General features: G+C 53.3%; 7 protein-coding genes across 19 annotated transcripts; 4 read left to right on the top strand and 3 right to left on the bottom strand.

Annotated features, from left to right (window-relative positions):
* Positions 1–8: 8 nt before the first annotated feature.
* On the bottom strand, positions 9–4,355 carry LOC308060583 (E3 ubiquitin-protein ligase TRIM62). Its single transcript, XM_080379490.1, has 6 exons — positions 3,644–4,355; positions 2,641–3,069; positions 2,022–2,117; positions 1,150–1,406; positions 961–1,076; positions 9–763 (listed from the first exon to the last, which is right to left on the bottom strand). The coding sequence occupies exons 2-6, from the start codon at positions 3,046–3,048 to the stop codon at positions 213–215; spliced, it is 1,428 nt and encodes a 475-aa protein (XP_080235616.1). The 5' UTR covers positions 3,049–3,069; positions 3,644–4,355; the 3' UTR covers positions 9–212.
* Positions 4,356–10,278: 5,923 nt separating this feature from the next.
* On the top strand, positions 10,279–21,632 carry ZNF362 (zinc finger protein 362). The gene is given in 11 exon segments (XM_080379608.1): positions 10,279–11,042; positions 11,045–11,146; positions 11,254–11,338; positions 17,071–17,134; positions 17,281–17,527; positions 17,648–17,932; positions 17,935–17,968; positions 18,074–18,298; positions 19,169–19,247; positions 19,367–19,525; positions 20,294–21,632. Coding segments are annotated over 11 exon segments (1,470 nt in total). The 5' UTR covers positions 10,279–10,969; the 3' UTR covers positions 20,411–21,632.
* On the bottom strand, positions 21,303–34,201 carry PHC2 (polyhomeotic homolog 2). 3 transcript variants are annotated; one of them, XM_080379605.1, is made up of 15 exons: positions 34,020–34,201; positions 30,790–30,977; positions 30,539–30,697; positions 30,201–30,278; positions 29,945–30,106; positions 28,917–29,021; positions 28,619–28,832; positions 27,610–27,944; positions 26,747–26,906; positions 25,084–25,292; positions 24,845–24,973; positions 24,572–24,708; positions 24,355–24,496; positions 23,955–24,261; positions 21,303–23,880 (listed from the first exon to the last, which is right to left on the bottom strand). In XM_080379605.1, exons 2-15 carry the CDS (start codon positions 30,931–30,933, stop codon positions 23,726–23,728), a joined length of 2,436 nt encoding a protein of 811 aa, XP_080235731.1. In that variant the 5' UTR covers positions 30,934–30,977; positions 34,020–34,201; the 3' UTR covers positions 21,303–23,725. The 3 variants fall into 3 exon arrangements, with proteins under 3 accessions (XP_080235731.1, XP_080235733.1, XP_080235732.1); XM_080379607.1 differs by having other exon boundaries at positions 23,955–24,204; positions 34,020–34,199; XM_080379606.1 differs by having other exon boundaries at positions 24,572–24,686; positions 24,844–24,973; positions 34,020–34,198.
* A 30,358-nt stretch (positions 34,202–64,559) lies between these two features.
* On the top strand, positions 64,560–77,769 carry SLC2A1 (solute carrier family 2 member 1). Its single transcript, XM_080378316.1, has 10 exons — positions 64,560–64,715; positions 69,532–69,624; positions 73,467–73,627; positions 73,822–74,062; positions 74,411–74,573; positions 74,654–74,841; positions 74,948–75,052; positions 75,154–75,255; positions 75,525–75,728; positions 75,992–77,769. Exons 1-10 carry the CDS (start codon positions 64,698–64,700, stop codon positions 76,187–76,189), a joined length of 1,473 nt encoding a protein of 490 aa, XP_080234442.1. The 5' UTR covers positions 64,560–64,697; the 3' UTR covers positions 76,190–77,769.
* A 2,381-nt stretch (positions 77,770–80,150) lies between these two features.
* Positions 80,151–93,218, bottom strand: ZMYND12 (zinc finger MYND-type containing 12). Of its 3 annotated transcripts, none has more exons than XM_080378321.1 (8): positions 93,087–93,218; positions 91,422–91,563; positions 86,685–86,856; positions 85,537–85,706; positions 84,066–84,188; positions 83,091–83,211; positions 81,977–82,122; positions 80,151–80,288 (listed from the first exon to the last, which is right to left on the bottom strand). In XM_080378321.1, the coding sequence occupies exons 2-8, from the start codon at positions 91,443–91,445 to the stop codon at positions 80,169–80,171; spliced, it is 876 nt and encodes a 291-aa protein (XP_080234447.1). In that variant the 5' UTR covers positions 91,446–91,563; positions 93,087–93,218; the 3' UTR covers positions 80,151–80,168. The 3 variants fall into 3 exon arrangements, with proteins under 3 accessions (XP_080234447.1, XP_080234448.1, XP_080234449.1); XM_080378322.1 differs by having other exon boundaries at positions 83,091–83,178; XM_080378323.1 differs by lacking the exon at positions 84,066–84,188 and having other exon boundaries at positions 83,091–83,178.
* PPCS (phosphopantothenoylcysteine synthetase) lies at positions 93,211–96,688 on the top strand. 2 transcript variants are annotated; one of them, XM_080378319.1, is made up of 3 exons: positions 93,211–93,739; positions 94,618–94,721; positions 96,033–96,688. In XM_080378319.1, exons 1-3 carry the CDS (start codon positions 93,250–93,252, stop codon positions 96,354–96,356), a joined length of 918 nt encoding a protein of 305 aa, XP_080234445.1. In that variant the 5' UTR covers positions 93,211–93,249; the 3' UTR covers positions 96,357–96,688. The 2 variants fall into 2 exon arrangements, with proteins under 2 accessions (XP_080234445.1, XP_080234446.1); XM_080378320.1 differs by having other exon boundaries at positions 93,320–93,453.
* A 136-nt stretch (positions 96,689–96,824) lies between these two features.
* Positions 96,825–135,434, top strand: CCDC30 (coiled-coil domain containing 30). Of its 8 annotated transcripts, none has more exons than XM_080378312.1 (24): positions 96,825–98,797; positions 99,882–100,002; positions 105,013–105,203; positions 108,746–108,832; positions 109,675–109,828; positions 111,518–111,577; positions 112,549–112,664; positions 115,101–115,208; positions 115,626–115,732; positions 116,525–116,717; positions 121,262–121,360; positions 121,970–122,095; positions 124,875–125,032; positions 126,072–126,318; positions 127,928–128,101; positions 128,415–128,624; positions 129,311–129,468; positions 130,009–130,156; positions 130,726–130,847; positions 131,970–132,111; positions 132,683–132,819; positions 133,120–133,234; positions 134,152–134,219; positions 134,891–135,434. In XM_080378312.1, the coding sequence occupies exons 1-24, from the start codon at positions 98,471–98,473 to the stop codon at positions 135,102–135,104; spliced, it is 3,582 nt and encodes a 1,193-aa protein (XP_080234438.1). In that variant the 5' UTR covers positions 96,825–98,470; the 3' UTR covers positions 135,105–135,434. The 8 variants fall into 8 exon arrangements, 7 of the variants coding, with proteins under 7 accessions (XP_080234438.1, XP_080234441.1, XP_080234440.1 ...); XR_013926580.1 differs by lacking the exon at positions 96,825–98,797 and adding an exon at positions 98,820–99,484 and having other exon boundaries at positions 134,133–134,219; positions 134,891–135,025; XM_080378311.1 differs by lacking the exon at positions 96,825–98,797 and adding an exon at positions 99,092–99,484 and having other exon boundaries at positions 128,415–128,603.
* Positions 135,435–135,694: the final 260 nt, after the last annotated feature.

Here is a 135,694-nt window from a genome sequence, read left to right as displayed (position 1 = left end):
CGGCCCCATCTCTCCAAATCCTTTTATTGCCACTGCCCGGCCCCCCTGCGCCGGGACCCTCCTGGAAGCGCAGGACAGAGGGGGGTGAAAAGGCCGGATCCTGCCCAGTACGGGGGCAGCTCCTGGGGCAGGATCAGCCCAACTCCACCGAACAGTGGGAAAACACCTGGTGGGGGGATCCACACCAAACCCCAGGGGCCAAATCCACCCCGTTAGATGCGAACGGTGTTGATCCGGAGGGGTTGGACGTTCTTCCCGTTGGCGTGACTCTGCCCAGGGCTGAAATAAGAGCAGAGCTTGCCGGGAAACCTCTCCCGGAAGGTGTAGAGCCAGGACATGTCGTCGGCATTGTAGAAGATGAGAAGCCCCTTGTCATAGTCCAGGAAGACCCCCACCTTCTCCAACTTGCTCTTGACATTGAGCCGGGTCCAGGGCTCGGTGCAGGCGCTGTACTGGTTACCGTCGTGCATGACAATGCAATAAAAACCTCGGCTGGGTTGAATTTGGATGCTGCCCTTGCGGGTGACAGCTTCGTGTGCCAAACCAATCATCCACTGGGTCTTCTCGGAGACCACCACCTCCCAGTAGTGGACCCCGCCACCGAAGGCCTCCGAACCCAAGACCGAGACCTCCACGTCAAAGCGTTTGGGGGAGTCCTGCAGCGGTTGGGGGTGCAGGTTGCCGTACGCCACAATGGTGCAGTCGTCGGAGAGGATCAGGCGGTGGTGAGCTGTGCCCGGGTCCAGCGTCAGGGCTGCTGGCACTGGGTGGGGACACACAACATGGGGAGAAGCGTCAACGCAGCCCCCAGACCCAGCACAGGTGGCTTTGTCCCACCGTTCTGCAAACCACCATGGTGAGGTCAGTGGTGTGTCCCCATCCCTCACCGGTGTGTCCCCATCCCTGCCCCTCACCAGGAACCCCCTGCCCCCGCAGCCAGCCCATCCCCATGCCCCTCACCAGGATGGATATCCTGGAAGAGGGATTTCCAGATGGTGTACTGCAGCGGCCCCATGTATTTGGAGGTGGGAAAGTCCTCGTAGGTCAGGTTGGTCTCATGGATCTTCCCCTTCAGCCTGCGAAGGAGAGATGATGGAGAAGAGGGCGGGATGACGCTGGGGACCCCAGTGTCACCCTGGTGTCACCCACCTCTCAGAAAGGGACGCGACGCCAGCTAAAAAGACGTGTTTGTCGGCTTCGGCCAAGCGCTCCTGGAGGATCTGGCTGCCCTCCTGCACCTTGCGCAGCTGCTGGCTGTAGCACTGGATCTTCTGCTCAATGTCGGTCAGCGTCCGCGCCGTGTCCGCCTCCAGCTCCTCCAGCATCGCCTTCTGTCGCTCCCGCAGCAGCCGGTGCAGCCGCTCGAAAGCCTCCCCGATAGTCACCCGCAGGCTCTTGGCTGAGGACTTGGGGTGCAGGTGGGTGTCAGGACTCCCCAAACCTACCCTGACCCCTTCATGAATACGTAATTCCCCGAAACAAACCCCTACAGCCCCATTAACTCGAACAATTTGGGAAGCTCCAAGCATCCAAGGATGGACATGTGACCCTGCATCCCTATAGCAAACCTAAAAAAAAAAAATAAATAAAACCCACCACTGGCAGGGATGAAGATAAAATTGAACTTTGCTGGAAGCTGAACCCCTGGGCAAGGAGGAGGAGATAAATACAAAACATGAATTAATTAAAAGGATAAAGAAAAGCAGCCCTGCAGGAAATAAAAAGAGGGATGAGCAGCCTGATGGGTGGCTTTGTCAACCTGCTGGCGGGTTTTGTGGTACTGCAGAAGGAAAACATGGGGCAGATCCATGAAACTGTGGGGTCTGGAGTCTTTGGAGGACCCAAAAATCAGGTTGGCCAGGCTTGGGGTTGGGGTGCTGTCGGAGGAGGGATGGGGTTGACCCAATCCCGGCTGCACTCCTGCACCCACCTGCCAAAGGGTGCACAGGGAAGGGCTGGGGGGAAGTGAGGAGGTCCGGGTTCCAGCTACCTGGGGGTCATAGCCACGTCCCCGCTCATACCTTGGTTTCAGCCAGCTGCCGTTTGAGCAGGTGCAGGGCTTCAGTGTGGCCACGCTCGCTCTCCTGCAGCCCCTGGAGCTGCTCCTTCAGCTCCCGCTGCAAGATGGGGAGGAAAAAAACCCATAAAATGAGGGATTTGGGGGAAAAAACCGATCCCAGCAGCCAGCTTTCCAGCCAAAACCTGGCTTGTGGGGTTACAGGGATTGTGTGAAAGGGAGGTGCAGAGGGTGGCAGGGGCACCCTTGGTCCCTGCGGCACAGAGGGTTCTGTCCAGGGCACAGCTGGGGGATAGGTAATGGCTCGGAGGGGTCTTACTTGAGGGACAGCCCAGCAGATCCATGGGGGTGCATGGCTGGCTGGTTTGGGGAGCCCCAAGGACCTCCAGTGTTGATGGAAAAGGGGGCACCCCGTGGAGGCAGCTGCAGAAGCGCATGTGGATTGATGGATGGACAGACAGACAGGGCTGATCCCAATGGGGACAAAAGGGGTGCAGGTACAGATGGACGGGAGCCAACAGCAAGGCAAGAGGGGACAGACAGACAAAGGAGCTCAGAGGAGCAGCTCAGGGCAGGGGATCCTGGAGGGATGGTGCTCCGTGGCCAGGGAGGGATGGACCCACCTGCAGCTCCTCAAAAGCATCATCCACGTTGGTGACCTGGTGCTGCTCGTGCACGGCGGGCTCGTCGCAGAAGAAGCAGACAACAGCGCGGTCAGTGAGGCAGAAGAGCTTGACCTTCTCATGGTCCTTGCAGGGGAAGGGGCTGCGCTGGGCACCCAGGATGGCATCCAAGGGGAAAGCGCTGTAACGCTCCACAATGTTGGCCAGCTTGAGGCTGGGGGCCAGGGTGGGTTCAGCAAAGGTTCGGCGGCACTCGGGGCAGTCGCGGGTGCCCTGGGGTTCCTGGCGCACCCAGTGCTCGGTGATGCACCGGCGGCAGAAGTAGTGCTCGCAGCCAAAGCTCACCGGGTCCTGGTAGATGCTCAGGCAGATGGAGCAGAGCAGCTCGTCCTTCAGGCTGCAAGCCATGGCTCAGGGCTGGGGGAGAGGCTGGGGAGGGGGGGCAGACGGTAAAGAGGGGTCCTGGGGGCAGATGCGAGATTGGGAGGGGGAAAACGTGGGGGTCTGGATGTGAGGCTGCTGGTGAGGGGGCTGGGGAATGGGGGGGAATTGAGGGGTCAGGCTGCAATGGAGTGCTGGGGGGCTTGCAGTGCAGGATCAGGATGTAATAGGGGAGAATTGGGGGTGAAGGTGATACGGAGGAGCCTGTGGGGTACAATGGGGTTGTAACGGGGGAGTAACTGCGGGTGAAGATGATATATATGGGAGAGCCCGGGGGTGAGGCTGCAGTGGGGGGCCGGGGTGAGGCTGGATGTGGGGGGCCGGGGGCGAGGCCGGACTACAGAGGCCCAGGGGCGAGGCTGGATTTCAGGGGCAGGGGGTGAGGCTGGATCGGGGGGGCCGGAGCTGAGGCTGCCGGCCGGCTGCGACCGGGGAGCCCAGCTTCGAGCCCGCCCCCCGCTCCGCGCCCTGCAAAGGCCCCGGGTTCGAGCCCGGCCCCCGCCAAGCCCCGGAGAGAGGCCGCCCCCCGCCTCCCGCAGCCGCCGCTGCTCGCCGCCCTCACCCAGCCGCAGGCGGGGCCTTTGCCGGTGCCCGAGGGGAGCGATCCCGCCGCCGCCTCACAGCGCGCCCCGCCGCGACGGGCGGGGGGTGGGCAAGGAGGAGGGGGCGGGGCCGCGCGGCACTTCCTGCCCAGCCAGCCCCGCCCCCGCCAGCCACCGTGGTGCCGCCCCCGCCCCATTGTCCCCCGCGCGGCGCGACCCACCGGCGCGCACCACCGCCCGCCCGCCCGCGGGGGGGGCGCTTAAAGGGGCCGCGGCGGCCTTTTGCGCGGGGGGAGGGGGGTGGCGCTTAAAGGGGCCGCGGCGCCGGGGCGGCCCCCGGAGCTCCGCCGCGGGCCCCAGCCCTGCCAGCAACCACCTCCCCACTGTCCCATCCCTCTGTATGCCCCCATCCCACCCCCCGGCAGAGCAGTGGGGGGGGCTGTGGGGACAGGGGATACCACAGGTGACACTGCCACAGGTACTGCTGAGAAAACACAAGTTTTCCCCAAATTGTACCGATCTGGCCAAAAATCACGTTGAAAGTTTTGGCTGACTAGTCTGGCTGTCCTTCCCGTTCACCGTGATGCTTGGCCATGGTGGGACCTGTGGGACCTATGGGGACTTGTGGAGATCTGTGGAGATCTATGGGGACCTGTGGGACTTATGGGGATCTATGGGACCTATGGGGATCTGTGAGACTTATGGGGATCTATGGGACCTATGGGGACCTGTGAGACTTATGAGGATCTATGGGACCTATGGGGACCTGTGAAACTTATGGGGATCTATAGGACCTCTGGGACTTATGGGGATCTATGGGACCTGTGGGGACCTGTGAGACTTAAGGGGAATCTATGGGACCTGTGGGACTTATGGGGATCTATGGTACATATAGGGACCTGTGAGGCTTAGGAGGATCTATGGGACCTATTGGGACCTGTGGGACCCATGGGAACCAGTGGGCTTTGCCAGCACCGGCTGCCCCATGGCAAGGCCTCCTCCTAACCCTTCCCCCCCACCCGGGGCCCTGGGGAACCGTGGGGATCCCCTCGCTCCCCTCCAAGGACCAAGCAAGATGGAGGACAGGGTCCCCCAGCCCCGGGGGCAGGAGGGGACGGTGGGTGGGGGGCGAGGGGCCTGGGGAGGGGGGATACACGCAATTCCCTGGTGCGGGGTTAAGCCGCCTATTGCAGCAGTGGTGTGAACGCCTGGCCCAGAGCCAAAGGGAACAAACTCTGCGGCTTTTGCTGCCAAATTGCCCCGCTCAGGCTGCCGGCACCCCCTTTCTGTGCCCCGCCCTCCCCCCCAGCACAACCTGGGTATCCCCCCCATATCCCTTCCCCTCCTGTTGGGGAATAACCACCCGCTTTGTTCCTCTTCCCGACAGGCCCAAAAAGCTTAGAAAAAGCAAAAAAAAAAAAATTTAAAAAAAATAAACCCACATGGATTTGGTTTTTTTCCTGCTTGTTTTTCTGCATTAGGAATTCAGGTCTTGTCTCCCCTCCGGGACCCACCGGGGACTGAGGAACGGCTGAAATTATATCATCAAACAACCGCGCCGGCGAGCGGGGATGGAGCCAGCTCTGCTGGAGAAAAAAAAAACAACCCTTTTTCACCCCAAATCCAGCCCCCTGCTCAGATGCGGGACTGGGGGGTCCCATCCTGAGTCATTAGCAGGTTATTATTTAATTCATATCCCAAGCATGTGGGCAAAATACACGGGAAATTTGGGTAACAGAGAGCATCGTCCCACCAGACCACGTGGCTGTCAGCCGGGACTGCCAGTGCTCATCCCCGCAGCTCGTTAGGCAACGAAGGGAAACCGCGGGGCGGGTGTATATGGGCAAACAGGGAAATTAATCCCAGTTAATTAGTAAATTGGCTTCATTACCTCCTGGTAACCCCAGTGTGAGCTGGAGGGGGGTCTGCCATGCCTTGATTCCTATTTTTTTGGGGGTATGCAGCCCTTCTCTGCCCTGGTTCTGGCGTGCTGGAGGATGCCAGGATGGGGTGAGGGTCTGGGTGATCTGGCAAAGCGTGGTGATGCACCCGCCGGGCAGGGAAAACCTGGCTCCTTCCCACGTGTGCCGCGTGTGCCGGCTCTGCCCATGGGATGCTGGCGGGAAGGGAGGCCCCTGAGCTGCGGTGCTGGAATTTTCCCCCCCACCGCCGGATGAAACAGCGCTGCCGGCAGGATGGGCACGCTGGGACGTGCCCGCTTGGCTCTCGGCATGCATGCCTCCATCCCGGCACAGCTCTTCCCCTCACCGGAGCCAAGGTGGAGTGCCGGGAGCGTCCCTCACCATTTCAGACCTCCTGTTACTGGAGCCCATCCTCTTGCTGGGTTTTAAGCCCGGCCTGGCTCAGCTTGGCTTAAGGAGTCCCTTCCTAGGGCCCTCATGGGGAGGGGGCTTTAGCCAAAGCCCTTGCACCCCTTCCACTGAGAGCACGTCTACACAAAGCCACCCCAGGCTGGCGCTTTTCATCTCCTAAGTGCTTTGCAAACATTAACTAATTAATCCTAATTAACTTATTACCTAATTAGAACCAAACGGCCCTCCCATTTGCAGGGAGAAGGGAAATTCAGGCACCTTCATTTTTATTCCCCCCCTGCCCAACCAAACACCCCAAAACCTTCACCAGCTTCATGCCAGCATTGGCACGGACCTTGGCACCCAGCCCTCTGGATTGCTGGGAATCTGGGGTGAAAAACCCACTTTATGGGTTTGCTAACCCCAAGAAGCCAGGAATGAGGATTTTCACCCATCTGGCCCAAGCCGCACCAGGAACACCAGCATCACTGATGCCCAGCGTGCCCACCCAGCATCGGGGAACCTCTTCTGGGCAGGCAGTGGATGCTTTCACTGGCGTTTTATGCAAAACAAGGGATTTCTTGTGAAGGAAATGGGAGGGCAGGTGGGATGGAGGCATTTTGGAGAGGCATTTCCTAAAGGATTTCATGCCTGGTGTCCTGCAGTTGGGGACAAAGACTTTGGGGACACTGGCACAGCTCAACGGGAGCCTAGTGTCACCCCTCAGGGATCATGTTTTCCCATTGGGACATCCCAGGTTGCCTTCCATAAACATTTCACTTTCTCCACTGCGTCAACGAGAGCGGGTTTACAAAGTGCCGGTGCTGTGCCAGACGGATCTGGCTTCATGGTGATGCCGAAATGGGAAGGAGCTGCTGTTTGGGGGGGGGAGCGCGCAGGTGTAGCGGCCCCACAGCTTTCCCAAAACCCCCACGGCAGTGATTTGCGGCGGTGAATTACCTCTGCTCCTGCCTTCCTCTCCTTTTAATCGCGGTCGGATCTATCCCGGGGGCAAAACCAGCCTTGGAACCCTATTTTTTCAGAAGGCGAGTGCTTATTTCCTCCATTTTGCAACCTGGGATGGAGACGGGCACAGTTTTATTATTATTATTTTAATTTTTTTTTTATCCCTGCATACCAACCACCTCCCCAGGAAAGGGGCCCCTTTCCCACACCCAAGATTAAATCCACCCAACATAGGGTCGGATAAAAAGCCTGGAGCGTTGCTTATCTCAGTCAGTCTCAACAAGGACAGTCCCAGGACACGTTCACCAACCCTTGGTGGACCTCCCAAGATCAGGAGTGACCCACACCATGTCCTCCCACCATGAATTTGGGGTTGGACAAGCCCCCAGATATCAGGAATCTCATCAAATGGTGCCGAGGTTTAAAACCACCAGTTTCATAATCACGACCAAAAAAATCCCAGCAGCCGAAAGCCCCAGTGCTGCGGCAGAAGTGAAAGCACTGATGAAAATAAACCTAATGAGGGGGAACTTGGAACTCGGTGGCATCAGGCAGACACCAGTGGCTTAAGGGACATCAGCGATGCTTTGAGATGTTCCAGTCTCTCCTGGTGTCCTGTTTTGGTGTGACACCAGCGTTGAGTGGCAACTGCTAGGTGTCAACTTCTGAAAATCAGATAAAAGGGGAGTTTTCGAGCTGCTGGCTCACGTTCTCGGTTGAGTCATGGATAATTAATGGATCTGGGGACCTTCCAAGATGGGGAAATATTGGGTGATGGGGGATCCCAGGCTAGCTAGCTGCTGGTGCTGCTAAAGAAGCACAGGGACATGGGTAGGGGACACAGCCAGACCTGAGGGGTCAGCAGGGGGGTGACAGCACCCCTGCCCCAGCACCACCACTTTGGCCAGGACCTTCCCCAGTGTCTTCATGCCTCTTCATTCACCCAGGGCAGAAGAATACCCACACTTTGATGGAGACCTTCTGGAAGCTCATCCCATCCCACCACACCCTATCCCTGGTCCTTCTTTGCTCCCTACCTCTCTCTCAGCAGCATCATTTGCCTTTGCTAATTATGGGTCCACCTGTTCAGGGCATCTGTCTCCTCTAAATGACCTGACATGATGGACCATTTTGGGAAAGTGTGGAAAAAATCCCCAGTTTTGTGTTTTTTAAAAGTTGTTTTTAAATTGGAATCTCAGAAGCACCATCATCCCCTGGACCTTGGGGAAGGCGGGGAACCAGGTGGGATTTGCCTCCATTTTCCTTCCCCTGGGGGTTGTAGCTGCTGATTTGGAGTGAGGGGCCAAGATGAGGGGGACACGGATAAAATGATGAAAAAACAGAGAAATAAATTTAAATTTTAAAGAAAAAGGATGCTCCGCAAAAGGAATGTGGGGATAAGAAAGCAAATGGGGAGGCCCAAGGGGCTGCCAAAGCTGGGGCGTTCGGGGAGACCCTGGGGTCTGCAGAGACCCACCAAGGGGCTGGGGGGGGGCAAAGGTGGGGGTGACACCCTGAGGGGGGCTATGGGGCTGCAGAGGTAGGGAGAGGGGCTGAGGAGATTTGGGGGCTGAGGAGACCTGGAGGGAGAGATCTGAGGGGGACCTCGGCGATGAGATTTGAGGGGGGCTGAGGAGAACTGGGGGGGCTCAGGAGATCTGGGGGAGACCGAAGAGATTTGGGGGGGCTGAGGAGAACCAGGAGGCTGAGGGGATCCAGGTGGACTGAGACCTGGAGGGGCTGAGGGGATCCAGGCGGGCTGAGGGGACCTGTGGGAGCTGAGGAGATCCAGGCAGGCTGAGGAGATCTGGGGAGGCCAAGGGGATCCAGGTGGGCTGAAGGGATCCAGGCAGGTTGTGGGGACCCAGGTGAGCTGAGGAGAACCAGGGAAGCTGAGGGGATCCAGGCAGGCTGAGACCTAGGGGGACTGAGGGGATCCAGGTGGAATGAGGGGATCTGGGGAGCTGAGGAGATCTGAGGGGGCTGAGGAGACCTGGGGGAGCCCTGAGGGGATCCAGGCGGGCTGAGGAGAACCGGGGGGGCTGAGGGGATCCAGGTGGGTTGAGGGGAACCAGGGGGGCTGAGGGAAAACAGGCGGGCTGAGGAGAACCAGGGGGGCTGAGGGGATCCAGGCGGGCTGAGGAGAACCAGGGGGGCTGAGGAGATCCAGGCGGGCTGAGGCGACCTGGGAGGGCTGAGGGGATCCAGGCGGGCTGAGAAGAACCGGTGGAGCTGCGGGGACCCTGGCGGGCTGCGGGGACCTGGCGGGGGCCGAGGGGACGCAGGCGGGCTGAGCAGCCCCCGGCGGCCTGCGGAGACCTGGGGGTGCCGGGGGGACCCCGAGGGACCCCGCTCCCGGGTGAGGAGGGGGAAGGCGGCGCCGCGGCCGGGCCCGGGGCTGGGCGGGCGGCGGGGGCGGGCGCGGGGGCGGGCGGGCGGCGCGGGGCGCCCATCTTCCTCCGTGCGGCGGAGCCGGCGGGACGCGGCGGGGGCAGCATGGCTGTTGGTATAGGAAGTGTCTTTTTTTTTTTTTTCTCCCCCCCCCCCCCCTCCTTTTTCCTCTTCCCTTCCTTCCCCCCCCCTTTCCCCCCCACATCCATTCCTCCAAAACACCTCAGACCCCCCCCACCCCCCCCCCTCGGGTGCGATTGGGGGGGGGCGGCCCCACACCCCCCTGCTCTGCGTTTCGTTTTTTTTTTTTTTTAATTTAAATTAATTTTTATTATTTTTTTTTTACATTTTTTTTCGTCACACCCCCCCCTTCCTTCCCCTCCTCGCAGATCTGCAGAATATGGCGTCCCCGTCCTAGCGTTTTAAAAATAAGCCGGGGCTGCCATTTTTGTTTTCCTTTTGTCTGCGAATTTTAATAAAACCGTCTGAGAATGTGGGAGAGGCGGCGGATGAAGGGGGGGGGGGAAGCTCCCGGCCGGGCCAAACCCCCCCCCTAAACCCCCCCTTCCATACCCATCCCCCGGCTTTTTGTCTGCAAAAAAAAAAGGCCACCCCCCACCCCCCCCATCTCCCCTCCCAGGTCGAGGATTTCAACTTCACTTAACGCCAAACTTCGCCTTTTTTCCACCTCTTTTTTTTTTTTTTTTAATTGTTATTATTTTATTTTTACACTCTCCACCCCACCCCCCACCCCCCCCGCTTTGCCGAGGAGGACGAAGGAAAAGTGGGGGGGAAAGAGAAAAAAAGGGGGGAAAAAAGGGGGGGAACATCCAGGAAAATACCCGTTTCGCTGGATTTTCTCTTTTTCTCTCCCTCTGGATGGTCTAATGGAAAAGTTAATTGCAGCTGAACGTACCTATTTTTGTGGATGTTGCATGTTTGGGGGGGAGGTTTGCTTTTTTATTTATTCATGGCTTTTTTTTTTTTCTTTACGCAGGGGGTGGCGGAAGAAGCGCGGGGGGGGGGTTTGGTTATTATTACTATTATTACCATTTTTATTCCTTCCCCCCCCCCCCCTTTTTTTTTTCTTTTTTTTTTTTTTTTTCCCTTCCTTTCCTCTCTTTCCGCATTAACCGGTTTTGTCTAGAAAGTGGTCTCGCTGGCTGGAAGGTCTAACGGGGGAATATTTTTGCATCGCGCTTTGGCAGGAATGCGGCAGCCTTAGCGAGGGACCCAAATTTCCGTGGCGGTGCTTAGAGAGGTCTGTCTGTCTGCCTGGACGTATATTTAGCCATATACTATTTATACATCCATAATCTCCCGGCCACGTCGGGGGCCCCGGGGGGGAGCTTAGAGCCGGCGTGGCTGCGGTGAAGCCGGACGAAGATGCTTTTTAACCCAGGAATGATTAATTTGCAGATTTTTATTTCGTTTTCTCCAGCAAATTCCCTGCAAGGTCGGAGGATGCTCCTTGTTTGGTTTTCTTTTTTTCCCTGGTCCCACGGTCCTTCGGACATCAGCTGGGATTTTTAATCTGGGGAGGATGGAGCAGGCAATAGCGGCTTCAAGCCCGAGGCCTTTGAGATTATAAAGTGATATTTTAGCAGAGAGGTAAAAAAGTTTTTGGTCCCTCCCGGCGTGCAATTTGCTGAGAGGCGGAGGGTCCGGGGCGAGGGGATGGATTTCAGCCCCGATTTTCCAGCCAGCTCCCCATCCCTTGGCTTTGCAGGCAGCTTGGGGGTGAGCTGGGCTAAAAAAAAGAAAAACCACATTGCTTTTTTTTTTTTTTCTTTTTCTTTTTTTTTTTTTTTTTCTCTCTATTTTCAGGAAAAACCCCAAGTTCCCACGGGTCGGGTAGGTCGGAGCCGCTTCGCTTTTGTTCCTCCGCTCTGGGATCTCGCGCGCCGGGGGCTGGCGGTGGGTTCGGGGTGTGTGAAGTTGTCCTCCTTGTCCCCCCGTAGAAAAACGCCCCGCGTGCAGCACCCGGTCTCAGCTAGAGCTGGAGATGGACGCGGATAAGGGGAAGCAACGCCAGTACTCGCAGAGGTGGGCATGCCAGCTTTATTGAGGGGACCGGAGGGAAAAAAACCCACCCCTGTATATTATATATTTACATCGTAAAATAACGTATATGTGCTTAATGATGTGTGTGCATGTAATTAGATGTATGCGTATAAAAATAATACATACGCACATCATAATATAGGTATTATCATGTGCATATATATATTTTTATATAAGCGGGGGCAGATTTTGGCCTTCCCTGGAGGATTTTGGGGGGCACAGGGAGCCACCTGGCTACCCCCTCTGCGGGGAGGGGACCAGATCTGGCAGCAGAGGGGACCCTGCTCACGGTGTAAGTGTCATCACTTGAAATTTCTGTTTAAAGAGAGTGTATTTGTATGCGTAAAATAATCTTCTTCTCCCTTGACACCCCCCCTTATTTTTTTTCTGTAAAAAATGTGGATTTTTGGTCAGCGGGTGCGATGTCATGACAAGTGCATGTTGGATTCGGTGCGTGCTTGCTACCTCCTCGGGGTGAACCCCTGCTAAGCCGCCTGTGCCTCGGTTTCCCCACCCGTCAGTGGGCAGTGTCACCCATGGGTGCTCTCCAGACCCCCCTGCCTTGCTGTCGTGGGGGGCTGGTTGCCCCTGAGCTGGCTGGTTTGTGGGCACTAGCTTTGCCTTGCAGGATGTCCGGCTGGTCTCTTTTAGGGGGGTGGGTGTGTTTGGGGGTCTGGGGAAGCAGGTAACCCCCCTAGTGCTGGGGAACAGTGTGTTTTGGGGGACACGTGGGCCCCATGTTTGGTGTGACCGTCACCCCACGGGCGCCAGGTTTCCCTGCGGGCTGTCCCCATGTCCCCTTCAGTGGGTCCCATCAGTGACAGGACAGACAGACGGTGTTTTGGCCCTGAGGATTTGGGGTTGCGCCACATTGGCCCCCCATCTTTTGGCAGCGTTGCCTTCCTGATTCATCCCGGGGGGACACATGGATCCCGTGGTGGTCCCTGGCGTGGCTTTGCCTCCCCTTTTGCTTGCTGCCGGTGCTTGGCTCGTCATCCCTGTGCCCGTGCGCCCCCTTTCCCATGCAGGGACCCCCATACCAGAGTGGGGTTTACGTTGAGGCTCATTTTGGGTTGGTTTTGCTGAAAATCCAAAGGAGAAACACCAGTTAACAGCCCTTCGGGGGGCGGAAACGTGGGGTTTAATTGGTTCCATCTTGGGTGAATTCTTCTGGCGCGCGGTCTGCCCCCCCCCCCCCTCAAGCGATGGGGATTTCGGGTCTTGCCTGTCGTTTCTGCTTCCTCGGCCTTGCCTGCCTTCTGCCACCTCTGCTTAGGGGTAAATCCCTCCCGGATGAGGACAGTCCGGGTGGGGAGGGATATGTGTTCCCTGAGGATGCGAGTGAGATGGTGGTAGATGCTGCTTCCCACCCTGGCGGCTGTGGGATGGCGGTTTTGTGGAGGGGCACTCGCTTTCTCTTGAAAAACCCTCCTGCTCCAGGCAAATCCTGCTTCCCCACTTGACGTGGGGGGAAAATTCCAGGGGAGAGGGGCCGTGGCCTTGTGTTTTGGGGGGAAACTGAGGCACGGCACGAGGCAGAGCTGGGTTCTGCCCTTCCCCAGCTGCGCGAGGTGGCGGGAGCACGGCTACACCAGCATCACTGTCCCCTGTCTGTCCCGTGGTGGCGAGGGCGTGCTGGGGCGGGGGGGACACGCAGGGGACCTCCACCCCGCTTGGCTCTCGCCCGCTGCGTCGTGTCGGGCCGCCGTTGGCTTTCCTGTGCTCGCCGCTTGGCATGGAGGTGGGGGCGTGGGATCTCTGCCCTGATGCTCTCGCTGGGACCCTCGGGGACAGGACACTGCGGTTGGGGGATCCTGAGGGCTCAGCTTCTCACTTCATCGAGGGCACGTTGAGACACTCTTAACTGCCACTCTGGTCGCCCCAAATCCCTCCCCTCGCCTCCCAGCCCCCCGTTTGCTGGCTGTACTGGGTCGGTGATCGCTCGCCGTCCTCAGGGTTGCTGGTACCTGGGAGCTGCCCCCTTTCTCTCGGCGGTGCCGTGAAAAGAAATCTCTTGTTTCTTTTTATTTCAGCGAAGGCGAGACAGAGAGGGCTGCCAAGGTAGAGGCGTTCCCTAGAGAACTGTAGCTTGACTTAGCGGCAGTTGGGTAGGAAGTTGGAAGGCTCTAGTGAGCTCGTGCCCACCCGTGCCATCATCTACCTCCCATCAATCTGGAGCCTCATCGACACGTCTCCCCAGGCAGCTGCGGCCACCTGGCTTCTGAGGCCAGCCTGTGAGTACCAAAACACCGGCGTCCAACCGTATCTCGTCACCGCCGACCCCTTGCTGCCGCCGCCGCACCCCTATCCCCCTCGGCATCCCCCCTCGCCCCAGCTTGCTGGCTTCTCAAGCTCTCTTCCTTCCCTGTGGGTGCGGAGGCAATGGTTTTTGTGTCTTTCTAGGGTCACCTGAGATGCTGCCGCTTCCCCCCTCGCCCAGTTGAGCGGTGATGCTGGGTACCATGTCGTTCTGTGGGAATTCAGGGTTCAGCCCCTGTTTTTGGGGCTCCGCGCATCTTTCTGCTTGCTCTTCCGACATCGCTCTCCTCCAGCCATGCCCACTCGGGCGGCTGCGACGCTTTTTGCACCCACCCTTTTGCCCCGGGACAACCTTTGGCATCCGCTCGGCAAGAGTGGGCCAAATCCGGTGCCTGCAGAGGATGCCAGGGGCTCTCCCACCCTGTGGTTTGGACCACAGGACCCCGTGCTGCTGGAGGTCTGTTACCCAGGGGGGGTTTCCCCCTGCCCAGCCAAAAACTGGGAGGCATGGAGAGCCCTAATTTGCCCCACTTGCCCCCCGTGCCCCACACAGCCAGGTCCCGCAGCGCCAGGGGGAGATGCACTGCAGCATTCCCCACCCTTCATAATTTCCATTTTAATGGATTTTCTCCTTTTTTTTTTCTTTGCTGCATGTCAGCTTCCATTTTTCATAGTTAGCTGAGAATATAGAAAAAGGGAGTTTTTATATATGTATGGGTTGTTTTTTTTTTTTCCATCTGCTTTTTATCCCCTCCCGCTCCCTCCCCCAGCCATCCCAGCTCTGGGAGAGGGGGAAGCCGCTCCCTCTGCTCCCGATGAAATACCGCACAATTTATAACATTACATCGGGACAGGAACAAGGATTTGTATTTTTTTTTTTTTGGCACGCCGACCATTTCTTTCCTCTTTATTCTGGGCAGGTTCGTCAAGCTCCGAGTGCGACGGTTTTGCAAATGATATATTATTTATATAATAAGACCTCCTCAGGTGGAGGCGGGGGGGAAGATACACGCGATATTTGCGCTTTCCTCCCCAAAATGCCCTTTGTGCCTTTTGCCAACTCCACCTCCAGCTTTGCACGAGAGGTCCTGGGACTGTCTGTAGTGGTTCGTGCCCTGTCCCGACGATGGTCTGGGAGCCACGCCAGTGGTTTTGATCCTTCTTGGTGCCGCTGATGGCTCTGACGGAGCCCGGCGTGCCATTGGGACAGGGAGAAGGACGGAGGGATGGATGGACAGGCAGATGGGAAGGACGGAGGTCGCAGGGCACCTGCTGTGATGGGGGAGCAGCTCCAAAAAACCCTTTTCTAATCATAGCTCCGGTTTCCTGTTTTCCCATGCCGTGGGACTGCTGCCGGCCGAGCCGGGGTGGTGGGGTTGGTGCTGGGGTGCTTGGCCGCGTCGACAGAGACCCAGAGCCCTCCTGCCTGCACTCCCCTGCCTGCTTGCTGCCCACTTCCCTGCCTGTCTCCATCACGAGGGCTTTTTCCTGCCACAACCTCCACTTTTGGCCCCATCTCTGCGTGCACTGGCCCCTTGTGCCGTCATCCCCTCACCCCGGAGCCCCCTATCCCATGCTCATCATCCCAAGTGATCATATATATATATATATATATATACGTAGCCGGTGGGTAAACACACAACGTGGGTGGCATGCGGGTACATATATAATCTATATAAAATAGCCGGTGGCGGGCGTGTACGCGTATGGGAAAGCGCATTTAATAGCCCCAGCAATTTCCCTTTCTGTGTGCACAGGCATGGCGCAGAGCAGGAGGACTCCTGGCTCTGCCTTTCGCCTGCCTGCACCGCAGAGATGGGGGTAAATGCAGCGGACGAAGAGAAAACGGGGAAAACAATCGTGCCTGGGGCTATTGTGAGGATCTGGGTCTGCTTTCACTGGAAAAAGCTGAAATCGGTGCATGGGCAGCCGGGAAGTGACGCGGAGCGGTTGGAGGCAGGGAGGGGGGATTTCTGAAGCCAGTCAGGGTGCTCAAGTGTCCGGGTGGTCTCCCGGCCTGGCTGCGGTGTTGGGGTCTGCCACGTGAAATGGCTTCCGTTCCTCGGCGCTGCCTGCAGCTGCCAGTGCATCGGTCTGAGTCACCCCAAAAACGCGCCTTGTCTTGTGCCGTGCTGCTCTGTATCGCAAGGCTTGGCCAGTCTCCTCCTCTCTGCCTCAGTTTCCTGTGAAAATGAGCCTGGAGGGGTCCAGCCTGTGGCTCTTGTTCAGGCTGAGATGGCTGTACGGTTGCGAAGTCCCTGGTGGAACCAGGACCCCCTTTTGCTGGGTGCTGCCCACCCACCTACGGAGAGCTCAAGGTCTGATTTAAATGTAGGGGCAGTGAGTGAGTGCGAGGAGGAGGAAGGCTCATTGCCCCATCCCATTCCCAGGGCGCTTCTTTTGTGGGAGCAGGGATGCTCCCGGACAGCGGCAGTGCCGGTGGTGTTGGGAGGAGGCTGCCTGGCAAACGCAGGACTGTGTCCAAATCCCCATGGCCAGGACCTGGGGCTCTCCGTGCCTCAGTTTCCCCAGCCATCAGTGCTCTCCCATCGGTGCCTCGCCCCCAAATCCTGCCAGCCCGCGGGCTTTTGGGGACATGCTTTGCTGGAGGTGCTGGTCTAGTTTCTCCCAGGACGCTGGCTGTGGCCTGGTTTATATTACAGAGCTCCTGGGGGCCCTCTCCTATACGTTCTATGGGAGTTCCTTATATGCTTTACCCTCGGACACCCCCGTAATGAGGTTTGCCGGCGTGGCGATGCTCTTTTACACCGGGCCATTACGCCTGTGTTGTTTTCTCGCCGTCCCCCTTTCAGATGTTTTCTATTACCCAAAGATGGATTTAGAATTAATTTTCCCAATGTGTTTAAGTGTCTCTATAAATCTCCTGGCCCCAAAAAATCTCCTGGCTGGGTTTTCCTGCTGAGCTGCTCCTGGATGTTGTGGGTCGCTTTGCTTAGGAATAGGGGTGGCTTTTTTATTTTTTCTGAGGGGAGGATTCAGCCAGGTTTGGCTTTGGGTTCGATGTGCCGCCACTGTGCTCGCCTTCTCCTGCAGCAGCATCCCGTCCGCCTCTGTAATCCCTCCTGGAGATATTGGAGGAGCAGCAATACCTCCAGGGTTCGGAGATTTGGTTTTATTTTCCCCAAATTCTGCCCCTGCCCCTTGCCAAATTGCTTCCCAGTGTGCTTGCTGGTGTTGCGGGGTCTTCGGGGCAGGCGGGTGCTTGGTGTCACCCTGATCCTGCAGGAATTTTCCAGCTGGGAAGATGATTGGGCATCTCCCTGGTGCTGCCTGCTCCCTGCCTGCTCCCTGCCCTCTTCCAGAGCCTGGGTGTTGTTTCGGGGGGAGGACTGATGGTATTGGTGGGGTTTGAGCCCCCAAGGGGAGGTGGGAGGTGGGGGTATCTGTGTGGTGGCCGGTGCCTCCCCATAACCTGCCCCCCTCTTTCCCAGCAGGATGGCGGAGCCTCGCTTCAACAACCCCTACTTCTGGCCACCCCCCCCAGCCATGCCCAGCCAGGTAGGACCCCCCCCCCCGTGCCGGGACAGTGGGATTTTGGGGAGGAGGGAGGGCAGATGGACAGGGACGACGCCAGGGAGGGGAGGCTGGGGGTCCTGGTTCCTCTGCCCTGACCCACCTCTCTGCCTTCTTTCCACCCCCACCAGCTGGACAACCTGGTCCTGATCAACAAAATCAAGGAGCAGTTGATGGCGGAGAAGATCCGACCCCCGCACTTGCCCCCCACCTCGGTGGCCTCCCAGCAGCCCCTCCTGGTGCCCCCTTCACCCGCCGAAAGCAGCCAGTCCATCATGTCCCTCCCCAAACTGCAGCAGGTCCCGGGTCTCCACCCTCAAGCCGTCCCCCAGCCCGATGTGGCCCTGCACGCCCGACCAGCCACCAGCACCGTCACAGGTACTGGGGCTGAGTGTCCACGCCAAGGGGGGAGGGTTCCCCCAATGCAGGACCCTGCCGCGAGAGAAGAGGGGAGGGCACATCCCCTGAAAATTCACCCCCCACCTCTTTGCCCACCAGGGTTGGGGCTGGCGTCCCGCGCGCCGGTGGTCAGCACCTCAGAATCCAGCACGGGGACGGGGACCACCACCCCATCGACTCCCACCTCCACCAGCCAGAGCCGCCTCATCGCCTCCTCGCCCACCCTAATCTCAGGAATCACCAGCCCCCCCCTCCTCGACTCCATAAAGACAATCCAGGGCCACGGCTTGCTGGGGGCACCCAAGGCCGAACGGGGCCGTAAGAAGATCAAGGCAGAAAACCCCTCGGGACCGCCGGTCCTGGTGGTGCCCTATCCCATCCTGGCCTCGGGGAGACGGCCAAAGAGGGGAAGACATACAGGTAGGCACCCACCCACCCACTGGGGGGGCCGGGGCGATGGTGGGGTGCCCCCCCCCACCCAGCCCAGCCCGGTCCCTGCGGGGTTCTCCCCCCACCCTCCTCCAGGTGTAAGGTCTGCCCCTTGACGTTCTTCACCAAGTCGGAGATGCAGATCCACTCCAAGTCGCACACAGAGGCCAAGCCCCACAAGTGCCCCCATTGCTCCAAATCCTTCGCCAACGCTTCCTACCTGGCCCAGCACCTGCGCATCCACCTGGGCGTCAAACCCTACCACTGCTCCTACTGCGAGAAGTCCTTCCGCCAGCTGTCCCACCTCCAGCAGCACACCAGGTGAGGGCACGGCATCCCTGCGGGGCCAGGAGGGTCTGGGGGGGGCCTTGAGCCCCGTCTTCCCTTAGCGGGTGGTGGGGCGCACACCCTGCATCTCTCGTGCCATGCTCACTGTCCCCACAGTGCTCGCTGTCCTCGTCACCATCATCCTCCCCACGCTCATCCATCTGCACCATGCCAGTCTGTCCCCACTGCCTTCACTGTCACCGCCACACTCATCATCTCCAGCACCTTCACTGACCCCACCACGGTCAACTGTCCCCACCATGCCAGTCCCTCCCCTCTGCCTTTATGGGTCTCGCCATGCTTATCATCTCCAGCACCTTCATCATCCTCACCACGCTCATCATCTCCAGCACCTTCATTGGTCTCGCCACAGTCATCTGTCCCCACCATGCCAGTCCCTCTCCCCTGCCTTTATTGTTCCACCATGCTCATTATCTCCAGCACCTTGATGGTCCCCCACCATGGTCATCTGTCCCCACCACGCTCATCATCTCCAGCACCTTGATGGTCCCCACCATGCTCATCCCCTCAAGCACCTTTATTGTCCCCACCACTTTCTCACCCTGCCACATCTGTCCATGCCATGTTTCTTGTCCCTGCTGCCTTCATCATCCCCACCGCACTCATCATCTCCAGCACCTTCATCGTCCCCACCACCCTCGTGATCCCCCACTACCTCTGTGTGCCCACATCGTCGTCCCCACCACCTTCGTCACCTCCAAACCCCTTGGTTCTCCTCCGATGAGACACGGATGCCCTGGTGTGACCCCTCCCCGTGCGAGGGGAGCAGTGCTGGTCCCCAGTGAGGCTGCGAGGGGGGGCACAGAGGGGCCGGTGACCTGACGTCCCCTCCCTGTCACCCAGAATCCACACCGGTGACAGACCCTACAAGTGCCCGCACCCCGGCTGCGAAAAGGCCTTCACGCAACTCTCCAACCTCCAGGTCAGCGCCGGCGTGGCGGTGGGGACCCCGGGAGGGGGGACAGGAGCCCCGGCCCCCAGGGTTGCGGGGGGCCCAGCGTGGGGCGGCTGCAGTAACCCCCCTCCCCCGCCATTTTGCAGTCCCACCAGCGACAGCACAACAAGGACAAGCCCTACAAGTGCCCCAACTGCTACCGGGCGTACACGGACTCGGCCTCGCTGCAGATCCACCTCTCGGCTCACGCCATCAAGCACGCCAAGGCCTACTGCTGCAGCATGTGCGGCCGCGCCTATACCTCGGTGAGCGGGGGCACGGGCCTCCCACCCCCAAAACCACCCCCCTACCCCCAAACCACCCCCAACCCCAAAACCATTCCCCTACCTCCAACCCCACCCCCCAACCACAAACCCACCCACCTACCCCCGAAACTGCCCCCCCCCCTTGAAACAACCCCCTAACTCCAAAACCACCCCCAACCCCAAAACACCCACCTAACCCCAACGCCACTCCCCAACCCCAACACTACCCCAACCCCAACCCCACCTGCCTACCCTGAAACCGCCCCTACCCCCAAAAACCGTCCCCCAAACCACCCCCCCTAACCCCCAAACCACCCCCTACCCCCAACACCGCCCCCAACCCCACCTGCCTACACCCGAACCCCCCCAACCCCAAAACTGCCCCCTAACCCTGAAACTGCCCCCTACCCCCAAAACCATTCCCCAAACCACCCCCCTACCCCCAACAGCACACCCAACCCCAAAACCACCCCCCTACCCCCAAAACTGCCCCCTACCCCCAACACCACCCCCAAACCCAAAACCACCCACCTACCCCTCACACCGCCCCCAACACCAACCCCAACACCACCCCCAACCCCACACCCACCTGCCTACACCCGAAGCCCCCCTAACCCTGAAACCCGTCCCTCTACCACCAACCCCAACCCCAACCCCAAAACCGCCCACCTACCCCCAGCACCACCCTGAACCACAAAACTGCCCCCCACCCCCCCACCCCCCGCCCCAGCTCCTCCGCTCACCTCCCTCCTCCTCCTCCACCCGCAGGAGACCTATTTGATGAAGCACATGTCCAAACACACCGTGGTGGAGCACCTCGTCAGCCAGCACTCGCCGCAGAGGACGGAGTCACCTGGCATTCCCGTACGGATCTCCCTCATCTAACCGGGGAATTGGGGAGGGGGGGACACCCCCACGCAGAGGAGGAGGAGGAGGAGGAAGAAGCAGACTCACCCGCAGCACCCCAGCCCTGGCCGGGAGCCCAGCGGGACGTGCCCGGGGCCGTGTCCCCCCCTCGCTCCGGGTCCCCGCAGGTTTGGTGACATCCAAAGACGGTTTCAGAGCACTTTGAATCTCGGCGGTTTGGTTTATTTTGGAGGGGGGGGATGACACGGCGGACTGGGGGGGGGATGTTTCTCCCCCTCCTGCGAGTCCCTGCCCCCTCTCCTCTCATTTTTTGGATACAAATATATATATATATTTATTGGCCAAGAAGTTGGTGCTGCTAAAAAAAAAAAAACAGAAATAAGACCCAAAACGAACCGTGGATGGAGAAAAAGGAAGCTGGGGGGGGGCTCGCTGCTGCCACTCCCCCTTCACGGACTGGGACCCGGGCCAGGGACCGCGGCGGCTGCCACCTCCTGGGGGACGTTTTGGGTTTATTTTTAACAATTTTGGGGGTTTGGTGGTCGGTCGGTTTTTTGGGGGGTTGGGTTTTTTTTTTTGGGGGGGGTGGGGGGTGTCCCTTTTGAGGGAGAAGCCGGTGGGCAGAGCCGTGTCCCTCCGGGGCTGGATCCAACATCCCCCATCCCGAGGATCCCCCAAAATCCGTCTTGGGGGGTGGGGGGGTTAAATCGCTTTGCCTTGTGCCTGCCGGCCCCAGGCGCCTGTACATAAACCCATGTATAGATCTGGGGGGGGGTCGTGCCCCCCCCGCAGAGCCGCGACAAAAAAAACTCATCTATATTCTGTACTCTTTGGTTCTGTTTTTGGATATTAACTGTGTTATTTTTTTATACACTTTTTAAGCCTTAACTCATTGTTTATTTTGGGTTTATTTTTTTTTTTTCGCCAGGGTGTTTTATTTACCTTCTGTTTATTAATTTTTAATCCCTCCCCACCCCATTATTTTTTATTTCCCCCCCCCGTTCCTCATTTCCCCTCTCGATGTTGTACGATACTCAATATTGTAATCTTTTTTTGTCAGCATGTTAATACCGTGTAAATACGCCTCTTATACACTTAACACCCCCCCTCCCCTTCCCACACACCCCCCCTCCCCAGTTTTGGGGCTTTTTTTTATTTTCCTCAATGGAAATCCAGGCCACGCGTCCCTAGAGCTAGTTCTTACCTTATTAAAAAAGGAGAAAAAAAAGAAAAAAAAAAGAAAAGAGGAGAAAATGAAGAAAGAAAAAAAAAAAAAAGCCCTTTCCGCGCCCCCGCTGTCTTGCATTGTGGTTCACGGAGAAGCCGGGGGGGGGGGGGGGGGGGGGGGGGCAGCCGCGGCCTCACCGGGAACGTTTGAGGTGTGGAAAAGGAGTGACACCCCCCCCCAAACTGGTGCCCCTTTAAAAAAAAAAAAAAAAAAAAAAAAAAAGAATAAAAACAGAACAACAAAAAAATTAATTAAGAAAATATCTCTCGTTTTTGTGTGGCGGAAGGTAGAAAAATGATTTCTGGTGGAAATGGGGGTGTGGGGCTGGGGGCTGCGCGGGGGGATCCCCGCGGGGGGGGGGGGGGGGGGGAGGGAGGAGCTGGGGGCCACCCCCCATGGTGGGGTGGCCCCAGTGTCACTGGTCACCAGTGTCTGGGGCGAAGGCGGCGGGTCAGGGCCCCAGGGGGTGGGTGGCCTGAGCTAGGGATGGCCCTGGGGACACTTCAGCGTGGCCACCACGGCTGGGGACACTGTCACCACAGGCAGGAGTGCTGCCACCGGCTTCGGGGCCATGTCCCCATGGGTACCACCTCCAGGGACACCTCACTGGGGCCATGTCCCCATGGGCGCCTCCTCACTGTGGCCACTAGCTCTGGGGACACTTCACCATGGCTGCGTCACCATGGGCACCACCTCCAGGGACACCTCACCACCATGGCCACCAGCTTCAAGGACACATCACCACCACAGCCATCAACTCTTGGGACACCTTACCATGGGCACCAGTTTCAGGGACATGTCACCACCATGGCCACCAGCAGCAGGGACACCTCACCACAGCCACCAGCTCTGGGGACGTCTCACCATGGACACCAGATTCCAGGATATGCCACTGCGGTGGGTACTGGTGGCAGGGCCACCTCCCCATGGCCACCACCCCTGGGGCCACCTCCCCACCAGCTCCAGGGATGTGTCACCCCCCCAGGCACCAGCTCCAGGACCACCTCCCCACAGACCCACCACCACGGTGCCACCATTGTGGGTGTCCCTTCCAGTCCCCCTCCCCATCTCACGAACTTTGGGGCCCCACAGCCCCGAGCGCTGGGATTTCAGGGTCACCCTGCAGGTGTGGAGGGTCCCACCTCCACCACCAGCTCCTGTGAGGGAGCTGGCACAGGGGGACACAACACCTCAGCCCCCGCCCCCCACACACACTTGGGGGTCAGCACAGGCACCCACAGGGTCATCCAGGCCAGGAGGGCACCGGGGGAGTGACACCAGCCCCGTCCCCGTCACCCACAGAGCATCCCACCACCCTCGGTGGTGCATGGGGACACCCCCAAGGTGCTGCCTCAGTTTACCTGGGAAGGAACTTGGCCGGGGGGGGGGCGGGGAAGGAGAGGAAGAGTGGGGGGGCCCCAAGGTTTAATCTTTTCCAGTGTTTATTAAAAACCAAAAAAAAAACCCCAACCCCCCCAAAAAAACAAAAACCCAGGAAAAAAAAGGGGTGTGTGGGGTCCGTGTGTTTTTTTTTTCTTTTTTTTTTTTTTTTCCATTTCTTTTCTTAAAAAGACCGTGGTGGCCTGGGGGGGGGTATGGGGGGGTCCTTACCTGCCTGGGGGGGCCCCCCACCGCCACCATCCTCTACTAAGGTGCCCCCAAAAGAGCCCAGCGTGGGGTGTGGGGGGGGTGACGCTTTGTCTCTGTGCCCAGGCACCCCGAGATGTGCCCCCCCACCCCCCCACGCCGGGGGCGGTCACTCCCCCTGGGGCCGGTAACCCAAATCTCAGCTGGGGAGGGGGCACACGTTAAGGCAATCGTCCTGCTTCGCCCTGCCGTTTTGTGGAGGGGGTGTGGGGGAGACACGGGGGAGACGCGGGGACCCCCCCTCCCTGCCGGAGAAGGGGGGGGTGACCCCCCCATATGGGGGGACACTATAGCTACGGGCTATATACACACCCCGGGGACGGGGAGGGGCCGCCCCAGGACTGGGTTGTGCTCACAAGTGGCTCCCCCCCCGCCGGCCCTGCCCAAGCCCCCTCCCCACAGCTGGGCAGGGGTTTAGGGGGGGTCCCATGGGTGCCCCCCCACCCACCCAACCGGCTCTAGGAGTCCTTGAGCATGCTGATGCGGGCGTAGATCTTGAGGGCCGGCCCCAGTTTGATGTTCATGGTGCTCATGAGATGATCCTCCTTCAGCAGCAGCAGCGCCTGCCCGTCAATCTCCTGCGCCCGGAACTCCTCCGCGATCTCCTGGCAACCTGCGGGGAGGGGGCTACACTCAGAAAAATCCCCCCCTCCAACTCCTCGCAGGGTATCCCTAAGGATTCCTCACCCGGCAGGGAGCGGATGAACTCGTAGACGTCCTCCACGTTCCACTTGCTGGGCTCGCTGGGGAGGAAGCGATGGCCAATGCTGGCCAGGTCGCGGACGTGGACGTCGGGCAGCTCCATCTCGCGCAGCTCCAGGTCTCGCTCGCCCTGCCGCCGGCGGGACGTAGAGGAACTGGCCGAGATGGGGGAGAGCGGTTCCTCGTAGCTCGAGTTATCCGAACAACGACTCGAATCCTCTTGGCTGTGGTTGAGCTGCAACGACGCCGTCACGGAAAGAGGCACCGAACCCGGCGGGAGAGAAACCGGCGGCTGCAGGACGGAGCAGCACCGGCCTCAGAGCCCACCCGCGTGTGCGTGTCACCCGGAATGCAGGGACAAATCCTGCCCGGTCCCAGCCCTCACCTGCTTCTTGGTGTCTTTGCTGAGGGTGGGCAATGTCCCCTTGCAGGTGCGACGGCGGCCGTGGGGGGGACCGCCGGGTTTTTGCAGCTTGCTGCGATCAGGGTGGAACAAACCCACCCGCTTCGTGCACCCCACGTTGTACCTGCGGGAGGGAGGGGGGTGAGAGAGGGGCCGGATCCTGGCAGGGGGGCTGCGGTGCTGGTTTTTTGGGGGTTACCTCTTGGCACAAGCCATGGAGCAGAAGCGCTTGGAGCGCTTGAATTTGTAAGCAAAGTCAACGCGGCCGCAGAGCTCGCACTTCAGTTTGGGGGGGTTCCCCTCCTCTTTGGATTCTGGGGGACGCGGAGGGACACCCAGAGAGAGAAACACAAACCAGCTCAGCCACGGGGGACCCCCAAAACATCACCTGGCTTAGCAGGGCTGGGGGAGGGGGCAGTTTTACTGCACCCCCCTAGGCGAGGCAAGCGTTTCGGGGGGGCCGAGCGCTACCTTGTAAATAAGGTTCCTCCATTTCGGAGTCGGTGGTGGTGGTGTTGTCCTGCTGCGGGAGTTTCTCAGCCAGCAGCTCCTGCGCATACTTCTTCTTCAGGTTCCCCACCAGCAATGAGGAACGCCCCACCTGGGACGGGAAAACACTAGTGGGTGCCCCCCCCACCCCCCAATCCCCCCTCCCCCCCCCGATATCCAGCTCCGTGAAGCCCAAAGGATGCGGATGGGGGGATACGTTACCGGGAACGGTTCAGCCCCTTCCTGGATGACGAAGCCCTCGATAACGTGGGTGAGGATCTGGGGTTTCACGATGGCCTGGGGCGGTTTGTTCTCACCATTGTGGGGGGCAGCGCCGGCGACGGTGGAGGCAGAGCTGCCGGTGCCCGAGGTCATGCCGGGAACGCTGGCCAGGGCCTGGGGCTGAGCATGAAGGCGGTCGGCGGGCGGCTCTGCGCGGGGGGGACACGGCTGGTTACGGGGGACGCGGTGACGCCGGTGGTGACGCTGGGGCCTCTATTACCATACAGCTGGGCTGCTTTGGGGAAGGGGGGGGGCGGGAGGGGGAGCAGCTGCTGCCGCTCCCAGTGCGGTCCAGTGGCTCCCAGTAAGCCCCCATGAGCCCTCCGGTATCATGGAAAGCAGTGGGCTGGGGAACCCCCAGGCCCCCCCAAAAGATCCAGGGGGACCCCGGACAGCCCCCAAATACCCCGGCAGCCCCCGAGGAGCCCCCAGGGACGCCCAGTGGACCCCCAGTAAAGCCTCAGCACCTCTCAGTACGGCCCCAGTACACCCCAGCAGACCCCAGTACACCCCAGCAGACCCCCATCTACCCCGGAAAGCCCCCATACGCGCCCCAGTAAGGCCCAGTACGCCCCAGTAAGGCCCTATCTACCACTGTAAGGCCTGCTAGACCCCAGTAAGGCCCCACCTCCCCCAGTAAGGTCCAGTAAGGCCTCAACTGCCCCCGCACGGTCCGCTAAGCGCCGGGGAGGCGCCGGCAGGCCTCGCTAGGCCCCGGTAGGCCCCGCCACCTTTGTCCGGCGGCGGAGCCCGCTCCTGCCCGCCCCTACCTGCGCCCGGGCCGCGGCTGCGGAGCCGGGACCGGGGGGGTGCGGGGGGGCGGATGCGGAAGTGAGGTCAGCGCCCGCCGCCCCGCCGGGCCGAGCCGGGCCGGGCCAGGCCGAGCTGAGCCGGGGCGGCCGCGGCGGGCCTGGGCCGCACTCACCGGCGGCGCTCAGCGGCTCGGCGGCCCCATGGCGCGGACAAAGGCGGCGCGGGCGGCGGCGGCAGCGGCGGAGCGGGGACAAAGGCGGCGGCGGCGGCGGCGGCGGGGCCGGGCCGGGGCGGCGGCAGCGGCTGCGCGGGGAGGGCGGGGCCTGGCGCTGGGCACGCCCCCTTGCCACGCCGCTATTGGCTGCCGCCGCGCGCGCGCGCCCACGCCGCCAGGGGGCGGGACATCGGGGAAAGAGGTGGGGCCTCGCACAAGCCGCGGCCCCCGCCGTGCCCACGCGGGGGTGGGCGCCCCCCCCAGCCCCGCGGACACCCGTGTGCGGGGCCCGGCAGGCAGCGCGGACCCTCCCCAGTGTCACCTGTGGGGCGGCGCCACGGGCACGCGTGGGCTCAGGGAACCGCCGCCCCGCACCCACCCGTGGCTCAGCGCTCCCCCGCCGCCCGTCACCAGAGGGGAGGGCAGCTCCCCCCACGAGTGGGTGCCGGGGGGTGGCGGAGGCGGGGCAGCTCCCCCCCACGAGTGGGTGCTCGGGGTGGAGGGGGCAACTTCACCCCACGAGTGGGTGCCCACAGGGGGGGGGGCAGCTCCCCCCCACGAGTGGGTGACCAGGGTGGAGGGGCAGCTTCACCCCACGGGTGGGTGCCAGGAGTCGGGGAGGGGCGTGGGGCTTACCGTGAGTGGGGGGCCGCTCGCCCTCAGGGGTGTCAGGGCCTGGGGGGGCAGCGGGCGGCGAGAGGGCAGGGGGCTGCAGCGGGGCGGCGGGTGGGCTCTCGGCGCTCCTCGGGGTGGGCGGCGGGTCCCTGCGGGCGCCCTCGGGGACCCCGAGTGGGGGCTGTAGGGCAGGGGCACACGCATGTGCGAGGGTCAGGGCACACACACGTGTGTGGTTGCAAACACACGTGGCTGGATCCAATGCACACGTATGGGCGCAGATCTGGTGTGAGTGTGCACACGTGTGCATGGATCAGAGACACACATGCACACACACATGTGCACGTACCCAGCAAACCTGTGCACACATGTGTGCATGATCTGACACACATGGATCAAGCACGTGTGCACTGATCAGGGACATGCACCCCCCAGGTGCACACATGCATGCATACATCATGCAAACATGCCTGCATAAGTGCACAGACCATGCACATGCATATGTGTGCATATGCGCATGTGCACAGATAGGGCACACGCATGCACACACAGGCAGATACACAGATTGAGCACACGTGCATGGATCAGACACACATGCACACGTGCATGAATCTAGCCAACTCGCACACATGCGTGTGCACGGGCCAGACACACATGCACATGCACAACCTGGCATGTGTGTGCACACCCACATGCATGCAGGCACGCGGCTCAAGCACACGTGCCAGGGTTGGACACCTGCACACCCCACCTCAGCCGCCCGTGTGCATGCAAACACACATGTGTGCGCACACAGGTTGGGGCCCCAAGCCCCCCCATGCACGGCCCCCCCCCTCCCAACCCGTGCTGGGGGGCTCAGGGGCGCTGGGGGCGACGTCCCTCACCGTGGCACCGGTGGGCTGCAGCTGCAGGATGACGGCGGAGGCATGCTGGAACTTGCGGGGGGCAGCGTGACAACCGGGGTGACCGTTGGGGGGGCCACCTTCGCCCCCAGCTCCTTGGGGGACCCCCGCTTTGGGGGGGGGCGCCGGGCCAGGGCTGGCGGGGGGCAGGGGTTGGAGTTGGGGGGCAGTAGGGGGTCCCGGGGGGGGCTGCCCGCGGGGTGCCAGCTGCTGCTGTTGCTGTTGCTGCTGCTGCTGCTGGATGACGAACTGCTGCTGCGGCTGCATTGGCTTCGTCGGCTGCTGCAGGAACTGGGGGGGCTGCAGCGGGGTGTAGGCTGCGGGGACAGCGACGGGGGACAGGGACCCCCCCTCGTCACTGGTACCTCAGCCCCAACAGACCCCACCCCCACGATCCTCCCCCAGGCTGCAAGGCTGCTCTTCACGCTAGCGTCTGTTCACTCTGGTGCCTACTGACAACCAGCTTTGCCAGCTCCCGCTGCTGCTGCACGAGGCGGCTGGGCTCAGGTGGGGGTCACCATTCTGGAAGCCACCACAGCACCCCCAGGCTCCATCACCCCATGGGGCCCCCTAGCCCACACCCTCGCTGCTTCAGCCCCCCGCACCCCCTGCAGGGGCTCACCCCACAGGGCCCCAGGACCCTATGGGTGCTGTGACCCTCCCAGGCAGGGCCCCTGAGGGAACGTGTGGACCCACAAGATCCCTAATACAGGCAAGGTGCCAACGTACAGCAACCACCAGCAATGGCCATCATTAGGTTTCAGAGTGAACACACCGCAGGCTGCTCAGCTGCACCCACTGTGCTCACCCCGCCCCTTCTGAGCACCCGAGGCGGGGGTGACGTGCCCCTGAGGTGGGTAGACGGGGCTGCCAGTCCCATGTAGGGGCAAGAAAACCATTATTAGGTTTCAGAGTGAACACTCTACTCTGTAACTCCCCCAGCACCCACGGGTGCCCCCCACCCCGCCCCCCGCCAAGGCGCAGCACTTACCTGGGGTGACAAGCGGGTGGGCAGTGGTGGGGGCAGCGGCGCGGGCCAGAGGGTGGGTGCGGGCGTCAGGCCCCTCGGCTTTTTTGAGGTGCTCAGCTGGGGGGTCGGGCGGGGGACCCCGAGGGGGGCCAGCCCGGGGTGGGGCACCCCCGGGGGGCTTCATGGCCAGGGCAGGGAGGTGGGGGCCGGTGGGGCGCAGGGCCAGGCTGTGCACCTGGAATGGCAGCGGGTCAGGGGGGTCCCGGAGGGGGCGGATTTTGGGGGGCTGGCGGGGTGGGGGGGGCGCGGGGGCGCTCACCTGTGGGGCAGCAGGCGGCGGGGCAGGTGGCGGTGCTGGCGGCGGTGCTGGCGCAGGGCTCTCAGGCCGGACGGCGCTTACGGGGCCCGTGGGCGTGAAGATGAGCTGGGGGGCACGGGCAGTGGGTGTGTGGCCCCCCCGATACAGGGGGGTGGCACCCTACGTGTCCCCCCGCTCTGTGTCCCTGTAGGGTGGCACCCATGGGGTGTGGGGCTGCGGGTGGGGTGACATGTGTGTCCCCAGGGACTGCTGGTGCCGGGAGGCGTGCGTGCAAGGGACAGGCACCCTATAGGATCTAGGTGTCCCCGGGGGGAGACACACCCCCACCCCCATAGGGTCCTGACACCCCCCCAAGCGGGTCTGTGGGTGCCAAGTGGGGCAGGGGGGATCCTACAGGGTCCAGGCACCCCTATGGGGTGTGGACACCCCGCAGTGTGGCAAGGGGGGCTCCCCTGTGGGTCCTCAGACCCCACAGGAGGGTGGGGGGCACCCTGTGGGATTTGGGCACCCCCCAACAGGTGAGTGAGCCCGTGGCCTCAGGGCACCCCACGCTGCTCCGATGGGTGCCCTATGGGGTCCATGCAGCATGAGCACAGTGGGGGGCCCCTATGGGGTCTTGGCAACCCCCAGTGGGGCAAAGGCACCCTATGGGGTCTGGGTACCCGACTGTGGGGTGACGGGCACCCTATAGGTCCCAGACACCCCACAGGGGGATGACAGGCACCCTATAGGTCTGGACACCCCACAGCACAGTAACGGGCACCCTACAGAGTCAGGAACCCTATAGGGTTGCAGCCACCCTGCAGCAGGACCACAAGCACCCTATAGGTCCCAGGCACCCCACAGCGGCATGATGGGCACCCCATGGCTCCTGGGCACCCCACAGCGGAACGATGGGTACCCAAGACCAGGGACCCTATGGCGTCCTGGCCACCCTGCAATGGGACCATGGACACCCTACGAGTCCTGGCCACCCCACAGCAGGACAAAGCCCCCCATCCCCCCCATGGCACCCTGGGGGCCCTCACCATCTGTGCCCGCAGGTACATCTGGGCCTGGCTGGCGGTGAGGGCGGGCGAGGCGGCATTGCCCAGCAGCACGGCCTGCTGTGCGATGCCCGAGGCACCGGGGGCCACGCCCTGCGCCCGGTTCAGGAGCTGTGCGGCTGCCGGCGATGTCGCCAGGTTGATCTGCAAACAGGGTGGTGGGAGAAGGCTGGGGTGCCATGCTGGATCAGTGAGTGGGTGACAGCGGGATGGGTGCCGGAGGGAACAGGGGACTCACCGTGGGTTGCTGCGCTGGTGCTGGCTGGGCACCGTTAGCGCCCGAAGAGCCGCTCTGCCGGTTTGCCGCCAGGCTGGCCTGGGGAGAAGAGCCAAATGTCACCGGTGTGCCACACTGCAGCACCCACGGGTGCCCCTGGGTTGGTGTGCTGTGCCACAGCACCCGTGGGTACCCCTGGGGTGGCGTGCCACACCACAGCCCCCATGGGTGCCCCTGGGGTGGTGTGCCGTACTGCGGCACCCATGGGGTGGTGTGCCATGCCGCAGCACCCATGGGTGCCCTGGGGTGGTCTGCCACGTCGCAGCACCCATGGGTGCCCCGGGGGTGGTGTGCCGTACCTGCTGGACGGCGGCCAGGCTCTGGAGCTGGGCGCTGGTGAGATGCTGCTGCTGGAGCGCTGCCGTCTGCAGCATGAGGTGCTGCTGCTGTGCCGCGTACATCTGCTGCAGGTACTGCGCCGCCGTGTTGGGCTGCCGGTGCAGCGCTTGCTGGATCACCTTTTTGGGGGTTACAAACATGTTCCTGGGCTGTCCCCAACCCCAAAACGCTGCCCTTCCTCCCCAGTCTCCAGCCCCCCAAAACACCGTACCTGGACAGTCTGGCGGTCGGGGATGCCGCTGTAGACGGAGATTTGGGGAGCGGGTGGGCGGGCGGTGCCGGTGCTGCTGGGCGTCGTGGCAGTGCCGCCGGTGCTGCTGGCGGGCGGAGGTGCTGGCAGCTGCTCGTTCTCCATGGCGGTTTGCCGGGGGGCTGCGAGGCGGCGGGGTCAGGCTAGAGCTGGGGCAGGGTGACAAAGAGTGAGGGAGCATCCTGTGGCACCCTAAGTTGGCACCCGGCGTCTGCTCCGAGCCTCAGCACAGGGTCGCGGCCAGCGTGCTGGCATTCCTGTGCCGATGGGCGCGTGGGGCTGCTGCATCCCCCCCGGGTGTTTGGGATGGGGATAAGACCCCCCCAAACCCCTCTCTTTGAGGGCTCCCAGGGTGAAGCATCGCCCACCTCAGGATGCACCCATGGGTGTCAGCCAGGGGCAGAGGGGGCTGGCACCCGCGTGGGCGCCCAGCCTGGTACCTCCAGCGCGGCTAAAACCCCCGGGGTTGTGCCGTCCTGGTCCTGCCGCACTTCAAAGGCCCCAGGGGAGTTGTGGCCCCCTGCCTGCTGCTTCCTGCCTGCCAGACCCCCGGCTGCGGGGGGGCCACGGCTGCGACTCCCCCGCCTCACTGGAGCGGGAGGAGGAGGATGGCGGGATGGAGGAGGAAGGCAGGAGGCCCCCTGGTCCATCCTCCCCCGCCAAAGGGGTGGCGAAGGGGGCTGGGGCCACATCCTGCCCTGAGTGCTGAGGGGGAGGCGGGAGGAGTCCTAGCAGAGGGGGAGAAGGAAGGGCGGGCAGGGTGGACAGGGGCAGGGAAGGGATGGTGGGAGGGAGGGACGGACAGAGGGATGGGGAGAGGGGCACTGGGAGGCAGGGACACAGGGACGTCAGAGGGACAGACAGGAGGAGAGGGATGAAGGGACAGATGGACGGAAATGAGGGAAGAGACAAAGGACAGGGGGATGGACGGGAGGAGGACGGGACAGAAGGAAGTAGAGAGACCAAGGGAGGAAGGGATGGAAGTAGGAAAGGACAGACGGAAGTAGGAATGGGACGAAGGGAAGGACGGAAGGAGGGACAGAATGACAGACAGGAAGAGGAAAGAGACTGAGAGAAGGACAGATGGAAAGGGACGGAAGGACGGACAGGCAAGGATGGGGGGAAGGATGGACAGAAAGAGGAAAGGGATGGAAGTGGCGGGGGAAGGATGGACAGACAGAAGGATGGAGGGAAGAAGGAAAGGGACCAAGGACAGGAGGGAAGATGGAAGGGAGGAAAGGGAAGGACGAAGGGATAGAGGGAAAGACAGACAGACAGAAGGGAGGATGGATGGACAGATGGAAGGAAGGCCGGATGGACGCAGGCAAGGGATGCAGGCATGGAAGGAAGGATGGACAAAGGAGAGGGATGAAGGGATGCTGGAAGGAAGGACAGATGGGAGGAAGATGAGGAACGACTCGATGGTAGGAGAGGGATGGACGAAAGGACAGGAGGACATGACAGACGGATGGGTGCTGCGGAGGCTGCAGGGGGTTTGCGGGCAGCACCACCACCGTGGTGGCCATGAGGCTCCATGGTCACCAGCAGCCACCCACGGCCACCGTGCTCTGGTGGCTCTGTGCATACCAAAGGACCTCTGGTCACCTGCCCATGACGTCTGCCCCAGCTGAGCCCCTGCACTGCCAGGCAATGGGTGCCACCATGATGGGTGCCACCACCACGCGTGCCACCGTGGCAGGACCAGGGACAGCAGTGTGGGGTGCTGCAGACCATGGACAGCAGCCATGGTGGGTGGCCTTGGTGGCCACGGCAGGTGGCCTTGGTGGCCACACCACAGCATGGCCCCACCAAACCATACCAGCCACCTCCAGCCCCGGCATGGCACCCAAGGAACATGACAGAGGTGACGTCCCTGGCCCCAGTGACCCATGGGGCTGTGTCCCCTGAGGGTGTTGCTGCCCCGAAGCGTGAGGTGGGATGTGCATGTGCCCTCACCACTGCTTCATGTGACATCCCTGCACGTGGCCCATGACAATTCCCAGTGTTGGGTCTGCCCAATGGCATGTGTCCATCACAAGCCGGAGAAATTTTGGGAAGTACCTTCCCCTGCTGGACACCCCAACGCCCCGAAGACCCTGGTGGCATCAGGGTGACATGGGGCCACCACAGGGACCACTCTGGGTCCATCCTGAGCCAATCCCCTCAAGTGGAGCATGGCCCGGGCAGCCCCCGGTAGCACCCACCACTCACCTGATGTGGGGCTGAGCCCCCTGCCCTCACCCACACCAAACCCCCGTGGACACCAGGGTGACACAGGGGGGCACCTCACTTTTGAGCCAGAGGAAACCCACCCCCAACCCCTGCAACCTCCCCAAAACCACTAAACCCACCCAAATTAAAAAAAAAAAAGGGGAAGAATCCCGGCACCGCCAGGCAATGGCAGGACCCACCATGGCTGGGGGAGCACGTGGGGGTCCCACTGCTCCAGGGGAGCAGCTGCAGAGCCGGAGTCCCCCAAGCTGAGCCCAAACTAGGGGGGGGGAATCACAGGGGGGGTGGGATGTGATGGGGGGTGGGCTAGGATGTGGGGCAAATAAAATCAGCAGGGGGTAGAGAGACTAGTAGCAGCAGGGTATGGTACTGGGGGGGGGATAAAAAGGGGGTGCAAAATAAGGCAGAGGTGGGAGATGATGGTGAGGGGTGGGATGTGGTTGTTGGATGGTGGAAAACGCTGGTGGGGAGGTGGGATAGCACGGGGGGGGGGGGGCAGGTATGACAGTAAGTGGCCAAATAGGATGGGAAGGGGGGTGGGAGATGATAATAAGGGGGGTAAAATGAGAAAGTGGGGGCACAAGGTGGGGTGGGGGGTGGGAGATCGTGGCTGGAGGGGGTAGAAGGGGGGATGGTCGCAGGGGTGAAGCAGGATAGCGGCGGGTGGGGAGGGGCAACAGGGGGTGTGGAATTGGAGGAAGGGGCGCAGGGTGGCGGGGGGGGGCACACACGGGTGGGGGTGGGGTACAGCGGGGTGGCGGCGGGCAGGGGGCACACGGCCACCGGCGGGGTCTGGGCCGGCCCGGTGGCGGCGGGCAGGCGGGTGGGGAAACTGAGGCACGGCGGGCGGCGGGGCGCATGCGCGGCGCGGCCCCCCCTCACCCCCCCGCCCCCCCTCCCGGCCCCGGCCCGGCCCAGACAAAGCCGCCGGGGCCCGGTAGCGGCGGGCAGCGCGGTACCTGCGGCCGGGGCGGAGCGGCTCCCGCCGGCCACGGCCATGGCCCTGGCGCCTCCGGGGGCGGGCGGGGGGGTCCCGGGGCCGCTGCCGCTGCCGCTGCCGGTGCCGGCGGGGCCGGGCCCGCGGCCGCTCCCTCCTCCCTCAGGCGGCGGCGCGGCGGCCCGATGCCATAACTCATTTGCATTCCTCCGCGCGTCACGTGGCGCGGATGTCCAATCAGCGCCCCGCCCGCCCCGCCGGACACGCCCACCTAGCCCCGCGCCCGCCGCGACGGCGGCCGCCGCTCGCGCTCCCCATGGCAACGTGGGGGGGGGGGGGGGGGGGGGGAGTGGGGTCGCCATAGCAACGGGAGGGGAGGGGGGTCGTCGTAGCAACGGGGAGGGGGAGCCCGCCCCGCGCTGCGGATGCGCCTCGGGAGGAGGGGGGTGGCCGGGACCGGCGGGACCCTGCGGCGAGGGCGGGGCGGCACCGGTCCCGGGGCTGCCCGGGGTCACCCGGGGCCGGTCCCGGTGGGATGCTGCGGTACGGGGGTGGGGGGACCGGCCCCCGTGTCCCCGCTGCCAGGGGTCACCCGGGGTCACCCGGGGTCACCCGGGGCCGGGGCCGGTACCGGTGGGATGCTGCACACAAGGGATGGTGGCACCGGTCCCTGTGGCCCCGCTGCCAGGGGATACCCGGGGTCACCCAGGACTGGTACCGGTACGATGCTGCAGTACAGGGGTGGTGGCACCGGTCCTCGTGTCCCCGCTGCCAGGGGTCACCCGGGGTCAGCCGGGGCCGGTACCAGTGGGATGCTGTGGTACAGGGGTGTTGGCACCGGTCCCCATGTCCCCCCTGCCTGGGGACACCTGGAGTCACCCGGGGCCGGTACCGGTGGGATGCTGCAGTACGATGGTGGTGGCACCGGGCCCCATGTCCCCACTGCCAGGGGTCACTTGGGGCTGATATCGGTGGGATGCTGCGGTACAGGGGTGGTGGCACCAGTCCCCGTGTCCCCACTGCCAGGGGTCACCCGGGGGTGCTCCCAGAGGTGTCTGGCACTGGTACTGGTGGGATGCTGCACCAGAGGGATGGTGGCCCCGGTGCTGCCTGTGGTCCCTGTGGGAGCTGCTGGGGGGGCAGGGGCCGGGCAGGCGCAGGAGGCCATCACACCGGTGGGGGTCCTGCCCCTGTCCCCATGTCCCAAGCAGCATCACCCCGAGGCCCACCCAGAACCACATGGACAGAGCTGCTGGTGGGGATGGGGTTTGCAGAAGGGAGTCTGGGTGCTGAATTTGGGCCATTAATCACACCTCATTAGCTGCTGCCTAATTAACATCTCTTCATTTGGGGTGCCCCGGAGAAACCCGAAGGCCCCAGGCCAGCAGTTATCCCCCCCCATTTCTCTGCAGCTGGATGGAGCTGGATGCTGGGTTCATCCCTGTCTTTCTGAGGCTGTGGCGGGAGCTGGACTTTGGACCCGTTGGGAGATCAATGCGGTGCAGGTGCACAGCGCCCGGCTGGAGATGCTGGCCACGCCTCGAGCCTGGCTGCACCACCCCGCTGTGGAAAATAAAAATATCTGCTCTGTAAGGGCCAGGGGGTTTGCAACAGGGTCTGGGGGTTTGCGAAAGGGGACTCTGCATTTGCAACGGGTCGTGGGGCTTTGCAACAGAACGTAGGGGTTTGCAACGGGCCGTGGGGCTTTGCAACGGGCCGTGGGGCTTTGCAACGGGCTGTAGGGCTTTGCAACGGGACGTAGGGGTTTGCAACAGGCTGTGGGGCTTTGCAACGGGACATAGGGGTTTGCAACGGGACATAGGGGTTTGCAACGGGACATAGGGGTTTGCAACAGGACGTAGGGGTTTGCAGCGGGCCGTAGGGGTTTGCAATGAACTGTGGGGCTTTGCAACGGGATGTAGGGGTTTGCAATGGGGATGTAGGGGTTTGCAACGGGCTCTGGGCTTGCAACGAGATGTAGGGCTTTGCAACAGGCAGTGGGGCTTGCAACAAGCCATGGGGCTTTGCAACGAACCGTAGGGCTTTGCAATGGGACATAGGGGTTTGCAACGGGACGTAGGGGTTTGCAACAGGATGTAGGGCTTTGCAAGGGGATGTAGGGCTTTGCAACGGACCATAGGGGTTTGCAGAAAGGGAGTCCTGGGTTTGCAAAGGGTGTTTGTGGGTTTGCAAAGGGGACTTGTGGGTTTCCATGTGGCGCTTGGGGGTTTGCAAAGGGGGCCAGTGGGTCTGCAAAGGGGCACCCATGGATTTGTGAAGGGGAACCCGTGGATTTGCAGGGGGCATCCGTGGGTTTGTGCGGGGGCCGTGGACTTGCAGGGGACACCCGTGGGCTGGCAAAGGGGCGCCCGTGGGGTTGCAGGGGGACCCGTGGGGCTGCATCTGGGGGGAGCATCCCCAAGCGGGGCCGAGCACCCCAGCCCTTCCCGCCCCTAGGGAGCAGCAACGGGAGCCCGGGGGGCGGAGGGGGGGGCAGGGGCCAGGCCACCAACACCCCGCCCCCACCCTCGGGGGCCCATCCTGCCCCCTCCTCCCCCCCTTGGCTTTGTGAGGGCAGGTGCTGCCCTCTCCTGCCTGCACTGAGGGATGGCAGGGTTCCGGGGGGGACACACTGGGGGGCTGTGGGGGGAACTGGGGGGTACTGGGGGGCTGTGAGAGCTATGGGGGGAGGAACTGGGGGAGTACAGGGAGGGCTATGGGGGATACTGAGGGGAACTGGGGGCGGTACCGGCAGGGCTATGAGGGGGTACTGGGGGGGCTGCGGGGGGACCCCAGGGAAGCTTACTGGGGGGGGGGGGGGGGGGAGGCGGGGGTACGGGGGGGGGCTGTGGGGGAACGTGCCACGGGCTGGGGGCGGCTGGCCCCCCTCTTTGGGCTTCCTGGCTGCTGCCACGAGGGGGCAGTGCCTTCCCTCCCACGCTGAGCTTGGAAAAGGCCTGGATGAGGCAGGATTTATCCCTTTTTTCCCCTTCCCTTCCCCCCCTTTTTTCCCTTTCTCCCCTTTTTTTCCTTCTTTTTTTACCCCTCACCCTCTTTTGTCCCCTCCTTTTTTTTTCCCCAGGATCTCCCAGGATTCAGGATGCTCAGGGCCCACCGAGCATCCCAGCCCCCACCAAAACCACTCAGACCAGTCAGTGTGTGGCCAAAATCCTGCCCTTTTCAACCCAAAAAAAGCCACACCAGGTGATGACATCACCAACTGTGGCATCGGGCAGGTGGTCCCCTTCAGGTACCACCCTGGAGGGAAAGACGATGCCCATCAAACAGGTGATGCCCCACCAGCATCCTTTACCCTGGAGATGCGGCTTCATTTTGGGGTACCCCACCCCAGCCCCCACCCCCAGCTCCATGTGTCTGCATTGAACACCCCCCCAAAAAATCCACGCCATGCCGAGATCCAGGAGTCCCGATGCTCCTTGTGCATCCCGCCGGCACTGCGCCGATGATGCTGGTGGGATGCAATTCCTGATCGCTCCAGGGAACCGGGCAGGAAAAGCTTTTAAGCAAAAATTCGTATTGTTTCTACCCAGCAGGGTGACCATTCAACCTCCAAACATGCTCAGGGTTGGGTTTCCAGCCGGAAATTTCCCTCCGAAAGTACAAAAAGCCACATTTGGCCCCAAAAAATAAGGAGGGGGGGGCGGGGGAGAGAAAAATTTCCTCCACCTCCCTACGTATTTCAGCTCTGCAAATATTTATGCGGTTCAAAAAGGTCCCAAGGGAACAAAGCACGGACACGGTGCGTCCCCCCCCCAAACAATGAAGCCGGATATTTTCTGATGTGAGCGGAGCCGAGGCTGGAGCTGGTTCATATCCGCCTACCTGCGGCCTCCAGCTGCTTTAAATCCCTCCAAAAAAAGGCAAAATTTTATTTTTGGGGGGAATAAAAAGGCTTTTTTTGGGACCAAATAAAGGCTTTGTATGAGTGTCAGGCTCCCACCTCCCTGCCAGTACCCTTATCGTGGTGGGGGGTGGGGGCTACACTGCCATGGTCCCCAGGTTGCTGATGCACGGTGTCACTGCATCCCTTTCTTAACGAAAGTAGGTGGTTTAATGAGGCTGGGAGCTCGTTAGCCCCCCCCAGGATGCTGAGGGACCCCCATCCATCCCTGCCTCCCTTGCATGAGCATCCTGGCATGTGAAGGTCACCGTGGTGACCCAAAGCATCACCCCTCCAGCCCCAGAGACCCCCCACCCCCAGCTTCCAGCATCCCCCCATTCCGGGGCAGGAAAGCCAGGAAAAGGAATGACCGAGGTTACATAAATATTTCAAGTCAGCTTTGGGGGTTTATTTCATTTATTTGCAGTGGATTCGGGTATTTTTCCAAAGGAAATTGCAGGCTGACGTGGTTCCCCCCCTGCTGCCACCGCCGCCCTCCCCGGCTTCTTCTGGGTGCTCCAAATTATCCTTTTTTTGCACAATTTTGGCTGCTTGCAGGGTGGGAATTTGGATTTTTTTTGCAATCCCCTCCATTTTTTGCCCCAAATCGTCCTTTTTCTGCTCATGGAGAAGAAATTGCAATTTCCATCCACTTGGTGTCAGCTCCAGCCCTGCTGTCCGTCTGTCCATCCATCCCAAACCACCCCAAACCCATCAGCGTTGGCTTGTTTGGGGGGGGCTGCATTCACCTCCCTGCAATTAAAGCCTTAATTTACCAGCATTAACGATTACCTGGTCATGAATATCCTATAGGATCCCTATGTGAGTGATTCAGCTCCTAGTTTTTGGCTGGAATCCCACCAGGTGCCAAATCAGCACCGGGAACCGAGCACCTTTTAGTACTTTAAATCCCCTGTGTCTCCCATGCATCATCTCCTCTGCGTTAATTAAATCACACCAATTAATTTGGAAATGGCTTAAACTCCAGGATGGAGGTGTGTGGGGTGTCTCCCAAAACGAAGCCGCTGTTCTTGCTTGCAACCTGCATTTCCCCGCACCCCCCGCACCCCCCCATGTCAAAGCGGGATGAGTCGGGTGCTGCCAGGGTGTTCAGCTCTGGGGTTTTAGCATCAGGGCAGTGTCGCTGCATTAAGCATCGGTGCATCCAGCAACAGAGCATTCAGCATCAGGGCATTTAGCACCAGGGAATTAAGCACCGTGGCATCTAGCACCGGTGCAAATGTTGGGGCATAGAGCACTGGTGTGTTGAGCACCAGAGCATCAAGCATGGGTGCATTTAGCACTGGGGCATTAAGCAACAGTGAATTTAGCACTGCAGCATTAAGCATTGGTGCATTTAGCACTGCAGCATCGAGCACTGGTGCATTAAGCAACAGTGAGTTTAGCACTGCAGCATCAAGCATTGGTGCATTTAGCACTGCAGCATCGAGCACTGGTGCATTAAGCAACAGTGAGTTTAGCACTGCAGCATCAAGCATCGGTGCATTTAGCACTGGGACTGTTGGTGCATTTAGCGTTGCTCCCAGGGTGCTGCACACACCCCGGCAGCAGCCCAGGCGCTGCTGAGTTCACAGGCGTGTGGGATTTTTATTTTTCGTACCCAGATCCCAAGAGAAAACTCAGCGCTGCGGTAGAGCCTGGGTTTTCCAACCCCGTGAAACTGCTGGTGGTGCTTCCAGCCCACCTGGAGAGAAGCAGCTCCAGCTGAAATTGCAGCAGGCTCCGGTTTTCTAAAGAGCAAATAAACCTTCCCCAGGAGAGTTAGAGCCGGGACACATGCAGGGCACAATTGCAGCGCTGGGGAGAGGGCTGCAAGACTGGGGGGAAGCCTGCAATGCTGGGGAGATGGTTGCAGTGTTGGGGAGAGGGTTGCAACATTGGGAAGAGGGTTGCAATGTGGGAGGGAGGGTTGCAATGCTGGGCAGAGGGTTGCAACACTGAGGAGAGGGTTGCAATGTTTGGGAGAGGGTTGCAACACTGAAGGGAGGATGCAACACTAGGGAGAGGGTTGCAGCGCTGGGCAGAGGGTTGCAATGCTCAGGATGGTGTTGCAACACTGAAGGGATGATTGCAGCACTGGGGAGAGGGTTGCGACACTGGGCAGAGGGTTGCAATGTTCAGGAGAGGGTTGCAACACTGAAGGGAGGATTGCAACACTAGGGAGAGGGTTGCAATGCTGAGGAGAGGGTTGCAGCGCTGGGCAGAGGGTTGCAATGTTTGGGAAAGGGTTGCAATGCTCAGGATGGGGTTGCAACACTAAAGGGAGGATTGCAGCACTGGGGAGAAGGTTGCAATACTGGACACTTCACTGCCTGCAGGGCCATGGGAGCTCCACCACTGCCTCTTCTCTCTAGCTGGGGATGCTCAGGACAGGGTTGCCCCAGCACCATCCCTCTTCCTCTTCCTCCTCCTCCTCCCCTGCCCCAGCCCCGCGGTGTCTGGCTCTGGCTCCAGCTGTGGGAAATGCAGTGGGTCCAGCAGAGAGCAGTGGTAACACGCCAGCATCCCACTGCCTCCCCCTTGTCCATCCCAGCCTTTCCAACAAATTTTAATTTCCCTGGAAAGAGAAAAGTGGAATTTGCCAAAACTTTTGAGCTTAATTAAAAAAACCACCCAGTTTTTCCTGGTGGTGGAAGTGGAATAGGAGCGGACAGAGCTGGCAGCAAAGATTTATGGGCTGAATCGAGACGGGTAATAGCAAAGAAAATAAAAAAAGCTGGTAATAGCAAAAAAAACCCCCAACAAACCTTGTAAAAATAAATTATAAGCTTCTCTATTAAATTATTCTGCCCTGCTGGAGCTGGACACCCGTCGCCTTTGATCCTCCCGCTCCCGTCCCGTTCCCAGCCCGCGGGATGGGGTGAAGGAGACCCGGATGGTAATGGGCGCTGACAGCTTGGAAAAGCGAGACGGACGCTTCATTAATGAGCCCTAACGAGGCCAAGGGGCCCGACGAGGCCGTCGGCGGGTTCTGCTGAGCCGGCAGGGTTGGGAGCAATGGGGTGATGCCCCGGCGAGGCACTGGGCTTCGCGCGGGGGAGGCTACGAGAAGTGATGCGATTTTTCTCTTTTCGCTTTCGTATATATCTTATTTTTCCAACAGGAAAGATTTAATTAAACAAAATTTAACTGGAGATAGGGATCGGTGCGCTGGGGGCTTGGGTGGCTTCTGCAATAGGGTGGGATAGAGGGCTGAGAGCAGCCCTGGCTTGCTATGAGCTCACTATGAGCTTGCAATGCGCTTGCAACAGGTTTGCGATGGATTTGCACAAGGAAGTTGCAAAGGGCTTCAAATAGACTTGCAAGGAGGTTGCAGAGGGCTTGCAATGGGCTTGCAAGGAGTTTGCAATGGGCTTGCACGGAGTTTGCAATGGGCTTGCAGTGTCTTCTAACCATACAGGTTAAAATACTAACCCATTTCAGGAAGCCAAATCCCAGCTCCCAGTTTTTGCACCTCCTCTCCAGAAGCAGTGTGGCTGGGGCCAGCCTGGAGGTTTCCCAACACCCTGGTGATGCTTCCAGCTTTCCCAGGGTTTGCCTCTTGTTTCAGACCATCCAGGGAGAAGTTTTATTTCCAGCCACCCCCCTGCCCTTCGCTTTGCTTTCCGGCTTTAAGGAAAAGCAGCTGCCGAAGGGGGAGATGAAAGAGTCGGCTGGAGCCCGGGGAGGGTGGAAAACCCCCTGGTGCTGCGGAGAAGGACCCCGAAGGTGTGATGGCTGCATGGGGCTGTGACTAGTGACGCGCGGGAAGGCAGGACAGCCCAGATGAAGGAAGCCCTGGAGCCTCTGAGTAACTGGAACCAGAAGGGAGGGGAGCCCAGGCTGGGAAATTCAGCACAGGGAGGCTTGGAGCAGCGGGGTTCCTTTGATCCAGGATCCCAACCTCCTCCTTCCCTTGGTGGTGGGATGTGATGGGATCGTGAGGGGTTTGCAATAGGCTTACAACAAGCTTACAGCAGGCTTGCAATGAGCTTGCAAGGGCCTTACAATGGGCTTGCAAGTGGCTTGCAATAGGTTTACAGTGGGTTTGCAACAGACTTGTGACAGGCATGCAGCAGGCTTGGAATAGGCTTGCAACAAGCTTGCAAGTAGCTTGGAATAGGCTTGCAACGAGCTTGCAAGTGGCTTGCAGCAGACTTGCAACAGGCTTGCAATGGGTTTACAAGGGCCTTACAGTGGGCTTGCAATAGATTTACAGTGGATTTGCAACAAGCTTGCGACAGGCGTGTACCAGGCTTGAAACAGACTTGCAACGAGCTTGCAAGTAGCTTGGAATAGGCTTGCAACAAGCTTGCAAGTAACTTGCAGCGGGCTTACAATGGGTTTACAAGGGCCTTACAATGGGCTTGCAAGTGTCTTGCAATAGGTTTACAGTGAGTTTGCAACAGGCTTGCAACAGGCATGCAGCGGGCTCAGAATAGGCTTGCAATGAGCTTGCAAGTAGCTTGCAGCAGACTTGCAACAGGCTTGCAATGGGTTTACAAGGGGCTTGCAACAGGCTTACACTGGACTACTCCCCTCGTACCAGACCACTCTTACTCATCCCACTGTTCTCCTGCCCTCGCCTCACCCCATCTCACATTTAAGCCAAATATTTGGTGGCCAAAGGAGCAGATCCCAACATTCCCACTTGCACGCTGGACATGGGAGCGGGACAAACGAAAAAACATTGCTCCAGGCCTTTTCCCACCCCAAGGGAGACCATAAATCCCATTTGTGGTGGGAAACGCTTGGATTTCTCCTGGAAAATGCTAGCGGAGAGCCCCCGCACTGCTGCTGAGCGAGAATGGGGCTCCGACAGGAGAGGGGAGGCCCAAAAAATGGGTTTGCAGATCAACAAGAGCCACCAGCAGGGACCCCCACGCCACCTCCACTTCTCCCACAGCATCATCTGAGGTGGGGATTTTTTGGGAAAAGCTGGAAAATATGCCATTGTCCTGCTTGGGCCACCCTGGGCTTACTCTCAGCCACCACCAGGCATTGCTCTGCTCTGATTCCCCCTTGGTTTTAACCAGGCAAAGTTAATCATGGAATCCGTAAGAATCTATTTTATTTTTAATATTGACAGAAGACCTAAATACACCCATAAATTGAGGGAATTATTTGCATTTTTACCATTTTTTGAAGGAACTGGACGCCACTTTCCACCTCTGTTATAGATTTGTACTGCAGAGAGGGGAAACCACTCCTGCTAATTACAAAAAATGCTTCACACTCGGCATTTTCTCCAGTGCAAGAGTCAATAAAATGCCACCCCAGGCCTTGTTTGATGAGCAAACCTGCGTTAATTAAACAGATTAACATGGATTTGGGTGGGAGACCTCCAAACCAGCTCCCAACTCTGCAGCATCCCCTCCTTGGGGCCAGCTCAGCCATTGCCCTGACCCAAACCCAAGCGTGCTTGCTGTCCCCGTGCTCTTCCTGGGGCTTTCCTTTGGGAAAAGGGAAAAGACAATCCATTTTCCCTCCAAAAAGGATTTATTGCCTTATCCCTGACCCTAATTTATGGCTTTTCCACCTTTCAATATGGTATTGCATTGGGTACCAACAACCTGCTGGTGATACTGAACCTCCATTCCCCATCATTTTGCCCCACATCGAGGACAAAATGCATCAAGCAATATATTTTATAGATCCTGCATTTCTCTCTCTCTATTATATATTTCTGATTTTTTTTTCTCTTAATGGAGCTGCTCTGCTGGTGGGATTTCACTTTCCTTTCAAGCTTCTCCCTATTTCTAGCGGGATCTGAGGATGCTTTCGGTCCCCATTTTGCACCGTGGGGGATGTTCAGCATCACCTCCTGAAAAAATTCCATATATCAGGGTCTGAATTGCAATGGATAGGGGCTGGCAGTACCTTTTGTTAGAAATTTCCCCAGCCATCCTATTTACAATCCCAAGTCCTGATTGCTGGGGCAAGACGCTGAGATGAAAGCACCGAGGAGGGGTCATTTTGGGAAGGAGTTGGAGAAGACATTGCACAACTGGTCTGAGAAGTTTTCAGCCCATCCCAACCACTTGTTTTTCATCCCTGATATCCAAAATAAAGGAAGAGGAGCTCTGGTCGGAGGGTTTTCACCCAAGTTGAAATGCAATGATTCACCCAGCCCCACAACCGGTTGCATGGGTACAGTCACCCATGGGCGCGTGGGAACCTCCCGCATGGATTTTTACCCTTCGAGAAACCTCCTGGAGAACCTGCTTCTGGTATTTTGATTTTTTCCTAGGAGGAGCAAAGATGTTATCGCCAGTAAATCCCGGTGAACTCATCCAGGTTTGCTCCCCTCCAGCCAGAAACACCTGCCAAATCAAGCAAAGGAGGAGATAACACAGGAAAAATAGACCCCCCTGCAGCAAAATACTCCTCGATTTATTTATACTGCTGGGGAAAAACCTGCGCTGATGCTGAACCCGTGTTGCGACAGGGATATGGAGCTAAAATCCCCCCGATTGCGTGGTGGAGCTGGGTTTTTTTGGTGGAGCAAATGGAGCTGTGGGTTTTTTCTTGCAGATAGGGGATGTTTATCCCTCCCTGTGTGCAGTGAGCAGCAATACGATGTCTTCCCTGTGCTCCTCACCATGGCTGGGGATGCGCGACAATGCTCTGGTGCTGCTGGAGATGCTTCACAGCCCCTTGCCCAGCTCCTGGGCATCTCCCACGGAGATGTTTTGCTGGAGAAACCACCTAAATTTGCAAAAAAAGTGACATTTTTCTAGAGTAGGGATGAAGTGCTGTTAATAGAGTATTGGGGAACATTTTGAAGCATTCCATGACTTTGCTTGGCCATCCCACTATCGGATGGCGCTGGGGAGCTGGAAAACCCTAGTCCCCTGAGTGCCTCCATCCATCACTTGGGTGCAATCACCTCCAAAACCTTTGCACGCCAAGAGCTTGGCTCTAATAAAGATGCTCCAAGCCTGATATAGTCACTTATCCCTGGGAATTTCTCCTCGAACCATGTCCTGAATGGCCCCACCACCCATCGGAAATGATCCGCTTGGATCTTGGGAATGCCAGCAAGGTAAAACAAACAGGGTGAGCTCTTCCCGGGTTATTTAACATGGCAGCGAGCCAGGCTCAGCATCACCTGGGCTGGCAGGGAGCTGTTCCGGATTCCGGCTCTTATCTCCAATGACAGAAGGTAAACAGTGGATTTGGGACGTCAGCTGGGCTTAGGTGGGATGCGGCTGGTCATTAGGACTGATAACGGCATGCTGAGGACATAATTAACTGGAAATAGTTTTTTTGTTTTGTCTGCCATATGTAAGTACTGAGTATACAAGTCTATGAGTGGGTAACCATACCCCATAGCTGCATCCAGCCTCATTTCACGTGGCTTTTGGGGCATGTCACGCAGTTTTAGGGCAAAATAAGCCTAGTGTCACCTCCAGTTGCTTTATCCAGATGCATCATCTACATCCAACCCTAAACCACCACAAGGTTTAAGCTCTCGCCTCCAAGACCTTTATGGATGATGAGTTGATGTTCTTCCCATGTCTCTTCCAGCATGGGATGGACCTGGGACACAGATGGAGCTATGCAGCTCCATCCATCCCTGCTCAGCAACTCTCCAGCCAGCTGGTTTTGAGCCACCCTGAGGTTGTTGACACAGTCTTCCACAGGCTCAAGTCATTCTCATTTCTTAACAGATTTGAGGGCCAAAAGGTGCCTTGGTAATCTCTGGGAGCAACGGGAGGGTACTTGGGCATGCAATGCTTCTTCCTCACTTTGCTTGGTGCTAACCTGTTGCTGGTTGAGTTTCTCCTCCAGCTTTGGTTGTTGGCCGATATGAAAAGCATGTGCACCACAAAGCCTTGTTGCACCACTTCAAGGTGCATGCAAATGAGAGCCGGGAGCATGCAAAGTGGTGGAGCTCCCAATGCAAAGTTTCTGTTGGCTTTGCATGCCACTTGGTCCACCCAAAGTAATTGAGATCTCCAACTTGGTCTTATTTCCAATGTTAGCTGCAGATCCTCCTTCTGATGGCTCTGGTTCTCCAACCCAGCCTCCTTGCATCTCTTGCTTGCACCAAGACCTTAATCTGTTGTTTACACCAAGACGTTCATCTCTTGGTTGCACCAAGTCCTTAATCTGTTGTTTACACCAAGACGTTCATCTCTTGGTTGCACCAAGACCTTATTCTGTTGTTTACACCAAGACGTTCATCTCTTGCTCACACCAAGAGCACCATGGGTTGGATGCATGGTCCCAGGCAAGACTCAATCCCATTCCCACCACTGCTTGCATGGGGTCACATCCTCCCGCTTTGCTCTCCTGGACTGTGATTATTTGTCTACCACTTGGCTTCTTCCTTTTCCTACCCTTTGAATCCGAGTTTTTGCTTCCTTTTGAGTCAGCCTGGAGTTCCTGCTCCAGGAGAATGTCCTGAATAACGTAGGACTGGTTGAGTCACGCTGCTCTGGGGAGAAGGACAAGTGAGAAGAGGTTGATGTATCAGCCGGGCTTTCTCCTCTGACCAGGAGAAGTCACAACCCCATGACAAGGGAAGGTGACAGGTCTCTTCTTGATGAGCAAGCTGGTATTTCCAACATGCTCTTGATGTTAAGAGCATTGGCCAGTCAAGACATTTGCCCCTTGGGTTGGTGCCACCTTCTCAGAACGATGTGGCCACTTTAGACCCTCCCAGGTCAAGAGGAGAAGAACCAGCATAAGGTCACCAAGATTCCCAGGTCAATGCCCATTGGGAGATACGGGGGAGCTGGGCTGGGGGATGCTGATGAAGAGGAGGGTGAGAGGAGGATGTAAGCACAACCACAGGGACATGGAGGGTGTTCCTGTAAAGGACGGTGCCAAACATGCCTGAAAATCCAAATTAACCTTAACTGGCTCCAACACACATCTCCCTAACGTGGGGCAATGCCAGCCCTGGAGATGCAGACCACCCCCTCACACACACACACACCCCCCCGGTTCCAGCCCTCCTTCCCTCTGCTTCCCATTTCATAACTCGGTAGCCAGAAACCCGCAACGAGACTGGGGTAACCTCAAACAAAAATCCCTGCAGATTATTCCAGCTCAGCAGGTCGGAAAGAGGCCAAGATGCCAGTGGAGCTGTTGCTTTCTATTTTCCAGCCCTTTGCACCAGCAGGAGAAATTTAACGTAAATAACCACCCCCCAACCCCCCCATCCATCCCTGCCAACCCCACTGAACAGCCGCAGTTACCGCACGTCCACCTGCAATATGGGGTGTAGCAAAGCTCAAGCTCCAAATCCGTCCGGCTCTGACGAAGCCCTTGGCATGAAATTCCACAGCAAACGTGTTGGCTCGAAGGGATTTCCCACCCCCCCCCCCATCCCCCCAAATACTTCCCGGCAGAGTTTTGCAGCGGGCGATACAGCCCGGATTAGTATCATTGGCATCCCACGTCTCAGCAGGTACACGTGGAGGAGGAAGATGCCCAATGGATCAGGTCCACTCCAATATTTAAAATAAAGAAAAAAACAGGGATTTAATTGAACTTATGATTTCTGCAGCCCTGGGGGAAGCTTTTAAATCCCCCAGTCTGAGCTATCCTAGGTTTTATAAATTTAATTTTACACCCCCTCCCCCCAAGTATATGTATTTATATCTAAAATATAAAGTTATAAATTGATAACCCCTTTTCCCTGCAAAGGAGCTGGCTTGGAAAGGGAGAACCCAGCCTCAAGCTTAGCTGCCTCCAGCTTAATCCCCCACCAGCTCCTAACGAAGAATAGACCTGTTATTCATTAAACAGTGAAATAAAACTATAGATGCTCGAAAATATTTCCTGCTGGGGCACATGTCCCTAAATCCCACAGCCAGGTTTGCTGCTTAGCCCAAGTTTTCCGTAATCTCATCCCGTAATGCTGTCCTCAAACATCCTCCTGCAACTTTTAGGCTCAGTTTTATCATTTTAAAGGTGAAATAAGGGGGGTTGTCCTCCCTCAAATGGGAAAGCACGCCTGGGATTAGAAGTGGATGCTAGAAACTCAGAGAAATTTTAATCTTTCAAGCTAAATAAGAGCCCCTAGAGACAAGCAATGAGAATTCCCAGATTTTTTAATTTTAAGCAACGCGTTATACTGCACTATATAATTGACCCCTGTTTTTTTGCTTTTAAGATACCCCAAAAAACTCTTTTATGGCCAGGAAGGTGAGGGAGGTGGGAACATCCCTCTCTGGGGTCAGATGTGAGCCTTGTGGGGAAGATACTTGGTGCTGAGGCTGGTGAGACATCCTGTTGAGCGTGGGGATGCGGAGCAATAAGCTTTGCAGCCCTCCTGCCTTTGACAGGAGAAGCAAAAGCGCTTTGCAGAATGATGCTACATCAAAGGGGAAAAGGTGCTGGAGCCTTGGGTAGGCAAAAAGGGGCTCCATGCTTGGAAAAAAGGCACCCCAGGCTTGCAAAACAGGACCATAAATTTGCAAAATGGGGTCCCAGATTGGCAAAAAGGCATCCCAGATTTAAGAAAAGGCACCCTAGGTTCACAACATGAGGCTTAAGGTTTGCACGAAGAGGTCTTGGTTTGCAAAAAGGCATCCCAGGTTTAAGAAAGAGAGACCCCAGGTTTGCAAAATGGGGGCTTAGGTTTGCAAAAAGGCACCCCAGGTTTGCAAGAAGGGGACCCAGGTTTAAGAAAAGGGGCCCCAGATTTGCCAAGGAGGGTCCCAGGTTTGCAGAAAGGCACCCCAGATTTGCAAAAGATGGGTCCCAGGTTTGCAGAAAGGGACCCCAGATTTGCAAAAGATGGGTCCCAGGTTTGCAGAAAAGTCCCCCAGTTTTGCAAAAGATGGGTCCCAGGTTTGGAGAAAGGCACCCCAGATTTGCCAAGGAGGGTGCCAGTTTTGCAGAAACCCCCCCCAGATTTGCAAAAGAGGGTCCCAGGTTTGCAGAAAAGCTCCCCAAATCTGCAAAAGAGGATGCCATGTTTGCAGAAAGGCACCCCAGATTTGCCAAGCAGGGTGCCAGTTTTGCAGAAAGGCACCCCAGATTTGCTCAAAGGGGTCCCCAGTTTGCAGAAAGGGTCCCAGCCTTGCCTGGAGCACCGGGTGTCCCGGCAGGATTTCCCACCCCATCCCACGTGGGAAATGCTCTTGAACCCCCAAATAGGTATTAAAAATCAAAAAGCCTGGTTTTGGGAAATGATTTAATCGGCAGCAACCCCTCCTTGAGTGGCTCAAGGGCTGCTTTTATCCCCGTGCGATTTTTTCCCTGGCTAATCCGCTAATTACTTGATCACCGGGCTGTTATTTCAGCAAAAATAGTGTGAAAAAAGCACTAAAAATCCCCTCTTGAGGCAGAAAAGTCTTTGCCAGACTTTTTTGTTGCACCCCAAAACCCACATGATCCCCAAAACTGGGCTGGGGGCTGGAGCATCCTCCCAGCCCCTTGTGGATGTTCTGATGGGATCCGATGGCGGGTGGGGGGACAGGGGGGATGCATGAGGGTCGGGGCGGTCAGTGGGGACAGGGGACATACGGCATCTCCTGCCTGACACACCCCGCTTGCCCCCTGCAAGGAGTCGATCAGTTCCCTCCCCAAAGTTAAACACGGGAAATTGGGATGAGGGGATTTTGTAGGGGGATCCCCCCCAGTAAACTTATTTTTCCAGCATGAGGTCCACAGGAGACCCAGTTTGGTAACACAGGGTCCCCCAAGAGACCCATTTTTGCAGCGTTGGGATCCCTCCCCCCCCCCCCCCCCCCCAAAAAAAAGATCCATTTTTTCAGCACATGGTCTCCCAAGAAACACGTTTTTGCAGCATGACACCCCCTCCCCCCCGACCCATTTCTGCAGCACAGGGCTCCCCGTAAGACCCAGCTTTGCCATGCTGGTGCCCCCCAGTAACTGCATTTTTGCAGCATGGGGTCCCCCCAGACCCATTTTTTTTTTTTCATCATGGACTCCACCAAGACACCTGCTTTGCAGCATTGGGACCCCCCAATAAACTTGTCTTTGAGGGATGGGATCCCCCAAGAGACCCCTTTTCACAGTGCTAGGGTCCCCCAGTATACCCATTTCTGCCCTGGTGGGCTCCGCCAACAGATCCGGTTTCCCACCACACGGTCCCCCACGAGACCCCTTTTTTTTTGCAGCATGGGGAACCCCCAAACCCCTCATTTTTCCCTCACAGTATTTGCCTGTATTTGCCATGCTGGGTCCCCCAATAAATTGACTTTTCCAGCATGGGGTCCCCCAGGACACCCATCCTGCAGCAGGGAGTCCACAGGGAGGTGCATTGCTGCAGAACAGACACCCCCCCCAACTATTTTTTGTCTCGGGGGGCCCCTGGAGAGGGATATTTTTGCATCTAGTGCCAGCCTAAAGCTACTTGACCTAAAGATAAACCCAGCCTAGAGCACGCAGCCCTTTCACGTGACCCCCCACCCTCTTTTCTTTCCATCCCCCGTCACCCAGGACCCCCTCCCCCTCTGCAATAACAACAACAATCGTTTTAATTTTAATTATTGCATTTGGGAAATGAAATGTTTCATTGAAATGGTTTTAAATGGGTTTAGCTCCGTTTTTTTTAATAGATTTGGGAGACAAAAAATAGGAAGCTGGAGGGTGGATGCGCCTGGAGCATCCCCCCAAAGGCTGGATGCCTGGAAAAATGGTTGGAAACGGGCAAAATTTATTGTTTTATGGAAGGCTAATGCAAAAAAAAAAAAAAACAAACCCAAAACGGGAAAATGAAAGAATGAGAAAGTACAATGATTCGGAAGTTAAATAGTGCAAAAACAAACTAAGACAAAATGAAAATAATAAAATAACGCAAAAATGAACGAATGAAAAGGCAAAAATGTAAATAAGACAACAGAACAATAAACTAATGGAAATACAAAACTAGTGAAATAAGTAACAACAAACACATGAATGTAAAAATAAACTAATGCAAAAAGAAAGCTAACACAAGAATAAGAATAAAAAAAAGGAATAAAAAATAATGCAAAACCAAACAAATGCAAAAATAATGTGATAATGCACAAATAAAAATAGTGAAATGAATAAAACCTTAGAAGAACGCAAACCTAAAAGAACAATAATAAAAACCAGCATGTAAAAATACAAGCAATACAATAATAAAACTAAAACCAGTCATTATTTTACTGTGCCCCCCCTGCGTGTGCTCCCGTGACATTGCTCTGCTGGGAACACTGACTCCAGGGAGGGAATGACTTTGCGCTGGAGTGGATGAGGAGCGCTCATACCTCTTGTCCTCCTCCTTCTCCTCCTCCTCCGCCTCCTCCTCCTCCTCCTCCAGCCCACCCAGCGGGGGGTTCCCGACCGCTTTGTTCCCCCCCAGCACCCTTAGCGGGGAACCGGAGCGGGGAACTGACTGGGCACAATGCACATCCCGCCTTCAATAGCACCGGGAGGGCTTGGGTTTGGGTTTCCTGAATTAAATAAACAGTTTTTTTTCTCACCTTCCTGGAATTTTCCTGACCCCGCAAATGCCCCTGTCCGTGGTTTATTTTATTATTTTTTATTTTGTTCTTTGGCTATTCCAGGAAGAGGAAAACAAACCATGCAGGCATCAAAAAAAACCACCCCGAAACCTCATCAGACATCAGGTGACGGCGGAGAATAATATCTGAAAAATGTTAATGCCTGAAAAAAAATCCGTTGTGGATTAAAGCTCATTAGAAAAGGCCTTTTCTAACGAGCATGGGCGGTGGGATATGGGAGGATGCTGCATCTCCTGTATCCCTGCCCGCATCACCAGGGGTTGATGCTGGTGTGGCTTCTGGTACCCGCCACAAGCAGGATGCTGAAGTGGGGGACGTCCCAAAAAAAACTTAATCCATGGATTGAGCTCTTCTAGATTTTGGAAAATCCTCCCCCAAAAGTCACCCCCTTGTCGGATTTAAACAACACTCCAAGGGCTCATGGCTGGTGCCATGAGTTTGCATAGTTCCAGCCTTTTCCAGCCCAACTTTCCCTGCTCCGGGACAGATTTTACTCTGTGTCTCATTAGAAAAAAGGTCTAAAAAAAGTGGTTTTCCACAGGAAGGATTTGAAAGATTAAAAATCCTGGTTATTTATTTATTAATATGTTTATTGTAGTATATGTACTCATTCAATTGATTTGATATAGTTATATAATATTGTGTATTATATATAAATATATAATTATTATATTATGTTACACTATAATATAGTATATGATATTATAGTAGTATTGTATAGTAGAGTATATTATTCTATGTTTATTATATAATGCATTGAAAAACATGTTGCTATATTAATATTATATTTATATAATATATTAAATATAATTTTTTTTGCAGGTTCCTAGCACAAAAAAGGGCCTAACACCCCCACCCCCCATATACATTTATATATATAATTTTGTGGCTGGCATGTCCAAGCATCTCTGCCCGGCTCAGCCCCTTACATCCCAGCATCCCAGCTGGGTACCAGCCCTCGACTCATCCCAAATCAGCATCCTCAGGGGTTTCCTCTACAAGGAAAACACCACCCAAGTACTTATATCCATGACCCAGGAATCCAAGTCTTGCAGATGTTCCCTGGCATCCCAGATCCAGATATTAAATAGGTTTTGATGGATGCAACACTACAATTTTTCCAAAATTTTGGAAAATTTGATATTTTGGGCAACCTTCTTTGGAAAGTCATTGTAGGGGTTTGGTGGGAATGTAAATGAGTATTTTGTGCCTATAAAAGATTGTAAATATTAGGGTTTTTTCGTGGGACATTGATTTTTCGGTGCGGTGATGCCGGAATTTACAGCATCGTGTCGGATTTGGAGCCTCGATGGAAAATTACCATCGAGCGAACAAAGAAATCCAGGATTTGGGAGTGGGAAAGGGAATAAACAGGCGGGCCAGGAAGCCAGGAGGAAATCTTGGGCAGGGGAAGGGAAGGGAGAGAAAAGCTTGCGCCACGGGGGGTGGGGAAAATAAACCCCCAGGAGGGGCTGGGGCCGTGGGAAAGGGGGTAAGCGGCTTCCGCACCCCAAAATCCCCCCAGAACTGGGATTACCCGGCATCACTGGGATGGTGATGGGGGAGAAGGCTAGTGGGACGCGTGATCGCTCTCTTCACTGTCGTCACCAGGGTTTTTGACACCCGCACTCCCCAGCACCCATATTGAGGGGGTGGGTGGGGGGTGATGTCTCCTTCCCGAGGTTTGTTCAACCACACACCTCTTTGCAAGCAGCAAGTGTGCAAGGGGAGCGAGCTGGGGAGCAAGCATGCAAGGGGAGCAAGCTTGCAAACGGAGCAAGCATGGAAGTGCGGATTATGTGCAAAGGGAGCAAGTATGCAAGGGGAGCAAGTGTGCAAGGGGAGTGAGTTATAAAGGAAGCAAGCTTGCAAAGGAAGCAAGCATAGAAGGGGAACAACCATAGAAGGGGAACAACTGTAGAAGGGGAACAAGTGTAGGAGGGGAGCAAGCTGCAAAGGGAGTGAGTGTGCAAGAGGAGCACATGCACAAAGGCAGCAAATGTGCAGAGGGAGCGAGTGTTTAAAGGGAGCTAGCTTGCAAAGGAAGCAAGCATAGAAGGGGAACAAGTGTAGAAGGGGAGCAAGCTGCAAAGGCAGCGAGTGTGTGAGGGGAGCGAGTGTTTAAAGGGAGCAATCTTACAAAGGAAGCAAGCATGCAAGGGGAGCGCGCATAGAAGGGGAGCAGGCATAGAAGGGGAACAAGTGTAGAAGGGAGCAAGCTGCAAAGGGAGCACGTGCGCAAAGGCAGCAAGTGTGCAAGAGGAGCGAGTGTCTAAAGGGAGTAAGCTTGCAAAGGCAGCAAGCATGCAAGGGGAACAAGCATAGAAGGGGAACAAGCATAGAAGGGAAGCAAGCCGCAAAGGGAGTGAGTGTGCAAGGGGAGCCCCTGTGCAAAGGCAGCAAATGTGCAAGGGGAGTGAGTGTTTAAAAGGAGCAAGCCTGTAAAGAAACAAGCATGCAAGGGGAACAGGCATAGAAGGGGAACAAGCGTAGGAGGGGAGCAAGCGTGCAAAGGGAGACAGTGTGCAAGGGGAGCCCCTGTGCAAAGGCATTGAGTGTGAAAGGGGAGCGAGCTGCAAAGGGAGCAAGCATGGAAGGGGACCAAGCAGTCAAGAGAGTGAGGGTGAAAAGGGAGCAAGCCCGCACTGCAGCGAGCACGCAAGGGGAGCAAGCGTGCAAAGGGGCAGGCGTGCAAGGGCAGCGAGTGTGCCAGGCCAGCAGCCCCTCACCGTGCTGTCGGGCTTTGCTGCGCAGCCGAGCGCGGTGGGACCCGGCTTTGCAAAGCCAACACAGCCTGATCCGCCGCCCTGACCCTGCAGACGCAGCACAAAATGCGCCAGCAGCTCCCACCCGCCTCTGCCCCGGGGGCAAAATATCACTGGGGGGTGGGGTGGGGGGTTAGATTTAAATTTTCTTTATTCTTTCTTTGCCTTTTAGCAGATAAAACTTCAAAAAAGAGGTATTAAAAAAAAAAAGTCACTTCAAACCAAGAGAGCACCCACGCAGCCCTTGCACCCAGGGCTGAAAACGGTTGTTTTATTGGGTATTTTGGGTGGAAATTGCCTAAATTTGGCTCATCAAGAAGCAGGTGGAATGGGAGTGCGGGAGCCCCCCAGCCCCATGGTTTGCTGCGGGCAAGTGCTCTTGGCTGCTGGTGGTGACCGGGAGCCTGGGAAAAAGGCTTGACCACAATATTGACCCCTCATCCCAGGGGATTCTCCATCCAGGAGGCTAAATCCAGCTCCGGACCATCCAAGAAATGGGAACTGGGAGATGCAGGGAGGAGGCAGCTGCCTGCTGCCAGGCAAGACGGTGCCCATCACCCTGGCGTCAGGCCGCTACATGCCCAACCCCGCTCCCCTCCGTCCTTACGCAAGAGCTTGGTATGAGGAAGAAACTCATCGTTGTAGTACTCCTCCTCCTCCTCTTCCTACCCCCCTCCCCATCCTGGAAGGGGTGCTGGAGCCTGGCCAGGGCATCCCCTCCAAAATCCAGCCCCCACCCCCTAGCAACCTGTCCCTGGGTGTCCCCAGCACCGTCCCTCTCGGTGGGGGACCCTGCTCAAGCGATGCCTGCTGGCAGTCACCCTATGGGCGTCCTTCACCCCAGAGGTGCCCTTCACCCCCCCATGGACCCCACCAGTCCCACCGGGAAATGGTGCCTATCGACATCCCGAGCATCCCAGGGCTCAGGCTCCGCTCAAATCCCGACGTGCCGGAGCAAATCTCCGCCGCCCTCCCCAGCTGCCAGCCAGCCCAAATTACCACAACAGGAGGCAACAAGCCTTGGCTTGGCCCCCCCCCCCTAAAATTTTGGGGCTCCCATGGATGGGCAGGAGGGCAAGCCCCTGCAGCTCCGGCATGGATCATTTTTGGGTGGGTGTTGCCAGGATTTGACCTTGGCTTTGGGAAGCGAGCGATTTTTTTGCTCCCCTTGCAAAAGCTGGAGCGTTATTTTCGGGGGGTGCTTGGGCAATGGGGCGGGGATGGGGAAACCCCTAAAATCTTGACCCCTGCAATGAGCTGGGGAATGTGGAAAGGAGGTAAAAATAAATCAGAAACCCAGGGCAGGGTAGCGCAGGGTGTAATGGAAAAGCCACAAGAATGTCGGAGGCTAAAAATTGAGGGAGGGATGAAAGCGGCTGCGTGGGAACCTCGCAAGCCCTGGCATGATCCGAAGGTGACCTTGCTTTGACATCCCCAAAAATTAGGGTCCATCCAACCGGCATCACTCACCATCCTGGTACGTTTGGCTGATGCCCTGCCCCCAAAATTGGGGCTTTAACCACCTAAAGGACCCCAATGGGGGGTGGGGGGCGGTATTTTTGGACACCTGGCTTTTTTGGGATGCTCTGAGCATCCTCCAAACCCACTGGTACATTTGTAGCTGGGCCGGTTTTCCAGCATGCTGGGACGTGCTGGGAAGCACTCGCTTTTCCAGCATTTTCCTATCTCTCTCTTCTCTTATGCAAAGAATTTGGTGCTAAAAAACCAGTGCCGGGGGCTTTGCTCTGGCCCAATCCCACCCTCCCTGTGGGATGCGGCAGTGATACTGCCCGTGGGGTCTGGCTTTGGGGATTGCATGGGGTGATTGCATGGGACTGCATGGGATGATTGCATTGGACGATTGCATGGGACTGCATGGGACAATTGCATGGGACTGCATGGGATGATTGCATGGGATTGCATCATCTTGCATGGGGTTGCATGGAATGATTGCACGGGATTGCATGGGAATTGCAAGGGGTGATTCCTGGTATTTAATGGGATTATATTGGATAATTGCATGGGATTATGTGGGATGATTGCATGGGACTGCATGGGATGATTGCATGGGATTGCATTGGGATTGCATGGCATGATTGCATGGAATTGCATAGGATTGCATGGGATGATTGCACGGGATTGCTTTGGGATTGCATGGCATGATTGCATGGAATTGCATAGGATTGCATGGGATGATTGCATGGGATTGCATGGGATGATTACACGGGATAGTTGCATGGGAAGCAAAGCCTGGAACGAGGAAAGAGCTGCTTCTGCAGGTGCACAAAGGGTTTGAGGGGATGCAGGCTTAAGGCGAAGGGGGGCTCTTTTGCACTGGTGCATTTCGGGAGGGGCTCAGGCCCTGCCTGCAGCCCTTTGGCAAATATCTGGGGCTTTAAACTGGTCCTGTTGCATTTACAGCCCTGGGAATGGGGAAGGAAAGTCCAGTCTGGAAGATACTGGAGCTGGTTTGGCTGTCAGGGACTTTCAGGCTCTGTTGGAGCCTAAAAATTTGATTTAAAAGCCTTAAACCTTGCAAACTGCCCAGGCAAGGTACAAAAAACCTCTTGGCCTCCCCTCTGTTCCAATCCAGCCAGGAAACCCCCCCAAATTTGAGGATTTAATGGCAAATGGCAACAATTTCCCTTCCTTGTGGCCACAGCAAGACCCTATACGTCACCCCACATTTTTGGGGGGTCTGAGCCCCCCACTCCGCCACCTCCGCTTTCTTCTAATGAGCAGAGAATTTCCCTTTCCTTCTGCTTTTGTATTTAATCAGCCGCTCATTAAAACCTTGGGCTTTAATTACTGCAGACGAGGTGCAGCGGGGGCCGCATTTCCAATTTCCTTTCTTTAATTCTTTTAATTGGGAGAACCAAGGGGACGGTGACCCAGCCCTGCAAGAAAATCAGCCGAGGGGGGCTTTTGGGGGGCTGTTTTCCACCGATTTTACCCAATGGCTTTGCATCACCCCCAAAACCAGAGAGAATATTCCCAAATCCAGGAGCAAAGGGGTTGCAAGCTCTGCTTTATCTCGCCCATCTGATGCTCAGGGCATGCATCTGCTGACTCTTCACCTCTCCCAGCCTGACGCAGCTAATAATAATACAGATAATTTCTATCCAACCTTTTTATTCCTCATTATTTATAAAGCCTAAATAAAAATTTGAATAAATCCCAGAGCTGACAGAGACAGTTTTTGGGGAGGGTTTTTTTTGGAGGCGAGCCGGCGGCGTGGCTTTTCTTCTTCTCCGACTTGGAAAGGAACGGGTCAAGTCATGAGTTTTGCAATCCGCCTCCTGAATTTTTGGGAGGTGCTGAGTCATGAATTTGGGGAGCGGGGTTACCGAGAGGGCGGGTTGAGTCTTGGTGAGATGGAGGGGTGCTGGGAGCACCCCCAAAAAAATAAAATTGTGTCATCATGGGAGGATGAGGGCCCCCCAAAAATATGATTGCATCATCCCAGGAGGTGATGGCCCCCCCAAAATCAAATTGCATCATCCCAAGAGGGTGATGGCCCCATGAAAAATCAATTTGCATCATCCTGGGAGGATGCTAGCTCCCCAAAAGATCAATTTGCATCACCCTGGGAGGGTGATGCCCCCCAAAAATCAAATTACATTGGGCTGGAATGACGATAACTCCTCCCAAAAAATCCAATTGCATCACCCTGGGGTGATGGTGACCCTAAAACCCTGAGCCCAGCGCTGCCGGAGCAGGAGGGCACAGGGCAGCAGGGTGACGCTCTCCGCCCCAGGGCAAGGGTGATGAATTTTATTTTTGCTTCTGAGTTTGCAGAAAAGCGTTTGATGTACGGGACCGGCTTTAAAACATGCCCCTGCAAAAGAGGTTTTATGACTGAAGAGCAAAGAAATACCTGACTAATTATTATTCAGCAAGTTAATTAGGTAATGGGGATTAATCTGTCTTCCTGCGGGGCGGTAATTGCAGATGCAAGCTTGCTCCGGCCTATTCCCAGTGCAGAAACTGGGCACTTCCCAGTCCAGTAAGGGGATGGGGGGCAAACCCTATCTTGCCTGTAGCTGGAGGGGTTTTTAACGCAAGAGATGAGGATTTTTGAGCTTTTTCTTTTCCCTTCTGGTGTTTTACAGCTTGGGATGCCAACGCCACCTGCACCCAGCATCTGATGTGCTCCCCGTTGGCGTGGAGGGAAAGAAGTTGCCTGGTTCCAGCCTTGTGCAGAGTGAGGAAAGTTATTAAGTTAATTAATTAAGAATGAAATGGTGTCCTATGGAGCATCCCAAAAGGTCTTCCTTTAGGTCTTCCTTCTCCATCTGAAGCGGGATGCGGGGAGCATCTCACCTTGCACCCCTCTGGTGCTCAGCAGCATCCAGCCCACCCTTGCATTTAATATTGCAACGACGACACTCCCAGCTTCTAAAACTGCATTTATCCAAGCTCCCCATCCCCCAAAGCCCTGAAATTCAGCCCAGAAATCCTCCTCCAGCCCCCTTCCAGGCTCCCCATAACCAGCCACAGAAAGCCCATTTCGGGGATGCCAAGGGGCAGAAGGATGCTCCCTCTGCACTGGCGGCTTGCAGGCTGGCAGGCTGGCTAAAATTAGCAAAACCGGGGCTGGTTTGGGTGAAAAATCAGCATTTTGCGTTTTGCCAAGTCTGGCAGGGAACATGGGATGGGCAGACCGAAATCTGCCTGCAAGGAAAGCCATCGCTCTGGGAGCAAATCTGCGATTTCTCTGGGTGCTGCAGGATGCTCAGGATCCAGCTGCTGCACCACTCCCCCCCTCCCCCCCCCCCCAAAAAAAAATAAATTCCTGGAGAATTCCTAAATCCTGAGCGGGTTTGGGTGGATTCCTGCTGGGATGGTGGTGCCGGGGAGGGGAGGATGCTTATTGCAGGGTGATGGGGGTTTTGCTGGAGGCAGTTTTGGGGGCTCCCCCCCCACGCTGTGACTCTTGCTCGCACATCCCTTATCACAGTGACCTTGAGCCAAGGTTGGTGACCTTGGGAACGCGCCGGCCGCCCGGCCTTGAGGTGGCAAACAGGCAAAAATGTCCTTATTCCGCCCTTTTTCTCCCCAAGCGGAGAAAATCCCAGTGGTTGAACCCCCAAAACCCTGCAACACCCCCAAATTCCCCCCTATTATTGTCCACACCTTGGGAACGGGATAAAAAAATAACTGAATTAATAAAAAATTAAACAAAAAGGAGCATCTCTGCCAATTAAGACATGGGAGTGGCCATTCTCTGCTTACTATCATTAATGATTAATTATTAGTGTTAACAGCTGCTCTCCTTTGGCTCCAGAAATAGCTCCTGAAGGGAAGAAAACTCCAGAAAATGGGAATTATTTCATCTCAGTGTTATGGGAAATGGGGAAAAAATTTCCCTTTTTCTGCAATTTTGGCTGTGAGGGGCATTTGTGAGGTCCAAGGAGCTTTTATGGGCAGGGAAAGCATCATCGTATAGATCTATATGTCAATATGTGCACGTGTGTGTCCCTTTTCCTTTCGGCTTGGAGGAGGAACAGGGAGCCACTCGCGTGAGCAGGCGAAGCTGAAGGGAAAATGGATTTTTCCCTCTAAGTCTTCCCATGGATTTCAGCTCCGGCTCTATGACACGTCCCAGTGCTGTGCTGTGACTCACCTGATTATTTTTAGCCCTGGCCTCTTTATTCCCCGTGTTTCCATGAGCATCAAGTCGCCCTAAAAATGAAAAATAAGGGCTGAGATGCAAAAGGCACCTTTGCAAGACCTGGAACCAGGGGGATAAATCCCCCCTTTTAATGGAAAAAACAGAAAATCCCTTTCTTTTCCAATCCTTTTTATCTTTAATGGGTGAAAAGTCACCAAACCCAGCACAGTTTAGGATGGAAAGTCGCTGCTTAGCTGGGAAAACCAAGCAAGGGGCTCAGTGCTGATTAATTGGGATAAATTACACGGGACCAATTGCTTTGATTAGGTTTGGTGTTCCGGCTTCCTCGGATGTGGAGCATCCACCTGACCCAAGGACACAAGGTTGATCCCAGCCTGACAAGGAGGGATTTAACTAGTCCTGGGTTACAGATAAAATGGGAAAAGCAAGAGGATGCAGCTGCCGGATCTGAGCGCGGCGGCCGTTAAAGTGCTTTGGTGTCGCTGGTGATGGGGCTGACCCAGGAGTGATGGAGCTGACCCAGGAGTGATGGGGATGATCCCAGGCGGTGCTGGGATGCTGCTGGATAATCTCCTGGTCCCTCAAACCTCTCCGGGAACAAAGCACAACGGTGCTGGAGAGGCCGTCCGGTAGTATTTAAGGGCTGCAATCCCCAAGGAAGCTCACGCCGGCGTTGCTCAACCCAATTTGATGACGAATCCCTGTTTCCTTATGGACTTTGTCCCCAATTTCATCACCTAAACTGGTGTTTTCTGGCTCCAGCTGCTTCCTGACCTGACCCGGTCCCAACCTGCACCTTCAAAGGGCAAAACTGCTGTGGTTTGACCCGGTTTTGCCGCGGTGCCAATGGGCTCGGCGGGGCCAGCCAGATGTTGGCAGCTGCTTCCAGCTGTTGTGCAAGAGGAATTATGAGCTTGGGTAGGGAGCTGTGTTTTTAGGGGGGTGGGGAGGAATTGGGGTGGTGGATCTCTGGAAATCCCGTTTTTGCGTATTTTTGCCTGGATTTTGAAAGGGGAAAAAAAGAAATTGTTGGCCCAGGGGCTTGTTTGAAAGGGCTTCAGGCTCCAACGTGTCGAAGGACATGGGAAATATTAAAATAAATTCCCTCCTGCAGTGGATCAACTCCATCGCAAGGATGCTCAGAGGTCAAGCGGTAACACTTTCCCAAAATTTGTTAGAATAACCCAGGATTTTTGGCTGCAGAGACATCAGCGGCATCAAGTCCCAGCAGCACCAAATTCCCTTCCCTTGCACCATCTGGTGATGCTGGCTTTATTAACGGGAAGCTATCCCGGCAAAGGCTGTCCCAGCCCGGACTTTGCCCAAAAAATAGGAACTGCTGCCCACAATTCCCCACTGCACCCATGTGTGTCACTGGGACGCCCGTGTCACCTGTGTCCCCGGGGTGGGGACACGGCTGGGGATGGGAGAGGCTGCAAGATAAGGACCGATGACAGCGCGAGGTGGCATGGAGGAGGGATCTAAGTGGCCGGATTTCCTCATCTGTCAGGAATTCATGTTTTTCAGCAGAAATCCCACCGGCCGGGTGGCGAGGGGAGCATGTGCCATGCCGCTGAGTCACAGCTGGAACGCGGGGCAGGGAAGAAGGTGAGGAGGGGAAGGCTGAGCCCATCACTGTGGCCTCTGGCCTTGCCACAACTCGAATCCCATGGAGAGAGGGTGAACCCATCACCGTGGCCTCAGTCTCTGAGCCCATCACTGTGGTCACCATGTCAGTCCCCGAGCCCACTGCCGTACCTTTGGTCCCTGAGCCCATCACTGTAGCCACCACACTGGTCCCTGAGCTCTTCACTGTGGCTTCGGTCCCTGAGCCCATCACCGTGGCCACCATGCCAGTTCCTGAGCCCATTGCCATGGCTTCAGTCCCTGAGCCCATCACTGTGGCCTCGGTCCCTGAGCGCATCACCGTGACCACCATGCTAGTCCCTGAGCCCATCACCATGGCCACCATGCTGGTCCCCAAACCCATCACCGTAGCTTCGGTCCCTGAGCGCATCACCGTGGCCACTACTCCAGTCCCTGAGCCCATCACCATGGCTTTGGTCCCACCACTATGCTGATCCCTGAGCCCATCACTGTGGCCACCATGCTGGTCCCTGAGCTCTACCACTGTGGCTTTGGTCCCTGAGCACATCACCATGGCCACCACGCTGGTCCCTGAGCACATCACTGTGGCCACCACGCCAACCCCTGAGCACATCACCGTGGCCACCACTCCAGTCCTTGAGCCCATCACCGTGGCCACCATGCCAATCCCTGAGCACAACACCATGGCCACCACTCCAGTCCCTGAGCCCATCACCATGGCTTCAGTCCCACCACCACGCTGGTCCCTGACCCATCACCGCGGCCTCTGGCCTCCACCGTTACCCGCCGGGATATTATTTTAACGATTTTAACCCTTTCCCCCGCCCCTTCCCATTCAAAAGGACGGGACTGACAAAATCTCCCCTAAATCCCCCTCCAGCTCAGCGGCACCGACGGGATTATCCTGCCTCCGGCCCTTTTCCCTTCCATCAGCATTCCCGCCCGACACCCTTGGCCCCCCCGCCCCCCACCAGAAAAATGCCAGCTCAGGAAAAAAAAAATAAAATTTTTTCCCCATTTCCCATTTGGGATCAGCAAAAAAAGGGAGAAAAAGCAAATGGACGGGGTTGGGGTTGCTAAAATTTGTATTTATTGCAGTTTAGAGGCAGGGATTTGCCCAAACCAGCCAGATTTGGGGCAAAATTTTGCAGCTTTAGGAAAATAAAATGAATTCTTGACTTCAATTTTTTGGAATTTGTGCCCAATTTCTGCTCTTTGCTTCTTTTTTTTTATTTTTGCCTTTTAAAAAAAATGTGTTGCTTTTTTGTGTGTTTTTTCTTTTTCGTGTATTTTTCTTTTTCGTATTTTAATTTTTTTGCCTTTGTTTTGCCTTTTTTTTTTTTGCAATTTTTGCAATTTTTGCAATTTTAATTTTTTTCCCATTATTCCTCCCCCTCCCATTTTTTGGATGAGAAATCATGGGGAAATTGAATTTTTGGAATTATTTTTATGGGTTTAATGATTTTTTTAAATGCTTTTGAGGGGAAAAGTGGAGGTTTTGGGGTCCGAGGGTGGACAAAGAGCTGCAGCGCGTCCCCGAGCGGGACCCCCGGCGTCCCCTTTGGTGGCCTGGCGGTGGGATGCCGGGATGGGAGGAGCTGGCGGACGTGCAGGACGTGCAGAAACCCCTGCCTGGCTTCTTCTCCCACTGGATTGCCTGCTGTCTGCCCCCCAAAACCCATGGCACCCCGCGAAAAGCGGGGGGGGGGGGGGGGAATCGGCTTGCTCCCACCCAGCCCAGCGCCTTGGGGCTGGTTGCATTGGGTGCAGGGTTTTGCACCAGGGTATGGCACCAGGTGCAAGAATTTGCACCAGGGTATTGCACCGGCTGCAGGGTATTGCTTGGGTGCAGGGTTTTGCACCAGGGTATTGCACCACGTGCGGGGGTTTACCCTGCACATGGAACTTCACATCGTGTGCAGGGTATTGCACCACTACAGCATGTTTTGCACCGGGTGTGGGGTTTTGCACCATGTGTGGAGTATTGCACCAGCTGCAGGGTGTTTTACACCAGGTGTGGGGATTTTCTGGGGATGGAGGTGGGGGGGGAGCTGGGACCCCAGGGGCTGCACTCAGCAAAGGGGGTTGGTGCAAGGGGGGGGCCCCTTGCAGGTGGCTGTTGCACACTGTACTCACCAGGTCTTTGCAGGGAAGCTCTTGCATGCGTGTGCCCGTGGATTTGCACACGTGTGCGCTCACACAGGCGGAGGCCCATGCAGATGGGCGAGCACGTGCGAGTGGTTGCATGCACATGTGGAGGCAAGCACATGCACAAACACGCATGCTTACGTGTGCACACTGATTTATGGCCCATTATTCAACACAGAGGCACAATGTATAGAGACACACTTGCTCACGTGTGCACACACACACAGTTGCATGCTCATGTGCATGCAGAGGCACACATGTACAGGCATGCACACACTAGCACACTCATATGTGCGCACACACACGCATGCACACTCACACATGCACAACCCCACATACACTCCTGCATATGCACACACAGAGCTGTGCTCACTTGCACAAGTGCAAAGGTACACAGACACTCGCATGCTCACCTGTACACACCCTTGCACATTCACATGCATGCAGCCATGTGTACACCCCTGCAAACTTGCACGCTCACCCACCCACCCAGCTGGGCAAGCATGTGTTTGCACGCACACATATGCAAACACATGCAGGCATTCCCTTGCACACTTGCTCGTGTGCAAACATGTGTGTGCACATACTTGCACACAACTGCACATGCACTGGCACACTCGGCCGCACACACTGGCACACTCACATGTGCACACACACGCACAGATGCCCTTGCACACTCACGCGCGACGGGCACAGCCACACACACAGCTTACGCGTGTGCAAGCATGCGCGGGGGCGCCCTGGCACACTCGTGCGTGTGCAAACCCGGGCGCACAGGCCCACGCGCGCGCGTGCACATCCGCCCCACGCACACGCGCCCTTGCACACCGGCGCACGTGCACACCCAGCCCCCCCGCCCCCCCGCGCCCTCGGGCCCACGTGCGGAGCCACACGCGCTCCGCCCTTCCCCGCACACCACCGCGCCCCCCGCGCGCCCCCGCCCCGCCCCCGCCCCGCCCCTCTCCTCGCCCCGCCCCCTCCCGCCGCACGGCCCAATGGGCGCCGCCGCCCCGCGGCGCCGGGCGCTCCCTGCGCTCCCGCTCTCTTAAGCCGCTTCAATGCCCCCGCCGCGGCCGCGCGTCACCGCTCGGCTCCGCTGCGCGCCGCTCCGCCGCCTCCCCCGCGCTGCCCGCCCCGCCCGCCCTGCTGCCCCGCCGCCGCCGCCATGGACACCGGCAGCAAGGTGAGTGCAGCGCCCCGGGGATCCGCCGCCGTCCCGTCCCGTCCCGCCCGCCGCCCCCTCCCCCGCGTTACACAACTGGCGGGACGACGAGCTGTTCCGCGGGGCCCCGGCTGAAGCAGGCGGTGGGTGGGTTTGGGGTTAACCGGCTGCTTTTGGGGTCCCCGAAGCCGTCGGGCACAGCTCACACTGCGGACACGCTTGGGTGGCCGGCGCCAGGCGAAATAAACATTTTTTTTTTTAAATTTACCTCAGAAACAAGGGAGAACCCCCCCCCAAACAGCCGTCGCGCAGCCTCGGCGCCTCACAGCGCGCCGGGATGAGAGTTCGGGGTGAGGCGCTCCTCTGCCCCCTGAGGTGCGGGGGAAAGCGCCAAAACAAGGCGGTTTTGGCCCCGCTTTGGGGGTGAGGAGGAGGCAGGCAGGGCCCCGGGGTGCCGGCTTGGCGACAGGGGGGTGCAGGGCTGGCGTGATACGGGGGGGCCCTCCGGCAGTGCGGAGGCTCGGCCGGTTCGACCCCGGTGTCAGCCCTCTGCGCCACCGGGACGCAATCCACAGCAGTTTACCGCCCCCCCCCCCCCCCCAAATGAGTTAATTAAGTAATCTAAACTCAGTCGGCCCGTCGGCAGCAGCCGAGTCCTCCCAGCGCCGCAACCCCCCTTTACATAAATTGATTTATAATATCAGAGGTGGGTTAAAGCGATGCGACATCGGGCCCAGAATGAGGAAGGTGAGTTAAATTGCACGGGGGTCGTTAACGTTAGACCCCGGGCTCTGCTTGTCCCGGCCTTGCCTGGGGGATTCTGGCCCCCCCACCCCCCCAATATTCCCTTCTGGGAGTGTTTTGGGAGATACTCAAGTATGTAGGGATATTTTTTTTTCGTGTTTTTTTTTTTTTTTTTCCAGGGAAGGAAGTAAAAAATTTGCTCCGTGGCTGTACAAAGCGCCAGACAAAGTGTAATTAAAAACAAAAATAATAATTTTATTCCAATTAAAGATGTTAGAGGAACAACTAGTCTTATTTTTCTCCCCAGCAAACAACTCCTTATTCCCCCTGTCCCCTGCTTTGGAGCATTGGGAATACTGTTTTTTTTTTTTAATTAAACTTTTATATAGAAATATTATCTTATTTTATTTAAAGCTAGTTCTACCCCAGCGCCATTTTTTTCTTTTTTTTTTTTTTTTTTTGGGCGAGGTGTGGGTTTAGGGGTGGGAGCTGGGAACGTGACGGCCGGCAGCGCGTCGATGGGGGGAGGAATTGGAAGGAAATTTGCTCTCATAACGAAGAAATCCGATGCGCTGCCGGCCAGGCTTAACTCCCGGCTACCAAAATGGAGCCAGAGATGCGCTCCCTCTGCTTCTCCATCTTAACTACCCCATTCGATAAATGTGGGTTAGAAAGAATTACATTTTTTTTTTTAAGGGTAGTTAACTGCAGGAACAGTTTGCTCCGCTCTGATGGGCGACGCTTATAATCCGGAGCGTGTTTTGCAAGGAAGAAAAGGATTTTTATTCAAGCAGCTGGCGGTAGGGATGCTGGGGGTGCTGGGAGGTGGGGGACGAGCTTACCCCTCCGCCCTTCAATTTAATATTATTAAAGTGGGACGTGCTTTTCTGCCCACGGAGCTGGGCTGCTCTGGCCTTTTGCATGCAAAAACATCTCCTGGGCTTGTCGCAGACCTCTTGTGGTTGCAAAACTGAGAGGGATCATGTCGCCGTCCCCAGCTGACCTTTAAGGGGAAAAAAAAAAAAAAAGAAATAATGCTGCTCTGACTCCACTTCCCCTCACCCTGAGTTTTCTCCCACACCAATAATCCCCCAACAAAATCTTGGCTGATCCCCACGGTGCTGGTGTTACCCCTTGTTTTGGCTGCAAAAAAGCCCTCCTGTTGGTAAATGCTGGTGCTGTGGCCCATACCGTGGCTTTAGGAGCAGGTTTTACCTGGCCCTCGGTGGATGCGTAAGTTTTTCCTGGGCTGGGAGCCAGCAGGCAATGGCCGAATCTGGTTGTCTTCACTCCAGCGAGTGTACATAAGTGTGCAAACAAGTGTGCAAGATGCTGTAAGGCTGCATCCCCTCCCCACAATTGCCCGCTGCATCCAGCCTGGCCCAGGATGGGACCTCTTGCACTGAGCCTTTGGATGCTTGTTAAGGCTGCGTGGCTAATTTTTATGAGCTCTGTTAAAATGTGGATTTTTTTCTTGAGACTCCCTCCTGGGACGCTTTTGTTAATGTTGTTATTATTTTTAAAGGGATTATTAATTTCCTTGTTCCATGAGGTAGGCAACATCCTGTAATTCTGCAGTGGAGGAAAAAAAACCAAAACCAAAAGGGTAAAAAAAAATATTACAAAAAATTGTAAAGACAGACACAGCCTGCTGCAGGTTTGAGGGTGCTGCTGTCACCCTGCAGGCTGAACCCTCCTCCGAGCATCCAGACCTCTGTGTATAGAGTGATGAAGGAAGCAGGAAGCAGCAAAAACTAAATACAAATTTATGAAAATTACAAGCGTGGCACTCAACTTCCTATAAGGTATAGGAGTTAGTAGGGGAAAAAAACCACAAGTGTTAGATATATCCAGGCTGTAAATAAGCTTAGTGCACAAAAGCATGAAGGGGAAGTATTTTGGTTTTCTTTTCCCCTGAACTCTAAATAAAGCTGCTGCTTTCTGCAAGCTGGTTAAAAAAAAAGAAGAAGAAAAAGGCCCAAGACCCTGCATGGGATTTTAGCCGGAGTTTCCCGTGCAAGGCTGCCCTGAAAAATAAACTTTTTTTTTTTTTTTTTCTTCCTCCCCCCCCATCTCGCCATCTTAAGCCTCTCCTTTAATGGCGAGGTTAAAGCTGAAAGGCTCCCGGATCGGGCCGGGCAGCGTGTTTGGAACTGGGAAGCCAGAAGGGAGGGAGAGGAGCTGAATCACAGTGACCCTGCCTGGGGAGAGCCTCCAGAAACGCCAGCAGCCTTCCGACTGACTCTCTCCCTTCACCTCTTGAGGCTGCTGGAGTTTAATAAAAATAAAAGTGTTTTTTTTTATTTTGCTAAAAGTTAAAAATATAAAGATTTTTTGTTGCTAAAGGTTAAAAATAAAAGTTTGGGTTTTTTTGCTAGAGGTTAAACCCACAAGTTTTGGCTTCTTTTTGTTCTGTTGTTTTTTTTTTGCTAGAGGTTCAAATTGAAAAAGTAATTTTCTTACTTAATTCTTTGTGGGGTCGTGGCTGGTGTTGGAGCAATGAGGTGTTACTGCCTGCCACCTTCCCGGAGTAAAGGTCATGCTGGCGTGATGCATCCCTATCCCTGTGGCATGGTGCTGCCGTGACTCACCTGCACACTTGCAGCCCCAGCTTTCCGGGGTGGGTGACCCAGCCTTTAGTGATGCGAAGTAAAAATCACTACCCCAAAAAGCAAAGAACCCCCCCCTAAAGCCCCACAGGAACCCTGAAATAAAAAAAAAGTTCCCCAAAACCACCCAAAGACTAAAAAACCCTAATTTTTTTAAACAACGTTTATTCAAGCACAGGTTGCTTTCAGCATTCCTGATGTTGCCTGTTGCAGTTTTGCAGAGCAGTGAGCAGATGGATGAGGTTGGAGTTAGAATTTTTGGGGGGCTTTTTCCTTGTTTTTCTGGGATGCCAGCGACTTTCCAGCCTGTTTTTGCCCTCCCAAGTGGGACATTTTTGTCTCAGGGTGGGTTTATTCAGAATCACTGAACAAAACCAAGTGCCAAAACCTCCCTGATTAGTTGTGTTGGGGCCAAGCCTAATTAATGAGCTTCATTAACGGGGCTGGCTTTATTCCCTGTTGCTTTTTCCTTGCAAACTTTAACGCCGGGGGAGGCAGTTTGGCCAGAGAGGGGAGGTCAGTAGCAGCGCTTACTTGTATTTATTAAAAAAAAAAAAGAAAACAGTAAGAAAATACCCCTTTCTTGTGTGTATGTACTTTGCAATCAGCCCTCCTGATTTAGAGGGGGTGTTTAGGTGGAGCCTGACCAGCACCAGTCCCTTGGGAATATTAATCTGAGATGCCAGGAGAGCATCCCTGGGTTGGGGTAATGCACTGGTCTCCCTGGATAACCGGGAAGAACCCACCCCCCAAATTAAGGGGCTTATAAATTTCACGTGGACCATCCCAAAGCTGATTAACCGGGAATGTCGGATCCTGGTTCTCGGAGCTGAGCACTGGGAAAATCTCCTGCCTGGGATAATTGGGCCATTAACGAAGGTGGCCCAAGCACTGGCCTGCCCTGACCCTGCTCCTAAACAAGGCTCTGATTGTCACTCTGGCTTAAGCGGGAGGAAGAGGAGGCGGGTGAAGGCTTTGCCAAATAGCCGGGATTTTGCTTAGGGACTGTTAATTAGGCTCTGATGCAAAAACTTTGTTAGTGGTGGCTGTCTGGGGCATCCTCATGCCGATGCTGGGACAACGCTCGGCTGACCGGCAGCGTCACCGTGGCGTCCCCAAAAACATCTTGTGCTGGCATGCTGCCTGGGTGTCACGTGGAGCCCTCGGAGGGGACCCTGCAAATCCAGATAAAAACTCCCACCCCACGCCAGAGGCAAAATAATCATGGAATACCCAAACAGTATTTTTTTAACCCCAAACTAGTATTTTTTTCCCTTAGCCCATGTGGATGCTGTAAAAAAAAGCAAGTTTTCTCTTTTATCCTGTGTATTTGTGCTTGCAACCTTATGAGCGTCCCTCCTCCTTTTGCAGCTCTTCAGGGAGAGGCACTGGGGAACCTTTCTGCTGGGGGGGGGGGGGGGGGGGCATAGCTGGGACCTCAAGTTTAACCCCTCTTTTTTGTTTTCTTCCCCCTTTTCCTGCAGATGACTGCTCGCCTGATGCTCGCTGTGGGAGGAGCGGTGCTGGGTTCTTTGCAGTTTGGCTACAACACTGGTGTCATCAACGCCCCACAAAAGGTGAGCGTGCGCCGAGCAGCTGTGCAAAATTCCACTCCCCTGTGCCCGAAAACAAACCTGCATATGCTGCCAACCGGGCTAAAATAGTACATCCCGCTAGGCAGCTTAATGCCTGTAATGGGATTTGCAAGGCCGTTATTTAGCTCCCGCCTTCCCGGGAGAATTAGTTTCCTCCTTACTTAGCGTTTTTGCTGGGAAAAATCCCAGGAACGCATGCAGGATGCTCTCCAAGTGGGACCAGTGTAACTTTTAACCTTGGCTTTTAGCAAAGGTCTGGGAGTTAATTAGGGTTTGAGTCATCTGGAAGGAGGGGAATGGCTGCTGGGGTGGGTGCTTTGCATCCCAGAGCGTTGGAGGCAGGACGTCCCCTTGTCCCGGGGTGGAGATGGTCAGCTGGGACAGGCTGTGTGCGAAGGAGGGTGGAGAGCAGGAGGTGTTTGCTCCTTCCCCTAGTGTAGTGCCTGGACTCTCCAGCGACTGGTAGGTACATGGAAGCCTTGAAAAACTTGACTTTCGCTGAATGATGTGGCTTTTTGAGGAGTTAAAGGCTTGGAAAAGTTAGCTCAGAAATCCCGTGCGGGGCTTGTGATGTGCCCCGGGTAAAGCTCAGCTGCTGGGGTAAGGTGTCAAAGGACAAACTGGGGTCTGGCTGCTGCTGCAGGAGCTCAGAGCCTGTCCCTCAGCATCGTTGCAGCCTCTGGTTCACCATCCCAAAGCCACCAAGGCAGGATTCATGCTGCAAGAGCATTAATCCCATTACCAGGGAGCAGGCTGCAATATCTCGCCTCAAGCGCTGAAAAAACTCCTTGTGGGACAGAAGACCCCATGCAAAAACTTCCTGGACCCCACCCATATGGAAAGAACAAAAAAGATGCAAATTGTCTTTATTTGAAGTATTGCATTAAATTGTATTTAATCCCGATGAGTGGCCCATGCAGGATTTCATGCGGGTGGAGGCTGTGACTCCTGTCCAGCACCCTTGCTGCTTGCACCCACGGCCACAGTGCATGCATCTGTCTGCTGAAAGCATCACCCTGCTAAAACAGCCTAACCTGTGCTCGCCTTCCCCTGGACCGATGCGCACTGGTAACGCTCCCACTTGGCTGGCGGTGAGCATCCTCCTCTGGAGACAGGCGATAGGAGCAGCGTTTGAAACGGTGGCGAGCTGGGAAATCCCTGGAAACGTGCTGAGGAGCTGCTTTCTGGCATCTGCCCTCGTTTTCTCTTGAGCTCCGGCACTGCGGGGAGCAGGAGCTCTGTAATTACTGACCTGCATCGGAGCCCGGCCCCGCATCCCGAGGATGTGTGTTGTTTCCCTGTGGCTGAAGGACTTTACTCCATCCTCTCCTGACCCAGGAGATGCTGCCCTGGGTGACGTGAGCATTGGGGACTGAGCTCCGGTTCCTGCAGAGCCCCCAGCAAAGCAGGATACCCCCGCGATGGGTGTTGCCTCAGTTTCCTTTGTGCATTTTAGGATTAAACCCTTGGAGCTTAGGCCAGGGCTGGGCTGTGTGTTTTAGGGACGAGTCACCCAAGCGAGTGATGCTGTGTTTAGAGTGCAGAACTAATGGGGGAACAGATTTGGGGTGCCCTGTGTTGGGGGCGTGAGGGGAGGCAGGGTGAGTATTGTCCTGGGTAGCAGGATGCTCTGGGCATGGGGGTTCCTCCCACATTTAAGGGTGGAGACACGTTGGGACGTGGGTCTGGGGATGTGTTGGGGTGCAGGATTGGGGATGCATTGGGATGGGACTGCATCAGTGTGTAGGGATGAGATGGGGATGCATCGGGGTGCAGGATGAGGATGCATCAGGATAATCTGGGGCATAGGATTGGGGTTAGGATGCCGGATGGGGATGAATTGGGTGCAGGATTGGGATGAGGATGCATCAGGATGCATTGGGGTGCTGGACTGGGATGCATCAGGATGTGTCAGGGTACAGGACTGGGATGGGGATACATTGGGGTGCACTGAGGTGCAGGATGGGGATGTATCAGGGTGCGTTGGGGTGCAGGATTGGGAGTGGGACGCAGTGTGGCACAGGCGTGGGGATGCATCAGGGTGCAGGATGGGGATGGAGTGGGGTGAAGGGCTGGGATGCATCATTCCCCTGGCCTCAGCAGTGCAAGTGCAGCAGTGTTTGCTGGCAGCCGCTCCCTGCGGCCGGCGGCCTTGCAGAAAGGCTCCTTTCTCAGGTGGAGGGCTGAGCGCCGGTTTTGTGGTCCTCTTAATAGAGTCCTCCCTGCTGCTGAAACAGCGGCTTGGTGTTTGTGGGGTGTTTGCAGATGTGATGTGGGGAGGGAACGGCCCGAAACTGGGCGAGGGCTGGTAGCAAACACTCGGCTGAAGTGAAATGAAGGGGAAGAGAAGGGGAGAAAACCCCCAGCTTTTGGGAAATGGCAATTATTTTTTTTTCATGCTTCTCACTTTAAACTCATTTCTCATCTCCTCCTCTCCCAACAACTGGCTCATGGTGGATTTTTCCATCCATCCTTTTTTGCAGGAGGAACGGGTGCCAGGAGGGGGGTATTTGGGTGTTATTTTTTGATAAGCTGAGGCACAGCCCAGTGTAGCTCAGCTGGCACTGGGGTGTCCGCTGTTGCTTGAATTAATTTTTTTCTGCCTCAAGGCGAGAGAGCTGGCAATTTTGGGAAAGTAGGGAGGAATTTAGAGCGCTGCAAGGTTTGGTGGGGTGTGTGCGAAGACCTGCTTACCCCTACCGGAGCCTGGGCCAGTCCTGGGTTCTCCAAGTAATAATATCAATAATCTATTTTGGTGATGTTAGGAAAAGGAAGGGAAAAGCCCCCAAAGCATCAAAACCTCCAGGTGAAGCAGGAAGTGAATGAGATCACTTAAATACTGAAATTCTAATAGTTTAGGAGCTTTGTGGAAGGAATAACTTAAAAATAATAATTACATTATTGAAATGAATAGTGAAGTACAGGGTGTATTTCTTGCGCTGCCTCTGCCAGGGGCTCTTGTTTGTGCTTGAAATGACGGAAAAACTAGAAAACCAAGTGTGATTGTGCAAACACTTAAATCAAGCACGTGCAAAACCCTTGGAGGCAGTGAGGCCTTTGGGCCACTTGATGTCCAGCAGCATGTTACCAAGCCCTTTGCTTTTTGGGTTTGGGGTTGGGTGACCCTTAAATAACTTTACTCGAGGCTTTTCAGCAGTGGGCTGGCTTTAAAAATACATTTTTTAATATATATATTTATATAAATATATATATATAAAAAAGGGTGTTCTGTGTAAAAACGAGTGCCTGTCTTGGATGTTAGTGTTGCGGAAGTGTTGCGGAATTATAGTGTTATAAGTATTGCGTTATGGAAGTATTGCAGAAAAAAACCTAGAAATTAAATTCAGGGGAGTGTCCAAGGGGATGGGAATCGATCAGCTGCCTGGATCACCCTGCTGTCTTCCTCACCTTCCTCCAGCAGCTCCACTGTCTCCCCTTCTGTGTTGTTTCTCTGGGGATGGAGGCGTGTCCCTTCCCACCTCCTGTGCCCTGGGAGGAGCATGACCTCCCGGTGGCCGCCCGGTGAGGCGAAAGAGGTGTTTTGGCAATGCCAAGCCGCTCTCTCGGCAGGGCGAGCCCAGAACCTGTCTGGCTGCATTTCCCCTGTGCATCCCATCAGGTTTCCTCCCTTGGCCTGGAGCTGAGCCACCAGCCTGGCGGCTGGGCGGCTCCTGGCTCTGTGACGCATCGTCTTGTGAGCAGCGCTCGCCAGCCAAGGGTCCGTAGGTGGCGGGGCTGAGGCCAGGCAATTCATGACACCGGTGGCACGGATGAAATGGAGATGGTTTTGACCCACAGCTTCCTTTCTCCTCCCTCTTTTGCAGGTGATTGAGGACTTCTACAACCGTACCTGGCTGTACCGATATGATGAGCCCATCAGCCCTGCCACCCTCACTACACTCTGGTCCCTCTCCGTCGCAATCTTCTCTGTCGGAGGCATGATCGGATCCTTTTCCGTGGGGCTCTTTGTCAATCGCTTTGGACGGTGAGCACAGAGTGTGGTGGACCCATGGTGGACCTCAACGAGGGGGTTGTGCAGCCTCACCCCACCCCGGCATCCCAGGGGGGTGGCTTTGGGCACCTCCCTCCTGCCAAGAGCTGCTGTTTGGGTTCTCCTGATGCCCCTTCACCCTCTCTGACCCCCCTGGTCCTCACCACGCTCCTCCCTTCCCTCCCCAGGCGCAACTCCATGCTGATGTCCAACATTCTCGCCTTTGTGTCAGCCGTCCTCATGGGCTTCTCCAAGATGGCTTTCTCCTTCGAGATGCTCATCCTTGGCCGCTTCATCATTGGCCTCTACTCTGGCCTCACCACCGGTTTTGTGCCCATGTACGTGGGTGAGGTGTCCCCCACTGCACTGCGCGGCGCGTTGGGAACATTCCACCAGCTCGGCATCGTCTTGGGCATCCTCATCGCGCAGGTGAGTGCCGGAGAACCGGCTGCAGGGGGTTCCCCCATCTTTGGTGCTGACATTTGTCAGGGTCCACAGGGGGTGGGGTTTTGTGTGGCAGCGCAGAGTGTTGCCTGTGCTGGGCTGATGGAGCTGGGGCTAGAGGGATGGACCTGGAGCTCAGTGGGAGCAGGGGTGCTGTGAGATCTTGAGGTTTGGGGTGGGCAGCAGCATGATACGGCATCTGTTGGCCACCTGGAAGCAGCATATCTGTCTGTGCCCCTCTGATGGGTGTCCAAGCCTGTAGCGAACCTGTGAGCAGCAGAGTTGGGTCTCACTTGAGCTGGGGAAGGGTGACTCAACCCCTCTTGTCCTCAGGTGTTCGGTTTGGACTTGATCATGGGAAACGACTCGCTCTGGCCACTGCTCCTGGGGTTCATCTTCGTCCCTGCCCTGCTGCAGTGCATCATCTTGCCCTTCGCCCCTGAGAGCCCCCGCTTCCTCCTCATCAACCGCAACGAGGAGAACAAAGCTAAGAGCGGTGAGTGATCCCCATCCCCAAGCTCGTCCCACCACGCAGGAGGGTCCTCAGCTGCTCCTGACTCCAGCTCTTCCCCTCAGTCCTCAAGAAGCTGAGGGGCACGACGGACGTCAGCAGCGACCTCCAGGAGATGAAGGAGGAGAGCCGGCAAATGATGAGGGAGAAGAAGGTCACCATAATGGAGCTCTTCCGTTCCCCCATGTATCGCCAGCCCATCCTCATCGCCATCGTCCTGCAGCTGTCCCAGCAGCTCTCGGGAATCAACGCGGTGAGTTCTGGGGGCAGCTAGGTGCCATGGGTCAGCTGCTCACCCACAGCTCACGTCGTGCTGGCTCCAAGACCCTTTCCTCATGGCACATCCCTGCTCTTTGTAGGTCTTCTACTACTCCACCAGCATCTTTGAGAAGTCGGGTGTGGAGCAGCCCGTTTATGCCACCATTGGCTCCGGCGTGGTCAATACAGCTTTCACAGTCGTTTCGGTGAGTTGTGGCCCACCAGGCTCTCACCAGGGAAGGTGGAGCGACGCGGGCTTTCCTGTGTGCCGGGGATGTGCTGACAGGCATGTGTCTCCATCCAACAGCTCTTCGTGGTGGAACGCGCTGGACGCAGGACGCTCCACCTCATCGGCCTGGCAGGGATGGCAGGGTGCGCGGTGCTCATGACCATCGCCCTGACGCTGCTGGTGAGCGGTGGGTGCTGACAGGCCGGCTGGGCCAGGAGGAGGTCCTGCCCGCTGCCCCTCGCTGGGGGCACCTGGGGGAGGAAGGACTTGTCCTAAGGGTGACAGCTGAGCGGTCTGCGCTGCCCACGTCTCTCTCGAGGTCCCAGAAATCCAGTCTCCAACATGGAGAAGCCCCACAGCACCGTGCGTGCTTGAGTCTCCTCATCTGGGATGGCCGGGTGCTGCGTCCCCCCTCACCGAACCACCCTTCTCTCTCTCCCTTGGACTAGGACCAAATGCCCTGGATGTCCTACCTCAGCATCGTGGCCATCTTCGGCTTCGTGGCCTTCTTCGAGATTGGTCCAGGCCCCATCCCGTGGTTTATCGTGGCCGAACTGTTCAGCCAGGGCCCTCGGCCCGCTGCCTTCGCTGTCGCCGGGCTCTCCAACTGGACCTCGAACTTCATCGTGGGCATGGGCTTCCAGTACATCGCGGTAATCACCCACTGCGGCTCGCCACGAGCCGGGGGGACACCGGGGGTGGGCACCCCTCAGAGGAAGGGGGAGGGAAGGAGCAGCAGCGGGACGTGGCGATCCTTACGGGTCCCTTCCCACTCGGGGTGCTTGCTGGAAGGGTGCCCCGAGCTGCCGGGGGGGCAGGTGGTCGCTGAATGCTCCTTTAGCCATTGCCCATCGGCTCCCAGCGCCGCCTCCCCCCACCGTGCTCACCCCTCCTCCTCCTCTTTCCTCCTTCCCAGCAACTCTGTGGCTCCTACGTCTTCATCATCTTCACGGTGCTGCTAGTCCTCTTCTTCATCTTCACCTACTTCAAGGTGCCGGAGACGAAGGGTCGGACCTTCGACGAAATCGCCTCGGGTTTCCGCCAGGGAGGAGCCAGCCAGAGCGACAAAACCCCGGACGAGTTTCACAGCTTGGGCGCCGACTCGCAGGTCTAACCCGCCGCGGCCTTGCAGCCGCCCACCTTCTCTCCTGAGTTTGGGGGTTATTTTTTAAAACGCTTTGTACAGAAACCGGGAAGGAGGGAGCGGGGGGTCCGGCTCTTGCGCTTACACCCCTTTTCCAGACTCCCCCACTGGTTTAACGTGGACAGACTGACCTATTTTATTTTATTTTAATTTTTTCCTGCTAGGAATGATTTTGGTGGGTTTTGTTTTTATTTTTTTAGCTGGTTTCGCGTCCAGGATTTCAAAGCCAGTCGGCGTTTTAAAAACCAACCATGCGGCCTCTGCCACGGGAGGGCGGTGCCCTTGTTTTTAATGACGCGATAGGTTATTTAACGAGAAATCACGTAGCGGAAGTTTTTAAAGCTGGAAACTTTTTTTTTTTTATAAGGTTCTAATCTTAGAAAAATCATGTAAATTGACTAAACCTAAACCAACGATTTTTTTTTTTAAAAAGAAAAACAAGAAACGAGTTGTTTTTTAAAGCAGTCTAATTGATTTCAAGCCCCGGTGGGTTCGGGGATGGGGATTTCCTGGACGGAGCGTGCGGACCTGAGCGGGAAGGTCACTGTCCCGCCGCAGAGCGGCTCCGCTGGTGGCTTCTCATCTCCGTCACCTGAATTTCAGCCAGGAGGGGAGAAGAGGAGCGGGACCGTGATTTTTCTTTCTGTTTCGGTTTTTTCGTTGGTTTATTATTTTTTTTTTTTGTGGTTTAATCTCGGCAATATTTGCCCGACGGTGAAGCGCCGGCAGAGCCAACCGGCAGCCGCACACTACAGCACCCCCCTCCCTTGCTACTGCCCCCGCCCCCGGCTCCCCCAAATCCATCAGCACGCGGATACATCCATGTCCTGCTCTGTGTATAGACTGGAAGATATTTATATTATATATATTTTTGTTCAATGGTTGTTAATAGTAGACGTTTAAGTTATAGTGTTTCTGATTTGATGAGCAAAGTACTGTAAATATTCTCGGAGTATATTCACACTGTATAATGTATACAAAAAGGTACAGATGCAAAGGTATAGTTTCTATAGCGACTAAGACAAAAAAAAAAAAAGCTTGTACATGGTTAGGATGACTTTTGTATAGTTCATTCCCTGCACTGTAGTTGTATCTATTGCACTGAATTTCAAGCTGGAGTATATTAAAAAACAAAAGATAAAGAGAAATCCTGTCCTTTTCAAACAAAACTGAAGAAAAAGAGGAAAAAAACCCCACCCAAACAAAAAAAAGCATTTCCCCGAGTGCAGCTGGTGTGGGAGCTCCTGGCACATTCCCAAAGCCCCAGGCGGTGTTTTATAGATAGTTTTGGGTTTTTTTAAGATTTTTTATTTATTTGTCTCTTTTGGAAGTGATGACATTTGACCACACTTAACATAAAAGGTAGGTGGGGAAAAAAAAATAAATTACTAAAAATTACAAAAAAAAGACCCTGGGATAAACTTGCGGCGTCTGCGCAGCATGGCACCCGCGCGTGTGTGTGTGTTTTTTAAAGCAAATACATTTACTAAGTGCCAAGAGGACGGTGTGTGGTGTGCTAACAATAAAGGAGAATGGATGCAGCGACCCCGCCCACTGGCTCCCGTGCCTTTATTTCCCCTGCGCCACCGCGGCTGCCTCGTCCTTTCGCACCCGGGGACCCGACGCCCGGCACGTTCCCGCAACAGGGTGGGGAAGGGGGGAATCCTGTGGGAAGCCACGATGGGAATCGGGGAAGGCGGGTCCCCGGGGGGTTTGTGTCCCTGCAAGGCTTCGCCCCCACGGGCCCGACTCTCCCGGCTGCAGCAGTGGCCTGTGCCGCCCTTGAACCGCTGCCCCGCGCGCCCGGGCGAGGCAGGGCTGGAGGCTGCTGCTTCTTCCCAGATTTTGGGTTTTTTCCCTGGAGTTCAGGTGCCAAGGGCTGCAAGTCTGAGCGGTCCCGGGCAGGGAAGCGCTGAGCTTGGTCACTCCGGGCTCTTGGCTGTTGATTGAAACATCTCCTCACCCCGGAGTGTGCGCGCTGGGGCGGCGTGTCAAGGTACCGGCTCTTCCAAAACCTTCCAAAGCTGCCCAGAAATATTCCTAGTTAGCCCAAGGCTCTCTCGCCCACGTTCACATCTCCAGCCCAGCCCCTGGAGATGCTCGGCCCTACGCAAAGTTAATTTTCACGCTGTCTTCTACGGCATCGAACAGGCAGGAGCGGCGACAGCGAGCGGCCGGCTGGGCACATCGTGCAGCGCCCCGAGGGATTACGGCACCCGCGCGCCCGCGGCTCCAAATCCCCAGCCACGATGACCCAATTCCTCTGCGCCCGTGGCACCGTGCCAGCGGCTGCAGCGTCCCCCCCGGCATCCCCCACCCTGCGGCGGTGGTCGTGCCAGCTGTGGAGAGACCTGATGAGGCTGGATGTGTCCCCCAGCATCTCCCGTGGCACTGGGAGGTCTCCCACATGTCCCCCAGCATCTCCTGTGGTATTAGGAGGTCTTTTACATGTCCCCCAGCATCTCCTGTGGTACTGGGACATCTCCCACATGTTCCCCAGCATCTCCTGTGGTACTGGGAGGTCTCCCACGCATCCCCCAGCATCTCCTGTGGTACTGGGAGGTCTCCCATGGTACTGAGAGGTCTCTCACCCGTCCCCCAGCATCTCCCGTGGTACTGGGACGTCTCCCATGTGTCCCCCAGCATCTCCCGTGGTACTGAGATGTCTCCCATCCATCCCCAAGCATCTCCCCTGGTACTGGGAGGTCTCCCACCTGTCCCCCCAGCCCAGCTGCTGGTGGGGCTCCTTGTGCACCCCGACCAGCGCTACCCCTCCCCGTGTAACGAGACCGGGGCTGGAGTGGAGCCTTTCCCTTTCCCAGCAGCATCAATCCCTTCTAATTGCTCCGGTCCCAGCTTGACGAAGCGTTTAGAAGCGTACTTGACTCCATCCCAATTCAGCGAGGCAATTAAATGCGCTCATAAATCCTCCTGAAGTAAATGAGACTTAATCGTAGGCTTAAAGCTCAGCTGAATCCAGACCTTCGCAGCGGGGCAAGTTTCCCTTGACCTCTTTCCCAGCTGTGCAAGGCTGTCACATGCTTCGGTGGCTGAACCGAGCTCAGCGCACCGTGTCCCACCCCTGGGGTCCCCTCTAGCCCTTCCCCAATGTCCCTTTGCCTTCCCGCACCCCCTGCCCGGCCGGTCTCCCTGCTCTCCAGGGGAAAGCGGTGACACAAGGGACCTCCTCCTCTTGAGGGTGATGTCAGAGTTAATGGGGCACCCTGGCAAGCTCCCAGCTGTGAGGAAACCACGTCTCCTTTGGGCTGGAAGCTGGGATAGGAGCTAGCTGGCCTTTCACTCCTGCCCCTCAGGACGGCTGACAGCCCCTCATGCTGTTCTGGCCCCTCCTGGGCACAAGTTCTGCGGAACAAAGGAGTTCCCCAGTGCCCAGAGCCGCCAGACCCTGCTAAACCTCTGCAAAAAGAGAACGGGGAGATTTGGAAAGGAGGGGCCCCGCAGCGAGGTGCAGCACCTGATGGAGCCCAACCAGGTCCTGAGCCTCGCCCCGCGTTAGGGCGCGGCGAAGACCTTCCCCCCCGTCCCTCCCTGGCGGCTCCTCCCTCGTCACACTGAAAGGCAAATGGAGGAAACCAGTAACAAACACACGTCGGCTGGTCCCGGCTTCTGGACAGACAATGTGAGGACGTAAGAGGCTGTTTGCTTATTCATAAATCATTAGATAACGATTTACGCGTCACGTGTCGGTTGTGCTTTTGGTTTCTCACCCTCGCACTATTTTCCCATAACAGGTGACCGAGGTTGAGCAGGGCAGGAAAATTAACTTGTACCAAAGTGTTTCATTTTCAAAGACTCATTGAGGCAGAAAGGGACACATCTGGAAAGCTGGCAGCAGCGGGAAGGACCCACACGGCTTGTCACACCTTTGGTTTTCAGCACTCCAGAGAGAGAACCCGGCCAAACACCTGCCTCTGGTGGAGAGAGCTCTTTATTTTACGCAGGGAAGCTTGGCGTTAATCAACTTTAACAAATGACCGATAGTTTCTAGAGACTCATGTTGGGGCAGTTGTTTCACCAGGTCAAAGGCTTTCACCCCCACCTCACGAGCCTGGAAGGAAACGGAAAAGACAAAATAATCGCCAGGAATTTGCCTTTTCTCAAGCGGCAGTTGAAATGCCTGCAGAGGCTGACTGGAACCGTGGCGCTGGAGCCGATCAGGATCTGGCCTCTCAGCCGCCCGTTCCAGAGGGTGACCTGGGCAAGCTGCTTTACAGGAGAGAGAAAAGCTGCCAACAGGTATCATATTTAGGATCCAGCGGTGCAGACAGAAGAGATTACAAACCCCAGCCCCCTGTGCTGGAGATCATTACCTCCCATCTAATACAGCAGCTTGTCTGAACGTTCCCAAAGCTATTTCAGGGAAAAAAAAAAAAAACAAACAACCCAGCTGTATTGACTCAGTTTGAACTAAATCCCTCATTTCCCTCGGTAGCTTTTCCAGGGATTAGACATTGTCACAATTACAAAGCTTTGCCTTTTTTTCCTAATTTGAATTTGTTTCTTTGTGTCTTCCAAACACTGACTCACATCATTACGTCTCTCTCCAACACAATGAAGAGACCATTAATAATCTCTATTTTCACCCTCCAAAACACGGGCAGAAGAGACTCAGGATTTTAAGTCCCTTGCCCAGACAAAGAGACCTGATTTCCAGTGCTCAGCATTTCCTCAAAATCAATTATTGTTAAGGCAGAGAACTGGGTGCTCTGAAGTTAGGAGTCGCATCTGAAACTTTTAGCCATCAAAATACAGGGGTGCAAATTCAAAACCGAATTACAGGGTCCAACAGAGTGAACCTGCATTAACACTGTGGTAATTAGAGGGAGTTTGGCTCAAGGAGAGCCACGTGCAAGGCCGGCGTCTTCTCTCACCCAACCTGATGCCTAAATGCAGCTCGTGACAGGCAGCTGCTCCGCCAGGATGTCCCAGGTAAAGGACAAACCCAGAAAACATGGATGACTATAGGATCCACTGTGGATTGTAGAGGAATTATAGGGGAATGAAGGCAGGTTAATTAACATTGATAATATACAGCTGTGGGCTGGCTTCAGGGGCGGTGGGTTGGCTGACGTGGATAAGGTGCCGCTGTGGCTGGTTCCTGCTAAGTAGTTAAATAGCTCTGAGGGGCATGGAAGAGGAGCTCTGGATGGAGAGAGGCCTGGAAGAAGCAGAGGGAGGGGAGAGAGTGCCCTGGATGTAGGAGAGACAAGGAGAAGCCCTAGGAGAGGAAGAGGGTCTGGATGAGGAAAGGCTGGCTGGAAGAGGATCCCAAAGAAAGAAGAATCTGGACTTGCAGCAGAGGCAAGAAGCAGTGTGGACTGGCCTGAAGAGGATGAAGAAACAGCACGGACAGTAGATGAACTTCTGAAACCTTGGGGGAAATCGGTGGCTGTGCCAGGGAAAGGTGTGGGAACTGCTTATTGAAGTTAACCTGGGATGGAGTGGTAAAAGCCTCACTGCAACCGGTGAGTTTTGATAGTGCTGTGACAGTGGATGGCCTGGCCGAGACCAAAATGGACGCGGTGAGGTTTGTCAGCCTCGGCAGAGTGCGGATCGCAAACTGCCTTCACACAGAGCTGCTAAGGCAGCTTTATCTGTGGTCATCCAGTGCTGCAAGGCTGTTGTGGGCTCAGGAGAAGTGCTGGGGGAACAGAAGCAACTGGCTTCGTGAGCTGGGGTGAGCACAGAGGCAGAGTTAGGGAGCTCTCCTGGAGCCTTCTGCCAGACAAAACTTACCTTTGACAAATCCAGGGTCAGGTAATAAAGCATGGCAAGGGCATGCAGAACTCTGGCGGTTTCCCCAGGCTGTTGCTTTGGTGCCTGCTCTCTGCTAGCTAACACGGCACTCAGCACTTGGGTTGCTTCTGCTTGCTGGGCTTCGGCTGCATCGAGAATAAAACAATCTCGTTGGATGCATGCAAGATAATATATTCAAAGCTGTCCAATTATCTCTTCTAGACATCAAAGCATTTCTACTACAAGCATCAACGCGGTATCCCAGCTCCATGCAAATTCCATACCCATTAACAGGTATCTTTTCATCCAGTCGGTAACTGTGTTGATTAGCCTTTCGTAAGGATGTGGAGTCATAACAGCTGCATGAAAAGAGCAACTTTCATACTCCTGTCATAACCGAAGATGGTATCGCGTGGCCCTGTCTTGGTGTGGTTCCTACGGCAGCAACTACCAACGGAGACAACACTGGGTAATGGGATTTGCTGGAATGTTTCTTTGACAATATTTTGATCAGTATAGATGGTGGAAAGAAGACAAGGACCAGAGTCTAGTCTGACTTCAGCGGAGCACAGGGTAGTACCACGTGCAATAGCATGTTTCCTAACCCTTTATGTCCTAGTGAGAGATTCCCCAGCTTCTCCCCTGAGAGTATTCTCCTGATTAATGCATCCAATTATCAGTACGTGCTATCCCACTGTGTCCTACCACTTCAGAAGATTAAGCTGTGAACCTGCCTAAGCAAGATGACATCTCACTTTCACATAATTAAATGGAGACAAAGGAGCTGCAGAGAAATAAGTATGTCGAAGTGGAATTGAATCTTGAAAGGCCAAATCCTGCACTGTTCAAGTAGCTGCCACGGGTGCTGTGAAAAGGAGCACGGAAACAAAAAGGGCAAAGCTGTGCTTCCACTCAAACACCCTTATTCCTAAAGCAGCCTTGTTTCATCCAGCGCAAGCTGCTGAGCATCAACCCCAGAAACACCTGTGATTACAACTAAATTTGGTCTACAAAAATGCCACGCAAAACCCAACATGGTAAATATGAACCATAGGATATACAGATTCTTTAAAATCCCATCTTCTGAGTGGTTCTGCGCAAGAGTGGTGCTTACTCATCAGGTCTTCGCTGACTTCCTTCTCCTCGGCGAACGGAGACATTTCCAGCCGTGAGCTGAGACTTTGTTCTTGCGCTTGAACTGCCTTCACAAGAAAAGCATGCCAGATGTCAGTTACCTATCAGGAAGCAAATGAATTATTTCACTTGCATGAATCCATGGTATTTAGCAACTACTTGTTCTACGAACACTGTGTCCTGCAATACCCGCCCCTCCTGTGATAACTGGAGTGCCTGCTGGTCACTGAGCTGGCTGGCTCACGGAGAGATCTGACTGCTCTTCTCCTGCTGGCAGCCTTAGCTGGAAGCTCACTTCTCCAGCCAGCTATTAATTTTTTATCAAACTTGAACAAATCTAACTAAATCGTTAAACAAAAGCAGTTTGCAAGGGGAACAGAGGCAAATTGCGCAGCAGCCAAAGCCTTGTTTCCACAGAAAATCAGGCTAAAGAAAGGAAAGCTCATTTTTTTTTTTGTTAGTTCTTAGAGTGGTTAGATAATTGTTCCTTCCCTTGCTTGATCCTTCCATTCTGACAATCTTTTATCAGTGTGACTTTTCCTTGATTCTCACTGTAAATTTTACATGGCTTGCTTGTATCCCACTGCTGTATGTACCAGCCACTCTTCCCTGGCTATGGAAAATCCTTGGTGATCCTCTCTGCTTGTGGGGCTCTTTAACCCCTGGCACGGGGTGTTCGGTAACAAAGCTATTTCTTAACAAGGTTTGGCCACCCAAATTGAAGACAGCTTGAATAATTATTTTGAACCTAGCACAGGAATAATGTCTCCTGGTTTTAACTCTGAGAAATACATAAGTATGAAAATGGTTTCCCAGATTGATCCAAAAAGGCAATGCCAACACTTTATACGGTTGCCATTATATTAAAGGCAATCAGAAACAGGAAAAACATCTGAAAGGGCACAGGAAAAATAAGTGAGAAATAGATAGGAGGGTGACCTTCGAGTTTACCAACCTTAGCATACAGTGAGTTTGCTATGTCCGTTTTGTTCTGCTGAAAGAAAACATTGGCCATGTGGAAATAACCTCCAGAGGTCTCAATAGATTTTAGTCCAAATGTAGAACTAGCAAGGTAAATCTGAAACCAGTATGAAAAATGAAAAAACAAGAGTTTAACATTCATGTCAAACCTGGGAAACTTTTCATTATGGATTAATAATGATAACACAAGCATTCAGGTTTTTTCTGTGTAATGAAAAAGTTAGTGATACCTGTTTCTGACTGTCAAATGTGGTACTCAAAAAGCTGTATTTTTATGTGAAGGAATTTACGGGTTTATGCAAAGGAGCACAGTGCCCCCAAACCCTCTGCTCCCTGGGGCAGAGGAACCTTATCACCCCACTGAAGCATGGGGCAGATTTCCCACATCTCCTCCTCACTTGGCGAACACCTCCCGCCTCCAAACGCGCAACCTGCTGCTGCTTTCCAGCTCCGTGGTGCCAGTTTCTCCCCCCGAAGCCCCGGCCGGAGCCAGGGAGTGGGAAGGCAGTGGTGCATTCCAGCTATTCTGAGCTGGCGTGTGACTCTCAGCAGATCTGACACGCAGCCAGGGTTCAGGCAGGTCTTGGGCTGCTCTGACGTAGACCAGCGACTCGCTAAGAGCAGAAAATTATTACCTGATGCCCTTTCAGGCACCTGATTGAGGACACCTAAACACACAATGGCACAGCGGGGAACCTCCCCGAAGTTTTACAGACTGAACAAAGCCAGGGTTGTATAGCCTACAACAGAAACCATTGAATTCTTCCCAACCATATGTCATCCTTTACACCCACACAAAGCTACTATCAAATTCAACAGTAGCGGGTATACATCACTCGGCACTAGATAAATTTAGTCCACACAGGACATAAATAGGATGTTGCAGAGTTCATCTGCCTTTGGAGGATCAAATGACAGGCAAAGCATCCTCAGGAAACAGCTGGCAACCACCACTTCCAATGTGACAACCTGTTCTTGGGGCTGAAAAGGCTTGAGTCAGGGAAAAGGCCATTGAACCAGGCGTTTAAATCGTTAAATAAGGCATTTGTTAAATAACAGTTGACAGCTGCCGTCTAACAGAAAAGTAGTGAGGAAAATGATGGCCCAAATATAAAGTCACTTCCCCACCTGTTGAATAAAAGGCAACCGTACCAGTTTGGGGTTGGCACATCTGCTCATCTCAGTACGAGGCTGACAGGTAAATTTATAAGCAGATGTACTAAAGACAAGGTATGTGGCACTTCATGGGAGTAAGGATCCCTGGTAAAACGCTTTGGCTAACACGTGGATACGCGGGTGTCTTAGATCTAGACAGTTCAGGTGTTTGTAACGTGTCGTTCAGTACCTAAACCCAGAATGACCAATCTGCTGGGGTTTTCATATTGATGTGGAAGTGTTAGAGTGGGAAGAAAAATTGAAGCCTTTCTGTATTTGAGTTGGCTTACATCGTTTGCCAGGTGATACAAAGCCTGTTCAAAGTCTCCTTCAGCAGCACAGAAAAGCCCCAGACTACGATGCAGTTTACACTGAAGAGCAACGCTGCAGTCTGGAGTTCTGAGGACAATCCACTGGGCTTGGGAGAGATACTTAGATGCCTGTGGAAGACGGCCAACACCTGAAATGACACGTAGGATTAAGCAAGATAAAGAGCACTTTTGGATGGGAGAAATTTAGAGAATACTGCCTGCTAGCCCTCTGCAGTAGTTTGATATAAAGACCTAGTTTGTGGATTCCCCGCTTCTCTCCCGAGCGCTCCGTAGCCGAGCAGGTGTTCAAAATCTGATTTACGGACAGGATGAGTGTCTAGAGCTACAAGAGAAACCAGAAACTGTGTAATGCATTCAGCATCTCTGAAACACGTGCTCAAAACAGGTTAGCTACAGGCAGCCACTAATGACTCATTTATTATCACACTAGAATTACTCATGGGATTTTTTCCCCCCCCTTCTCTCGCCACACCATTTAAGACAATCCTTGAGAGAGCTCAATTCTGCTGGCTGAGCGTTGCATGTATTCCCGTAATGGCAACGATTTACAGTGATTTCTCAGTCCTTTACATCTCCAGCTGAAGGGAGCAGCTCTCCACGCACACCGAGCCCTAATTTGACATTCTTTATAAAGCATACAGTCAATGAGAAAAAGCTCCGCTCCAGGCACAGCGTGCTTTTGTGAATGAACTCGGGCATGCCTCTGATGCAACGGCCTCCGAAATGTTTGCTGGTTCCCTGAGATAAGAGCACAACCAACCACCCTCAGGAATTTAATGCTTTTGAGAGTCAGACGAAGCCACAGAGGTGAAGAACAGCTTTTCATATTGCTGCTCCTGTGGGAATTGGGACCGAGGGAGAAAACATTTCATTGATCTCTCATCACCCACGAGTGATTCTTTTTCCCCAGACTCACACAGTAAAGGGGTGTGTGTGTGACTTCTGAAATCTCTCTGAAATGCCCTTGAGACAGGGCAGGGTAGAGGCATGGCACAATGCTGAAATGCAAAGCTGCTCCTTCCCTGATAAATGGTAAAAGGAAACCAGAAACCTGACCCAGGGGAGGTCTTGCCCTTGCCAACGTTACTTATTTAGACAATACTTACCAGCGGAGGCCTCAGCCAAGAGGAGATAAGCAGGCACCAGTTGCACGGAATTTGAGCCGTACACTTCGGTAGCGAAGCGCAGTGCATGTAAAGCTGCAGGTATCGCTTCTTTATGCTTCCCATCCAAAACAAACTCCTGGGCTGTGCTGGATGTGACATCAATGATGTATTTCTGCAGGGAAACACAGTAATGAGACAGACTGAACAAAGCGTAAGGTGAAATAAAACGCATGGTCTTTTTTACATTCAAGTTAGAAAACTATAAAACAGTGATTGCGATGTTGTTTGTGTCTGTAATTAACGGGTGGAAATTAGAGCTGTCATGTTAGAGCCTGGCTTTCGCTCCTACTTCTAGCAGGAACAGCTCTGGACATCCTCTTAGGTCATGCGGTGTCTTATGAGACGAAGAATCCTTTATGCCTACGAAAAAGGGCTAATAAGGCTGCAGCAATAAAAGCTGTGAAGCACAGAAAATGATCATCACAAGACCATAGAAAAGATTAGACAAAGGGGCTACGGTAGGGTTTTGCTGACGGTAATAACAGTGACTCATAGCAGGCAGCGGAGCGTATGGTTTGGCAAACTGGTGCCAGCATGGCACAGCTCCAGCTCTGGGAGACGCTGTCTGGAAGTGAGGAGAGAGCTCCTCACATGGTGCTGCAGCTTCCTCCCACCCTCTCCTGGCCAGTTTTGGGCCTCATATTTTTAGGCACGGAGTCTGGAAACCAGGTCAAAATCAGAACACCCGAACGCACGGCGTGACGCTTCTGTACAGCCAGCGCCTGCGCCGGATTCGGTGGCCAGGCAGCTTCTGCAGCATTTCTGTTTGGTGTCGGGATCCCTAATGTTTCCCGTGTGAATTGTTGCTCCCTGCCTTTCGCTGCTCCTAGCAGGCCACACCACCTTTGGTCTTTTCACCCTTTGCAGCATCTGATTATCCACCAGCTCTGTAAACGGTATCGTTTGAATGCCCGTTAGGAGCTCTGAGGCAACTGGAGATGCTGCGCGAGGTGTTGAGGGATGCCAGCGAAAAAGAGCCAGGATGCTTATTTATCTCTTTGCTTGCAGCCTAATGGTTGCCAACTCCCAACAATTCTGCGTCTGCTTTTCACACAAGGGAAAGCTGTCTGGAAAGAAATCCCGTTGCTGGCGTGCCTAGCAGTGCTGCCATGGGAAGTCAGTGAGGCGCTCGCTCTTTTGCTAGAAGGCACGGGCAGGCCTGTGCAGTGAGCGCCGGCAGAAAATACCATTTCACCTCTTTATTGCCTGCTGGTTTCCAGCTGTGGCTGAGGAGAGGGCAGAAAAAAACAAATTCCAGTGCTTTTGGTGGCCAGGTGTTGGCATTTTGCTGAGGTTAAGTGCTCAGAGAGAGGTAGGCCATGGGTGAAGGAACAGCTCAGGGATAGGAGCCTCAAGGACTTGCCTTGCGAGTGTTTCCTGGGGATCCTGGCAGAGATAAAAGGACATTCTTTCTGGATCAATGAGAGCTTCAGAGAACACACCTCAGAGTGATAGCTCCCTGCTAGAGCAAGGAGAACTAAGAGCTAGAAAACATAGCGCCCACCCCCCTCTCTACTCCTGAGCTACCACATCTAGAGCGAAAAAGGCATGCATCAAACCTAAGCCGTGCTGGGGAAGCAGTGTCCAGGAGAAAGTCAGCACACGCTCAGGGCAAGGAGCAATAAAAGCAGTTATTTATCAGGCAGCTTTTTCTGTCCATGCTGCTCTGTCTCTGTTGCAACCGGCACCAGATTTGGTGCGTGGGTATCAAGCAGATTGTCATCTGGGGAGGTGCTGGAGATCAAGATAATTCATTTTTTACTCCTTGTCAATAGGATCATCGCTACTTCCCCCGATATAAGCTATCTCAAAACATCTGCAGTGAGGACAAGCTAAGGGTTAGGCTCTTGCACAGCTCCCAGGAGGAGAAGCAAGGGCAGGAGACAACAGAAGCCCTGCAGCACCGAATATTTAAGACTGCACAGTTACAAGCCTCGAGGGGATTGTTAGCTTTGGCCCTGCGCTGTTTTTCATCTTGCCAGTAGCCCCACGCCCCCAGACCTGCACGCTTTGGGCTTTTTCATGTGTGTTGCAATTACAGAGGTTTCTCTGAAGATGCCCCCACGCAGTTTTCCCCCAGTTGGGGTTTGAGGCGGCTGAGGACCCCAGCTCTGCTCCAGGTGGGAGCAGGGGGTTGGGAACACGGTTGGGGTTCGATGCCACATTCATTTACTCAGTTGCAGGCACCAAAACCGATGGTGGCCTTGATGAAATGACGATTTAAAGAGGAAGGCAGGCTCCTCGTCAGTTTGAGTTGAAACCTGCAGTCGGACCGATGCTGGAGGACTGCTGTAGCTGGCTGAGGCATGGATCTTTTCCCATACCCAGGGGCTGCGGTAAGCTGACATCACGCAGGCAGGTGAGGCTATTCTACAAACAGAAACTTGGAGTTTTGTCAGCTTGGAGGTGCTGTCTGCAGGCAAGCCCCCGGCTATGTTGACAAAAGCAGATTTCTATCAACAAAGCTTTGGAGTGCAGACGAGGTATGAAACTCATAACCTCCTGGCTCTCAGCTTCACGCACCTTCCCTTAAGCCACGGGGCATTTTGACGTGCACAAGCTTTCCCGTGTCCTGACTGAGGCTCGAGCTGTGTGTTTTCTAAACAAACACCGTGCAGGAGTTTGTGAAGTACAGCAAAAACGTTCAAAAAATAATAAAGCTATGGGCAGACTTCGAGAAGGTGTTTTTTTTCTCAGATCCTCATAAGACTACATAGCTTTCCCCTGAGCTGCAAAGGCCTTTTTTTTACAGCATTTCTGTTGTCTCCACGACTAGAAATGTGATAAAGCCAGCAAGCCAGGGCATTAAATAATCTCAGCCTCTCCATACCGCTCTTCCAATGCTGGTCAGACAGTCCAGGCCCAGCGCTGTCCACCATGTAGCCGGCTGTACAGAAAAGCAGGCTTCATTTGTGGGCTAGCAGCTGCGGTCTCACTGTGAAAGCGAACGGGTAACCAACATGACGTGTCAACTTCTTCACTCCTTTCTTAGGAAAGAAGGAAGACAAAGTGTCCCAGCAGACATTGTTCCCAGAACCTCTATTTAAATAATCAGGAGGCAAAGGTCAAAGAACAAATGTAACAGGGTTGTTAAAGATCCTATAAAAAAATCTCTACTTGGAAAAAAAAAATATCGGAATCTGCTCTCTGTGACTTAGCCCATGAAGTCATTCCAAGCCTTGGCTCAAGCTGCAGATCTGCAGTTGCCGTCTGCTAACCTAGGTGTGCCCTCCAATCAAGAGGAGTGACTCGCCCGTCTTCCTGCTCTTCTTCCCTGGAACCTAATGAAAGCAAATGATTAGTTTACAGCTAATCAAGGAGTACTTCCTTGGTCTAGCGGTCACGTGGACTTTTGTAATGTATATAGCACAATTTTAGCTGCTATAGATTCAAAGAGGTAATAATAGATGCTTTCACCATCTCTGTTCAATATTAGGTGAAGTTTCTTGGAAAAGCTTTAAGCAGTTAAGGATGCAAACCCCTGCCATCGCCCTCAGTAAAACCAATTTTAACTTTCTTTGGAGACTTTATAAAAGATCAACTCAAACGTAAAGTGGAGCAAAGGAGCTTTTGCATTTTTCCTGATGCTTCTGGGACATACTGTTCTAACACTCCTTCTTTGGACTTTGGTCAACAATTTTGTCTGTGATTTTCAAACAGATGAGATTTTCAAAACCAAACCAGGTTGCCAGTGCCCAGTTCCTACAGTCTAAAGGAATCTGCTGCCTAAAGCCTCCCACAAGCTTTCACCAAGCAGGACTTTTGCCTACGCCAGTTCCACCCCTTTTAGATTTTCTCTTTCTGGATGCTCCCAAGAAAGACCACAGCAACAAGCCAGTCACCAAAGCACTAGCACCTGGCCCAGAAACAACCTTAAAAATAATGTGTGATGTACAATCCAGAAGATTAATGATGTTCTCAGTGGCACTGCTTGATTGTTACGAGCTCGCTTGCAGCTGTCCTGTTGTTCTATTATTCTGTGATTAGGAGTTACGCAACGTAGAACGATGATTTATTTTTATGGGCAAGATTTTAAGTAGCAGATGCATTTGGGTGGGTTATTTTATTTTATCAACATTGTGGAAAAGCAGATCCTGCCACCCCATAAACAAAAAACCACCACCAACAACAAAAAAAAGCTGAAAACCACTTGGGCTGGAAAGGAGCTGCACATCTGCACCACCCACGAGGCCAAAAAGCAGAGATAAAAAGGCTGTACTTTGTGGGAAAGGGTGTTTAAAGTTGGCCAGGTAAACAAAGGGAGGGGACGTTATTTCTTTGCCCCCCTGCTTTCAGAAAGGGGAATCCCTCTCATCAGTGAAGGATGAGGACAGCCCATAAGAAGCAAATACTCAGATGGATCCCAGACTAACCAGGGAGGTGGACTAATTGCCTGACAAGGCGGGAGATCCAGGATTGTCGCTGCCTGAGGAAGCTCAGGACTTCAAGTAAGGACCGCAAAAAAGGCAAGAGGCTCATAGAATCAGAGAGAGGATGCTCCCACTACCCTTATCACAGAGTTTTTGTTTAAAACGAACCTTAAAGCTCTGCAACTAAATAACAATCAACCAACAAGGTACCCTCCCAACACTGTGTACATCAAAACATAGGAGGAAGAGATTGAGTTAAATTTCACTGGCAGCACTTTGAAGTGGTCCTTGTTTTTCTTGTACGTACCTGCCTCTTCACCAGCTGTTCCATGCCATGTTTTCTTTCTTTTTCAGAAAGGAGACAAGGGAGGGATGTACGGATTGGAATCAGCAGCTGGCATATTCGCTCATGGATACTAACCCAGTCAGCTTTTTGATGGTCTACATCACTAAGGAAGTAAGGGAAGAACGATATTTTTGTTTACTTGGAAGCAATGTAAGGAAAGATTATTGCCTATTGTGTGATCTGGACTTTCACTGCAGACTAAGTCAGCAGCCTTAGTCTGCTCACAGAGTATTAATACACACACTTGATATTCCCAAGTGGGAACACAGCGCTGTCCTGCTCGGTCACCATGATTCTGTATGTTAAAACTTTATTTAAATCGCTCAAAGAATTCTTGCTACAGTTAGCTTGGAGCAAATGCCTGGCTTTCAGTACTGCAGTGCACAAAAAAACCCAAAACGAAGCCAAACAAACCCCACGTCATTGTGAAACCAATGAAACAGACAGCTAACATGTGACCTCAGTGAGGACCCTGTGTAAGTGAAGATATTTCTGCAGACACCTAGAAAGCTCGCTGCACTGCTCTCTCTTTGATGCAGGCACTGTTGGAAGCAAGGAGGAATGCTCCAGCTCCTGCTACCCTGCCTGCTGAGCTTTGTCCTGGGCCTTCCCCCAGGCTCCATCCTGGGCCTCACCTCTGCCTGCTGAGCTTTGCTTCAGGCCCCATCCCTGCTACTTGGGCTTCATCCCTGCATCCTAAGCCTTGTCCTGGGGCTTGTCCCTGTGCCCGGAGCCTCATCCTGGGGCTAGTCCTTGCCTCTTGCCCTGTCCCTTGTGTCCCAGGGTTTGTACCTATCTCTCAGCCCTTGCCCTGTCCCCTAGCTCTGCCACTGGCTCCTGGGTGTCACTCTGAGCCTGTTCCTGCCTCCTGAGCCTTCTCCCCATGCTCTGAACCTTATCCTGGGCCTCCTCTGTGTCCTGAGCTTTGCCATGGGGCTAGTCTGTGCCTCCTGCTCTGCCCCAAGCCTGTTCCTGCCTCCTGGGCCTCACCCTGGGCCTTCTCCCCATGCCCTGAGCCTTGTCCTGTGCCTTATCCCTCTGCCCTGAGCCTCATCCTGGGCCTTCTCTGGGCATCCTGAGCTTTGCTGTGGGGCTAGTCCCTGCCTCTTGCACTGTCCCAGACCTGTTCCTGCCTCCTGGGCCTCACCCTGGGCTTTCTCCCCAAGCTCTGAGCCTGATCCAGGGCCTTCTCTGTGTGCCCTGAGCCTCATCAAGGTCCTTCTCTGTGTGCCTTGAGCCTTGTCCTGGGCTCTCCCTGCCTCTTGCTCTGCCCTGGGCCTGTTCCTGCCTTCTGGGCCTCATCCTGGGCTTTCTCCCTATGCCCTGAGCCTCATTGTGGGCATTCTCTGTGTATGCTGATCTTTGCCGGTGGGCTAGCCCCTGCCTCTCGTCCTGTCCCAGGCCTATTCCTGTCTCCCGGGCCTTCTCCCTGTGCTCTGAGCCTTATTCTGGGCTTTCTCCCTGCCTCTTTCTCTGACCCGGGGCTGTTCCTGTCTCCTGGGCTTCACCCTGGGCTTTCTCCCTAAGCTCTGAGCCTCATCCCGGGCCTTCTCTGTGTACCCCGGGCTTTGCCGTGGGGCTAGCCCCTGCCCCTCTCCTCGGGCCCCGCCGCCGGCGGGCTCTCACCAGTAGTGCGTGAGGCGGCAGCGGGGGCAGCGGAGACGCGCAGCCGCCCCGCACAGCTCGCAACGCCCCGGCCCCTCCAGCGCCGCTCGGCAGCCGCGTTACCAAGGCGACGCTTCCGGCAGGGGGCAGGCGGGGCACTTCCGGCGGAAGGGGCGGGGCGGGGATGGCGGCGGCGGGCGCGGAGGAAGCGGCGGCAGCGGCGGCGGAGGGGCGCGTGCGGGCCTGGGCGGCGGGGCAGGCGGCGCGCGGGCGGCGCGTGGCGCTGGTGACGTCGGGCGGCACGCAGGTGCCGCTGGAGGCGCGCGCCGTCCGCTTCCTGGAGAACTTCAGCAGCGGGAGGCGCGGGGCCGCCTCGGCCGAGCGGCTGGTACGGGCCGGTTACGGCGTCTGCTTCCTGCACCGGGCCCGCTCCGCCTTCCCCTGGGCCAGGGCGCTGCCCCCGCCCGGGCCCGCCCTGCTCGACGCCCTCCGCCTCACCCCTGGGCCGCCGCCCGGCGTGGCCGCTGACCCCGCCGCCCTGCCCGCCTTGCTGCCCGCCCTCCGGGATTACCGCCGCGCTACCGAGGCGGGGGCGCTGCTCGCCATCGAGTTCACCGGGCTGGGCGAGTACCTGGCGCTGCTGCGAGCCGCCGCCCGCGCCCTGGCGCCCTTCGGTATGGGCAGGGCCCCGGCGGGAGGGGGCGAGCGGCCCCGGGGCGTTTGTGTGACGCCGGGGGGCCCAGGGGGTCTGTGTGTCCCCGGTGTGAGGGGAGGTGGGGGGGGTGTCGCCGCTGTGAGGGGACAAGGGGCCTCGGGCGGGGGTAGGTGTCCCCGGTGTGAGGAGGAACGGGGGCCCCCGATGGAGGGGGCTGTGTCCCCGCGACGTGAGGGGACGAGGGTCCCCGGGGGCGTCTGTGTCCCGTCCGCGGCGTGAGAGGAGGGGCCCGGGGGTAGGTGGGTGGGTGTCCCCAGTGTGAGGGGACGAGGAGGCCCGGGGGGTCTGTGTGTGTGTTCCCCCCACAGTGTGAGGGGACGAGGGGGCCCGGAGGGTCTCTGTGTGTGTGTGTGTGTGTCCCCTCCCCCAGTGTGAGGGGATGAGGGGGGCTTGGGGGTCTGTGTGTGTGTGTCCCAGTGTGAGGGGACGAGGGGGCCCGGGGGGGTGTGTGTCGTACCCCCCCCCCCCCCCAGTGTGAGGGGACGAGGGGGCCCAAGAGGTGGGTGTCACTGGTGTGAGGGGACAAGGGGGCCTGGGGGTGGTGTCCCTGGGGCGCAGGGGGCCTGTGGGGGCTGCAGCACCCTGCCATGGCAGTCTGCATGAGGCTCAGTGGGTGACAGTGTGTCTGAGGGGACCCTGGTGTGGGGGGTCAGCGCTGCCCTGCTCAGGACAGTGCCAGTAGGCAGTGGGGGGTCTCTCGGGGGGGGCCTGGGCTCCCCTCCTTAGTGTTGGGGCACACTGGCAGCCCCACTGACTCTGCTCCCTCCCAGGGGTGGGGGGGCCAGGCTGTCGGAAGGCGCCAGTAGCAGTGGGTGACTGTGGTTGTATTTCTCATAGGCTCCAGCGTCATGTTTTACCTGGCTGCCGCCGTGTCGGATTTCTACATCCCGGCCTCGGAGATGCCCGAGCACAAGATCCAGTCCTCCGAGGGGCCCCTGCAGGTGAGGCCTGCCCCCCCCCCTCCCCCTGCCTTGCCTGTCCCAGCGTCCTGCCGGGGTCGCAGCTGCCAGGGGTCTGACTGTGAATAAGACCTGGGAAAGGTTGTAAAGCGATGGCTCGCTGGCCAAAAAAGCAGGAGTTTGCAGTGGGAATGGGAGGGTGAATTTTGACGGAGACAGAATCCTGTGGAAACGGTGGAATTGCATTGTTTTATTCTTTTGCACCAAGGGGCAAGGATAAGAGGACGAGGCAGGATTGGTCCTGCTCTAGTTTGATTGACATTTATTTTTAGAATGGTATGAAGAGGGTAACTGGCAGACTTAAGCACCAAAAGTGAGTGGTGCAGCATCTTATCTGAAGACAGGAGAACGAAGCAGAGTTCATCGCTGCTTTATCTTTGAGAAACAGCAGTATTACAGTTTGGTTTCTGGTATGGCATGTGTTTATAGCCTGCCTGCAAGATTGCTTTCTATTTTCCTAGCCTTTTGCTTTGGAGCTGCTGTGCTTACAGCACGGAGGTGGGCACATGGTGAGTCACAGGTAGCTGAAGCGCTCTTAGGAACGGCTGCTGGAGTATTTGTGTTGCCTTCTCCCGGCTCGCGCTGATGACAGTCCAAAGCTGTAGCGCGTGCCTGGTGCCCAGGTGCCTTTCACCTATGGGAGCAGGTGGATTTCTGAGCTCCGTATATAGCAAATACCAAATTTATTTAGCTTAATTAGCTTCTAACAAGTCACTGGGCTTAGTTTTTTGTTAGCGTAGGGAAGATAAGGCAAAACCTGATTCCCAGTGACGGACCCAGAGGTTAGGAAGCTGGAGAACAGGGGCACCTACTTTCCCCCCCTCGCCATGCTTTGGCATATTTATGCCTCATGTGCCTTAATGAATTGAGAGAAAGAAGAGTTAAAATTTGGTAGGCTGCCTGGATTTTGGAGAACTGAAAACTTGGACCTCTGCAGATATAATTCTTTTTTTTTTATGTCTTTCTCTGCTTATGTTTATATTCCCAGAGTGGGTTTTAGCTCTTAAATAACAAAATGTTTATGCAGTTACTGTAGGCCTGCTTCATCACTTAAGAATGCCCTGCTTACTGTTAATACCACACTGATAATTTAATTTAGTTGTGCGCTGCATGCCAGTGAGATTTTAACCTTGTTTGGTGGGATCTAACCAAATACTGCCTTGGAAACATTTCCAGTGTAAATATGACATGAAGCAAAGCTGGAATTTCCTTCCCCCTCTCCCCCCATCTCTTACTAAAACCCATTATAATGTTTTTACTGAAACTTTTCTCTACTGTCTTTCCCAATTGTAGATCACAATGAAGATGGTGCCAAAAATGCTGTCTCCTCTCGTCAAAGAATGGGCCCCAGAGGCATTTGTTATTTCCTTTAAACTGGAGACCGATCCCTTGATCTTAATTGATAAATCACGGCAGGCTCTGGAGAAATACCGTCACCAGGTGGTGGTAGCAAATATCTTGGAGTCGCGGAGAACCTCTGTTATTATTGTAACCAAAGACTCACAGACTCCGTTATCTCTTTCTGATGAGGAAATAGCACAAGGCATGGAAATAGAGGAAAAGATAGTGAGCTATCTTCAGGGCCAACATACTGCATTTATAGAGAAGAAAGTCTGAGGACCAGCTCTGAATGAAACAAGTGAAATTGTGCTAGAGAGGGAGTGGAACTGGAGCAATTCTCTATCCCAGGTAAATAAAACAATCCTCAGTGGAACACTGTGTGAAAGGCTGCCGTCCAAAACAGTGTAACTTTTCTACAACTTGGTAAAGGTTATTGTTGCTTGCTTTGAAAAAAAAAATGCACACAGGTGAAAACATTTCAAAAGATGATATTTATTCTAGTGTCTAAAGGAGGAGAGGATATATTGCCTTATTTCTGTCCCGTGGGCTGGGAGAACCAGGAGGTGGAGAAATGGTATATATGTCTGTATATAAAAGATTTTATTGAATCTGCCTCTTCAAAGTTTCTTTTTGATGTGTTGGATGGATGGAACGGTGCTTTGCCGAAAATAAGACATTCTGGTTTTATGATTGGAGTGGAACAACAGAGCTGGCAATCGTCTGGTATTGAAAGTAGATGGTGAAACAAGTGTGGCTAAAGACGAAGGAGAATGAGGTGGTAACAACTTTGGAGAGCGTCCGTTGCTCAGGGAGAGATCCAGTGGACCTACGTGTCAAGAACTCTGCTCAGAAACACAGTTCAAGAAATAGGTGCTGTGGCAGTGTCCCTAAAGCAGCTGTTCCACCAAAGTTTTCCTTCCATCTGGGGTGTTGGTAGATGGCTGGGGAGAGTATAAAGGCAAGCAGACATGTGGCACAGAGCACAAGCGCATGGCTTGAGGACAAGAAGTTGGAAAAAAGGAGTAGGCAGTGGGGGTGGAGGTGAAAGTGGATGGACTAGCGGTCATCAGCCTTGGGAGAACTGTCTCTTGGCTGTTTGGGTGGAGTTAGAGCTGGGACATTCCTGGTTTTCTCTAAATCCTGCTTCTATATGATTACCAACTTCTAAGCATACATTCCTCATGCTTGCAAGAAGCGCAGCGTGCAACGTGTAAATGCGTGCCATGTGCAAATGTGTGCAATGTGTAAAACCTTAACTGCAGCTCTACCGCTGTCTGTTGTGTGCCTGTTTACATGTTTTCCTTGAAATAAATTCACTGGAAGTCTGTAAAGAAAGATGGTGATGCACAAGAATGCTATTCTCGTGCTTGATGCCTCTCCAGGGGTGGGACTGTGCTCATATTTAAAGCCACTGAGCATTCAGGAAGGCAGCAGTGCTTTTGTAATGCCACTGATCACCTGAAAATCAGGTGTGCTCATAAAATTAGGAAAAATGAAGGCAGAAGAGCAAGAAAAGAGCATGAGGTTGGGCTCAGTGGACCAGGAGGGAGCACTGAATGCTAAAGGACCGCCGGTGTGCAGGGAAGGTGCTTAGTGATGGGTGAAACGGTCCAGATTAGTCAGGAGCGCAGAGATCCAGCTAGTAACTGAGCTGGGAGAAGGAACTAGCAACTTCTACGTGGCCAGGACTGATATTTGCAGAAGGTGGAGAGAGAACCGCAGCACAGACTGTCTGTAGATGTGGGAAGCACCTGTTGGAGACATGCAGCTAGGGAAGGAGATGATGGAACATCCTGCATGTGTGTTGTATGCGCTCGTGAGCTCCAAGAGCTGCCTGTCTTCATCTCCCAGTATGTGACTGGTGTGAAAGTTGAGCCCTGCTGGTGTAGGGGCTTCCATAGGCTTTGGAGTCTGCGGAGTGAGCTGGAGTTTGTGGAGTGGGCTGGCAAAGACGGGAATATAAAAACTTGTGTAAATGGAACAGGAGTGTTGCGACGAGGGGAGGGAGAAGTGGAATGAAGGCTCTCTTTGGAGTATTCTGGACTTTCTCTGTAAGGTGGCTGTGCAGGAGAGAAATAATTTAAACGTTTCATGGGGAAGACTTGGGCATTGCCTGTCTTGGGCCCTGCAGGTGCCTCAAGGGGCTGCAGCGCTCCTCTCGGGAGCATGGCTCTGGGCTTCCCTGTGTAACATCTGCCCCTCCTTCTTCAGGGTGGGTGTGAAGTCCAGGTTGGAGAGACTTCCAAAGCTCAGTCTAAGCCGCAGCTATCCCGATCCAGTGTCAGTGACGGTCCTGTTCCGTGCCGGAGGTTGAACCGAGACCTTGAGAGCTCCCATCCCAACACCTCCAGCGCTGGCCGAGTCAGGGCACCAGCCCTTTTCCTTCAGGGATGCCGTTGTGGTACCATAAGTGGGAAGTAGCTCCTGCAGGCCCAGCACCATCGGTATGCCGCTTTCCAAGGATCCCAACCACCACTCAGCCGAAGGTCCTCGCTGCACACTGCCGTGTCCCTCATTTCTTCCTTTCTGGACCATCCCCTGGCACAGTGCTTTCATCTGCTCGGGCAGCTCTGCAGGACAAAGCCTCCTTTACTTTCTCCGGCTTGGTTGCTTCTGGGGAAGCCCTCCATCTCCCACAGCTTCCCATGGCGTTTGGAAGGAAATCGGAGAACCCGTCAGCCCCTTTTTGCTGGCTCTTGGCACTGGCACAGTGTTTGGTAGGGCCTGGGCTTGTGCCGTGGGCCTGAGGCACTGGCCTGAAGATGTGAGGTGTGGGTGGAGGCAGGGAAGCCCTAAATGCCACCGGTTTCGTGGCCTGGGGGGACACGCATTTTTTTCCCTCCTGCTCCTGTCCCGGTTTCATGGCCTGGGGGACACGCATTTCTCCCTCCTGCTCCTGTCCCGGTGTGGTGTCCCGGAGGGGCGCTGGCTGCCCCGGCCCGGTGTCCACGTGTCCCGGAGGGGCGCTGGCTGCCCCCCTCCCCTGGTATCGCCGTGTCCCCGGGGGTGATGGCTGCCCTCCCCCCCCCCCCGCGGTGTCCCCGAGGGGGCGCTGGGTGCTCCCGCCGCGCCGCCAGGGGGCGCGTGTGGCAGCGAGGCGGCGCGCGCCGTTGCCATGGCGCCGGCAGCGGGGCCCGGGCCCGCGCCGCATGGAGCCGCCCGCCGCCCCGCGGGGGGACGGGGGGTGCCCGGGGCCGCCGGGCCGCCGCTCCCCGCTCCTCTGGCTGCCCCCGCAGGCCGAGGGCCCGGTGCCGGCAGAGGCCGTGCGGCGCTGGCTGCGGGCCGAGGGCGCCGACCCCGCCGCCCCGGCCGAGGAGCAGCTGGGCCTGGCCTGGCGGCTGCTGTGGCAGGCCGAGGCACGGCTGGGCGAGCTGGAGCGGCGGCGGGCCCAGGAGATGAGAGACGTAAGGGGTCACCGTTAGCCCTTGGGTCTGTAGCCCCGGGCTTTTGGGGCCTTTCCCCCTCCTTTTGCAGCAGCAGGTTAACGGGTGTTCGCAGCTGCTGGCCACTTTCCTCGATGCCTGGCAGCATGCAGCCCAGCTCCGCACACAGGGGTGCTGGGAGCACCCAGTGAGCCCAGCATCTCCCACCGAGCCAGGCTCGGAGCCCCTGCATTCCTACCACCGCCCCCTCCCACCCCCCTCACCTTTCCATCACTCTTTAACATCCCCAGATGCTGTGAGGACATGGTGTCCTACAAATCCTGCAAATCCAGGGGGATGGAGAGCTATTTGCGCCAACAACTCGCTGGCAAGGCCTTGCAAACACACTCCGCGATTGTGATGTTTTCTTTATTTCTAGGTGGAAAGCTATGTGGGTCACGTCCGTCACCTGTCGGAGGAACGGGATGCCATCACCACTGAATATGAAAAAGAAAACGAACATCTCAGGCTTGAGCTGACGCGGCTGCAGCTGCAGCAGGGTAATCCTTTCCCTCCGAAACACAGAGATGCCTTGACAGGTAGCGGCATCCAGGTCTTTAGCAGAGCTGCTGAAAGCTTTTTTGAAAGCAGAGCGGCGTTTCTCAGTGAGTTCTGTTAGAGCAGCGTGTGTGGTAAGGTTTGGGAGGTTGGCAGAAGCGTTAATGAAATATTACAACTGATTTGTAATTGCCTTGAAGGGTCTTGTCTGCTTTTACTGCATTTGTTCAGTGGATTGGGCGGTTTCTTGCTTCGTGTGGCTCTATGGTTGCACTAAGCGTCTTCCAGAGGCTGGTTGAAGAACAGAATTGATGGTGCTGTTTGTTTTCCAACTCTAAATTAGGGACTCCTCAGGTAACGGAATGTTGAACTGTGTTCTGGCTGATGCCAGGGAATTTGCCATTGGCTTTGGTTTAGTCAAAATCCGCATTTTTTAAAACAATTCTGAAGGACAGTGGTATGTTTGTGACAGTGATTCAAAATTTGCCATGTGTGGTTATTTTAGTATAGTTTGGGTTTTTTTAAAACAAATTACTTCACTTACATTTCACTTCAAATAATTTGCTTTCCTCTCAAACCCTGAGGTTGCTTCCAGTAAAAGCAAATATATTTTGCTGGGATTAGTTCTTGATTTTCTTCCTAGTCTTCTGTTGTGGTTTGAGTACTGCTAATAGCACACTCTTATCATTAACTCCTCCTCTCATGGTGCATATTATCCTGGGTCTAAGGTAAAACTGGGAGTGCTAGCACACCTTTAACAGTTTTTTTTTGTTATGCACACTTTATTTGGGGCAGCAGATACAGGAGTTTTGGGTGATTGATTGCAGTTTTGAGTCTCTGCTCAGCTGTGACCTGCCCATGGGCTTCAGGGTTTCATCTGGTGGGGTGACTTTTCAAAGATGGGTGTGCTTAAGCACTGCCTGAAAGTGTGGTTCCTCAGGGCATGTAAAGCCATCATTTAGTGTTGAAAATGCTGACACGCCAGGGTTTAAACTACTCATGAGCCTTCGGGAGCATCACTGTGGCAGAAAACTTTATTACTGGGTCTTGTATCTTCCCCACAAGGTGGCAGACAAATGACAAAAACATCCCGAAAGCTGGTTTTGCATTTATTTCCTGGCAGCGGCTCTGCTCCTTTGGACTTTTTCCATTTTTTTAGGGACTTTTGTGGCTATTGAGCAATGATTAACGCTTAAATGGCAACAGATCCATGTCCGTGGATCTCAGTGTATCCTGTCCATGGTGGGTGGCTGTATGTAATCAAGTTGTTACTAGGCTGCCACCCCCGAGGGGTTTTTGTGGTTCAGCGGTGCTTTGGTGTCGTACAGTGTTTCTGTGCAGCTTTGTGGAGGAGTTTGTTTTGGGATATTACTGTCAGACTTTGGTTTTGAAGACTTGCAGTTGCCATACCGATGGCATTAGCTGCGGTCCTGCGGTATGCATTGATAATTTAGTGATCTGGGCAGCGGGTGAAGCCCTGCCTTCCACCAGGCTGTCCTCTGCAGGGAGGGATGCCACCCCTGATGTGTTCTGGGATGCTTGTAAGATAGTTTTCTTGAGGGACTGACCTTTTGCTTCACAGGTCTGCCTGTTCACACAAAAAAACAAGCAATGCCACTGCCCATCTCTGGCACAGAGTGTATGGCTATGCTTGTACTTCAGCTGCTGCACTTTCTCAAGGACTTCTGTTGGGCCTTTGCCATCTCTGGGTCTTTAACGTGGCTCTGCTGCAGGGTTCGGTGCTGTGTTGCTGTGTCTGTTCCCTGGGCCTCTGCTTTTCATCAGAGTGTGTGCACACCAGCGCAGAGATGCCTCCTGTAGGAGCAGGGCAGGCTGAAGGAGGTCTTAAACCACAAGTTGATTGTCCTCTGGGTCTTGCTGCCCCTCATTTTTGCAGGGCAGCTGGCTGTCTTTAGCAGGGCCACGTTTATACTGCAGATCATGCTGGAAACAGGACTGGAGAAGGGTTTTGTGGAAAGGCAGACCCCAGTCTGCTGGGATTGCTGAACAAAAATGTGGGCAGGGCAAGAAGAGAGGATGGTGGTAGGGAGCTTTTGGGGGGCTGAGGACGATAACAAGTTCAGATGGGAAAGGGCAGCTAAAGACAGAGGCTGGTTCAACGCTGTGGTACAAAGGAGGAGCCTGGCCTGCGGATGGTGAGGTGCTGGTGGATGGGATCTGTCCTGATCTGGCTTGTAGTGACAGTTGGGAATCCTGGCTTTGGGGAGCTGAGAGATTGGGAAGGGAAGGGGCAAAGGCTCGGGGAAATGTGGGAGATCACTCGAGTGGGCTCTCAGGATTGAGCGCACACCCTTTTTCAAAAGCAGCCAAATGGATCAGAAGCTCTGCTTGGTCTGAGGATCACTGGGAGCAATTTGATCTGTTAAAAGCATTTCTGATGATAAAAAGTAAGTTTCTGTTTACATGTTTACTTCTTGCCTGGAAAGAGCTCGAAGGGTTACTGCAGAGAGCAGATGCTGCTGGTTTTATGTTGGGCTATTGATCTGAGCTTTACCTCATTTGGTACCTCTGCCCAGAGTGAAATTTTTCCTTTCCTCGAGGCAGTTCGTAATCTGTTTCCAATGATTCTTGTCAAATATGCCTCAGTGTTTTTGGAGGGCAGATCAATAACTCATGGGCTGCATTACATTTGTTTTTCAGAAAGGCTTTTGGTAATGGCAGTAAACCACAATGCTGTTGGGGGCTTGCCTGGGTTTCTTTAAAAAGTGGGACAAAAAGAATAAATAGTCGTGGCCTGAGCTCGGTTATTGTAATGGCTGTACTGCTTAAACGTACCCAGCATGGATGAGAGGATGCAACTTCTGTGGTGGGTGTGAGGATACTGGTGAATTGCTTATTTCTGAGAAACTTCCTGGGGTGAGAACCTTTGCAAATGTAAAACTCGAAGCGAGTGCAGAGGAGGTGCAGGAGATAACTGCAAGCGGGAACACATCAGTGTATTGGTATAACGTTGCTTCTATGAGGTGTTTGCTTTCTCAAGTGGGACGTGTTGGATGTGGTAGAGGGAAGGTGTTTGAGATATTTCTAAGGGCTTTTACAAGCAGGTAATCGGTGCTGTGTATGGCAGAATCCCTTCATCCTCACAAATATTTTTTCTTCTTCAGCCTGTGGAAAGTTTCTAGGTCCTGTTACCACAAGCTATACTGCTTAATAATGTTTTGCAGGTTGGCTGTGAGGGAAACATTTGCAAGTGAAACTGTCTGTGCAGGAGCCAGCCCTATGAGTTCAGACATGCTTGTCCTGTTTCTGGCTATAAAGCAGAGCAGCTTTCAGCCTATTTTAGATGGGATGTGGCAAAACCATGGGAGGAAACTGCAAGGCTGGTTGAAGGCAAGGGAGAGGGTTCAGTTTAATATGAGCTGTAGGCTCCTCATAATGCATATGGAGCAAGTGACCAGCTATTTTTAAAGTGCAAAATGCAATACTTTGCTCCATTTCATGCGGGAAGGATGCAAACCAGCCACGTTTGACCTCTTCATTGAACGAGCTGTAATTTATAACCACAGGGGAAGGCGAATGGGAAACCGCAGGGTGTTTTCCATCCATAGGGCTGGACAGAGCTGGCTGCAAAATGCAGAGTGGAAACATGTGATTGATTTGAGCCTTAGGATGTGATTGCACTGGGTCCTCTGTTAAATCCAGTGTATGGAAGTGAGGAACAGACTTGTTCAGAGCAGAGTATGTATCCTGTGTAAGAATATAAGGAATATTTGCACTGCTTAACTTCAGACATCTAACTGTATTCCTAAGCAGTGAAAGAGTGTGAATGTCCCTCCTGCTTCTGTACAATACCCACAGCTCCCCACAGTTCCCGTGCTACAGCACTTGGAAACCTTTATAATCTGGTTTGGTCTAGAAATTGGCAGCAGGGATTGTTAGTTTTCTTTTTAATATGAATTATGTAGGGAGGTTTTGAAAAATCCTTCCTGAGCTTAATAAGCTATGGTGTCCAGTGCAGGAGTTGCTGCCCCAACCACGCAGGAGACCAAAGTTTCCTCATTTTCTCCTGGCAGATAAATTTCTAACCATGCAAATGAGGGGCTCTTTTTAACAACTGTTTGTTGCACAAACACAACGGTCCTAGCCATAAACCAGCTTCTCTTGCAAATGTTGTCGTGTATTTGCCTTGGAGGTCATTGAATCTTGAAGTTCTTCCCAGTGCACAGTCTCCCTAGCTATAATTTTGGGATAAATGGTGAAGAATGGGCAGTTAAATTTAAAAGGATTTTTTTTTTGTTCCTTTAATCCTACAGGAGACCTTCATACAACAGGTCTGTGTTACCAGAGGCAGTCCTTAGCCTGGGCTTATGGCTGGTTTTGGAGGAATGAGGGAGTGATTTCTAAGGTTGTGTTTTAAGAAGTACTCTGAGTCCCTTTGAACCCTCTGAGTTCTGCACAAGGAAAAAGTAAAGATATACAGATCTACCTCCCTACCAAACAGCCCTTAGGAAAATAGTAATGCTCTGCTTATATGAGTGCTATGATATTCTGTGTCTCTTTTTCCAAAGAAAATGTTTATGTGATTGCACATCCATCTGTTTGGTTTCTCTCAATGCCCATTTAATTTGTTGTTTAGTTGCCACCAGGCTGTATTAAGGGTCAAAAGGATTGAGGATAACCAGGTTGGTGAGACTTAGCTGCCGGGTGGAAGAAAATGGTTGTAATAAATCTCGCGCTGAAGACAAGGCAGGAGAACTCAGTCTAGATGCAGCAGGTCCTCTCACCTGCTCGGCAGGCAGGGTGGTGGCTGTGAGCAGAAATGTTGGGACAGATCAGAAACATCAGGACGGAGGGAATAGGGCTGAGACAATAGGTAAGAACAGGGGGCAGGAGGCAACAAGGGAGATGGGAGAAGAGACTTTAGGAGCTGTTGGGCTCCGGGAGATATGGGGACTGTTGCAGTGGGGAGTGTTTGGAGGAGCTGGGACCTCAGATCTGCAGGAAACCATGATTTTTTTGCTCTTTTGCTCACAGCAAGCCTTGTCTTGCAGAAGCCCAGCTGAAGGAGATTGAGGAGATGCTGGAACAGGAAGGTTTGTCCGAAATAGCTCACAGTAATGCCAGTGAACAGATTGCTTATTTACTGGTAGAAAGAACAACGCTGCTGGAGAAACTGGAGATCACAGATCAGAAGTTGAATTCACACAGCTACGCAGACAGGCTGCACATGGCACAGCTTCAGGTACCTCCTGCTTTAGCTGCTCAGGCTGGCTGAAAGTGTGCTGGGGAAAAGGATGTCTTGGAGATTTTTAGAGTAAAAATACTTCACCTGTCTATGAGGACACTGGATTCTTAATACTGATGTTGATTTCTTTGTTAGTTTTCACACTTGCATATTTACACTTGATCTGCTCCCACATCTTGCACAGGGATAGTGAATAGGATTCATTTTAACAGAGAAAATGTTGAAGAATTTGTGATATAGTTGGTCTGAGGATCTTCATTGCATAATAATGACTTTCTACTAATCTAGATTTCCTGGTGATCCAGTATTTAATTTCAGATGACTAAGTTCCCATGAAAATCGTGAATTTAAAAAAAAAAAACAACACCTTTCCCTATACTTAAAGTGAGGTTAAAACTCTTCCGTTCCAGCTGCTGAGCTTGAGGATGGAAGTTAAACAAACCTCTGCTTACACACTGAGTTCAGTAAATAAATTTCACCATGACTTGATGATTGGCAGGTTAGAGAGGACCATCCGTGTCCTGATTTTTTGCTTTCCGAGGTGAGGAATTTTGACAAATGGTGGAGGAACAGCAGCTACTACATGTTAGAGAGACAGTTTGTGGCCGATCGCCTCAGCTGGGGAGATCTCCCTCCCACCAAGGCCTCCAATGTCCACCTGCTACTGAGTATGGCTGTTTCACAGAATGGCAGCCCAGGAGCTGCTGGCTCTTGTAGCTGTTCACAGGAAAGCCCTCTTGGGGCCAGAGGGGACTGGCTGGGTTGGGTGGCCTCCAAGTTAGAGCTTCTTGGCCTTTTTTGAGTAAGCTTGTTGAGGATGGGACACTTGGAAGCCCTGCTGCAAAGCTCAGCTTGGTTTGGGCTGTGTTGCACCATCTGACCAGAAGCCAAATGCAAAATCTCAAAAGGCAACGTCATAAGAGGGCAAATATGTCATGACAGTGCATCACAAATGGTCTCCTTGCCTCCAGTGGTACGTGGTGTCTGAACCAGAGGTGCTATTATTGTGTCCAGTAGTCCTTGATTAATTTTTATCTTCCATGAATTTGGTTGCTTGTTAAACCTGTGCAGTTTTCTTAATATCCTCAACGATTTGTAGCGAGGACTTTCACAGTTCAGCTACTGTCACAGGAAGCTCCTTTGTTTCAATCTACCATCTCCGGGCTTCGTTCAGTGCTCTCCAGCTCTCGTATGAAAAGGCAGCGAACAATTGCCCTTTTATCTGCCTTTTCTGTGCCACTTGAGATTTTAGTGACCTCAAGAGCATCCCTTTCTGGCTGAAGAGCTACTCCTACTAACTACTCTAGGGTTGGGTGTCATTCAGGATGCATCCATGGTACATCTTAGATGTAACTATCCATCTTAGAATGAAAGAATCTTGTTTGCAGTGAGGCAGAGGAGCTTCCCTGATGTGCTGCCTCCCACTCTTGGATAGAAAACACCTCTCTGCAAATCAAATAATCTACAGTGGATGCCCGTCACTTGATACTTTTTCTTTTTTTCTGCAAACACACAGTTTTCCCTATGAAGCACTGTGATAGAAACCTCACTGTAGTTAAAGAGGAAGCAGAGCTGTAACCTTCCAATGAAATGCCACTTAACTACATCTGCTACTAAGCATTTCCCAGATGTGATTGGATTTGCTCTTCTTCCAGAGCCAAGTAAGGAAAGCAGGGCCAGGGCAAAGGAAGGTCACAGATGTCTGCAAGTCTGGTGTTGAATCCAACCTTCCTGCACAAAACTTGTCCTTCTGAGGATGCAGCTGATGGGAAGAAGCCTCTGCCTCACAGGCTGTTGCTAAAGCACTTGGTCAGGAAGGTTAAAGTGCAGGTTTCTCCCATGGATCACTTCAGATGAATTTAACTTGAATTTTTGTCTCCCAGAGGGAATGACTGGCCACCCTGCGTTGGAGCTGAGCTACCAAGCAGGGAAGAAAGGCAGATTGCTGGAGCCAGGGGAGCAAGCAGGCAGGGAGCAAAACTGCAAATAAGGGTTAGGGCTTCTGCCTTCTTCTGCTCTTGTTCTTTTTTATTTCTTCATGCACCCCGTGGCTGAACGCCCTCTCCACCTGGCTGCAGACTTCATGAAGAAGAGCTCCAGCGTTTGCACTGGCGGCTTCTCCTAGCAGTCTCCTCTCAGGTCCATTCTTTCTCATGATCTAATGAACATGTTTCTGTAACTGGTCTGGACTACTGGGTGAAGACAGAGAGTGTTGCTCCAGCTGATCTCGGTGAAGGACAGAGCCAAGGCAAAATCTTCTGTTTGGAAACAATATAGGCTGTCTATGCATGAAGGACAGTGTGGATTTTACTTGAATTCCTCCTGGTGCATGGTGCCAGGATCCCCTAGTAGGTAGACAGCCCTGTAAATACCTGACTTTTACCCACTTTTCATGCAGCTGTTTAGAGGAATAAGACTTATTAAAGGAAAATATATGTTTGCATGATCTAAACACACTTTAAGTATAATGCTCCTTGTTTCTAATCAAACACAACTTCTCTGCAGTCCTTATATTGGATACCTTGTCTGTGTCTTTAAAGCCAGGTGAAAGAAAGCTATGTTGGAACTCTATTTTTCAGGAAAACATTTTCTCTAAAGCAGACTGTTTATCTTCCCCAGATGATGTCATTGCTGTCCATGCTTGTGAACTAGAAACTGTTGATTAAGCACTCCATTGTTTGGGGTAGCATCATACTTGTTTTACACAATCATTAGAGTCACAGCAGTGTTAGAGGTTAATAGGTTAATTGCTCTTGTTACTCTGTTTACTGGAAGATGTAGCCTTTCTTATTCTCAAATGACCTGTTACGTACTTTTTTTTACTCTTAGACTGAAGGTCCAGACACGTTCCTGACTGTTACAGAAATGAATGCAGCTTTTCGCTAGACTGCTCAGGCATAATTGATTTTTTTGATGCATCCCCACTAATGCAAAAAGCCAGGGTACAAACATGTATCTTTGTGTGGTAGTCACTAATACATATGTGGGGAAATGCTTTCCGAGTGCTGGTGGAAGGCATGGCATGTGCAAACGTGCTCACCTCTCTAGAGCCAAGGTGCAAAATATTAATTGCAACCAACCTCCTGAGCGTTAGCAAATCCTTGATGCTGGTTCAGTTGTGCAGGCTGCAGGGAAGCAGGAATCTGTTAACTCGGCAAGTGGTTCAAAAGAGAGGAACGTGAGGAAGTAACGCAGCATTACTCTGATAAAGTGAGTCAAGCATACTTGGCCCCAACACATTTCTTTGGACAAAGCTGAGCCCACAGGCTCGAAGAGGAAGATGCCAAGGAGATCACAGGTTGTAAGAGAAAACAGTGAACCCACAGAGTTCCCAGTACTAGCTGAGACAACTTGAGGGGTTTTCACAAGGATTTGGGAAACTGTGCTTGAAACATCCTCTTCAAATATAAGGTGTGATTACAAAACCCCTTCTAATAAAGTTATGTTAAAACTGAAAATCCTACACACTGGTGTTGAGTGATACATGGTAGCATGCTTTCTAGTCATATTAATTTATTAAAATCTCTCTTCTGTGCAAGGATGATTTCGATCACACTCAGCAGACAGAAGATGAACTTCAACAACATCACGAATCCATGCAGCTTACTGGAGAGGCAATGCATAAGGTGACAGTTTTGCACGTTTTCTTGCTGATGAAAAGGCCCATAGTTGAGATTTCAAGCTGTGGGTCTGCTCTTAAGCATGCTGTGAGGGTTTTTTATAATTGTTTTTAGCTGATGGGATGCAAGTGGGCTCTGAACTTCAGGCTGTGCAACCACATCAGCCTGGTGCTGCGCATGGGTTAATCACTTCTGCTGAGAGCCTGGGTTAATGTCTCACCAGCTTTGGTCAGGGCTGGCTTGGAAGCACTCACCTGCCTTTAATGGTATGTCAAAGAAATGGCATTGGAGATGAGCGGACCAAAGTCCAAAGGAGTGAGAAATAGCTCTTTTTATATCAACTGAAATGACTTTTCTGCAGAACCCCAGGACAGCAGGAGCAGGTCTTTCTCCTTCACTCTAGGATCGGAGGTGCCAGGTTGGCTTGAGGGTAGCTCTCACGATGGCCGGGGGACCATGGACATGCAGAATTGACTTGTCCTTGGAGCAGACTCTCACGGGGTGTGGTGGAGCCCTCTGCTTGGAAAACCTTGTGTATTATGTGTTTGAAAATGCATTGTAATTAATGGCATTGTCACAAGGAGGGAAAAACAGAGCCTTGTGTCGGGAAATAGCCACAGCATGCTGTTCACCACCTGCTCTATGGCATGTGTCTATGGTGAAGAGGGTTATCCACTGCGTGTCTGCCTTCTGCCTCTGCAGTGGCTTCCCTGACCTCACCTGCTTTCTGTTTGTGTTGCCACCTTTGTCCTGGCAGGCCAGGAGTAGTGTGGAGGAGGGACCTGCCTTGGTTACATCACTGGGAGGGTTGTATCTTTTCCGTTGGAGCATTAGCTCTTGTGTTTCAGTTCTACAGGAAAGAGCTGGAGAGGGAACAAGCAGCACATGCAAGAGTTGAACGAGATCTGGATGAGGCCACACAGAGGCTGATGACAGCCCAGGAAGAGATCCAAAGGTTGACAGATGAGCTGGATGCACAAAGAAAGGAGCAGAGCAAAACAGGTAAGCGCTTCTCTTGTGGCCAGTCCCAATTACTGGCCTGTGCTTAGCCCGCCCCTGGTTAGTGTAAGCCTTGGACTTCTCACCCAGGGGAGCTGGAGGCAGGCTGCCCAGGGTTCTCTTTGCTTGTAATGTGGAAAAATCAGGGTCAGATGTTAGCCTGGTACCTAGGAGATCTGAATGCAGTTGTTAACAGTCACAAATCAATTAATTCTGAATGGGGAAGGCTGAGACATGGGGTTATCTGATCCATTATTACAGCAGCAGGGTCTTGACTGACTTTCTGGCTTCTGTACAGGGAGAAATTCAGGCTCTTGCAGGGGATGGAGAAGAAATGATTTGGTCCAGAGACAGAGTAGCTATAATGCCACATACACAGTGTTAGCACAGCTTGACCATGAATTTTTAGGTTCCTCAGATGCTGTGTTTGGGATGCTGCCTGGTTAGGAGCTGTTAGCAAGTGCTCATAAGCAGAGCGTATCAGCAGTCTGGAAGTGACTGGTTAGATTCTTATCACTGGTGATATTTGCTTAACCTCTTTGTTGAAATAACTGTTGTTGACCAGCCCTTAAGTATTAATTTATTTTTTTTTTAATTGCTGACTGTAAAAATAAATGGTTTTCTGTAGGGAAATCAAATTACTTGATAAAACTCCTATTGGAGAGGTCTCTAAAGCCAGGTGCTTCGCTGCTGCTTCCTACAGGAGACTTCCTCAAGCAAAACACTAGTTTCTGGATGCATTTTCTTGGATTACTTAATTGTCCCAAAATCTGTGATGCAAAATTTCAGTGGAGAACAGCAAAATGTGATGAGAGAACATGTTCTGACCCCATGTCCCTTTGCAGAGAGTGGTACCACCTGGGTAGGGTTTCTGTGTGAATTGCAGGTCCTACTGCAGACCTCGCAGCTCATGCCCAGCACTCAGACCTAACTAAACCTTCTAGCCAGTTTCCAAACCCATCATTTACAGCCTTTTAATCAAAGGCAGGGAAATGAGCACTCTGTGGGCATCTGCTTTGTGTATTGATCGATACACGTGTCCCTGGGGATGGAGCGAGCATCACGTTGCAGCCTCCCAACAGTACTGCTTCTCCAGATCCCGGACAGGCTGCAGTGTGCAGCTCTGCTCAGCGGATCATAGCCTTCATGGGGGAATCTCTGGTTTAGAATCTTCTTAAGTATCAAATGAATATAAAACTTTCCAAACTGTGAGTCAGGGTTTGAATGCTTGTTATGTCTGTGTGGTTTATTATGTCGCGAGTATTAGTGTGAGGAATTACTGTTATAACATCTTAGCGGCTTCCCTGATGATGAATATCGGCATGCCTTCTCCCAATGAACTTCAGAGCCAACTGCTCTGTAAGCAAATTGATGTTCTAATACAAACCTAAAATGAAATCTCTGATCTTTAGTAAACCTCCACTGGCACAGCATATTTTTGTTCAACGATAACTTGCAGCTGCTTGCTTGCATTGAAGAGAAAATACAAGATTGCTTCTGGCCACTTTGTAGCCCTGTTATTGGGTCTTTGGTGATTAGAGATTTTGAATTGTGTGCCTAGCTGTGTACTAGTTTATTTTTTAGTTTTCCTTCAACTCTGTATTTAAAGTGCATTAAAAACGTTGCAGAGTTTAGCTTTCAGCAACATATGTATGGGCTGTCTCAGTAAAACTGTCTCTTTTATCCTCATAGAGTCGGCCTCGTCGTCAGTTCTGCAAGCACCTGAGAGCCAGGAAGAATGGAGAAAGAGCGGTAAGTTATGCTATTTACAAGTGGTGAAGATCCAGAATTTTGTCAAGGCTTTCTGTAGTGCTAAACGGGCTTTTCAGCAGAATAACAACACTTTGGTAGAAGGTGTTCCTTGCCTTTTATTTCAAATCACAAAACTGAAAATACCGTATCAAGATCCTTGTGTGAAACAGGGGTTTGGGGCTGTAGGTTGTGGTTTATTTTGGTTTTGCCAGACTGGGATCTAGAAAGAATGTATGTTTTAATTTTTGCCTGAATAGAAGTCAAACTTATATTCAAACAAACAAATTTCCTGTGCCCAGTATTAAGCTGAAAAGGGAAAAATCTGTGTCTTCTCACTGGTTTTACTTAGGATTTGGATACCAGGGCATACTCACAGCTTTCTGTCAGTGTGCTCCTAATACATCTTTTCCTGTTTCTTGCACTTCAAATACTAGATAGTCTGTGCTAATTGATGTGATGGTTATATATATTTATTGATTCAGACTCGAAGGGTTGGTATGCAACCCTAATTTTTACTGTACTGGCCATTTCCTAAATATTAATGCTAGCACAACACTGATACACTAACTGTGATTGTGTTTGTGCTTGCAGAAAGTTATGAATTCTATGATGAAAGTAAGAAATATGGCTGTTTGGGTTTTTCAAAGCTTACCCTAGCTGTTTGGGAAACCCATACCTAAATATCTGAGGTGAGGCATTTTCCATGATCCAGAGGTGAACTGAATCGCTGAAATAACTGTGGAGAGACTGCTGTGCTCTTATAATAAACATAGCATTGCTATTGAACCTGCATCTCCAGAAACCTCTGCTATTTGAGGAAAAGGACGTGTCACCATATATATGGAAAACTGCTCTGTGCTGTCGCATAAGGGCAAGGCAATTTCAGAAACCTTACTCATGCAATAGCCCCCCTCTGAGCTTGGTCAAGGGCCACACTGGTGTTGGTGACCGGTTTTTTCTGTTCCATACAGACAGGACTGAGCTACAGAAGGCCATGGAGCACAACAGCAGACTGGACAAGGAAATTCTGGCACTGCGAGCACGGGTCCAAACGCTCGACTTGGAAAGAAAAGCGTTCCTGGATCTGGTGAGTACCCATCTCCTGGTCTGCTGTGGCACCAGCGAGTCCTTCCAGAACTGCCGTTCTGATGTTTCATGGCTCGGGGAGTAATAGAATCTGGGAAACAAACAGGATAAATATCCCAAGAGTGTTTTAAAGCAGCTGCTGTTACTGCAGCCCTGAAAAAATTCAGCTCTTACAGCATCCTTCAGCGCAGGGAGAGTTTGATACTTCACAGAATGGGGGGTGAGCTGTACGCGCTCAGGTTGAGGTGTGCTGTAGGGCTCTGAAATACGTGTTTTCCTGTGCCCAGCGTACAGGCTCAGCTTGAAGCTTTCTTTACTAGCTCATATTTGCACAAAATCAAGGGGGTGAACAGAGTAAGCAATATTTCTACCTTTTCTTGGGGGCTGTTACTAAAGACAGTCATTTTAGTCTAAACTCCAGTACTAGCTATTTATAAAGGAATTTTTGATTTAGGCTCATGTTTTGATACTTCTCAGCCTCTTTGGCTTTTTAATGTGGCTGTGTTGATTTGCTCAGTAGAAGAATAAACATCTTTTCATTTTGTGTGGGCTTTTTTCAGTGAATTACTTACTATTACATTACTCTGAGTTAAATGCTTGACGTAATAGATTTAGGATTCTCTAAATGCATTAATCTTTATCAACAAGAGTTCCTCACTGAGATTGCCAATAGTGAATGAATATAACAGTCTGTTTCCCATTAAAGTGTGTTATTTGGCATGAATTCTGTTTCTGTTCTTAAAATTCTTTATATCAGTCCTTCAACAGCCTATAATTGGTTGCCAGCAGCCTATAATTACTTATGCCATCCCAGCACAGAAAGCCCAGTAGCTATCTTGTTCTCTTGGATTAAAATGAGTATCTTAATAATTTAAGTATTTCTGAGAATATTTCTTTCAAATAATATCCAAGGCTTACTTTCTTGAATATAATTTATTCACGTTGGAGGATTTTAAAAATTTAGTGGGTAGTTCTGTCCCTTGCATTTAAAAAAGTTGCTGGCTCTTCCTTAGCTAAGCGTATCTGTCCTCTCAAACCTTGTATTTACAGGACAGTCGGTTTCTGGGTCTGCAAAAATATGTAATTTAGTTCACTTTCCTCTGTTTACATATATTTTTTTTATTCCAAATAACATTTTCTTTGCTTTAGGACATTGCTTCTTTCAGTCACTAAGTATATATGCACATGTGTGTGTGTGTGTGTGTATATTTTTAACCTGTATAAAAAAAGAAATATATATACACAAAAAATAGAGAGCTACACAGAAGGTATTGTTTTCTCTGTACAGAAGAAAAATGTAGCCAGACTGAGAGCACGCCCAACCAACCATGTTGTTAAGCTAAAAGCATGTTATCTTTCTGTTCCTTGGAATGAGGTGTAACTATTGGCATAGAAGTTAGAAAGCCATAGTTTTTAATTTGTAGAAGCTGAAAGCGTGCTTACTATGAGCCACAGAACTTCTGTGTCCTGAAGTTTTGTTTTTTTTCTGCCTGTGAGTTGCGGACAGCAGGGTGAGGAGCAGGCTGGCCATGGCTTTGGTTTGGTGGTCAGTGGGAGACCGATGGCGTTTCTGCCACATGCTCCACCAGTTGGAGTATTGAGCCTTAATGGTGCAGGATTTGGTGTCTGTGTGGTGTGAGCGAGTCTGTGTGAGTGGGCTCTGCCTGTGGGTGTGGGTGGAGGCATGGCACAAAGCTGAAGAAAGGAGGAAAAATGCGTGCTGAGAAAGTGGTGCGTGAAGGCTTTGCAAGGGCTGATAGCTCCGGGCTGCTAAATCTGCAAAAAATTATAAACTTGGGACACCAGTGGCCCGCTGAACCTGTGCAAGGCCTGCACTGACTGCGTGAGGCTCAGATGGCATCCGTGTGTGCTGCTGGGCACACTCGAAGGGTGCAGGATTATATCTGCACCTGATGGGGAGCACTTCAGGAACACCCATCCAGGAGCCACTGTGGTACAATTCTGCCTTTCCATAAACAGCTGGGGTTGGCTTCCCAGCTGCTGCTCCAACTGGCAGCCACGAGTATGTGCAAGTGACTGTGTGGTGTGAACACTTACCTGCTAATTAATATTATATTGATCCTATCGATAACAACAAAGACTAAAAGGTGTCCTCAGAAGTAGTGGTTGTAATCTGTCTACCTCTCTGCACTCAGTCCTGTTTGGTAAAAGGGGATGTACAACATGTGCATGATCAGTAATTAAAATAAATTAAGAAAACCTGCTTACCCTTTAATGCAGCATGCATTCCTCCTTTTACTGCTCTTTACATCCCTCAGTAGTCTGAGACCACCCAGCTGGAGCAACCACACAATCTCAAGCTGTGTGGTTGATATTAATAAATCTGTAGCTTATCTACAGCAAATTCGAGGGGCATCTTAACTCTCTAAGCCAGCAAGATGAACAGTCACCAAAACCAAGTGTTTTTCTTTTGAAGATTGAACAGCTCAAAGAGGAGATCTGTGAGTATCAGAAGAGCGAGAAGCAAGGACTTCCATTGCCTGCACCCACCGAGGCTGAAGAAGTCGCAGTGTCCTCGCTGCAGGTATTTTCAAGGGCTCTTTGTTTGCCATTCTAGAAAGCAAATCGAGCAAGCAGCCCCACCTCTGCGTTCCAGGCCCCTGCCATAAATGAAGACACCAGAATTGTCATGCAGGAGTGGTTGTGTTTTCCTTTCCACGCACCCTGTGCAGGTGTGACAGAGGATTTGTGTTGGGCCTGATGGATACGCTAATGTGTAGAGCACATCTGTTGGCCTAAGCTAATACTCACTAGTGCCCTCGTATTATTATGGGTCTGGGGGAGCTTTTGCTCCTATGGCCAGTAGATTACCTAATGCAGACAAATGTAGACGATGTAGCTCATGTTTTCTGGTTGTCTTGTTTATTTATGATAATATGATAATCACATTGTGCTAAGATTTCAGTCTTAACTACATGCTGAGTTTTCATTTTCTCTTGAGACACAGGGCACAAAGGATGAAGCGGGGGTGGAAGGAGACTGCGCTTCAGGCAAAGCTGGCTCAGATCAAGAAGACAGACGTCAGAGTAGTGAAACACTTCACAGAAGGTGAGCAGTGTAGGAATCCTTCATTGTTGTATTTTCACGGTGGCTTACCTGGTGCTCTGGTTGCTGATATTCTGTCTTGCAGAGTGGATTTAAGTACTGGATTCTTTAGAATACTCTTTGGTGCTAACTTTGTTGCTCTGCTCCCAAAGCAGAGGTAGTGCCTGTCCTGAGTAGGTCTGTAGCCTTTGGTATCAAGAATGCAGGCTGTTTTCTGACACTTTCTCCAGTTTGTTGCTTTCCTAATATAATAGGGTTGGGCTTTTGGGGCTCTCTGCAGACAAAAGTGTTGGTTTTGGAACTGTTTTGCTGCTGGGAAGATTTCTCTGGATTTGGTTGCTGTCCAGGGTTATACCAAAACACTTGGCTTTCAAATGTAAATATGTAAACTGGGATTTTTAAGGGAAGTCAAAGTTTCTTTCTCCTGTGGCCTGTTCGGAAAGCTGCTGCGCCTCTTCTAGCAGGTTCAAAGAGGAAAGGGGGTCTGATCCCAGCCCTCTGACTTTTTCTCTTCAAATGCCCAAGCCTGTTTCCCCCCTCTCAAGGAGCTGAATTTGCCGTTGCCTCTCTGCTGTTAGCATCCTTGTGCCTGACCAGTTTTCTCCCTGGATTTTCATCACTATTTGTGTGGAGCCCACCTAAATAAGAGCAGGCATGGGTCAGGCTGGATGTGAGACTCAAAATTAGTAGGACAGAAATATTCCATAGTGGAAAACACATTGGCTTTTTCATGATGTGTGTCAATAGGTTTACATAGCAGTTCTAGCCTTGGTGATGGTGGTCTTTGGTGTGTAGGTGCCGAGAGGTGATTGAAAACATCGAGGGCAGGAATTCACAGCTCCTTCACAAGCTGCAAAAACTGGAGCAGGAGCATGAGGATTTGGTTGAGCGCAATGAAGAGCTGGAATCAATTCTGGGAGAGACGCAGATCCAAACCAAGCAGGAGAAGGAACAGTTTGAGACTGAGGTGGAGGGACTTCACCGGAAAGTAAGTAAGGAATGGAGGAAATACAGTTTGGGTCTGCTTAATTCTAGCTGGTTTTCTCTCTGCATAATGATTGGTAAAATAAAATTACGGTTGACCTAAACCTGCAGGCTGCTTTGTTTAGTTTGACAAGAAATACAACTACGAAAATCTGGCAGTTTCAGAAAAGAGGTGAAAAGAAGGAAAAAATTCCAGCGGTTGAGTAAATGACGGTTGCTCTGGAGGTGCAGATTCCTCCAGTGTTACAGCAGCATTGTCTTTTCCAGCCCCTGTCCCTGCTCTCCGTGCTTGGGCAAGCAGCGTTAACTAGCTAACAGAGCTCCTGCATCCACAGGAGTGAGACCAGGCAGCGCTCCCTCCCTGTAAAGCCTTTCTGTACATGTGGGCGCTGTACACCCTTCGCTTTCTTGGCTGAGCTGAAGCAAAGCCTGTTTCAAATTCAAGTTGCATCTTATTTTCTCAGGAACTATTTCTTCTGAGCCTGTTGTAGCTCAGAAGCTCTTATTTCCCCCCCAGAGGCTGTCCTAGATGGCATCAGTGCTCCTGACAGTCTCCTGCAGGAACTGCTTTTCCATGTTGGATGGCTGTTTCTTCTGCCTGCAGTTCCTGCTGAAGAGCAAGTTCCAGGAAGCCCCAAGTCCTCTTGAGGCTCAGAAGAGAGGCAAGAGGTTTTCCTGAAGCCCATGTCTCTTAACCTGGCACGCATGACAGAACTCCAGGCTTTGATTTGAATCTCTAACCTCTCTCCAGACCTGTCCAACAGGTGGAAATGGTCAGCGCAGGACACTGTTGCTCCTTGATCCCAGGAAAGGTCACCGCTTCAGCATGCTGGTGGCAAAAGGTTGTACTTCTGGCTTTTCCCCAAGCACAGCATCTCGTAAACGTGTCAGCCCATGTGTCAAACACTGAGGCACTTCTGGGTGTGGGGGCCAGGATCTGCACTGCCTGGGGACATCCTAGCTGAACATAAATTTGAGGGGATGGAGAGTTTCCTTCGTTGCCTGCGATCTCTTAGTGCAGGATCTGCTGTTGAATGGGGCAGCCGTGGCTGGAGACTTCTTTTTGAAGTGCTGTGATAAGCTGATCCATCTGGAGCTGCTCTGCTCAATCTTGATCAAGATGTGACCTTGACAGTCTCTTCCTAACTCGCATCCTACTTGATTTTGGGCACCCTCATCCCAGGGCAACCTGAATCTTTTCCTGTTAATAGGACAAGTCCACTCAGATCATCCTTTGACTTTAGGAGGTTGATAGGAAGTCTTGGTTGTTTGCACTCATTTGCATGTGACAGTCAGGGAGCCTCTGGGAAATTGCAGATGTGAAGCATCGTGCTGATTATTTGGTTTACCAGAACCACAGCAACATTAGAGGCCTCCCTGCAACACCTGAAGAGCTATCTCCATCCATGTTTTGAGTGAGGATTAAGTCATTGCTGAAGCTTCTCAGCCTGATGATGCCTTTGTCAGGGTTGTCTTTAGGCTCAGTTTATTGGATGGACTCTCCATCCCTCTGGAGGTAGCTCTGTGAGGAGCATCTGCGCTTGTGGACTGGTTTGTCACTACTTGTCCTCAGGGAAAATACCATTTGCAGCATTCATGCAGCATTCATGCAGCATCGCTACCAGGGCACGTGATCCCTTACAGGCAGGGCAGCTGAAGAATTTATAGCCAGAGAGAACAGGGGAAGCCAGAAGCTGGTCTTGCTAGATGGGAGGTGGGCTTCTCCCCAGAAAAGCTGGTTGAGGAGGTCTTTTCCTTTGGTTGAAGCCCTGCTGCCTGGCCAAAAGCTATTCCTCCCTTGGGCTGTTGCCCTCTCCCCTCTGTCTGTGGCTAAGAGATGCCCTCTGCAGTGACTCTGGTCCTGGATCTCCAGGCAGCAGGACCAGTCCGTAGTGTCTTCTGGATTTCTGAGGTGAGAAGGAAGGGCACACACAGGTTTTCAGTCAGGAGTGAGCAGTGCTCGGGTGTCTCAGATTAAAAAACGACGTAGGAGGATAATACATGTGTGAAGGCACATCCTATGTGAATGCTGAAGTAACCACACATCTCCAAGATGAATTGTCCAAAGACAGAAGAGCTGAATTGCTTGTCAGTAGCCTCTGGCTGTGAGGGAGAAGTCTCTAACTACAGTGAAACAGACTGAAGGCACGTTCAAATATCTTAAGGAAGGATGCCAGCAGACATCATGTTTCTAAGTGTGTAGCCGAGGAGCCAAGGGCAGGCTCTGTGACGGGAATGCCAAAAGGTCTGTCCACCACGACTGTGCTTTTGTTTAAATCGGGGCTTGTTCAGCACAGACTGAAATGTTTCCCACTTTCTCATCGAAGCAGGATAAACACAACCCTCAACAAATCAAACAAGACAGGTTTTCAGTCTGGAGAAATCCCCTCTTTGCTCAGTGCGTTGTTAAACAGATCCCTGGGAACGCCGCTTTGGGGGACACAGGGCGAACGCAGCAGGGGAGCACCGAGTAGCCAAGGAGATGCAAGGCATTTTGGCTGGCAGGAGCTTGGCAGTCGCTGAGGCTGAAAAAAAAGATAGAAATGTGCACAGCAGGGCAGCAGAGGGGAGACTGGCAGATTTCAGGATGGAAGAGGAATTGGGTTAACCCTTGGTTAGATCCAGCATCTGCTCAGATGGAGGGCTGCAGAGCTGCACCCTTCATCTCTAAGGGGCTTTTGGGTGCCTTGGAGGTAAGGAGGGAAGGACTGCACTGGAGGGAGGGCAGGTGCGCTGGAGCCTGGAGAAAGCGGCGCTGCTGGGCATTTGCCAGCCTGCCCCGTGTGAGCAGGACTTGGAAGTCTTTTCTGGTTTGGGTCGCCTACAAAAATCTTGGCTGATTAGGCCACTGACTCAGAACAAGGACACCAGGATACAACATGAGTATTGTTCTGCTGTTGGCACCAGCACAACTTAAATGCTGGAAAGTTAGTGGCTTGGAGGATGTATAAGCAAAAGGATGGAAATGCATCGCTAGGTATCAACTTCATGACCAAAGGTTGGCTGGGGGGTGAGGAGGGGAGGTATATTTTGCCTTTGAGTTCCCTTCTAGAACTCCAAAGTCTTATTGAACCCCAAACTATCATCTAGTCATGCAAGAGGAGGGCCTTTTATTACCCTCTAGCTGTTCTGTAAGAGGCCTGGAGGTCTCACCTCAGTGATCTGCTTTTAACACCTAGGTTAGGCAACATCATCTGTCTTAAAAACCAGTATCACAGCAGCTTTCCTCTGTGTTGAGATCATTCCCTGCTGGGAGCTCCAACAGAGCCATCTTGTGCCTGAAGCCTGTCAGTGAAGGCAAAAAGCTCCTGGACTTTGATGTACTGCTTTGTAACCGCTTTAAATGGACTGGGATTGGCAGAGGCTTGGCACTTCCTCAGCTTTGGCTTCCCATTGGAAAGGAATGAAAAATGATCTCTGAATAATTGCAAAGCAAGGAGAGTGGGAAAGGTGTGAGACATCTTATATGCTTCACCATATACTTGTCTGCGTGAGTGGAGTGATGGCTGTTGCTCCTATGAGTACAGGGTATGCTGTGTGAAGCTGGATTTCATCTGCAGCTTTTTTAAGATTTTAAGCTTTTGTAAGAGATTTCATCTCCTTCCAGTGTCCCTGCTTGCTCTGCAGCCTTGTTCAGCGAAAGCCCAGCTTGGGCAGTTGGGGAAGCCAGCTTGGTGGTTTAGAAATCAGAAAACCAGCACAAACTTTCTTCTGAAAGTAGCTGAAAGGAAAAGCTGCTGAATGCCCTGCTGGCTGGCAGCGGAGCGGGGTGGCCGTGAGTGCCAAGACTCTGATTTTACAAAAGGGCCTCCAGGAGCTGTAATGGGGAGGAGAAGCTGGACTGTTCTCGCTCCTTTAAACCCTTTAAAGCAGCAGGATTAATAATCATTCCCACGAGATTCACCCCCCGCAAAAGTAAATGCCTCTGGGAGGGGGGGAGGTGGTGGTGTAAATGCAGAATGAGCACTTGTCCAGGCAAACTCATGCCTGCCAGGAGAAACAGAGATCAGTGTTTTGCTGGCTCGAGTCCGGAGTCCTCAGAGCCTTGCAGGAGGGAGTTACCACCTCCTCTGAGCAGCGGAGGGACCAGGACCCTCTGGCTGACGGGGCTGAACACCTGCCTGGATGAGGTCAGCTGCAGGTGAGCAGGCACTGCAACAGCACGGGGTAGGGAGATGGCCGGCGCTATACATCGGGGTCTCGTGGGGTCCTCGGTGTTGGGGGAGCAGTGTGTAGAAGGCCCACAAGCTGTGCAGACCTTCAATTTTCCCCACGTGTCTGGGTTGTTCCTCTCCTTTTGTGGAGCAGGGTTCTTTCGTTTTCTGACTTGGCCTTGGATGGCTCCTTCCCCCTTTGAAGCAGAGGGTGAAAGACGTGAGGTGGAGCGAGCCCCCGCTGGCGGCTGTCCACATCCCCTCCTACTCCGTGCTTCCAAACGTGGGGTTTGCTCTGCAACAGCAGCACAAGGAGACATTTCGTAGTGGTTGTGTATTTAGTACTAGTTGTGAGTACTGGTTTGCTTGTAACTTGCACTTTGTCTGTCCTAAGATCACAAGTTTAGAAACGGAGTTACTTGAAGTGCAGAAGAACAAAACTGAGATGAATGGGGAAGAGCAGGCATTGTCTGGAGCACAAGAGATGCAAGAGGTAAGAGGTTTTCCTTGGGAAGTAAATAGTTTTGTTTAGAAACATGAAATGAGCATCTCCTGTGAATGGTTTTTTGTCACCACCTTCTCAGAACTGGTAGCCCGTCAGCTCATACAGGACAGAGGGATGTCTTTAGAGGGTAGCAGTGAGCATGGAGATCGTACTGGCATAACTCATCTCCCTTGTGAGATTGTCCTGCCTTCAGCGCTGCAAGCTGAGGAGCTTGTTGACTCCCTGGTAAAAGGGTTTGCATGTGTAAAGGGGCTTGATCTTGTTTAGGGTTTGATGAAACCTAGGTAGTGCATAGGTACATCGACAAGGCTGTTTCCCAGCTGGTCTTGGGCTGGCCTTGCTGTCCATTTGTTACTTGCTAGACAGATCCAGACAATCGGATCTGCCAGGTGTATAAGCTGGACAGAGCTTATTACCTCTGGGAGAGGATCTTGAAGGCTCCAGGCCTTGAGAGATGTCCTGCCAGCCCTGGCAACTTTTGAGAATCGTTTTTTCCTATCCTTGTTTTCCAGAAGACAAGTTTTCTGCAAATTGTTTCTCTTTTGCTAGAATAAATGATGCTGGAGAAGTGACTCTTCATTTTTTTTTTTGTTCCAGATGTTGGAAAGCTGTCAGGAAACAATAGAAAAGTTGGGAAGTCAGTTGGGAGAGCGGAGAGAACGGAGAAAGCAACTTGCTTCTGAGCTTGAACTGTTACGACAAGATCTGAAGGCTGAGAAGAAGGTACTGGGGAGCCCAGTATGTATTGCCCCTGCAGTGGGACTCCCTGCAGGAGGCAGTTGCCTTGGGATGACTCCATGAAACATCCCTAGTTGCCCCCCAAGTGTATCGCTTGACTGCTCTTGATGCGTTTCTCTAGTCCAGCCAATCTCAAAGCTTCTTGGGCAGGTGATTTTAAATCCATCTGCTTTAATGGAACTGTGTCTCTCTTAACTTATTTTCCCTTTCAATTCAAACTTTGTAGCCAAAGCCCCCTTCTCTAGAGGGTAGAGTGGAAGTTTTCCGACTTACGTAGCTGTTGCAGAGTTATTTGTGATCGTAAGGCTCATGATCATGAGCCTTCATCACTCTGTGTCACAACATGGCAGGGTACTTGGAGATTTGAGCTGAGACCTTCCTGCAGAGCAACATCAGGGTCACCTGTTCGCAGTGACTGCTTTTCTGAGATTGATCAACTGCCTAGTTCTAAATCTGTTTAACATGGATCCCCTTTAAAATGAACAGTATTCTTTCTGAACCACAATATGGCATGATAAGAAGTCAGAACACCCAAGAGTCACAGAAGTCTACATGAACAGCTTGCTGAGGTCCCGGTGTTGCTTTGTTATGTGCCCATAGGACCTCAGTATGCTTTGCTGGAAGCGATTTAACTGCTAGATAGGCTTCTGCTGGGTTTATCTCTGCTGGGAGAGTTGCTGGTGCTCTTGTCTTCCAGTTGGGCCAGAGGAGAGAGGACAAGTGATGCCAGCAAAATTGTACAAGGGCTGGCACAGGCATAGGTAGGGTAGGGGCTGAAAACTAGGCTGAAATTTAGGAAAACTGTAGACCTGTGGCCTGGATTGGGCAGACAAGGGGGACCTGAGGGAGACTGGCAAAGTGGAGAGGGCTTACATCTATTGTAAACCCCCCTTTTCAGCACTCTGAGAGGCTTTAAACCAGCTGTGAGTCATCTCGCTTCCTTGAACATAACTAAAAACCCAGTGAAAGTCCTGAACTGTTGGCAGAACTGCACATATGCAAGAGTCTTACTGGAGGAACAGTGGCATCTAGAGGACAGGACTTCTGTAGTGCTGTTGGGCAATAAATTCACATCGTAACAGCTTGGGATGCAGACCAAGCCTTGTGGAAGGGCAGTTTAGGGAGGAGCTAGGTCAGTCTGTGAATATGCACGTGAAAAGGAATCGTCTGATTTGGGGGATGATAACCTTTGCATCCCAATAGTGCAATCTACTCGTGGTCCAGGGACCTTTTAATCAAAATGATGCATCCCTGTATCCCTGTAAGCTTGGTTGTAATTCAGCCACCATCTGGCCAGTGGCTTCACCTGAGGAGAGGACTGTTCTTCCATCTCAAGGATGAAGAGATGGAATCTGGTGGCCTGTATTAGACTGTAACAGTCTTGAAAATAGAGGACTTTGCGTGTGTTTGGTGGGATTTCTGACTTCACAGATGGGTTTATTTCCTTCTGATAGAGCAGCTCTATGGAGGTGAATTGTTTCCAGCACCCTGTTGGTAAATGAGCTTGGCGTGAAATCATCGGGTTCTCATGGGTGATACGCACCGGGAGGTCAGGATTTGAGATTGCTCAGTGCTGTGTTTATCAGGATGCCCAAGACATGGACTGGGCGAGTCAATTGGATAGTATTTTTGTTCTTGTAAATTTTAATAACGTGCTATGAACTGATGCTATGCAGAGAGCTCTCTGCATTTGTTTGGAGCTGTCTTCTGGTTTTTAAGAGGTTTTTGGACATCTGAGAGGAGAAAGCTTTTTCTGAGCTTGTAGTTAGGGGTGCATTACATCCACTAGCTCCTGTTGTTTCCTCACCGGGGTTGCCTGACTCAAAATCTGAGTTTACAAGCCATTGTAATAACTTCCAAATCTCCAGAGGACATCAGCAAGCAGGGATCTCATTAGTGTATCCCATTAGAAGCTACAAAAAAATAATGCTTTGTTAGATACAGAGGTGAGAAAGGTAAAGAAATCCCTGTTGTTCTGGTGTCTGATGCAGACAGAGCTGCTAGTGTGTGTTGCTCCAATACAAGTAAATTCATCTTGGTGTAGATAAGGAAGACCTGAAATTGAAACATTAGTGCTAGCATATGCTCAGGAAGAGTTATGGATTAAGAGGCTTTAGGAGTCAAAGTCATTGCTAGTGTTTAGTGGGCTTATAAGCATTTTTCTTTGAAGGATTTGGGTTTACCACCGCTTAGTGGGAGATACTAGACCAGGAAGATTCTGGTTCTGCTCGAGCCTGGGAGTTCCTGTGTCCTTATGCACTCCTCGTGCCTTCCTTTCTTCATCCTTTTATTTTCTTGGCATCTTCTCTTCATGTCTGAGGTTTTGGGCCTGCCAAAAAAAGGTGTTAGGTGAGGTGGAAAGCGGAGAGCAGCCCTCCCTAGGGAGTTGTTTGGGGCTGACATGGATGGAGGATGCGTAGCACCGGGTGAGACAGCTGAATACATATCCTGTACTCTCCCTGTTTTCCCAAGAGTTGCCACTTTTGTAAAGAGATAACGGCACATGCTATAAAGCCCTGAGAACTACAGATGGGCCACAGAAGGATGAAAACAAATAAAGAAGTGTGATTCGATAGTAGTTTACCCACAGATACTTCCCATGCAGAAAAAAAGGCCTTACGTGGGTATCTTCAAGGGTGAAGAACTACACTAATTTAGCTACAGAATCACGAGCCATGTCTCGATGGAGCCCCCAGATTGCCGTATACTGCTCAAAAGCTTTCCATGAAGCAAGTCAAAGTCGTGGTGTTTTCTGACCTTACAGGCCTCTGAACTCCTACAAGAAAGAGAACAGATTAACAAACTCGAGCAGCAGCACGAAGATCTATGTACAGATGAAAAGATATATGAAGAACAGATGGCTAAAGTAGTATTTTTGGAAGAACAAATCAAAAACTTGAGGGATGAACAAGAACTGCTCTGGTAAACGTTAACAAGGCCTGTGGTACTTTCTGCTTTTTATCTTTGCTGACTAATTTTTTTAATCTGTTAAAAATCCCTGTAGCGCTGCTTCTGGCAAAAACGGGCACAGCAGCTTTGTGTCTTCCTTATCAGATGATCGCCTCTCTGTAGAGATTTTGGTGAATAAGCATTTCCCTTACCGACATCGTGGTCTGTCAGGAGTAAACCTTTTTTTCTTTTTTTTTTCCTTCTTTTTTTTTCTGGAGCTATTCCACATTCTGAATGGCATAAATGAGAGCTGTCCTTAGGGAGGAGGCTTCTCTTGGAGTGAGTTTTGGGCTAACACTGTCCCAAAAAATGCTCCCATGGGGGGCTTGGGCTCCTTGGGGCTAACTGCTGAGCTACATCCTGCTGTGGATTTCAGTTGTCCTGGGAAGGCAGGTGTCAGCAGCCACCAGGGTTGTAAACAAAGCTCTTACAGGTCCCCTGACTCCTCTTTTTCAGTAGATCAATACAAATTTGAAGCTGAAGCCTCCCTCCTCAGGCTCCCGTTAGTAATAAAAGCTTGGATTAAATCCAGTGTAGTTACAATCAGCTCAGTGACCTGGTAACTAGGTAGTGAGACAAAGTAAAACCAGGCTAGGACAGGTAGGTTAGCTTATAAGGACATATGGTATGGATTGAGATAAATCAGACAGCTTGATCGGGAGACCTGAGCTCATATTTCCATACAGCAAGTGCTTCTCCGCCACTTGTGAGCTCAGACCAGCTCACGTGGCTCTGTGTGAGTGTCTCCTTAGCCAGCACTTCACCCACTCATGAATGCCCAAGAGCTGACCCTCTGGACACATGTTTCTTTGTGGGTCAGCCTCCCCTGGACACAGACCCTTGCCCAGAACTGCTAGACCCAGGATTAAATCCCTTCTGAATCCTCCTGAGACACTTAAGCATTGCCTTGAGCATTTCACTGGATTCTTGTATCCCAAGTTTTTCCCCTTCAGAGGGTGGTTTCCCTTGGATGTGTATAGTTACCTCTCTCCTTTACTATTTCTCCTTCAAGTTCTGAATTACTAGAGAGCAACAAGAAGAGGGAGGAGCTAGAAAAGCAGCTAAAAGAGAGCAATGAAGAAAAACGGTTGTTACTGGAAGAAATTGCCCAGCTAAAACAAGATATCCAGACTACCCGGGAGCAGGGCGACAGCACGCTTGAAGAGACTTTGTGGATGAATCGAGGCACGGCACATAGAGAGAACAGGTTTCTCGTGGCGCAGAGCTCTGCAGGCAGTTTAGATGGGAGCGTTAAACAGGTATGGGCAGCTTTGCCAGCTGCACTGTACTTTTTTTTCACTAATTTAGTGGCAAAGCCTAATTGAAGTGGACTGGAAGCCAATCCTGGAGTGTTAGCACACGGCAGGGAGATGAGGCTGACTGATTTCCTTGGGGGAAATGTTTGGGAATTGAGTGTCATTGTTTCCTTCTGTTGTATTTTTGGTTGTAGTGGGAACTTGGATAAACTGAAGGGCTCCCTTAGTACACATGCAAGAAGTTATACAGTCCTTAAATGATGTGTTAAACTGTTTTAAGCTCTTTCTCGGCTCCTTTTTGGAGTGTGAGAAGTGGAGCTGGCTTGCTATTCCCGCAACAGTCTTGCTCTTGCTGGATGCAGAAGCTGTTCCTCTTCCCTACTTCTCCTTGGGATTTTCTGCTCTTACACTCCAGGGCTTGAACTGACCCCGTGGCTGCTGCCCCGTGGCGGCTCACAAGCAGCTGGGTTTGGCTGCAGCCCCGTGCCTGCATCTCGGTGACTGCTCTAGCAGCTGCCAGGCGAGACCCCTGTTTGTCACTACGTTTAGCTGTCTTTGAAATGCAATTTTTTTTCTCCTTTCTTACCGTGGGATCAGAAAAAGAAAGGGAAGAGCAACAAGCTCTGCCAAAAGGAGAAGAAATGATGAAGGTACCCGGGGTGGGGAGTCTGAGAAAGAGCAAGGATTATATGCAAGTGTTTGGAAAAGGAGTGGACAGGGTGGCATCTAGGCAGGAGTGGGAGTGGAAAGGAGAGGGTTGGAGCTGTGCTGATACCAAGAAGCAGCAAATCTGTACAGTTAGAGCAGACCAAAGCAAGATAACACGGTGTAGAGGGGATGCTGAAAAGGATCCCGGTAGAAGAAGGTGGGGGAAAAAAACCCCACAAAATCTAACGGATCTCGAGGACAAATGACATTGCCAGATCCCACAGTGCTAGATCAAGACTCCCCAGCTTGGTGATTTGTCTGAGAAGGGAAGCTTGAACTTCAGTGGACTTCATACAGAGGGTGAAGATGCAAAGTGGGAATGCAGATGGACAGATGGCTGGAAGTAGGTTTTGGTACACCAGATGTGGGAATAGCTTTTAGTCTGCATGCAAGGCACTTGCGAGAAGGTGGATGAACCAAAGAGCTCAATTATCTTCTGAAAGCCATCACAGACCATCAGTGACTGCCTCCTGGTGCCCAGGCTGCTGTCACCTTGTGCCAACCTGTCTGTTTCTGTACCACTTCCAGGACTCGCCTTGTTCCTGCCACCGCGGGGAGTCGCGGCTGGATGTGTGACTCCCGCTGAGTTGCCTTAGTGAGTGCCAGTGAAACTGGCACAAGCATTAAGAGTAACGTGGGTGGTTTGGAATTTGTTTTGACAGGTTGGTTTTCACAGGGATTTGTTCCCTCATCCAGGTTATTGCATCTTTTCCCTCAACCTCCAGAGGGATGGACAGGGTAGGGAGCATAGTGTGGGGGCAGAATTGCTTGCCTGGCTTTACCTGTCTTCCTACTAAATGCCCTTAAATCCTATTGGTGTATTTCTACCTGTATTAATTACTAGTCTTTATCTTTCCTTGAAGTTGATGTCCATGTAACCTTTGTCATTTTGCTGTTCCTGCAGAGTCTGTCTGAGGAGAGATTCCAGCAGCAGGAGGAAAAAATGCAGCAACTGCGGCAGGACTTGCGTCGAGTTCAGAACTTGTGCAGCTCAGCTGAGAGGGAGCTGAGATACGAAAGGGAGAAGAACGTCGACTTACACAAGCAAAATCTCTTGCTCCAACAGGAATGCACCAAGGTAGGGACAGAGCAGGGAGAACTGCTTGTAGGGAGCATCACATCCTTTTACAAGGGTCAAACGGGAGGTCTGAGGTGCTGATTTCGCCAGGCTGGACCTGATTTTCATCTGACTGTACAGCACCTGGGCTTTTCAGTGTGCTCTGCCTCAGCTCAGTGGAAATTGCACTGCCTCCAAATAAAATGTGCTGTGCTTGCTCCCTGGATTGTTTATTCTTGTTCACTCTCTGGAATCCTGTTGCCCCTTTCCTAATCAAGACGTTTCAGATGACATATGTTGAAGTGCAAACTTCATTTCTTCTTTTGAAACTCAGGTTAAAGCTGAGCTGAAGCAAGCCCAGGCAAAACTCTCGGACACAACTGAAACATGCTCCTCTCTCTCGGCACAGTGGGAAAAAAGCCAGCAGAAGGTCAAAGAACTTGAACAAGAGCTCTTGAAGTGCTCCCAGGCGGATAAACTGCAGAGCGGTCTGCAAGAGAAACTTGCACAAGAGAAATCCAAAGTACGTGAAGCACAAAAAAAGGTAACTCTTCAGCATGAGCTAAGTTAACAGGAGGTATGTTTTTAGCAGTTTTGTGCAACTGTAGTTCAGGAAAAAGAAGCTCTAGCAGCTATTGAATTGGTTCCCTGAAGCCTATTTTGCTAGTCCGTTCTGAGATCACTTGGCTAAATATTTTAGGGAAAATAGGTGTTACTAGTGGGAGCATAATCAAAACAATAGAAGTGAGATCTGATGGCTCAACTCCTGCCTCTGAAGCTCAATGTCTCTGAAAATACTGGTAGTAGGGCTGGCAGGCACCGGGAGCACAGACCACATTCCTGACAAGGAGATTTGCTACTGTTTGCTATCTGGTAAATTGCAAAAGTTTGTGTTTTTAAATTGCAAAGGAATTGTGGCATCGATTCTGCCGTATTCCTGCACTAATTGTTGGATTTGTTTTTTGAAGTGTGCAGGACTGAATTAGGTACAAAAAGGATTGTTGTTAATTCATGACATAGTGTGTGATCCCAAGTCTGGCAGCTGTTTGAAAGGTTTTGCTTTTAACGGACTTTGACACAAAGACATGCAGAAGTACTTTGAGTAGAAGCGAGAAAACCTTGCGTTCCCATGACTTGAATACAGAGGGATCAAAGGGATGTGAATCCCTTGGATTCAGATACTGGCCTGTAAATTCAGAATGTTTAATCTGTGTCCAATTTTAATCCCAGATTTCAAAACTCCAGCAAAAGCTAAAAGACTCACAACACCAGCTCCTGCTGGCAGAGGCCCGTGTTTCAGACAAGAAACTCTTGGAGGAGGAATTGAAGGAAACCCGAGAAAATGAAGCCCGTGTGCAGCAAGAACTTCACGAGGAGCAGCTGAAAAGGTACCCAGAGCCGGGTGGTGCCTGAGCTGGGTGCGGAGGGGAGGTGTGTGCCAGCAAATGCTGCTGTGCCAGCCTCCCTCCAGCTACCTCCTGCAGCTCCACGACTGGCCCTAGGTGGCTTCAAAGAGACCCTGCACCCTTGGTTTTACCTTCCTCTCTCTCCTTTTGACCTGCCAGCGTCCCTCCCCAGGATCCCCTCTTTATGAGATTTAAAAGCTTTTTGGAGACCCCAGCTGCCTCAAAAGGTGCGTGGTCCCTCCTGCCAGCCCAGTGATTTGGTTTACCCTCTAGATGCCAGCAGTCCCCTTTTTTCTGCAACTGGGACTGGAATTCCTAGACACATTGTGCACCCTTTCACGTGCCACTGGGACATGGGGACAACCAGAACGTCCTGATTTCTTTCTATCCTTAGTGTTGCCCAGGGCAGGTCCAGAGCAGCGGGCTGATGGTTTTTAGATCAAGCCAGCCTTGAATTGACGGTGGCACATCACCGGCTGGCCTCCAATTTTGTGTCTCACCGTCACACCAACCTGTTTTTAGGAAGCTCCTGGAGCAGCAGGTGGAGGAGCTGCGGCAGAAGCTCCGGCATTCACAAGAGACGGAGGCGTCACTGGCCAAGATGCACGTGGAGCTGCAGGCCAAGACTCTGCACGTCCTGGAAGATGAGAGGAAAACTGACTCGAACGAGGTGAGCTGCAGCACAGGTGGCTCCTCATCACCCAAGGGGATGCTGTGCTGGTGGCTGGCTCCAGAGCAGACCGCTGAGCTCTGGGGGGAAACAGGACCATCCCGGTGTGAAATCTGTACCTGGGAACTGCTGAAGTAGGGTCAATTCTGGCCGAGTGCTGAGCCCATGCAGATCACACTGATTTAAATGGGAACCAGAGGAAAAGCACCATCCCATCTCGTGTAGGTTTCCTGGGAATGCAGCTCCAGGGGCACAGGAGGGAGGACTTGGTGGCTTCTTTCCCTTTTCTTGCAGAGCACAGAGCTTCTTGCAGGGACATCTTGGCAGAGTCCAGGGAGGATGCCCTGTTGAAGCCTAGAGCAGCCCCCCGGCAGCACAGAAATTCAGACCCCCCTCCTCCTTTAAGGGGAGCAGGCAGTGGCCTTGGGGGGACAGAATGGATGGATATTATCTATAGTGGGAATCACTGGGATTTATGACAGAGAAGCTTTGGAGACCAGACTGAAAGGAGGCAGAGGGGCCTCTACAGCTAAGGACGCACACGCGAATAAAAAATAAATGTTTTCCAGCACCTCCAGTGCCAGAAGGAGAACCAGAAGCTTTCAGAGCAACTTTCATTGCTGAAGGGGGAAAACAAAGCCCTTTACGAGGAAGGAGTCCGTCTCCTGAACCAGAAGGATGTGTATGTCAGGTAATGAATGCAGCAGCAGGCAGGGGAGGTGTAGACACAGGAAAAAAAACTACCCAGGAATTGCTGTTTACATGCCTGACGGTGACACTGGATTTGACTGTTCTGTAGCCTTTCTTGTCTCTCCTGGAAGGCAATTAGCACTGAGAGATCTGCCTTAGCCTGACGCTTCTGCGTGCGGTTGTGTTGTGCCTCGCATGTCTGCTGTCATGTTGTCCTCGGCAGCAGTGCAGAAAATGAGGGGGTGCCTAGGGAGAGCTGCGGGTGCTGCTGTGGAGGGTCTGGCGTTGGCAGAGATGCTCCACGGAGCTGCTCGTTTCTCCCCAGAGCGCCTGTGATCTAATTTGAAGCACAGTGGCCTTTTTGTTGTAAGTTGTGAGCAAATATCATGGGCAAATATCCCTTATATGGTAGAGATTTTCTCTCTTTTTTTTTTTTTTTTTTTTTGACATTATTTTCCCTTCTACCCCAGCTGGTTAAAAATAAAGAACACTGCCTGAACGAGACAAGTTTGAGGGGGAAGAGCAATCAGCACAAGTCTCAGCAGAGACAAATGTTTAACCTCGCTGTTGCAGCTCTATGAAGCACCCACCGAAGTAGCCCTTTCTGCAACCTGTTTGCCTGGCCCTTGCTGTTTAGGATTCTTATTTTTTGGCCTTTTTGCCCCCATACACAAATACTTCCCCTTAACCACCCCCATCCCCAGCCAAATAAAACGACCTACCCTTTCCCTGTTACTTCCAGTTTTTGTGACTTTATATCCCTGTTTGGTATAAAGAGCTGAGAGGGGTGAGCACAAGGATTTGTAAAGCTGGGAGTCAGTTTCGGGAATGCTTTGGATCCTTTTCCCTCAATCAATTGCCATTTGGTTGACATTTAACAATATAACCTTTGCAACAATAACAGAAAACAAACCAACTGACTGATCAGTGAAAGACATAGTCCAGAAAGCCAGTGGGCTCATTCTGCCATTAGCTGCATAGCCAGAAGGAGCTGGGTAGGTGGCTGAGGCTCCCAGTTCAGGCTTTGAAGAGCCTGAATAAATACAGGACATCTCCTGCCTTGATCTTAACCTAGAACACAAAAGCATTTCAGTGCCTGATGGTTGTGTCTCTGCCTCCTCAGGAAATATAATGAAATGCAGCTCCGCCACAAAGACAAGATCCGCAGAGCCAAGGAGACCTTTATTCACGAGGTGAAACAAAGGGACAGCAGAATTAAGCAGCTTGAAAGTGAGCTCAGCGAGGCAAAGCTCCAGGTGGAAAAGGTGAGAGAACACAGCAAGGGCTTCTCCTGCAAGGAGCAGGCTACCGCAGGGCTGTGGGAGCATCCCTTCTTCCAAAAAGAAATGCGGTTTAGAGAAAAAAAAGACAATGAAGTTTAGGAACAGCTGGTTTGCAGGCACTGGGGTTGCACTGTTAAATGATCAGTCGGAGCATGGGGAGCTCTGCCTGACATGCTGCTCCTGCTCTGTGCGCGGGACTGATGCTGCCCTGGGAGACAGCTGGCAGTGCCGAGGGGCACCAGCCTGTCCTTGTAGGAACAAATAGCCAAACAGAAATTCCTGGCTCAAGTTTTTCTTCAGGGGAGGAACCTGTGTCCTCAAATCCCGTTCAGAAACTGCCTAAGCTCCATCTTCTTTTACTTCAGAAATATTACTGTGGGGAAGTGACTCAAAAGCCTCTTTTTTGGGGTATGTTCCAGCAAGTAGTGCGTCACTTCTAGGAGTTAACGTGCTCGATGGTCACCCCTTTGGTAAAGCGCTCTGAGGTTTACAGAGGACAGAGAAGAGCCAAGCGTAACCGCCAGTTGTTATTTCCTTCTGCAACACTGCTCAGGGAAAGGTGCTGATCGCACAGCTCACTGCTGAGAACGAGAAATTACTCCAGGAAAGAAGACGGCTCCTCCAGAAGGTAACTGAGCAAGAAGAGACCCCTTGGAGCAACCGGTCTATGATTGCCACCCTGCAGAGCAGGTAGGTACTTCATGATGTCTGCGCCTCTGGGAGCTTGCCTCTTCCCAGCATTTCTCTGGTTTTATGCCTGTTTCTCCTAAGAAATCCAGAGGAAAATCCAAACTGTGCCCCAGTCACTAGTGCTGTGGCTTTTAATTGCTGTGGGATGTACTTAGCTCCTTTCCCCCTTGGAGCTGTGGGCATACGGGTGAAGGCTGTGGAGGCCAAAGGGTCCGAGGGTGAAAAAGAAAAATGCCCCTTTGAAAACGTAGCGTGGCCAGAAGGAAAATAACTTGTGCCTTGTCTGTGTGACGTGCTCAGAGTGAAGATCCTGGACGAGGAGAACGTGCGGCTGCGTGAGAGCAAACTCCAGCTCTCTGGCCACGTGCCCACCTCGCACCGCCCGCCAAGGAGCATCCACGCTCCCACCACAGAGGTGAGACTCGGGGAGGGCTTGGGCTCAGCAGGCGGGTTGCAGGAGCTGTTGTCTCCTGTGGGTGTGGGTTGGTGTTTGTGGCTGCAGCTGAGGGTGCTGGAGAAGAGCTGAATCGGTTCTTTGGCTGGGATGGAGAGGGGCATCAAACCCCCAGGCGATTGCAAGGGCTTTGTGTGGTGAGGAGGGGTGTTGTGGGGGGCTGAAATACACTCGACACGCTCGTCATACTGCTCTATGCCCCAGCTGCTGCGTGATGAGATCCTTTTCCCCAAGGACGGAATTTTCAGTTTGGCTTTTTTGCAGACTTAGAATTGTTAAAAGGCCTCAGCTTTAAAGTTAGCTCTAAAATTAGGAGAAATAACCCAGAGCAGTGTGGTTGGAAATGTTACTCCTGTAAGCCAAAAAACCCTCAGACCGAGCTGACAGATAATATCGATTAAATTGAACGGAATGAAGGTTTGCCTTACCTGAAAACTTGGGTTTGGATTGGCCAAGTTAATGAAGAACTTTGGGGGAAGAGATGGAGAAAAAGCCAAGAAAGTCAAAGATTGTGTTTCAACAGCTCTCCAGATCCACTGGTTTTTATTTAAAAGTTTATTGGTACATTTTGAGATTTGGAGGAACCCCAGTTTGGTTGGAAACTAGCTGTTAGGGGTGAAAGTGCAGAAGGAATTGTTTGTGTGTGAGTTTTTTCTTTTTATTTCTTTCTGTTAGTTTCACTGGGGCTAGTTAGGTTGGGTTTTTGTAATTTAAGTCCAGCCCCAAAGGACAAATCTATGATTAGTACCTCTGCGGGGCTGGAGTTCATGGGGAGAACTTTCCATCGAGCTGGGGGCACTGTGAAGACCAAGACTGTGTTTGAAATTCGCGGTCTGACATGCACCTCCTCCTGTGAAAGTCTCTGTTCCTCCTTCCAGGACTCAAAGAACATTAACTTCTCCGAAAGCCAGCTCCAGAGCAAGGTGTTGCCCTCTCCCCGTACCAGGTACTGTGGGGTAAAAGGAGGCAGCAGGGAATGCCTCGCTGTTTGTAGTGAGGGACAAGTTGAGTGTTTTGGCTGCTCCACCCTCTGCTTTCACCTCCAAGGGGTGGGTTTTGGGTGTGGGGGGTTTTTTGGTCAAATTATAGGGAAAATGATATTAAGAAGATTTGAAACTATAGGGATGAAGAAGTAAAATTTTCAAAAGATGTTGGGAAACACCGTGGGATTTAGAAATCGGTGTGATGCCCAGTGGTTTTGGAGGAGTGTCTTTACATGAGAGGTGGTGAGACAAAGGACAGCTGCTGCGCAGAGCTGTATGACCCACGTCCTGGGCAGGAGGGAGCTCGAGCTGTTCTCCACTGGTGTAGCCAGGAGCACCACGATCCGTGCCAAAACGGGCAAGGGGAATGCAGAGAGGCTCTGCACCTCCGGTCTCTGCCCGCTGGAGACCCAGCCCGGCCGGCTTGGTTACAGCCTTCGGTGCTGCTGAGGGTGACAGTCTGAGCAGGTTCTGGGGCAGATGAGGGCCGGCCACTGCTTGGCTGGAGGAAGAGTGTAGGAGCCTTCATTCAAGCGAAAGGCATTGACTGTAGATGTTGGGAGGAAGGAATATTGGGGCTGTGTGGGTGGCTGGGGTTTGCGGAGTGACTTTAAGAGAGGAAATTTCTTTTCAGCTTCCCATCACGAGAACCGCCAGACTCTCTCAGCATCCTGAAGGCCACGCCAGACACAAAGCCTGAAGGAGAAGCTGAAAGCCAAGACTCACCCTTCTGCTTGTCCCCCTCTCAACCTTCTGAGATCGGGTACCTGAATGTAGCTTCACCTGGAGACACCACAGCCTCCCAGCTCCAGGAGGAGAGTCAGAGCATCAGCTCCGAGAACTTCTAAACGGGGAAAGATATTGCTGAAAATATTAGCTGGATGGCAAGGATTTGGGCTGCCGTTGCTGTGGGATGACAAGGACTGCGGAGGGAGAATTGCCAAATGGACTGACCCAGTGATTCCTGCCATATTTCAACTACAGTGTTCAAGAGGCTTTTTTTCAACTTACCCAGCTCCATGTGTGTGAGATCCCAGATTCACCTGGAGGCTGGAATTTGTAGATAAACTCTGTAAAATGGAAGAGGGTTGGGGTTGAAGCCCTGAACCCTGATTCCTTGTCCAGTACAAAGCTACAAACTTTGTAAATAAAACTTGGAGAAGTTCCCTTCCACCATGTGCCCACTTCTCTCCAGTCCCCTTGATCTGTGCTTAGATGCCAGCTGTTCCCTTTTGCGTGCTCTTACCCCTTCCATTTCACTTCGTGTGAGCCTGTGGAGGGGAACAGGGGGTATCTGAGCGCCGAGGGGGTGATGAGAACATGTAACAATGGTGGATGATGGGTAAAGGGACCAGAAGACAGATGGAGATGGAGGGGATGAGGGGAATGGAACGGGAGCAGGAGAAAGGAGGGGATCTGAACACCCAGAGGAGGAAAG

The sequence above is a fragment of the Falco punctatus genome (assembly GCF_963210335.1).
Source record: "Falco punctatus genome assembly, chromosome: 3".
Classification (NCBI taxonomy): Eukaryota; Metazoa; Chordata; class Aves; order Falconiformes; family Falconidae; genus Falco; species Falco punctatus.
The sequence above is the reverse complement of the archived record's forward strand: the minus strand, read 5'-3'. Positions and strand labels throughout refer to the sequence as shown.

What these genes read in the sequence shown, in the direction of transcription:
- LOC308060583 (XM_080379490.1), bottom strand. Translation starts at nt 3,048, where the DNA reads ATGGCTTGCAGCCTGAAGGACGAGCTGCTCTGCTCCATCTGCCTGAGC. An exon ending in GGCAGCTGGCTGAAACCAAG is followed by an intron (nt 1,407 to 2,021) that starts GTATGAGCGGGG and finishes CTGCACCCCAAG; the next exon opens with TCCTCAGCCAAGAGCCTGCG. An exon ending in CTTCCAGGATATCCATCCTG is followed by an intron (nt 764 to 960) that starts GTGAGGGGCATG and finishes GTCCCCACCCAG; the next exon opens with TGCCAGCAGCCCTGACGCTG.
- PHC2 (XM_080379605.1), bottom strand. Translation starts at nt 30,933, where the DNA reads ATGGAGAACGAGCAGCTGCCAGCACCTCCGCCCGCCAGCAGCACCGGC. An exon ending in GCCTGGCCGCCGTCCAGCAG is followed by an intron (nt 30,279 to 30,538) that starts GTACGGCACACC and finishes TCTTCTCCCCAG; the next exon opens with GCCAGCCTGGCGGCAAACCG. An exon ending in CCACCCGCTTGTCACCCCAG is followed by an intron (nt 27,945 to 28,618) that starts GTAAGTGCTGCG and finishes CTGTCCCCGCAG; the next exon opens with CCTACACCCCGCTGCAGCCC.
- SLC2A1 (XM_080378316.1), top strand. An exon ending in TCATCAACGCCCCACAAAAG is followed by an intron (nt 69,625 to 73,466) that starts GTGAGCGTGCGC and finishes CCTCTTTTGCAG; the next exon opens with GTGATTGAGGACTTCTACAA. An exon ending in TTTGTCAATCGCTTTGGACG is followed by an intron (nt 73,628 to 73,821) that starts GTGAGCACAGAG and finishes TTCCCTCCCCAG; the next exon opens with GCGCAACTCCATGCTGATGT.
- ZMYND12 (XM_080378321.1), bottom strand. Translation starts at nt 91,445, where the DNA reads ATGGAACAGCTGGTGAAGAGGCAG. An exon ending in TGTATCACCTGGCAAACGAT is followed by an intron (nt 84,189 to 85,536) that starts GTAAGCCAACTC and finishes TACTGGTTTCAG; the next exon opens with ATTTACCTTGCTAGTTCTAC. An exon ending in CAAACTCACTGTATGCTAAG is followed by an intron (nt 83,212 to 84,065) that starts GTTGGTAAACTC and finishes GCTTCCTGATAG; the next exon opens with GTAACTGACATCTGGCATGC.
- PPCS (XM_080378319.1), top strand. Translation starts at nt 93,250, where the DNA reads ATGGCGGCGGCGGGCGCGGAGGAAGCGGCGGCAGCGGCGGCGGAGGGG. An exon ending in CCGCGCCCTGGCGCCCTTCG is followed by an intron (nt 93,740 to 94,617) that starts GTATGGGCAGGG and finishes TATTTCTCATAG; the next exon opens with GCTCCAGCGTCATGTTTTAC. An exon ending in CCTCCGAGGGGCCCCTGCAG is followed by an intron (nt 94,722 to 96,032) that starts GTGAGGCCTGCC and finishes TCCCAATTGTAG; the next exon opens with ATCACAATGAAGATGGTGCC.
- CCDC30 (XM_080378312.1), top strand. Translation starts at nt 98,471, where the DNA reads ATGCCGTTGTGGTACCATAAGTGGGAAGTAGCTCCTGCAGGCCCAGCA. An exon ending in TAGATGGGAGCGTTAAACAG is followed by an intron (nt 126,319 to 127,927) that starts GTATGGGCAGCT and finishes CTGTTCCTGCAG; the next exon opens with AGTCTGTCTGAGGAGAGATT. An exon ending in TACGTGAAGCACAAAAAAAG is followed by an intron (nt 128,625 to 129,310) that starts GTAACTCTTCAG and finishes TTTTAATCCCAG; the next exon opens with ATTTCAAAACTCCAGCAAAA.